General features: G+C 43.8%; 1 protein-coding gene across 1 annotated transcript; it reads left to right on the top strand.

Annotated features, from left to right (window-relative positions):
- Nucleotides 1–27,546: 27,546 nt before the first annotated feature.
- LOC119172102 (uncharacterized) lies at nucleotides 27,547–93,180 on the top strand. The gene is made up of 4 exons (XM_037423094.2): nucleotides 27,547–27,850; nucleotides 85,428–85,633; nucleotides 88,858–88,993; nucleotides 91,548–93,180. Exons 1-4 carry the CDS (start codon nucleotides 27,796–27,798, stop codon nucleotides 91,643–91,645), a joined length of 495 nt encoding a protein of 164 aa, XP_037278991.2. The 5' UTR covers nucleotides 27,547–27,795; the 3' UTR covers nucleotides 91,646–93,180.
- Nucleotides 93,181–144,179: the final 50,999 nt, after the last annotated feature.

Below are 144,179 nucleotides of genomic sequence, written 5' to 3' on the forward strand. Positions count from 1 at the left end.
CATAGCGCAAAGGTTAGGGGATACGGTTACCGAAGGCTGTTTTCATAAGCAGGGCCAATTACCTCTTCTCTTTGCGGAAACACGAACGTGTCGACCCAATTTTGTTTATTGTGCTTACCTCACGAGAAAACAAGACGCGCTGCACGGGCAGTAGCACGTCACTACATGTTCCAGTTATTACAGCAGCGACTATGTTGTAGCATGGGTGCTTCTGTGAAAGCTGCCAGCGGCACGTTTACGTGCAACTATGTTTAGGCATCATTTGATACATCTGAAGGCCAACGTACATAGCGTTTGTGCCCGTGGAGCTTTCGGGGATGCGTGGCTGTGTGTTTTTGTTAATATACCTGCATAAGCATGTCTGCGTCCTTGCGAGCTAGACACAGTGAATTGAGGCTGGCAAAGTGAGTAAGTGAGAGAGAGAGTGAGTGAGTGAGTGAGAGCTCGTGAAGTTGCTACTCAGTAAATGAGATGAATAACTGAGTCGGACGGTGGGTGAAGAAGTAAGATGCAGGGGCGCAGCCAAAATATTTTTGGGGAAGTGTAGGGTAGTTTACGCGTGTTCGTGCATGTGTCGTAAGCGTTCGCACACACATTAAAAATATCGAAGGTGGAGGTTTGACTCCCCTCCAGCCCCTGCTAACACCAATTGTAACATGGACGAATGAGGGAGTCGAGCTAGTTTGAGAGATTATAAATTGAGTCACCAAATGGGCGGGCTATGTGGATGAATGAACAGGTGAGCTAGCAAGCAAGTGAAATAACAAAAATAAACACTCAGCTAAGGAATTGGTAGCAAATAAGATAGATAGATAGATAGATAGATAGATAGATAGATAGATAGATAGATAGATAGATAGATAGATTATTCCGATGCTGAATGTAAACAGAAAAAAAACGACAGAGAATAAAGTGTAAGAGTGAAGGTGGCTTGGGTGCGGCGCAGACGCGGGTAATCTTTATTTAACTACTCGGCTTCGTGATGCGCCTAAAATGAATGCCCGAGGCATCAAGAATGCAGCGGCCCACGCACGCCGAAGAAGCCGCGATGGTAGCAATTATCGATGCGGCGCGAGCGTCGAACAAAGCAGACTCGAAAGACAAGGGAATCATGTAACAATGTAAACGGCAACTGTGGCTCGCCTCGAGAGCGTTACTCGGGCATTCGTTACGACCAAGAGCAACCCTTTCTTGTCACGGCGGGAACCAAAACTCCTCAGGAGAAAGGAAAAAAAAAGAAATAAGAGAAGAGGAAGAGGTGATGGGTGCAGGGGCGGCAGTGTCGACTTTTTTTTTTACAGTTTCTCTCAAGCCAGTTCTTATGCATAATGCAAAGATAATCGAGTGAAGGGATGGGTTTTCTGTTGGAAGTTTTCATTTAATTTGCTTTGAGACACGAACGAGCCGCGCCCTGAACCCGCCAGACTCACAGCAAAAAAGCTTACTCGCTCCTGCTCATCCATAACCAGATATATCTATGTGTAAAAAGGTTGGGAGGAATCTTAAACTATGGTATACCACGAAAGTTCTAAATGTCGCATCTTATTGGGCACGTCCTCTGTATTCGTGATCCAAGCTTTCTTTTATTATTATTTTTGTCCTTGTCGGGTTGGCGTCTTTTTCTCTCGCTATGTCCCAGTTTGGCCTCTTTAGACAACGTATTATTTAGTTTATGATGATAGGGTTACTTGGTGTTCCATTTGATGAGAGTGTCACGTGCTACCCAACTTTTATTTTTTAGGTCTGAAATCAGACATTACACAATACAATATGCACCGTCATGAAATGTGAAGCCAAGAGGCCGCGAAAAGGCAGGGTCTTTGAAATAGGAACCATATATGCTGTCGATATGGTAAGTAACAATTGAAAGCCTCAGTAGTTTACGTGCGAAACGAAAGTTCTCATACAGAAACTACTCCTCATTTATGGTCACTGTTTTCTGGAGTTCCGTTGAGTCCCATCGTGGTGGCCCAGTGGCTATGGTACTCGGCTGCTGAATCGGCGGTCATGGGATCGTATCTAGGCTTCGATAGCTGACTTTCCGATGGAGGCTAAAATAATGTAGGCCCGTGAGCTCAGATTTGGGTGCACGTTAAAGAACCCCAGGTAGTCGAAATTTCCGCAGCCCTCCACTGCAACGTCTTTCATAATATTATGATGGTTTTGGGACGTCAAGTTCCACATATAAATCAGTCAGTTCAGTTGAAGTTATGCATGAACAAAAAAACCTTGTTTTTGTGGTGTGAAAGAACTGACGCTGCGGCAGCAGACGTGGCTTTTTCTCGTTTTCACGTTTACTGGAAACACCCAAGAGGGAAGTCAAGTAGCGATGGCGGAGGCAAGCTAGGCTGTGAATTAAATACGGGTTGTAATAACCGTTGTATGTCCGACTCACGAGACGGGCAATGCGACATGGACTTTGCGAAGAAAGCTGTGGTGAAGGCGTGTTAACAGGTGCAAAGATTTGTCAAACATTATATCAGTTCTTTACATAACTCACTGGGGTGTTCTTCAATTATTAATTAGTGACGGTGGTGGTCTGCTCCCGCTGTGAGAATAAGCTCTTAGTAGTCAGTTAAAATGCTTTAATAGATGTGTTAGTAGCGTGTTACAATAGCAAGGTATCCTTGGTAATGTCCTATGTATACCATAGAAGCAGGATGCGTGCCAACAATATATTATAGGTTGCAGATCGCTCTCGCTTTTTCACTTGTCCAAACGCTATTCATGCGCTTGAAGAATAGAAGGCTCTAAGTATCAAGATACAAAGCCACCAAACTTGCGTACAAAGTGAAAAATGAACCATCAGCAACGAAGTTAACTGAAAGAAACAAGGGTTGGACGACGCAAATCAAGAATTAAACGCGGTCTTAATCGAAAAAACGGGCAGAGCCGGAGGCTCGCGAAAAGCCAGCGGCGCATTAATTCGACATCCCCTCGGTCCAACCTTATCGGAAGGGCCGACCTCGCCCAAACCGTTATCCGGACTTGCCATCCATTAGTAATAACACGGCGCCCTCTCGAGCCGTGGAAGCAGCGGCGTTTTCGCGGAGGAGAGCAGTGAAGGGGCGCACACCATGGGGGTAAGGGCGGGAAGCGCAGCGTTGCCGCGGCGATGGCGACTGCAGCACACAGTATGCAGGGTTTTGCGAGCCTCCCTTTCATTTTCCTACTGAGGGTGCCGCTCCCCTCCCACGCTGCTCCCCGTCTCAGGCCCGATAACGAATTGCGATAGCTGGCGTCGATTCCGTTCCCTTCGCCCACCTTTCCTTCCCTTTTCCCCATCGGCTGTGTCCATTTCGGGAGAGCCCTTCGCGAACGATGCCGCCAGACGAACGAGTGGAGACCGGGAAGATTCACCTTGAAGATGTTGGACGGATAAGACGAGAGAAAGAGAGAATGGAAAGAGGGCCCGCGAAATTCAGGACAGCACGATACGGCGGCTTGCAAGGGCTATAGGAACATTAGCACTATGCTGTAATGAAGAGCAGAACGGAGCGTACACCCGTGGTAACTGTCTGCCATCGTTTGCAGAGGAAAAAGAAAACAAAAAGAAAACGCGGATGTGCTTCTAGGATTGCAGTGATACGATGCTTGTGATAACGGAGCCATTAAGACGAGACACGGTAGTTCCCTATTCGGTTCCCATTGCCTCAGTAAGCTTGTCTCTGTGTGACCGAAATGAGAACCTGGGTTACTATTAAAGGAGCTACTGGTGATAACTAATCGAAATCCAGTTACGGTATGCGCTTTTGTTTTTCATTACCTGGGGTTCTGTCAGAAATATTGTTGCCTAACTACAAAGAACTGTGGTTGGACTATCACATTAGTTTCAAGAGTAAGGGCCTTTTTAATTAACTGCTTGCTTTTTTATGAGACATATCTCTTTTGAACCATCTCAACGTCACCTGATGACTAGTAATTTTTTAATGGAAAGGCAAAATATTAGAAGTACGCTTATACATTAAGATTTAGGTAGGTGTCAAAGAACACCAGGTAATTGAAATTTCTGAATTGCTTAACCACGGTGTGCCTCCTACTCACATCTCTGACTTTCGCACGTAAAACCCAACATAATATTGACGACAATTTAATTCACGAGTTCAATGAAAAGAGACTGGTTTTCATGAGCCATTTTGAATTAACCTGATGCTGTCGACACGTATGTCCAAAATCGGTGAAAACTTGCTTTCCTAATTATTGGTATACTCATCGCACTGCGTGAAAGAAAAAAAAAACACGAGGCCACGAATGTTGCCAGCAAGTGCGGTCGACCGATGTGCATCGAATTAGTAAAGGTTAACCCTAGGTACAAATGTGTTTCTTTCTTAGGCACATAGTTTCTTCCCAAGATATGGAACGAAAAAGAAATAGCTGGAACGACTTCGGTAAACTCAAGCGTGTCGTGGGACCTTGCAGTCACGAACCATCCCAGGAGCGCCATTTGGTTTCACTCTACCCATCATGGTGTCTCCAGCAAAAGTGTGAACCTGAACGTGATGTTGAGGTAACCAAAGGGGCACAGTAAAGGAAAATATATAACCTTCATGAACAACCAGCTCATCCCAAGATTCCTTCCGGTGTAATACTCACCGGTCGACAAGAGCGACAGCGCGAGTGGGCGGCAAAGCAAGTGCTCTCCAATCCCAGTGGACTCATACCAAGATTTTCTCGAGCTCCTATTCCGGGCAATCCAAGGAAGTGCGGGTAGCCTATCTCGTGCGGTAAGAGAAATCTGACAAAAAAAAAAAAAATACGGGGTGAATTAAAGAAAGTAGAGGCCACGTCCAGAAATGACCAAGGAGATTTTCGCTCGCGCGTTCAGGCCAGACAGCTCAGATCTCTCGTGAGGCCTCGAAAAAAAAAAAAAACGAAACTGTCAGTACGGTGTACCAAGTTTCCCAACGGACCAAGGTTGTTGCTTCGCGAGGCTTGCTGTTCATTGAGAGAGTGAGGAATAAGAGGAAGAGATGTGCCCCGCTTTTCGCTACCTTCTCTCCCATACGAAAGAAAAAAAAAGAGAGAGAGTGAAACGGTACATAACTGTTGCAAATAAAGGGCAGCGGGGTGTGGAGTGTGGCGCCCGAAGATTTTATCAGGCAGAACAGAAAACGAGACCTCTCCGCGCGGAGGCGAGAAATACACGCGTCGTGAAATATGGGACTTCCCGGAGAGGCAGCAACGTTATCACTCCGAGGCCGGCGTGGGTCGCCCGCCAGCGCTCGGCGCGTTTCCGCTTCGAGCTGCACGAGGCTATTAATTAACGAGCGTGCAACACCGCGTCTCTCCTTCTGCCCTCGTCATGTCTTCGCGCGAGGAGAGACGCTTCCGCGCGCAGCGAGCCCGTCTGGCGCTGGCATCGTTGTCGTCGTCGGAGAACGGATGCAAAGCCGCTGTGGCACTGCGATCCCACTCCGGAAGGAGACGGCGCGTTGTACGTGTGAACCCTCCCGCCGCAAACCCGGCCCCGGACAAACTGCCTGGCTTGTTGCTTGGCTTAGGCAGAGCGTAGCCGCCGGCGACCAAAACACAATGGTCGCTGGAGGCGTGAACTTTTGTTGCTCCGCGTGTCGGAGGAGGCGCCAAGAGCGTAATTGAATATACACGCTGACGGCGGAAGGAACAGACGCGAGATTGCTTGTACGGAGGACGCCGCGAGGCCATCTCCGGGTGGCCTAAATTTCGAGTGTGCGTGGCGAACGCGTCCTTCGTTATCGCTGCTCCACTTGCCACTCGGTTGAGGAGCGTTGTCAGCTGGAATTGCGTCGGTAACAGAAGATGTAGAAAAAGATGGAAACGTTAGGAAATCGTGACAACACACGCTACAAATGACAATTGTAGACGTCGCATTACCCGCTCTAGGAAATTGCGCGTGTTCCAGGATATTATACGGAACGCCCTTATTAGGCCAGATGCGTAATATATACGTACACCTCAATCCTTCCTTTTCGCAACCACCAGTCATTGTCGTACTTCATTATGCTAGCCTGCCATCTCAACCTCGGCAGTGTATGGCGTGCTGGAGCGATATAGTTCGCATAGACTCCTATGCCTTTTCTGTAAATAATGCCTAACCTGTACCCGACTAGGCATCCCCTTTAATATCCATTGTTTTCTGTTGTTGCGTCATAGCTGTTGTCTCAGCGAGTGTCACGCAATTATGCTCGAGCTCTCTGCAGATGCCTGTCTATAAGGGATTGGAAAAGAAGTATTGTAACATATATGTAGTAAATTCATTAATTCATTGGGCACTTACTAAGCCATGCCGTCGTACGACCCTTATTCGACACGAAGTAAGTGGGTACGAGTCTTTCACTCGTTACATACGGAAAATTATCAGAAAGGTATTTGCCGTTTCTGAAGTTTTATCTCCCTTGCGCAGTTTTATTTAAAAGTTATCATTGAATCTGTTTCCTCCTAAAATGCTGTTGCTTATGCTTTGTTGATATCATTGGTTGCGACTGCTTCTTTCCGTTGTTCCTATATGAGAGAGGGTCTTTAGGGCAATAGTGAGAGCGCAAGTAAAAAAAAGAAAGAGTGCAATGAGCGCGGGCCTGCTTCTCTTAATTTTCCTTCATGGTACTGTGTTCAGATGTCAAATATTCCCTACAGTTCGCTTTGACTTGGTGACTTATTTGCTAGTGGCTCAGATGTAACAGTACTCATGAAAACTTTCATGGCTGCTCAATTCATTCTGATTTTCTAGGTAACATACTGGCTCTTTATTTTTCCACCTCGCCTATAGCATTCTATACTAACGAAATGTGAAACGTAAACACCCCCGTCACAAAGTTTAGCCCTATTTAAGCTTTTCAGGCCTCGTCCTGTCTTCTCTCTCTCTCTAAGTTACCTCCGTTCATTGTCCGTCGTCTATCGAGTGAAGGGAGAACGCTGCAGAGACACAGCATAAAAGAATAGAGCGCAGGGGATGGAAGGAAGGAGTGATGCTCGCCGTGGGTAAACATGGCATTTTTGGAGAACAAAGAGAGCGACCACGGGCTTCTGCGGGCGGCAGCGGTGGCGTGTGCACCCGTAGCCTCCGAGCGGGTCGACGCCGAGGTGCTCAGAGAAGAAGCCGAACTTTCCATGCACGGGGCAGACGCAAGCAAGCAACAAAGAGACATGAAACAACGGCAGCAGCATCAGCCCTGTTCACCAGACAATCAAGCCCCGGCCACTGTTCCACCAATCGCGCACGTGGTCGAGCCCGCAGGCAAGGGCTGCTGCGCCAACAAAACCCGCACCGCTAAGGCTTCTCTACCCGTGGCCTCATCCAGCGCTGCTTCTGCTGCTTGATGCTGACATTCGACGGCGGTGGCTCCCATGGAGAAGGCCGGCCGGACGGCACCTATTGTTCGGGCACGCCGGCCCTTCGTGTCATGTCGATCCGTGCCTGCATGCTTTTCGACCAGAAGTTGGTTACAGTGACATCCGTGCCCGATGAGACTATAGATAAGGACGGCTCACTAGTGGCGTGCTTTCAACATATTGAGATATTCGTCAGATCGCACGTAAAGATGTCTCATGAATGGCAAGTACTCAAGAGCTAATGTCAGATGCCAATAATTTCAGTTTATAGTGCTTGAGTTTGGAAGGCGCATTATATTATGTAGGATTCACAGTTGGGTGAGGTAGGGATTGATAATTATGAAACGGCGCCATTAGGTACGACGATATCACAGAGGAAGAAAGGAAACCTAAGCGCTCATGCATGCCACGCTTCAAAAATGCACCACGCGAAACACGTCGTCGCTTGTGTTTCGCTTGTACCTTTTTAATTTTTTTTCGTACTTCGTGGCATCGTGTCCTAATTATGAAAGCGTATTGCTGAAAAGTTAGGCATGTGTGCAGCTACTCCACATCGCTGACTGTTAGTTACTGCCATGTGTGCAAAAAAATTTAGTGTCTGTGATCCGGAAGCACCCGTTTTTGAACCATTCGTCACCGTCGGAACGCAGCGTAGCGTCAGTAGCAGCAGCGAAAATTACGATATGCTTCTTTCAATACTTTCCATGGCGGATTGAAAATACTTTGGGTGACGTCAGTGTGCGCTGACGTTCCACAATGCAAGGATCGATTCTTCGAAATTCACTGCTTCAACAGTAATGTTCGCGATTGTACTTGCATGTGAGTGACAACAAAACGCGTAAAGATTTATTTTGAGTGGTACTTATAATGGTACAAGAACGCAAACAAACCATCGCCGCGAAACAATTAAGACAAAAAAAAAAAACCCAAGGAAAGGCAAGTAAGCAGCGCCTCGCTAGCTGGCTGGTTTAGTAGGAAGTTTTCGCTAAACGCTGTTGTGTTCGTCAGTGTTGCACCCAACTAACAATACGCCCTACGGCCTGCGGTTTCTAACGAAAGGGCCACGCACTCCTGTATATGTTGTTGCCGACTGGCCCCGTCTTCCTCTGTCGCCTCGTTTTGACTCTTTCGCTTCAACGCTCCGCACACAGCGTGCGTGCGCCGCCACATGAACACACCGTGAATCGCTGGCTGTCGCTGTCGTCGTCGCGGACAAGAGCGAACGCTGGGCGGCCGTACCGCGGCACGCGTCATTGGGCTCCGCCCCGTACAGTTTTGGACCCAGTGGCGTGTCAGTGGATAACAATGGTCTCGTACCGGAGCTGGGAGCTTTTCAATTTGGAAGCCCTTGTCTTCGCTCATTTCAGGCACCGCCCCGTGTACCCCCGAGGGATCGCCGAAAACTTGTTTCTCTTACTTTCTCTCGGGTCCCGGCAACAATCGGCAAATTGGGGGCTGGATAGTGTACCATGGGCCCTAAAACAAACTGTGTGCGCTTCGTGAGTGTTGGAGTATACTTTGAGCTGTTGGCTGTTCCCTCGTCAGGACACAAGTAGGTGCTACACAAACCCTACGGGTAATTGCACATGGCGTGTCGTTTTAGTGCAAGCCCCATAGGTGATATAAATGCCCTTCTATTTTCTTCCGACCGTTAGTGATCTGAAATAATGCGTGGGGGTGAGCCTGGCAACTTACGAATTACAAGTAATAAACATGCATTAAAACGTACGTTTACGAACGAGTATTCGCATGCATATGGACCGGTGTTCGTATAAAGAAGTACACAGGTACGTATACAATACAGACGTATGTATGCATGTTTGTGACTAAGTATTTTAAATGCGAACATTTCTTTGCGTACTGAAAGCACCATGAATATCTATCTATCTATCTATCTATCTATCTATCTATCTATCTATCTATCTATCTATCTATCTATCTATCTATCTATCTATCTATCTATCTATCTATCTATCTATCTATCTATCTATCTATCTATCTATCTATCTATCTATCTATCTATCTATCTATCTATCTATCTATCTATCTATCTATCTAGCCGCTTACGTTTGGGTGCTCTCGTGGTCACCCCCTTAACTAAGGGTAAACCAAAATTAGTATGGGAGCGTAAAATGGTTTGACGAACACGACTCGCTTGTTACGACATGAATAATGTCACAATTGCGTGGCATACGTCGTCGAAAATTTTCCGTCAGACAGTGGCACATACCCGTGAGCCGGTATGTGTCATTGGTATGCGTGTATGGGCCACAGATGATTGACACTTTGTATATACCCAGGAACAGCGACAGTACACATGGGCAATAACTACGCGTGAGCGTTAACGAAAAGCTAACATCGGCAGCATATGCCCGATGAATAGAAAGAATAAATGTCAGGGTCACAGCAAGAATCTAACCCCAGCATTGCGTGGCGCAACCAAGTATTCTATCACAGAGCCATGCCATATCTCGGAACCGCATTTCGAATAGACCCTCATGTTCGTAAAACGTGAACTGTGGTTGCAGTGCTAACTATTCAGTTTGACAAACATTGGAAATGTGTTCCTATGATACAACCGTCACGTTACTTGTAGTTAGGTGCCATCTGCTGAAGTTGCTTTATGTAGCAGTGTTCAGGACTACCATCCTCGCAAGAACTAACGCTTCGTGTCAGCTTACCACTTTTGGTGTTGCTAATATTCATGTTGCAGTTGGGATGGTTGTGCAACTGTAAATAACAGGTTATATAAAACAAAGTGACTGTTTAACGTATGCCTGTGCTTGTGTTTGTACATATCTTTAATGCCACTTCGTACGTTTAGCTCAATAAAAAATTACAACACAGTCACATTCTGTGCGCATGGTTCGCACAACATCGATTGCCAAGGTACCTGGGATCTGTTAAATTTTTGTACGAGTGTGCGTATGAGTGTGTTTTTGCATATGTGGGCTCCGGTGTTCTATTTTTCACGTACTCCTTTTTATTTTTCCTGTAAAATGTGTGTTCAACATTCACTCATAGGCTAAGGAGTAACTGTCGCCTTATTTTTGCGCCAAGATCTCCTTATATATATTATATATAAATAAATATGTCATTATTGATTTGCAATTGTTATCCTCTCATTCCTCGCGTACCAAGCCATTCGATAAAAAAGGTCAAGATTTCCGGGAATTTATTAAAAAGTGTTATCTCTCTTTCGCGAAAAACTCTGCATTTTTGTCACACCTGTATATTTCACAAGTAATGCAAGCCACTCTCTAAACAAGTATAAATGAACAATAGTTGGGTCATGTCTCTTATGATTAGAAGGATATGCAAAAAAGTAAAAAAAAAAGCTTTGTTGACCATTTGCACAAAAGAGTGCATTGTTACGAACAAAAAGTTTGTATTGTTGATAACAACAATATAAACTTTATGTCGTCAAGCAGTTGTGAGAAAGATGAGTTCTGTATCTGTCTTTAGGTAGCTCCCTGAAATATCTCTCTTAAGTTCACTCGTTCTTCTCTATGTTGTATCACATTCTTAACAATTAACATGGGCAAGTGGTGAGCTTTTCGTCGCTTGGTCAATGTAGGGCACCTTTGTGCAGGCAACAAACTCACACTTTCGTTCAAGTTTTCTCCTTTCTTCTACTCGTTTAGTGTCATACTTTCCTAGCTATAGCTCTGAGTTATTCTCTCTCATTGGCTGTAGAAGAAAGCACTATTTTTTTCGCCTAATATTTATATTTTTGACGTTGGGTCTTACCTGGAGCGAGGACACGTGTATTTTTACCGCCCGCATGATACGTCGTTGCCAGCTGCTTCAACGACCCTTTTATAACACAGCCAGGTTGAAAACTGGCTGGAGTATTTTTTTCTCTAAAGACATCCCGCCCCATGCTCGTATCTTATACACTTGCCTTGTCGCTGACCAAGCATGCCTGCCATGCACATTCTAAAGCGATAACTCACGCTGCATCAGATGCCACGTGCCACTGCAGGGGGATAATTTAGGGCGGTTAAGACGTCTCGACCGGTTCATGGTGTTTAGGAGGAGTATACCGGTGGTTGCCGGGGTCCTTGCACGTTTTGTATCATTGGCTGTGCGGAAAAGTTTCTTATAGCGTGCGAACGCGGCTCTCTCCTGTGATGCTCAGGTATTAAAATGGTTCCCACGGGGAGAATCTAACGGCGGTGCGTTTTCACGGAGGCGGTGGTTGCGTTCGCGCCAATGGATTTGGGCACGGGTGGTTGCGCTTGTAATCCGACTAATGGGGCGCAGGCCTGCGACTCCACGAGCAATGATAATCGTTGCACCCGTAACAAACGCACCGGGGGAGGTTGCGGGATACGCACACTCACTGAGGGCTTCTAAGCCTGCTCTAAGAAACGCAGGAGTTGAGACGAACGGTCGGCATTCCCATTTTGCAGCCGCTGCTGCACCGGGGACTTCAGACAGGGCGCCACCGCCTTTTCCGCTCAGCTGCGCCTCAGCCATTAACGCCTACTGTGGCTATGGACCACGAAAAAAGAAGAGCACGCTTGGTATATGGCAACTTTCCCATACAAGTCGCCCAACTTGGTGCTTTTTAGAAGTGTAGCACTTACTTCGCCGAATCGCAGTGAGGGAAAACTTCAGGGTCGTAAATCTTAGGGCAAAGCCATTGTTTGTGACATGCACGGCTGTGGCTTTGGGTGAGCTAAACACGGTGGAAGTAATGGTAGCGACCACAAATCAGATGTGCGTCCAGTGTCTCAGAAAGTGCAATACACACAGCATCGATAGAATAGATAGCAGGAAGCCGTTCGAAAACTATTAAGCATATTGTAGTAACCGAGAAACTTAACAAACAAAATAACAGCACACAGTGCTGACGTACGGCGCGTATAGACTTGGTAAAGAAAGAATCATTGGGGAAAACTTGATCTGGAGCTGACTGAGGTAAAATAATGCACTGCATGTAGCTTCTGAAATCTTTCTGTCCAAGCCAAGCTTGGTTAACCTCCCTGCCTTTCCTCTCTATTTATCTCTCTCTCTCTTTCTGTCCACTTCCCCATCCCCATACAGAGTAGCATGCCAGCGATATATAGACGCAGGCAAAAATCTCTGTCTTTCCTAATAAAGAGCCTCTCTATATCTCTCTGCGGCTACAGGCGACGCATCCATTATGCTCCTTGCGTACAAACACGTGCCTTTGTTCAACCGTACCTAACTGAGCTCACTGTGAATAAAAAGATGACCTTAACCAAATCTCAAATGAATCACCACACGTGATCATTGATAGAATTATAATCACCATATGTATATTGTCCCCTTGTCGTTACCCAATTACTATGCGATCTCCGCAATATGCGACCACGGGCTGATAACGTCATATGTTCAGTAACGTTGGAAGTTGGGTACACATGAACACAACACATAGGAACGTTATATGTGCTGTGGCATCGGTCTGACACTGGTAGGGCCTTGATTCCTGTTTTATATGCATGTATGTGCGCAAAAGTGAGGTTCCTTAAAACATTTTTTCTTGAAGGCAGCACCACTGGCGTTTTGTGATCGCGGCTTTAGCTTTTCAATGCTGATTAAGGTTCCGAGGGCACACACTAAACCCTAAAAAAACTAAGGTATGAAGCCTTTCTTCTACCTTCATTTTTTCAAGTTCTGGAAAATATCAATGAAAGAAAGAACATACACCAATATCACAGTTGATAAAGATGTTTTCAGAGCTTTGTAATCCTCACGCGGCATTCTAACAGGTTGAGAAAATCGCTTAGTGGTCGATAAGAAGGGAGGTCTCAACCTTCTGCCGATTCATTCCCCGCAACGCGCACTCCTTTAGCAAACAACCACGCGTGTTGTGCGCTGGAAATAACGTCGCATACATAGAAACCCAAATTCAATGACACGATATTGGAGAAGGAGCCGGCACAAAAAGACTGGAGGATTTTGAGTCAGAACAGAGGCGGCAGTCTTCTACGCGCGGACAGTTGGTGTTGACAAGAAAGGAATTTGCACCAGACACAACAAAATAAAAGTGCGCTCAGAACTGTGAAGTCTTTGAGGAAAAGAATGAAAATGGTAATATTGACAATACACCCGGAGCCGTATTTGCGCGCTGTCAGCTTGTTTTTGTCACGCATTCAGATGGGAGTCCGTTCGCTCAAACCATTCGGATACACCCTGCACAATGGGTGGCGCAGAACAGTGCAAACGCGAATAGAGTAGAATACTGCTCGGTTCTTTCGCGAAAAACTACGGTGTATTTTATGAAAAGCGTGTACACACGTGTAAGCGCATTATTCAGAGTTTCTTCTGTTCTTGTCATGAAAACGTTACTGAAAAAATTAGTTTGGTTTATAGATAAAGTCAGTACATATATTTAGGACGATAATAATGACGTCACCTGAAGCGTTGAGAATGCTTAACCAAACTGACAATAGGGCGTATTTCCCAGAATACTGTTTGGAGAACGAACATGAATAAACATACGAAGATGTGCTGCTTCTGAAAACCATTTAACACCATGAAACAAGCACTAACATTGCTTATAGACCTATTCCACGTTTGTGAACAGCGGAGTAGCCGTCGACGTACATGCTGAGGCGCTCGCAGTGACGTCATGGCGCGTGGGCTCCGCCCAGCTCAGAGATGACCACCACTCTTTTTAATCACGTGACAACAGGCACAACATCTGCAAAGTTGCTTTCGAGCTCAGCGCATTGGGTAGTTGCTGGTCAAAGCTCCTCACCGTTATATCTACATTCACCAAACCGCAAGGCTTGTGACCATCTACGTCCCCAGACTGCTCTGACATTCTATACAATACTCGTGGTAATCTACCCAAAGAACTTGCGCACGTTACATACAGACCTATTCAACGTTTGTAAACAATGAAGGCACCGTCGACATGCTGAGGCGCTTGTAGCCACGTCATGGCGTGCGGGCTCAACCCAGCTCCAAGCTCGCCACGACCCTCTATGCATAACATTAGGGTCGTAGATGAAGTTCACAACGTTCATACTCACATTTTGTGTAGTGAGCAATAATGCGACGCGCAATATCAGCCATACGTATTCTGTTTACAATACATATGTAAGATGTAGTAAATACGTTGTATTTCTGGGTATATGGAACGATAATTACGTCCAGTGGCAGCAATTTTTTGAAAAGAACAAACAAAAAAGTCCTAATTTATTATGTATTTTGACACAAGAAGCGACTGATCTGTTGCGGTCATGGCTAAATTCTTAATACAGGCATATAATCAGGCTTCTTGCGTTTTTCTCTTTAGTAAGAAGCTTCATTATTCTAAACATGTCGTGAATACTGAGACCCAGCAACGCAAGCCTGCCTCACTCTGCTCCTACTTCGTCGCACGTTCTGTTGGCACGAGATCAATTTTCTTGAATAACTGCGAAACATGGTTTTGTGAAACAGTAACGAGGTTAAAGAAAAAATAGCAGTAGTAGTGTAAATACCCTAAAAAGTATAATTACTGACCATAGTAGTTTAGTCGGCAACCACTACACCATCGGAACCAGCCCCAAAGCAGAAGTCTATGGAAAAGTGCGAATCAAATATGCTCGTGGCCCGCGAATAAAAGCTAGTGCAAATGAAGCTTTGATTTGTTCGCGGGTATCCGAATGCAGCGCTGGTATACAGTAGCCGAGCCACGGTTTCAAAAAACGAATTTATTGATCAACCACTACGTAGTGACTGCCACGCTAATGAAAAATTACAAGGCCAAGTCCCAAAGCAAAAGTACTAATGACAAATATGTAAGTTCTGGGAGCTGAAACCATGAAACTCTTAATTCGTCTCTGTCAGTGCTCGACTTCACTTGCAGCTGCTAGCACTCTGGCGTAGTTTTTGAGTTTGGCGCACAAGCGCTCAGGAAGCGCTGGCGTCGCTTCGTAATGAGCCAAAGTGAGGTCTCAAACCCTGTTAAATAAGGTACAAGACAAAACCTTGCCTGGAGACTCCTGAAGCAACTGCTTCGTAAAAAAAAAAAAAAATGAGAGCTCCGCTTCAGAAGCGCTGTGCTCCTCTCATCATAGGTGTGAGCTGTCTTTAAAATGCTCCTCCCCTCGTATGCCGGTCGACCTGCCTCCCCGCTCTTCTTAACGGTGTAGGCCTAGAAAGCACGTGCGCTTGCAGCCTAAAGCTACATTTTTGTTTCTTTCTCTCGCCGCGCTCAACTATAGAGATCGAGAAACCCTTCGAGCGCACACCGCACAATAGGTGCGCAACAGCTGTTGGAGACATGCGCCTTCATTTCTTCGTACATAGCTGCGCGAATTGCTTTTCACACCAGGCTTCTCAACTTCTGCTTAAGATGTATACCTTAAAAGGAGGCACGGAAACGGCGAGGTAGGAGCGCGTCGAGGACAGAATGTAACCAGTAAGTTCGCCCCGGACACGTGGCGCACCGGAGGTGGAACCGGTGCGCTACACGAATCCGACAAGTCTACAGGAGGATGGCTGCACCGCACTGCTTGACAGTGAGTGAAGGAAACGAGACGTTGCCACGAACGATGTTGTTACTCGCTAATACTTCTTCGTTTCGTCTCTCCTATCAAAACATTTCCAGAAACAAAACGTATACAACCAAGAGATGTGCGTTTCCAATTCTTTGTTCCTTGTTTACTGATAGCTCGTTTTTTTTTTCTCTTAACGTATCTGATTATCTCACCTGTTACAAGTTCTGGGATAAAAATCGATCATAGCCTCATACCCACCACCTCTCTTCTTGAATACACGGCCCTCTCTCTAAAGTTTTGCAGCAGATACTTTTTATCGCTGAGCCTTATCTTTAGAAAAACATCGGGTTATGAGTATCGCCTAAGGTCCCGGTTTTTCTTGTCGGAAACAACCGAACGAAGACAATGGCGAATGGGACTCGGAAGTACACATAAATTTTTGCTCTTTTCAAGTGTAGTGTATTAACTCCGCTATCAACCGGAAGGATTTAAAGTCGTGATGAACAGAAGCCACGTTTAACACCAAATTAAGGCAGTCGAAACTGCGAAGCATTGATTCGCTTTTCTTCTCTTCTGTTTACTTGGTGTGTCTGTGCTGTTTTCTCATACTTCGTTCTTGAGTTAATCTTCTCTTCATTCTTATGCTTTCATGTACCATCCTTGCGATGATCTCATCTATTTTTGCGAATATTTGTTTTTAGGTTCTATGCCCTACTTTTCACTGAAATTGGGCTGTTTTATGCTCCTATAGACGGCTGTGGTCGGACTATCGACGCTGAGATTTCGCTGCCACTTTTCTTGCTCGGACAGACAAAGAAGACCTCCTGTGATGCTGGTGTACACGGTAATGCATACGCTGGCTTTTCAAATGTGTGTCCTGCTCAGCTTTTGCGTATCGAACGCGGGACCAGCGTGGTGCCAACGCTATATACGGGGCGACGACAGGGTGGTGCCCTTAAACTGCTCCGCAGTGAAAACAGAACTTGCCGCCGGTATGAATTTAAGCTACAACCTTGTGATAATGTCTACCAACAGAGCTACTGGGTGGTCATTATGGAATCCTCTCAGTTTGGTGTTTTTCCTGAGAGTGTTACTCAGCGCCCCTTTATGCCATTGTAGCGAGTGCGAAACACGCTTCTTCCCCTATACTCGGCGACAACTTTTCTTGCCATTGAAGGGAAAAGCTACGAGGGAAGCTGCCACACATGTAGCCTTGCGCGAAGTACTCTGATTTGGCGCGCATCTCGTAACACTGTGAAAAGTGATGGGGACGCACCATTAGCTTTTCATGTAGACGCATATGCCGCTAGCGTTTGAGGTACACGTAAAAAGGCGGCACCTTCTCGCGAGTTTGAAAATGCTGTGTATATAAATTAATACAACTGTCTTGCTGGTGTGCGCTACATCCTGCCTCAAATATCTCCACGTAAAAAAATAAAAAGGCAACGTTGAAAATACGGGCGTCATTGTGGAACTACATTTACTGGCAGTAATATGCACGCGATTTGGCTCAGTAGCATTCACTCTTGTGCCAACAAAAGTTGTGTTACTCGCATCTAGAGATGCAAATCACATCGAGGAAAGTCACGTGGTGTGTAAACTATTTAACGATTACGAATCACAACACTTGTGGCATTTCACATTAACTATGTCCACAATTAAGCTCATCAACATGCACCCAAATAGGGGTACCGTACGATCCACTGCTAAAGGGAACACTTGAAAGGGCACCATTCATAATGCTGACTTCCTAACAGCAAGTGTATGCTGAAACATTGTTCAAGCATGGCACTAGTCTGACAGAAGGAGTCAGAGCCATCGACCACCTTACGAAACATCAAGTTGCTGTACGTTTTCTTGGGAGCGAAATCCGGACATGTCCTGTAAACAAGTATTCCTTTCAACAGTCGAGCCGCCTGTTCATAAGTGTACCTTCCTTATTTCGCCGACATCAAAAGATTTCAGCGCTCGTTTGTGCACAGTAGTTCCGTGACCTCGTTCTTTTTGTACTGTTTCTCCCAGCTAACAATGTACCAACTCACCCAAATCAAAGTTCTGTTCGATCAAAACACCACCGCATCAATCAGGAATCGAACCCGCACCTTCGAGCGGCTTTGATTTATGGTCAAGGGGGGGGGGGGGGGGAGGGCTGCTTAGCCACTGGGAACCACGGTGGTTGCTAGTCACTTATTGAATTGTTCATGGAGAAACGGTCTCGCGCCATCCACCGAATAATAGATGTTGCAAAAGTACACCACAGAGACAGCCCCCCGAGGAGCTTTGTAGAGCTTAATATAGATTGAAGCTATTTGGGCAGTGTATCTTGCAGTCGCCTTCGATCACTCCACGTAGCAAATCGAAATGTTAATGTTCCATGGCATATTTAATGTACTAAATATGCATCCGGCAACAAGATTTTTGGAGGCTTGGTCCACAGCAATGCAGCGCGAAAGGCACACTATGACTCAGATATTAGGCGCGATTATTGTTCGTTGGTCCTAATATTGAAATATTCTTATAATAACAGCGTCGTAATGTTCAAACATAGTAGCCGGTCCCAACTCACCAGCACAAGCTCGTTACAATGATTTCATACGATGGTAGCACTCAGTGTTTCGGCGGCCATCAAAACAAAGCAATTAAATTGTATGAAACGAATTTGTCGCTGTATGTGGATTACATGTCAAAAGTTTTGCGTTGATTAGTGTTTACTAGCATCTTAGCAAGCCTTATCATCAAAGAGTTTCTGCCTGATTAAACCATGTCCTAATAATTTGTTTGCACAAACAGTAAATCAGATGATGATGATGATGATGATGATGATGATGATGATATGTGGGGTTTAACGTCCCAAAACCAAAACAGTATATCAGTTCATACGAGGTAGTAAATAATGAGTGCTGGCACAGACTGTCACAAATCATGTGCAATTGCATACAACAATTGTTTATACGATCTAGCGATTGATCTTTAACGGGTTCGAATGCCAATCGTCACGAGAAATCCGATCCTTGACACAATAGAGTGACTGCTTTCGGCATATCTGTTTGAGCCTTTTGCTAACAAAGCGTGTTGGCTACAGGAGTAGCTATACCCGGTTAGGAATAGACGTGAGTATGTCAAAATCAGGAGTACAACCATTGTTTCAAAGTTGATAAAAGGATAATTTTCAATGATTGATTGATTTATTGATTCATTCGTTCATATGCTTTACCAGTAGTACCTCCGCACGGTCATGTTTCTTTGATATTTGAAACATTTATAAAAACTACACAGGAGCATCAATTTACAAAAACGGAAATCTAAATTTCCTTCTCTACAAGAAACATTTAAAATTAGAGTATTCCTGCCACGAATATATCTATGCCGCAAATAATGATTACAGAAATTCAATTAAATTTTCTGCTTTTCAGACTCGTGTTCCTCTTCATGTATCCTTCAACGGTTGTAGTTGTCTCCTTTGAAAGCACCCCTCGTAAGCACCTGTTCCTGCGTTGAGCAGAGTTTCCATCCTTAGCATAACCGATAAATATCAAGAAGTAACGAATGTACAAAAAATCAGAAAAACTACCCAGCATTGAATGAGATTTGAACCCATGCCCTCTGCGTAACATTCGGGAGTGGACTATTTTCTGCGACTCGAAGGCGGCACTGCAGTCTCTACTATCAGCCTTACGTAGTCGACCACACGATCAGCTGGTACTAGAGATAGCAGAAGTTTTACACCACCTGACTGAGAAAGGGCACCAAATTACATTTCAGTGGTTACCCAGTCATGGCGGAATCATCGGCAATGAATGGGCCGATCAAGCTGCCCGCTCATCCCACACAGAAGATCATAAACTACGGCTACCACTTTCTAGGACAGATGCTGCACGAAAGCTCCGCAGGCTTGCTTGCCAGCAAACCACATCACAATGGAATCAGCCACACTTCAAGCATGCCCGACTGTGCTCGCTTGACCCTACGCTAAGTCTTCAAGTCCCGTCGAGGCTTTGCCGAGCAGACCAGACCGTGTTATGTAGGCTGTGGTTGGGCGTTGCGTTTACCAACACCTACGCTTTCCGCATTGGGATGGCCGACACCGCAGCCTGTGGCCACTGTGGCAAAGAAGAAACGATCCAACATATTCTTTGTGACTGCCTAGAGTATAGTAAACAACGACTATGCCTTCGCAAGGAACTCAGCAAATTAGATAATCAACCTCTGTCGGAGCGAGGAATTCTAGAATATCGACAAGATACAACTTCACAGAAGAAGGCCTTGAAAGCGCTACTACACTTTTTGAGATCGACCGGCCTTACTGAACGGTTTTAGCTATAGGACGCCCTTCCTGTGTGTGTTTTCGTTTTCACATGAGTGCGCGTGCGTTTTTTTTTATCTACCCCCTCTTTCTTGCCCCTATTTCCCCGCCACCAGCGCTGGGTAGCAAACCAGATGCCAATATCTGGTTAATCTCCCGGCCTTTTCTTTTTCTCTCTCTCTCGGGAGTTTTACTACATAGCCAGGCTAGTGCTTCAGACAAATTTGCAAAAAATACCCTATACAGGCGTTATGCCGGGCAAAAAATCACGTAAACTTATCTAACATAGAATGACAGAAGAGTAAGATAACAACCAGTCCTCACACTACGCTAATTGTGCAACGTGTTTGTGCTTTAATGCTTCTTTCAGCCACTGCAATGTGTTCAGCCCCAATTCTTCATCGTCACCAGTCACACACAGCATCAACAAAGTGCTCGTGATACCTTACAGACAAGTAGCAGGTACCTCGCTTATCCGCATAAAGACGAATGATGGTATAGAATTGGTGCTGTCGTACTTAAAAAAAAAATGATTTACAGCGTAGCAGATACCTTGCTGAAAGCTAAATCTTCCAACATAGTTAGAATCGCCCCAACACAAACCTGTACTCAAAATTTGCGTTACGTTGTATCGTAATCGAACAGTGAACTATCGCTGAACTATCGCTTTTTCCAGTCAGCTTGTGTCATATTGCCCTTTCAAGTGCCTCTTTCGGACATTGACTTCCAGCTTTAGGAACTTGAAAAAAATAAGACACTTAATCCGTAGTTCGTCATCACCATCGTCTTGACTGTGCCTGCGGCAGAGCGAATAACGTCAATTACCCACCAATCAACCCGGTCCTGTACATGCTGCGGCAACATCATACCCGCAGACGTTTTGATCGGCTCTGCCCACCCATCTTTCTGCGTCTCCCCGGCGCGCTTGCCTTCTCTCAGAATCTAATCTATTGATAATAATGACTGGCGGTTACCTTGCCGACACGCTACGTGCCCTGTTCACGCCTAATTCACCTTACTGATTTCAACTAATATGTCCCTAATCCCTGTTTCTTACACGACCTGCGCTTTCCACCTGCCCCTTAGGGTTACAATCATTCTGTTCCTTTGCATGGCTCACTATATCGACCTCAATTTAGGGTTAACCCACTTCGTAAGCCTCTACAATTCTGCTACGCTGGTAAATACTTGGTAAGATGCAGGTGTTCTATTTTTCCAAAGCTTCTTTTACTGTTTAAAACTCCTAGCTTTAGTACACCTCTCAACATTCTCAACATGCATGACATAACTGACGAACAAATCACTGTTACAAGCACCAGCGTAGAACATCTACAATATTATCCAGAGACGGAGACGGTGACCCGTAACTCTAGGTGCTGTCACAACCGACTTGTCGAGCCAGCCGCTGAAGCTCAATGCTTCGTCTCGCACTGCCGCACGGCGATCTATACCAGAAGCTAAAAATATCGCCACAGCAAACACAAGGGCGCACTTATTAGTCGCCGTCACCGCTTCGAACGCGAACAAAGGACTCGAGTTGGCACAGAGGGCTCGACGCACTCGGTTACAAATCTATCGAAGCGTGTCGACAGGACGCAATACACAACACGGCTGATTTACTCCAATGCTGTGCAGCAAACAGAAATCGAAGGTAAATCTGAGGCGAAAGCACCCAGGCTTGCGCCTAATTGCCGGTAAACTCGACAAAAACGTTGACGAGGCCCTTGTTTGCAGTTGCTTGATAACGAGTACTACATTCGTAGGGAAGTACACGAGTACGGCCAAACAATAGATGCGCTGTGGCGCCCGATAAGTGGCGGTACTTAAGTGGGACCACCCATTTAAGGAGGAACATGGTGCACGGAAAACATGCACATAAACTTTCTTTCAGCTATCTCGATAGCTGCAGGGGAAAAAGTAGGCCGACGGCAACATCAAGGCCACATGTAAGGAGCGTGCAATCACAAACATTGACATTTTTTCTCAAAAGTACGATTGAAAAACACAAACAGGGGAGACAAAAAGGAAATAAAGATGCAAATATTTGACGAAGAATGCCCTGCACTGGAAAAAAATATACAGGGCATAAAGATAGTGGACGATAGATAGATAGAGTGCTGGATACGCACTTTGAGGAATCATATATACAGAAGGAAGCCATCCGAACTATCTCGACTTCAGACAATGAATGGTGTATTTGTAGACTGTGCCTTGATGTTTCGTTAACGAATTTTTTTCGTAGTCTGAATCGGCATAAAGCACCGTGCTGCCTGCCACTACTGCGCCATAAAGCAAACTATGAAACACGTTCTTTGTCACTGTCCTCGCTACAGCGCTGACAGGCTGCCGCAAGCGACCGCGTTAGCATCTAAACAACAGGCTCCTGTCTTGTCACACTGTAAATCTATTAGGGCCCTATTGCAAGTCTTGCGTGGTAGTGGCTTATTGGACAGACTACAGTACTTCCGCTCCTCATCTTTCCTTCGTCTTCTTTATTCTTGCACACCTGCTCTTCTCTCTACCAAGTTTACACCTTTCTTTCTGCTTTTTCTTTCTACAAGTACAAACTATCAAACGGCATGATTAATTTTTGCCCTTTCGCTAATTTTATTTGATTTTCTTTATAATTTTATCTCTTCTGTATTTAGAATGAGTGCTCACAACCGAGCGCGTGTGCGTTAGTGCAAAAGGAGAGAAATGCTCAGTTTGATCAGCTGTAGCCCGTTGGAGACATGTGTGCAGCACCGGGAAGGAAAGCAAGCGTGTGAAACCTCTCCTTCACATAACTGCGATACTTGCCTTTGCGACGCTTGTCAAGATGTGGATGATGATGCCGTTTATTCTTGAAAAAGACAACAACCACCATATCAGCTGTTGGGTTATCTTTATTTGTGGATAGCCTGTAAACATATATGTAACAATGTTTTCGGGCTCCCAGAAAGCCTGGCTCCCGTTTCCACTCAGTGAAAGAGTAAATAGGCTGTACCAAAGTCGTGCGGTAATAATGAAGCAACTATAATTTTGCTTTAAACGGCCTATGCGATACTTTTCTACATTGTTACGTTAAAGCCAGACGAATAAGAAAAACTAGGTATTGTGAATTAACGCTGAATACAGGAAAAGTGCGGTGAATACCCACACGTGTGCGACACTGCAACACCTAATCACTGGTCCTTAAGAACTAAAGAGAAAAATTGGGACTCTCACGTATACGCAGGCAACGTGCTGTGACACGGTACGCGCGCGAAGGATATTGCTAGGGACAACAATTATTCATGAATTACATTTCGGGGTCTTTGCCCTGATGGAAACTGGCTTGTGCCCTTAGGACCTACTCTCTTTATAAATTAAATGATTCCTACGAAACTAGATTGTGCTCCCATGCTCTTTTTTTAAGTATGCGCTGTTGTTGAGAGAATGGGGAGTATACGTTCTGGCTGTGGTCTGTTTTAACAATAATAAAAGGCTGAATTGTTAATGATAGAACTACGGGCCCTTCTGACAGGGTAGTCCAGCTTTATTCTACCACTGGAGGAGTAAATATAATAATAATAATAATAATAATAATAATAATAATAATAATAATAATAATAATAATAATAATAATAATAATAATAATAATAATAATAATAATAATAATAATAATAATAATAATAATAATAATAATAATAATAATAATAATAATTGTTTTCTTACCTCAAACAATATGCGTCAGATGCTTATCAAAAAGGTATGTGTGGAGGCCGCCGCATGTTTCAGAACTTCGGGGATTTCTCATTAAAAAATTCGCCATATCCCACGTACTTGGAATTTGAAGTTTTGCAATGCATGCGTATGCAAGCTGACTGTGCTAATTATTTTTTTCTATTGAGCGAGACGTTACGAAGTAGTGCTAGAGATATGTACAAATGCTACAAATGCACGCCCTGACAAACGTTAAACAGCCGCTAATGTATTATATTACCAGTTGTTTACAATTGCGTAATGATGCCAACACCAACATAAATATTAGAAACAGCAGAAGCGGTAAGATCATATAAAGCGTGGCTGCTCGCCAGGATCGCAGCCCTGGACACCTAATGACAAGAACATAGATAGATGCCCCACCGCGGTGGTCTGTCTAGTGGCTAAGGTAATCGGCTACTGACCCGCAAGTCGCGGGATGGAATCCCGGCTGCGGCTGCTGCATTTCCGATGGAGGCGGAAATGTTCTATGCCCGTGTGCTAAGATTTGGGTGCACGTTAAAGAACCCCAGGTGGTAGAAATTTCCGAAGCCTTCCACTACGGCGTCTCTCATAATCATATGGTGGCTTCGGTACGCTAAACCCCACATATCTATCAATCAATCGGATAGACACGTTCACACTACGTGTGCGTCTGTTTTTTTATACAAAACGTGCAATAAAAAATTCAACAGATTCCACGTACCTGGGATTCGACGTTATGCGGAGGGAAGGTGACTGTGCTGTAATGTTTTTTTATTGAGCGACAAGTCATGAAATGACGCTAAATATATGTACAATGGTTGTACGCACAGAGATACGCTTATAAGTTGTATATGTTTATACAACCAGTTGTTTGCACTTTTGCAACGATGCCAACAGGAACATGCAGATTAGCAACACAAGAAGCTGATATGAACGCTTATTCTTGCAAGAATGCTGGCCCTGGACACTGCTAAATAAATCAACTTCAGCGCATGGCAACTAACCACAATTGACGTTAACCCAACGTGACGGCTGTATCAAAGTAGTACATGTGTAATATTTAAAAAAATGGGAAAGCCAGCACTGCTATCACAACTGGCGTTTCCCGAACATTAGAGTCTATTTGCAAAGTATATATCCGAGGCCTGGCGTGGCTCTGCAGTAGAATACTTAATTGACACGCATAATGCTAGGGTTTTATTGCTGCGGTGACAATGACATTTATTCGTTGCATTCGTCCGAGGGTGAACGCTGCCAATGCCCGCTTTTCCTGAACTACCAAGCGTTAAAATTACTCATGTGTGCTGCCGCCGTTCCTGGGCAGACATAAACTGTCAAACACCTGTGGCACATACCCGCCCCCGGGTATGTGCTACTGTTTTTGGGAAAGTGACAATGACACACCCAACGGGAGTGTAACATGGGTCATGTCATGACCAGCGAGTCGTATTCGTCAAACCATTTTATCCTTTCATACTAATGTTCATTTATCCCAAGTTAAGGGGTGAATATGAGAGCACAGAGACGTAAGTGGCTAACTAGATAGATAGATAGATAGATAGATAGATAGATAGATAGATAGACAGATATATAGATAGATAATCAAAGTGCCTACAGTATAAAGAAATGACTCGAATTTAATGGTACTGTTGTGATGGACGATGGTCGGTCGCTCTAGACCAAGACAGAAATGGTTCAAAAATGGTAATGAACAAGTTCATCAGTAATTGTTTCATTTGTCATAGTTTTTGAAGAACTCTTTCAGTAGCTTTTTTGTGGATGGCCCGTTGATTTTTCCCTCGCAAAAGATTCATGTTTTGTATCCCGACATAAACTACTATGCGGGATACAAAAGGCCAGGTGTTTTGCTGTGTCCTTGCCTGGACATTTTTAACATACGGTTCACATCTTCCACGGGGTTCGGGTAATATGCTGAAATTTTATAGTGACAATCATGCAGCCCAAAACTACATATCAGGAGTATTGACGTCAGCTTCAATAGGATATTGCGTTTCGTTCACCACAGATACCAAGCGTGATAACACTAAAACAAAACAGTTGTTTTCAATAGTATGGACGATTCATTTTTATCTATAGGTTATATAAGTTAGGAAGATCACTGGCTTCATTTTAGATTTCATGCTACCACTAAGAATTGCCAGTAAATATAGCAAATTTGCTCTAAATATCCAGCCTAAGCTTGTGATGTTACACGGTGACCATTGCCAACGAGCACGCCGACACTCCCCGGCAATCTGGCGAAATCTTATGATCTGACAGAACGGGACATTTCCTGGTGCTCTCGATGCCATTATTATGGATGCAACCGAGAGCCGAACACATTTCGAGAGCTTTTTTTGAATAAAAACAGAGTAAGCCAGCTGTGAGATCCGTGAGCAGGCCAGAAACAAGTCTGTAGAAGATAAGCAACGAAGCCTTCTGGGCGCGCCTGTTCTGTTCTGTTTTAACTGTTTTGCTGTGGAGAGGTTGAGGTACCTATTGCCTCGGCTACTCCATATCACAAAGTTCTGCAGCGAAAAATAAAATAATAATACAGAACGGTACCCAAAAATTAACAATACGAAAAAAAAACATAATAGCACACTGAAACCAGTTCAAATATCATGCCAATAGACAGTTTTCTTCGCGCAGTTCACACAGTCATAAACTACTTACACGCACACCTTACTAATCTAATGTCAGTATATACATGACCCCATTTTATATAATACCCATCTCTGGCTGTCTGTCATAGGCACTTCTCCAGTCCGGTCTCCACTAAAAAGTCTCTCAGGAAGATTATTGCCTTTTTCTGGAGATGCATTTCAGGCCATGGTCCAAGTAGTTTCTATATTGTGAAGGACCGTCTGTCCGAACTTGCTAATTTGTTCTTTAATTTTTCTCTTTCATTCGCGTATTTAACACACTCTAAAAGAATATGGCGAACATTTTCTTCTGCATGACCACAGTGGCATTCCGGTGAGTTGGATCGATGTATCTTGTGCAGGCGCGCCCAGCTTCCGGGGCGCGCCTCTTTTATTGTTGCTTCAGTTGGCGCATGCATTGCAATGTCTACGAGAGCGCCTAATACAAAGTTGTCACACCGTACTACATTGGCGTTTCAATCCGGCAATGTCACCTTCAAAGGCTAATGTCGGAGCAAAATGCTTGCTTCCTCTTATTTTATGAGCTCATCGTGTCGAAGTCTAGTACCCTACATCTACCTAAGAAAACAAACGACGCAGAACATGGCGCTGTCTCTCGAATACGATGAGTCATCTAGACTTGGTTGTATTATTATAACATTTCATCGATAAGGCAGTATTAAAACGTAGCATACAGCAGCGACAAGACCACGATATGCAGCGTACGTCAATATGTATTAAAGAAAAGTCGCCAGTCTGTTCTCCGCCCTGTATACAGGCCCCGTCGGTCGTGATGGGGCGCGGGGTCGCGGCGTAAGTCGAGAGTGGCGTGCCCGGCACACAGTGTGAATGTACGCACCGCACGTACAGTTATTCGTGGGGCAACAAAGGAGGGTGAGTAAGAAGGGTCTTCCCTAACGGTGGGTGGAAAACGATAATTAATGGACAAGATAGGGTGCAGGAAAGGGAAAAGGTAAACTGCCTACGAATATCGATTCGTGTTTGCGCGGGAAAAAACTGGGCCTCAGTTCGCGGTTCTCGTAGTCACCGTCTCAGTCTCGGGGCGGCGTTAGTGCAGCGGCGTGCGCGGTGCGCTCGAAAAGCCGGGCGCGGGACGCGCGCACAGCAGATACGCGGCGGAGTCACGCGCCAGCAGTCCGTGCGGCGGCGAGTTGGCGAGTCTGGCGAGAGACTCACCGTGCGCGAGGCGCGCAATTGCGCTCCACGCAGTGCACCACGTTCGTCGCCTCCTTCGTTGTTCGACGAGGAGGCACGGTGGCGCTGCGGGATCGGAGTACACCCCGCGTGCGCTACTCCTGCGGATAATCCCCGCGGTCTCCTACCAGCACGCACCACGTGCGCACACATGTCGGCAGCTACGGGTGCCCTGCACTGCCTCTTGTTGGCTGCGCTCGAGGCCGGTGAGTGGAGACACTTCGCGGGTGTTCTCACCAAACTTTTGTGCCGCGTTCGGACGTGGGGCTTAAGTTCTAAATCATTACTTATGGCGCAAACTAGACCAAGTCACGCTGCTTTCTTTGGGTCGTTCTTCATCAGTGCACATATTTAGGCGTGTTGGTATTTCATCCTTCAGATGTTTCCGACAGATTAAGTTGTAAAAAAAAAAAAACAGACGCAGACAAATACGGAAACTTGCAATGCTTGAGCAGAAAAGGAACCCTTTTTCCTAATTTCCTTTTATTTTCATTGTAAGCAAACGTTCCAGTGTGCAAGTCATCTTGTGGAAAAAAGTTTTGATGGTCTTTAATGAGACAAATAAAAAGATAATCAAGTGTAATCTGAGCTAGCTAAGCATCTCTTGACTGAAGAAGTACTTGAAATACTATTCTAAAGCACAACTAACAAACTGGCGTACAGTATATTGAAACTTCACCGGCTTTTTAGCCACGTGGAGTGTTCAGGCCATGGGCTTAATCAACTCTGGGATATCAGTCGCATGTGCATTGAGGTGAGTGGCGGCAATTAACATAGTCCTCCCTCGAAAAGAAAATTTAAGACAGTAGCAGTAGTGCTCATTGCATGGAGCACCCATGCAGAACGATCTAATGCCGCAAGTCTTCATGCAACTTAATGCGCGTATCAAACCCGAATTCGCTGAAATTTTCAAGCATTGTTTAAGTGCAATGTTTTTCAAGTTTCCTAGCCCACGTGTATGTTCCATGACGCATTTACGGAAGGCTGGAATATTCAGATGTCTTGTTTTTTCTCGCTTTTACCGCTTCGTTCTCTCGTATAGCTTGTACAAAGTGTAAAACCACTATGCTATTCGATATGACATGCCAGCTTGAAAACATCAAGCTAGTGGCATTGACCCCATTTACAACCAATATAAAGGCAGATACGCCTGTTGAAAAATACACATTTACGTTTCAGTCAAAAGCTAACGCAAAATTACTGTCAGCGAAGTGAGAAACATGATCACGTACAACTAATGACGAAGACAGCGACGACTCCCACACCTTTGTGGCGGATCGCAACCTCATCTTTTTTAGCGACGAACCCCTCTTTCAAACTTCGCCATCCGTCTTAATTCCCAACGTGATGTCTTCATTCGTTAAGATGAGAATTACACCGCGCACTGCTCTGAATCGAAGAAGGGCTTAGTGATCGTTCATGCGAAAATGAACAATTGAATCACCTTGCTGAAACCGCTGTCGGTAATCCGTATTTTAGCGCTTGTAATTCTTACGAACAAGTTCATTCTGTTTGCATTTTATGAATGGCTCGGAACAGGCGACCTGATATTTTTATATCAAGGGCATTAGGCAGAATCAAAGAATGTTGGTGATTAGACCACGCTAAAAAATGCCCGACGAGGAAATAGTGAATCTTAATACGATTACGCTGTTTACAAATACTATTACGATTACAGACATTCTGGCATTCTGCGCCTTAGTTTCCAAGTAATGTGCCAAAGCCATTGACGTTTTGAATAGACGCAACAGCCGCACGTTAAAAAAAAGAATTAACAGTTTTCTCGAATCCTCAATCTAAACCATAAGGTTTTTAGTGGTCTTCGATCTCCACTTATCGTATGCGCTTTAGTTTCCAACTAACTGTTTAAACTCTCTTCTAGTCAAGTCACGGACTCCATCGAACTTCCTTAGCCTAAGCAGGAGCTTCGAACAAAAGCGGACGAAAGATTATTGCTCATGTTCTTCGTTTGAAGTGTTAGCGGACTTCCTATATGCGCTTCCGCTCTGATGTTTCTGGATATTTCGAAAAAGCGCTGAGGGCTTAGCGCCTCACTTTGCGCAAGATGGATATTTCTGTCGTTGACTGCTAATATAAGAAATCACTGTGCAAGCTACTTTTATATTTTTAGTGCTTTCACAGAAGCTCGTTAAGGCGAGTGAATAGGTAATGATGAAAACGTAGTTAAGCCAGTTCGAAATAAGGAAACTGAAGGGAGTGGAGTGGTGGGTGGGTCATGGAGAGCGAGAAAGAACTCATCCGATTTTCATTGACGAGTGACGCGAAACAGTATTACCTCTGAAGAGTCTCTAAGCTCCTCTCCGAGATCACGCCACTATAAAGAACATGGGATGTTGATACGAACAAAGAGCGCGGGTGAATAGTGAGACTAAATTCTTTCAAGAACAATGGTGAACGATTGTTAACACTTCTGCCTAAATAAGAGAAGCCCATAACCATATAGCAACAATTTCATGTCGTACTTCCTCGATATCTGTTTGTACATGTGATGATACTGCGCGTTCAATAAATGCTTTACCAGGAGTTTGCTCAACTCTGCCTAACAATTCAACATCAACTTTACCTTGCTGCGCCAGCCACAACTAAGTTGTAAAAGTAGCAACAACTCTTTAACAAGCTTAATACATGAAGCATGTTTCCACGAAAAATTTCATCGCATGAGTAAATCTTTTTGTGAATATAGTGCGGTGCAAAAAAATTCAGGGCGCCTTAAGCTTCGCCTTAAGGCTGTTTCACATGCCGCGATTGCAGCGAAAAAAATTGTTCTGCTCGCTCCAATCGCTCTGTTCGCAACCACCGCTAATGGCGGTTTCGTTTCACATGGACTGCGAACAGTCCGCGATTTTCGCTCTGCGACTGAAGCGGCGAGTTCTTGCCACCACTCTTTGCAACAGACACGAATGCAATGTAATAATATGTGCATTATGATATCATGAAGTTACCGTGAACGGTAACAAAGGGCCCGCTTGTTTCGTCATTTAAAAACACTTTCTAGTCCGAATTCATTTTAAAATGCACAGCATCGGCAATTATCAAAATAAACACGTCTACTCTAATTCGATGGCTGGGCCGGACGAGCCCTATTTCAACGGGTCCCGACCAAAAATCGCTCCCGCCGCTGCGATGAGAGCGCAAATTTCCAACATGAAGCTCGCCGCGGACTGTTGCGGCGGGAGCGAACTGCCCCTTTTTTCGCTGCGAGCGAATTCGCAGCCTGAAAATAGCTACTTTTTTTGTCATGTGAAACGGCCTTTAATGAGTTGAATGCGATAGCGAAAGTCTCATGCACTTCGTGCATGAAATCTTTGTAAACTTGCTCACCTACTACGTGGTGTTAAGGGTGCAGTAACGTGTGTGCATTTTGTAGTGGGTGACTGGGTTTAAGCCATGAAATTATTGTAATCTCATGGTCTGATTCTCGATGGTAATTTACGCTTATACCAAGCATTGTTACGGCAATATTTCTTGTATTGTGCAGCATGTGTACAGGACGCACATGTTTGCGAAGCATGAAAGTTACTTTCACTGCATTTCTAAGCAGAGAAAGGTACTTTCACTGTATTCAGAAGCAGAGGCGTGGCTCTGTGGTAGAACACCCACTTGCCACGCAAATGACCCGTGGTCGATCACCTCTCAGAGCCAGAATTTTAATGAATTATTTCATTTGCATCTCTCTCGTTTTTTCGGTCACGTAAAGATGATGAGTTTTCGCTCACGACCAATGACGCGACAACCACGCCGGAATTTCTGCGAAACGAGCGCTCTGACGCTGGGCCGCATAAAACATGTGAGACACTGACTGTGTTTTACGCGCATTGCGGCAATACTTATGATCACTTCCCCTTATAAAGGGACACTAAAAAGTGAAACGATTTTGCTCCTCTCAGTAAATTGTACTTTAGTAATACAAAACACCACGCTGGGTCCCAGAAGACGGTTCGTAAGCGACAAAATGCGCAAAAAGAGAACGTGGGTGGCCAAGCCACCTCGAAGCTTCCACACCATTCGCCGTGACCTCACATATTTTGACGGTGCCTATAAAGAATCACTTAGTTTATAGTCAGTAAAAAAGAAATGAATTGTCTTCTGAGGTGTCCATAGACTTCGCACAAAGAGTTTGAAGAAACTTGGTTGAGCCATTGGCACCAAATTACGATAAATAAACACATTGAAATTCGTGACGCTAATCGTAGAGATTTCGACGCAGAACGTAAAAGGTAAACTTTTCAGTTGATTATATCCTGTATTGATAAACCTAAGATACTGTAATTTGATGACATTACTAATGACAGTTCTTAAAGTACAATACATCAATCTAAGCCAAGCCGTTGTTTCTTTATTGTGTCACCTTAATCTAACTTCGCTTGAATTAAACCAAGCTAGCCCCGCTTCCACAATACGTCGAGTAGCTTGGTCAAAGGTTTTCCGATCTCGGAAGCAGTTCAAAACAAGGAAAGTGCCGATATCTTACAAGACCTCGATCTCAAAGGCGTGACAAAATCACGTTAGCTGCGGAATGCTATCGGAAAGGGGCGCGTGAGGTTCAGTGCATCTATAGTGCGCCTCGATGCGTGCGCCCACACCAGGAAACCCTAAACGCACCGACTTAGAAGAAAACAAAGAAGACAGCTTTTTCTTTGGAGTGGAATGAGGCTCATGCATAGAGAACCCTGTGAGTTTTTAATGACTCCCTCGAAAAAAAAAAAGTGGCCCACAACCTCGAGCACAGCAACTCTACCTCATCTTCTCTCGAAGGTGTTGAATAAATTATCGAGTTTCTAATTTTCTGGTACCAAATCATACATTAGCATACTCAGCCCAAAACTGATAGTACATTGGCGAAAGATATCGTATGCTGACGGCCACAGCCGAGTACCGACCTTTACACAAATCCTAAAGGCACAGAATTTTTTCGACAGGTTTTATGCTGGATCACATAAATTAAGAAATTTGAAAAAGAAATTGATTACTAAGTGATTAACTCAATAACTACTTCATTAACCCAATGACTAAGTAAATATATTGCGCCGCTTCTCTCGAATGCGGTTGTCGCGGCATCCCTAGTGAAAGCAGTGACGCGGTAATGCAACATTCCGGTCACTGACCGTGGTTATTAATAATGACACTCGAACGAAGGCCCGGCTGTTTCAGCGAGGGGACTCTGACCGCTCCGGCGTGCGAATAATGGCAGCGAATCGTTTGTGCAAATCATAATTGATGAGCCCGTATTCTCTTGGAGAGGGAGGCACGCGAGTTTAGAAAAATAAAAGCTATTCTCACGCAGTCTTCTGAGAACTACTTTCTGTTTGTCTTGTTGAGTCACTGTGCTATCTCTTTCTCACTGCTCCTTAATTACAGTACGCTCCTTCACCTTTCAGAACACTTTCTGATGGCGTCTTCAATCTTCGCTTTGTGACGGTTCAATGATTTAGATTAAGATATAGGACAATGCGTTGAACATAAAAAAAAAATCACCTTTGTCGGAGGTACAGGCTCAGTGGATGGAATGCATACGTATTCCGATTGGTCGCTCTTATTTGTGGCAGAACTTCATCGCGCGAAAAACGTGTAAAGTAGGAGCCATTGCACAGGAAGTTGATCAAGGCGTTACTGAATTGCTTATGGGGGAGTGGCATATTAGAGAAACTATTTTTTGTCACTTCATCTCTTTTCCTCCACAGATTTTTTTCCCCGTATGCATTCGTTTCTCCAAATTCTTTTGAATATTTCTTTCCTCCTTTTTCATCCTAATAAACGGCTGGAGAAAATAAAGTTCACTTTCTGGTTTACTGCCTTGCTATTTCCTCATTATTCTCTCTCTCTCTCTTTATATATATATATATATATATATATATATATATATATATATATATATATATATATAATTTTACTATCTATTTATTTAACAATACTGACAATATCATCAGAGAGTATAGCAGGGAGGGCATGTGAAATTGAGTATTTGTTTACACACAATCAAACGATTTCAGTAATATCAAGATCATAAACTAGGTTATTGTTAAAAATTCCTGCAAAAAGGTATTGCATGTATTTGTAATATGGGGTACGGACAACAAGTAGCCATTTTTGTTGAACAACTTAATCAAAGAATTTTATGAATAATAAACTAATCGAAAAACGTGTCACTTGAAACATAACGATCATAAAAAGAACCTCTGTATTAGTGACATGACACTGACTCATCATTTATTGGGTTTATTGATGATGTGATGTCGTTAGTGCGATTTGCGAGGCAAGCAATTCGCCTTCAATTGCAGCTGTGAACAAACTTATGGGTGATTCAGTGGTTAAGGTGGGTTTCAGTGAGTTCCAATCTTTAATGGTAAGAGGAAAAAATGAGTATTTAAAGCTATCAGTGTTAAAAGAGTATTCTACAAAAGTATGGGAATGATTATGACGGGTGGGTCTGCCGTGAAAAAAAGATACACCTTGAAGTGTCTATTTTTATAATGTTGTGGAGTAGTTGAAACATTAAGTTTAGTCTTGTTAGTTTTGTATGGTTTTGTAGTGTTAGAATGCCAGCGTTATTGAGTAAATGCGTCGGTGAGTCTGTTAGTCTATACTTGCTAAAAAGAAATCTTATTGTTTCTCTTTGAACCGCTTCTATTTTATTAATCTCTTGGTTTGTATACCGGAACCAGACAGGGCTGGCATATTCTAATACAGATATGACGATGTAGTATAAGCTATTAGTTTGGTATGTGTTGGTGCGTGTTTAACACGTTTTTTCAATAAAAATAGTCTTCTTTTGGAAGTGCTAGTAATATTATCAATGTGGGTATCACATCTAAGGTCGTTTGAAATCATTATTCCTAGGTGTTTGTGGCTAAAGACTGTGGCTAAGGGGCAGTTGTCAATAGTGCAAAAAAAGTTGAACCTGTGTATTTGCAAGTTATTCTCATGGAAACACATTTACCAATATTAAAGGACATTTGCCACTTTTTGCACCACGTGTGTTCTCTAGTGCTCGGTTAAGCATTAGGTTACCGTAGTAGTATTGATTTCCTGGTAAAGTACGCAGTCATCTGCAAAGAGCCTTAGTTTTACTTCAGTTGAGAGGGGCAGATCATTAATGAATATTGTGAATAATATTGGCGCTAAGACGCTGCCTTGTGGCACGCCTGACGTGACTGCTGCTATTCTAGAAGTGGTGTTCTAGAACTGTACAAATTGTGAGCGATCGGTTAAGGAATCCTTAATCCAGTGAACAATGGTACTGTCTCCCAAAGTAACTTCTAATTTTTGATTATTTTTGTATGTGAAACACAATCAAATGCGTTTGAAAAGTCTAAAAAGACGAGGTCAATTTGTTTATGGCTATAAATGGACTGGGCTGCATCGTGTATTAATTCTAAAAGTTGAGTAACCGTTGAAAAGCCTTCTCGGAAACCGTGTTGTACAGGAGACAGGATAGGATTTTTTTCTAGGTAAATACTTATGTGTTTCAATATCATATGTTCTAACACTTTACACACAGAACAAGTTAGCGATATTAGCCTGTAATTTGAAACCATGGTTTTGCTGCCTGCTTTGTGTATTGGTATAATTTTTGCGGTTTTCCATACTGCGGGGATAGTGCATGATTGCAGTGATTTATTAAAGATTACACATAAATATTTAGCTACCCATTGTGCACACCTTTTAAGGAAGATGTTTGATATGTTGTCAGGTCCCGGGCCCTTCTTGGTATCAATATTTATTAGTAGATTGAGCACGCCTTGCTCGGTACTTGTCAAGGGTTCTATTGGTGAATGGTGTGAAGATTGTATGAGTGGTATGATTACGTCACCTACGGTAAAAACTGATTGAAAGTAATCATTGAAGGAGTTGGTGAGATCGTTGTTGTCGTCACAGGTACGCATGAGCTCATCATTTTTCTTTGGATTTACATATTTCTAAAATTTATTTGGAGTGCTTATCAAAAATATGAGAAGTATATTTGCAAAGTAATTATTTTTAGTATCTTTTGGTTTACTTCTCATTTCGCTAACAGCTACAGTCAGATAGTGTCTACTAAGAATAGTTGGTGTGGTGTTCAGTTTTTCCTTAGACGTTTTACCTTTCGTTTCGCATGTATCACGTCACTTGTTATCCAGGGGATTAGTCGCCGAGTTTTTTTCTTTTTGATCAGTACGTAGCGTTTTATGCATGACGTCACGATGCCTGTAAATCTACTCCAAAGTGTTTCAATGTAAATAGATAGGTTATCTGGAAACGATACAAATTAATCATATTCGAAAACAAGACAATCGATTATGCTTGTGTCGTCAGCATGGGTAAAATCAGAATAATAAATCGACGCCTGTTGATGAGATTTATAGTCATTCACATCTACAGCGCAATAAATCAAGTTATGATCTGAGATGCTCTTCATTATTTCCATTCTAGAAGCTTCTTGCGGGAAATGATCACTTAAAAAAACTAAATCAAGAATGTTTGACGATGATGCATGTAATGTACTCGCGTGGGTTGGGTAACTATCTGATGTAAATTGAAATTGAGCATGAGATCACATATCAATTGTGAGCTATCAGACTCGAAATACATAGCATATATATATATATATATATATATATATATATATATATATATATATATATATATATATATATATATATATATATATATATATATATATATATATATATATATATATATACGCCTAGAATGGCAATGGCAAAAACTGTGCCCGCAAAGTAAATGTTGGCTGCAGAGATCTAGTAGTACGAGTAACCTATTTTTTTTCCTTGTTTTGCAATAAGGAGGTAGACGCAATTCGACTTCAGTCACTGCGGAAACAGCCGTGTAACCGTAAATAAAGTGACCGGATCTGTGTACAGGTTTGTCTTTTAATACAAAATCAACTGCTGGATCTGAAAGCGATTCTTGAAAGGGGCCCAATAACACTTATTTAGCATTAACAAAAGACGCTGTTGATTGGTGGTCCATGCTCCTGAGAACACGCGAGCATTATCACGCAGCGTGTAGCCTAAAATTTGCGCCTAATTAATTTCTCATAGTCGAAAATGTATCATTCCGTCTTCGTTGTACAAATGATGCCATATATCCAAATGTCCACTTCATTTAACCAAAGTCGATGGCTATTGGCTGACTTGAGCATCGTCGAAATTGCAGGTGCGTTGCCCACACCAGTCACGAGAAGGATTCGTTGAAGCATACAAGCACCATCTTCGTCTCGCTTTCTGACGCACCCTATCGACCATTATATTCAAAAACGCTGTCAGCATCGCGACGAGCTGTTAAACACAGCCCGATAAAATGCAGAAGCATATGTGGGCTTGGGAAACGACAAGAATTATGACGACAGAAATGACCCGAGGAAGTTATACGGATAAATAGATATGTGGGATTTAATGTCCCAAAACCACCATATGATTATGAGAGACGCCGAAGTGGAGGGTTCCGGAAATTTCGACCACCTGGGTTTCTTTAACCTGCAGCCAAATCTGAGCACACGGGCCTACAACATATCCGCCTCCATCGAAAATGCTGCCGCCGCAAGTTATTCGGATTCGGCTATATGATAAAGTAGCATATGAATATGAAGAGCCCGAATTAAAATCGGGAGCTGTTCTTGAAACATTTTCTGAGCACTGCCATCGAAATTTAACGAGGCCGAAATAGGTCGCAGTTGACGCAGCTCTAATGGCCTGTATGGTAAAATATTCAAATGAATATGGAAGGTAAGCGTTTTAGGACATGTTATTAGAGTAACGCCTCCAATGTTCTACTGCTTCCCTAATATCTAAAACGAAAATTAGTTTTAATAACACTTTTGGTTTGGTAAGTACGTTTTTCCTTTCGCACGCACGCACGCACGCAAGCGCGCGCGCGCGCGTGTGTGTGTGTGTACATGCGTGCGTGCGTGCATTATGTTCTGTTAGAATTGGGTGTCTTATCGCCACCTAGAGATGGCGCGACATGTGCAGGCGCTCCCAAAATAATTCGGAATGCCGGACACGCAGCCGTTGGCCGGTGGAGCCCGCCAGTTGTAAAGTATAATAACCAGGGTTAGCGTGTGCGCGATCTCCCTAGCAAGGAAGCATTGCTCTCCAGTACACCTAGATTTGCGTTTCATTGCTACAGACCGGTAACCCTAGGTGCTTCTTGGTGTTTTTGTAAGGGGGTGCAATTATCAACAGCGCCAGCGCATGATATTAAAAAAAAGGGACGAATAATGAACGGCTCAGAAAGTCTCTTCAACTTCAACAGTACCCTTCTGAGCATTGTTGAACTTCGATAATGCCCAAGAAAAGCCTCGAGCATTTTTCAAACTTTTTTTCTGCTCGTATCCGAACCGCCAAAGCCAAGTGGCACCGTAGATCGCGTCCGCATTTCTCGTATTATGTGGTAGACAATATTTTTAATATACTGTACACTATATCGTAGAAAACGTGAATGTAATTAAGACCCGTGCTGCACACTGCTACATTCCTGCTCGAAGCCTCAAATGCCGCTTACGAAACTTCGTAACGAAGTACTGAAGTACGAAAAAATAACAGCTTGAATAATTTTTGTATAGCCTTTTAAATTAACCTTCGTCTTATACACAGAAGCACGTAGAGGGGGCGTGGAACTGTTACCTTTTTTTTCCAGGTCAACGCAACTTTGCATGCAAGCTGTTTCAACATGATTTATTTAGGCTTGGAAGTAAAGCAGTTACTAGAAATGATTAAGCACTCGACTTCGGACACTTGTAATACAATAAAAAAAAACGAGACAGAAAAAATTGTATTAATGATAACAATACCAGAGGTGTCAAGCCACGCTAAAAGTAATGTTAAGCCTCACCGTTTAGCAATGGATCTCTTACCGAAAGTTAGGCTACATCAAGGCAACTGTAAAACAAAGCAGCTCCAAGCCTTTCAATTTTTTGTAGTGCATGGGTGCTCCACTACTTTAATTACAATGTGTAGAAATGTTGCCACCCTATTTTTACCTTTTTTTACGTGGCATGGTAACTTACGCCGGGCGAATAAAAGACAGAAAAACAAACGCTCGGAGGGGAGTGTCGCTTGGGTGGTTCATTATTGAGAAGCTAGAATGAAACCTTAGCACGACCACGAACAAGTTGATTAATGAAAGCTGGGTGCATCAATAACAGCTTTCGAAGTAATGAGCGTCAACTGTATATCGGAGTTCATAAGGCGAAACAAATTCACTTGTTAGGCGCGTGACAAGAGCGCGAAAAATGACCCTCGTTAAGCGAACATGCACGTGCGACGGAGAAAATAGAAAAAAAAAGGGGAATGCTGATTTTCTAGAACCATGAATACTTTAGAAGCAAAGTCAGCAGAAAGAGTAATTTGCATGTATTAGGTACGCACTTATTTTCTTAGGTTTGTTTTTGCATCCAATATGAAGCTGCAAAAATTGTTTTGCTGAAGAATGGTTCCGATAAAGCATTTATATTCAAACAGCGACATTACCGGAACATGCTTGTCCTAGCTCTGTAGGAGGGGGAAGGGGGGTGGTGGTATATGGTTATGCTGGCGTAATCACAAAGATAGTGAATTATTCACTCGAAACACAAAAATAAGCAATTCGCTTACAACTCGGAGCATCAAGTGAAAGCCGGCGTACATGATATCTACCATAATATCGTCTAGTACCGGTGCACAGTTTCTAAACAACACCCATAACAACGATATACTTTGGGAAAGGCGGCATAAAGTAGCTGATTTCGGTCAGCGTTTCCAAGCGACTACTACCACGCTTCGTGCCTGAAAATCAGTGCGTATCAATCATTATTCGCCCGTATTTGATTAATTGTTTGAAGATAACATGCTGCTTTCCCTTTCCTCTTTCCTGATAATCAAAGAAACACTGAGCAGTGATTTCCAGGTCGATCGTAGTATGATCTATACGGTATAACGACTGCAGCTTGCACACAGTGATGCCACACACAAGAGCATTGATCGCGAGGAATGTCTATATAAGCCATAATGCACCCACAATGTACTACGCAAACAGCGCTACTTGGTTCCTTGGCGTGCCTGTGGTTTCAGGGAGGCCCTCACAAAAAGCGCGGTCATTGTGAACATCCAAAAAAAAAGTAAGATAGAAAGTGGAGTATGGGGGAGCGAAGCGAAGAAAAGAGCACATGGGCGAGGCTTGCGGTGCACGCCCCCGCTCTGAACTCGTCGCTCGAAACCGCGGTCGCCGCCCCGAGCAGCAAAGTGTTCGATGTGCCGCGCTCCTCCCGCCACACGCGATTCACATCCATCGATCATGGCCGAAATGACTTAAAAGACGTGTAGCTTTCGCGCCGTGTTTCCAGCGGCTGTCCGTCATGGACGTCGAAGGTTAAGACGGGTTCCTTTCGGTCCCCGAGGCACACCGGTCGGGGCTATCACTTGGGGGGGCGAAACGACGCTTCCCGTGAAGGATTATGATGTCTCACCAAAACTGCGGCCTCACCAACGCTCGTTGCCCTCTCTTTTACATTCTTATGTAGTTTTTTCGGTCCTTATCGAAGTGTGAAACTTGAACATAGTACGCCCTGACACGTATTCTACGCCTTGTTGCGCTTCGCTTCGCTCGGCCGACGCAGAAATCATCTGACGTGGCTTACAAGACGTAAACATTAAAAAAAAAAACGCTTGGGGTTCGTTTTTTCTCGTGAAAAAAAATATACAGAAATAACATACGTGGAAATGGTTAAGAGCAGTTACTGTACGCTAAATAACACACGACGCATGGACAAGGTTCGACACCTCATACTGTATTACTTTGTGACATACTGCTCGCACAAATTTTTAACTCTTTTTAAAAATGTTGCATCATTCTATGGTGCCTGTTCACACCGCCAATGCTTAACTTGAGCATAAGTACATAATATGAGACTAAAATGAATCTACAATGAAGAGTTATGCAGTGACTATTCTCGTAGAGAGATGATCGTTCTAAAAAGGTGATAGCACAAAGTAAAGGCACCGCCTACTTCTTTATTTCTACGTACAAAATAGTAATAGTGCAGAATGAACAAATTATTCAAAAGTATCAAAGCTATCCTGAATTTCTTCTAGTAGTTTACGTGTATCAACCGAAGCTATGAGTACAACATCAGGATTTTCGAGTCGGAACATACAACAAACTGACAGTCAATTAAAAATACACAAGTTATGAGGAAAATCGGAAACAACTAATGGCTATGAATAAATACAAAATGACTGTAGGTGAATTTGTTTTAAGCATCTGATTTCTTGTTCCCTCGATATTAGAATACTGCGTAGTTCTTCACAGAGAGACTATTATGTCGGGCCAACCACTTGCATTGCTATCAGTTCGGCTCTGAACTAAACCAGGCTAAATTTGCTGGAGTGCTTTCCGAAATCCTCGTAAGCGCAGCCAGTAAACTTTTGCTGCTGGCGTGGCTCGGCGTTCGCACCCAGGGGAGCCTACCCCTAATCTACAGGAATTTGTCTTAATTTGCTGCCGCGCCGCATCACTCACTTGTATTTTCACTTTTCGCATTTTCCAAAACGTCATGCAGTCGACCACACAGTTTTGTGATTCACCTTGCTGTGTCTGCTTTTTAACTATTTCCTTCATTTTCATGAGTCGTGACTTACCAATGGAAGATGAGAGCATTTTTAGCAATTAACTAACGTTGGTCTGGTGCTGCATGAACCTCCTCCTGCATAATACAAAAGTACGCTGTTTTGCGACATTGTGTTTATTGTGATTAACGATGCTTTCAGTAAACTATAGTGCACTGAGTGAACTCAGCTTTATGCTAGCTAGAGGTCAGATTCCGGAACAATTTTTTCAAACGCGAAAGCTCTTTATTCTGTAGAACACTGTAAGGACACGTTGTTTCTGCCACGGAATCGAAGTCACTAAAAAGGTGCCTAGGTAGATGTAAAAAATTACAAAAACGGTATCCATTTTTTTTTCTGAGAATCTATGATCATTTTTTATCAGTAGATTTCGCTTTAAGTCGTACGTTCTATCATCTGCTAATTGTGTATATTATTAATTTTTTTGACATTATAAATTTTGTTTTTGTTAATTTTTTTACAGGTAAAGCTTGTCCTGTAAATGAGTGAAGTAAAAAAAAAAATGGAAAGGAAATTATTTCTGTCCCTTAATTATTAGAAGAAGACGATGAGATTGTGTTTAAGAAAGGTTGACAAGCACTATAGTGACGAGCGCATTGGGCAACAGATTTGTAAGCCCATTGTGAATGCGTCTCAACAACACTAAAAACAAGCGATCATATTTTCATTCATGCCTTCACTATTATTTTGATTGACGCGATGTCTTTATCGAAAAAGTCGTCCACCACTGGTCTCTGGTGTTTGCGATTACTTTTTGCAATAATGACAATCTCTCACAATTATACCGCCCATAAAGCACATACTTTCAACGTGGAGAAAGCAGCTTACCATCGCATAATGATATTGTCACGACGTCAAAACAGAAGTCTTGCCGCAGAGATGAGACACCAAAAGAAGGTCAGTCTCTTTAAAAGAACGCGCAAGCGAGTTCTTCTTTTTTGTCCATTTAATAGTCCTTCATGGCACATGCACAACTGCCATCGTCTCTATAGTACTAAGACTGTAAACTTCACGGAATGAAATACTTTAACCTTCGTTAGCAATTAAATCGGTTTGTCCACTTGTGCCACAGACGAAGCAAAAGGCTGAAGCGGCATTTTACACTGCAAGGCTGAAAGTGACTGAAAAATGGCAAAAAGAGCTTATGTTAGAGTACGCAATTACGAATAGAACACACAGATACTTTTTAACGAGCACGAAAATCCTTCAAGGGAAATGTGTTACCATTAGCTTAATATTTTTCTAGGTGGCAGGTGTACGTGGTTTCATGTTACTTGCTCATGTGGATCGCGCTTGTACAGCTAATAGTTATGCGAAGCAGAATTCAATGGAAGAAATCAAAGAGATCATTTTATTGCTATAGCAACTATATTGACAGTCTCGGCTGTTTTTTTTTTCGCCATCGCCACCGCTGTTACTCGCCGTATATGTATGCATGTTTATATAAATGAAAACTCAAGAAAGAAAAAGAAATGAAAAACTTGCTACCGTATCTGCATGTTAATCTGCAAATGTCGCCGAAAGACTATTGTATTGCGTGTGGAAAGAGTAAACAAAAGATTTATTTGATGTTCTGTGCAAGAAAAACAGTGAATGGTATTCTTGAGGCGCTGCATTATTGTGCCTCGAGCGTGCAGAGGAGGCGAACAAGCGCATTAACTGACGTCACACGTGAGACATGAGCGTCATCCGCCATTTTTCTTGCAAACCGAAGCACGTGGCTCTGAGACGGGTGTGCGCGCCTGTCTCAGAGGTGATAAGGTGTAGAACGCAAGGGGACGTGTAGGTGCCACCACCGTCTCGTCTTATCAAAGCGTTGCAAACACTCGCCTTTTCGTGCAAGTGTTGCATAGTCAGCGCAGCGTGATAAGCGCTACGATCCTCAAGATTAGTTATGTATGCATTTTCTAGTAAAAGACGCACATGAAGATTATATACGTGTTGTTATGGTGCCCCAGACATGCGCAATAATTGCTTTTTAATTGACGATCGCACAAGTATGAACGCTAAATCTTGAGCAACATTGGTGGGTGCTGCGCATTGGGTCAGCCGTTTCAAGTACCCGGTGCTGTTAAGAGTGGACAAACAGCTAATGTACAGACAGACATACAGACATACAGACAGACAGACAAACAGACAGACAGACAGCCCAAACTTTTTGCGTCGAAGGTCCCCAAGAAAGACTATCGTCTCTAATGGCCGCATACGTTCAGCGCCCAGCTCGTCTGATGCGCCAACGGGCTTTTTTCGCACGCGTACTTTGCCTAGCGGAAAGCAGAGAGGGGGGGGGGGGGGGTGCACGCACACGCGTGTGCAGGCTTATGTTGTGGTGGAAAAAATTGTACGTCTTGGGCTTTCACCGGAACGATTGCGTTAGTTGCCGGGTCTACAAAGGTCACTTCGCTCGCTGCACTGGCCCCTTTTGCTAAAAGAGCGCACTTTTCATTCACAGCGAAGTATAACAACTTGGATATTTGTTGAATTGCACTCATCACTACTTGTGATTACATTTAGTGCGACGTTTCTGTTCTCAAAATTGTTGTCAAAATTTTTTTTAACACCGTGGGTGGTTCAACACGACACACCCTGATGCTATGTATGAACAGGTGTGGGCTTAGGAAACAACAAGAAAAAATCCAGCAACGACGCCCGATGAAGTTACAAGTTTTTAGATAAACAATAAAATAGCGTGTCAAATGAAAGCGTGCTTCTCAGCTCATTTAAACGTGGAAGTCGGTTTTGAAACGTCTTGTCTGAGCTTTGCAATCAGAGCTGAATGTCAAAATGGGTTTAAATGAAGGCATCTCTCATATATGTGGTGCGATTGAATATATCAGTTGCCTATAGAGTTAAGCGCTTCGAAGGTAGCAGGTTATTAGAATCGGGGTTTTACGTCCAAAAACCACGATATGTTATTGAGAGATGCCAAAGTGTAAGGCTTCGGAAATTTACACCATCTGGTTGTCTGTAACTGTCCCTGAATCTAAGGTATTTGCCATGTAGCATTTCACCTCAACAGAGGAGTGGCTTCTGAGGCCGGGATTCGATCTCGAAGCGTTCCGGTCAGCAGTCAAACACCGCAGTTAGACTATCACGGCGGACATTATTGCCATCAGCAAACATAAGTAACTCATCAATGTATATATGCGGCCGTCTAGCTGAAACACGAAACGCATTTTGATTGTATGCGAGGAAGTAGTGAGTACAGGACGGTGAATAGTTGTAAGTGAGCCTTAAACCAAAGAGTTTACGATGACCACCTAATGGAAACGTGGAAGGCCAAGCTCATCCTCGAGGACAAAGAAGACCAGCGTCAACTCGTCGCCAGGACCAAGAGGGCAGTCGAAGTCAAAGGGTTCCTGAACTAGAAAACCCTTACACCTTAGGGTGACACCGGGACTCGCTTGGAAGACTGTTTCTAAATAAACGTTTATTTCTCTCTCTCTTGCGTGTTTCGAGAGCTAAGAACTCCACTGCACGTTCTGAGTTCCGCATTTTCTGTATGCATGGTATACGTCTCTTCCGACACAAAACGCCCGTCTCTCAGCGAATATTCAAGCTATAAATAACAAAGTGACGCTGCGAGCCCAAACAATAGAACGCCTGGGAAACGCGCGGGGTGGAGCGAAGAGGCATTAAGAGTGTATGAGCACTCGATGCACAATTCATCAACGAACCCGCAATTTTTTCAGAACCGCAGCAATATATATACACACACATATATATGTACGCGTTAGGGCGCGCAATCCCGTTCTCCGGCAGAAGGCTCAATTTCCTGATCTCCCCCTTTTTTTTTCTGTCTCTCCTTTTCTACAAAACAGTCACCTTTTTGCAACTTCAAAAAGACAACGTTTGTGGCAGGAATTTGAGCGGTGAACTGGAATCGTATGGCCGGTACCACAGCAAAGGGTTTGGCGTTACAGAAACGTCCACGAACAGCAACGGCGCTCTTGAAAAATTCCTGTCTGGAGGAATGCATCTTTTTCGTCTCCGTGGATACAGTCGTTCCTGCATTTTCTGCTGTGTGTGTTCCCGTGGCATGTTCCAGTAACAACTGTGGCACGTTTGACGCTACGCTCGAACCGATTGCCTTGGCATGCCTGAAAAAGAACATTCTGATTCCCCATTGTATAGTGTCAGTCGTTGATGGACGGGCAGGTGTTTGGACAATGAACAGTTTCATGGAGCCTGTAATTCTGCCAGGCGGCATGAAACTTGCAGTATTTAGACGCGAATCATGTACGACGCTGGTTGCGCTTGTTGATGCTACAAACCAAAATGAACATCGACGCTTAGAAAGTTCAGAAGATGCCCAATGGCTACAAATGATCAGCAAGTCACTTGACCAAAGCGAATGTCATACACTGCTCGACGTTCTATATAAGCACTCGAAAGTGTTCGATTTTTCTGAATACAGCCAAAGGCCCTTAATTTCAGCGTCCCGGATACGTCATCAGATCTACACCGAGTCGGCGCATTCCATTAGGCAGAAACCTTACCGAGTGGCACCATCGGAGCGCAAGATTATTGATGAGCAAGTCCAAGAAATGCTGGAAAAGGAAATAATACAGGAATCGGCAAGTCCGTGGGCTGCTCCCGTCATTCTAGTGAAGAAGAAGGACGGTGCGTGGAGATTTTGCGTTGACTACCGCCGACTGAAATCTGTTACCAAGAAAGACGTCTATCCACTGCCGCGCATCGATGACGCTCTAGACTGCCTGCATTCCGCGTCCTACTTTTCATCTGTCGACCTGAGATCAGGTTACTGGCTAATTCCGATGCACGCAGCTGACAAAAAAAAAAAGACGGCATTTGTTACGACCGACGGACTTTACGAGTTCAACGTTATGCCATTCGGATTATGTAATGCTCCTCCGACATTCGAAAGATTTATGGACTCTATATTGCGTGGTTTAAAATGACATATATGCATGTGTTACCTTGATGATGTCGTAATTTTTGGACGTACGTTTGAGGAGCACAACACTCGCCTAGACATCGTGCTCAGCTGCATTGAAAAAGCTGGCCTTGTATTGAATTCAAAAAAGTGGCACTTTGGCGAGCGACAGACATTGGTGTTAGGACATCTCGTTGACAAAGATGGCATTAGACCTGACCCACAAAAGACAGCGGCCGTTGAATCGTTCGAGCATCCTAAATCTGTGAAACAACTGCGTAGCTTCATCGGGCTCTGCTCGTATTTCCGCCGGCTCGTACCCAAGTTTGCGGATATCGTTCACCCCCTGACGAGCCTTCTACGCAAGAACAGCCCGTTTCAGTGGACCTCCGAGTGTGATGCCGCTTTTCACAAGCTGAAGTGTTTGTTAACTTCGCAGCCAATACTTCGGCACTTCAATCCTTTGTCGCCCACGGAAATTCACACAGACGCAAGTGACATCGGTATCGGTGCCGTTCTCGTTCAGCGTTCTGGCAAGAAGGAACACGTTGTGGCGTACGCAAGTCGTTCTTTAAGCAAGCCTGAACGCAACTACACAGTGACCGAACAGGAATGCCTAGCGGTAGTCTTTGCCGTGCAACGGTTTCGCTCATACATCTATGGTCGCCCGTTCACTATCGTCACAGATCACCATTCCCTGTGTTGGCTGGTCAACCTTCGTGACCCATCCGGCCGCCTCGCACGATGGGCCATTCGTTGGCAAGAACATGTCCTCACCATTTCACACAAGACTGGCCGTCTACACGCTGATGCGGATTGCCTCTCCAGAATGCCGCTACCATCGACAGATTGTGAAGGCGATAACTTTGACCACTTTATCGCTTCTCTGTCGTATGGCTTTCCTGATGCCGTGACTTTTGCCGCTGAGCAGCCGAATGACCCAAGGTTGAAAGCTCTCTTCCCTGGAGCGAGAAATTCATTAAGCAAAGGCCGATTCTGCCTCAGAAATGGTCTTCTTTACCAGAGAAACTTGTCCACGACGGGCGCCCGCTTTCTGCTAGTTGTTCCTGCGTCCCTCCAAACGTCTGTTCTGCGTCTCACGCATGATGACCCCACCTCTGGCCATCTAGGCATCGCTTGAGCACTTAGTCGCACGAAAGAGCGGTTCTATTGGCCGAAAATGAGCAAGACAATTCAGAACTACGTGGCCAGCTGTACGCAGTGCCAGAGCCACAAGCGGTCCTCCTCGAGCCCAGTTGGTCACCTGCAACCTGTAAAGCCTCCCGGTTCCCCTTTTGAAAAGGTCAGCATTGATCTGATGGGACCATTTCCACGCTCCTCAAAACGTAACCGGTGGATAATTGTATGCGCCGACTACCTGACGCGGTACTGCGAGACGGCTGCCTCCGCCACGGCAGTCTAGGTTTCGGAGTTCCTGTTGCATTCAGTCATCCTCCGACACGGACCTCCTCGCGTGATAATAAGCGACCGTGGACGACAATTTATCGCTGATGTTGTCGAATCATTACTTCGTTTGTGTGCCTCCAAGTTCCGACACTCAACTGCGTATCATCCACAAACTAACGGCCTCACCGAGCGCACAAACCGAACGTTGATCAACATGTTGGCAATGTACGTCGCCTGCGACCACAAAAACTGGGATGAAGTATTACCATTCGTCACGTACGCCTTCAACACGTCGAAACACGAAACGACAGGCTACAGCCCTTTCTATCTGCTCTACGCTCGCTCACCTCGACATACGCTGGACACTATCTTTCCTTTTGTCGTCCATGACGATTTAACAATTGCGGAAACTTTCTGTCGTGCGGAACAGACACGTCGATTTGCCTGCTTACGTACACTGGCAGCGCAAGAGTCCTCCAAAACTCGCTACGACAGTCAACACAGGCATGTAACCTATGCCCCCGGTGATCTAGTGTGGGTGTGGACCCCAATACGCAGACGTGGCTTGAGCCAAAAGCTACTGGCACACTACGCCGGTGCTTTCGTGATACTCCATCATCTCAGCGAGGTGAACTATGAAATTGCACGTGTCACCACTAGTGGCCGACGTTCATGCAAGACAGAGGTGACGCATGTTGCCCGCCTGAAGCCGTTTACACGAAGGATGCAAGAATGACTCACCCAGAGAGCTTCGTCTGAGACCGGAGGAATGATAAGAAGTATCACTACCAGGAAAAACAAGGGAAGCGTGGGTAGAGAATGAAGACGACGTTGCCTTTACTGCGATCCCTCTGAGTGGGTACGAGCCATGGCGGTGGAGATCATCATCATTATACTGTGATCGCGGACTCAGGGCCCATAAAAACCCCCATTAAGTTACCTTGCCTTGTGTAACAATATTATAAATAAGCGATCCCTTTTCGCCGAGAAGGCTAAATTTTATTCGCTTCCTCAAGCACACATTGCGTTGGAGAGTCTCGAAGCATCCAAACACTGTCCATATCGGTGAATTTGCCTAAACTGCGTTCGTACTAAACAATTCAGAGTGAGAGTAGGAATACGCTCTCGGGTGAGGAATATACAGCGAACCCGTGCGTGTGCTTTAGTTACGGTCCTGTTGACCGGCACACAATGCAGTATGGGTTAGTTTAACATACCTGGCAATCTTAACTTGTCCGTAGTCGACATTGAGATCCAAGCTAATCTATTGCTGCCATTCACTAAGAAAGAAAGCGTAGCAAGAAAGACGAGACTTGAGAGCCAAAGCAAAAAAAAAATTGAGAAAAAGAAGAAAATAATAAATACATAAACAAATAAATGACTAGATAAATAAATAAGAAACTATCTAGATAGATAGGCAAGCAATAGTAATAGAACTCCAATACAGTATAACATGCCCAGGAACCGATAAAATCTGGAAATCAGGACACCCGGCGCAGACAATACGCGTGCCTCTGTAATACAATCGATGCCAGTGGGATGGCGCCACTGTCTTGGACGTTTAGAGGAGCGACAACAAATGCTGTGTGTGCTATAAGTTCATCATAGTATAGCTGCTTTTGGCTTGTAGGTATTTAGATTGCATAAAGTTTACACAAAGTGTACATGAAGATCCAGTAACTTTTCTTTTACTTCGCATCAAAAGGAAACTTGAACACAAACGCTATGTGTTTAAACACTTCTTAGCAGACACTAAAGAGAGCAAAAGTATCTCGTCGGGACATTATTTTACGTGCGATTCACCTTCACTTCACCTTTACGTTTAATCAGCAATTAAAGTAGTATGCTTGCTTGCACTGGTTTGTGCTGCATGGTAGACGAAGGCTAAAACAGTGCGAAGGACGGTACAATTGAGAAGGGAACACAAACACGGGGAACACAACATGTTTCTATATATTGCACTTGTTTTGCATTGAAAATTCGTTGCTAGTCCAATGCCGTGTTTGTGTTTCCTTCTCGATTGTCCCGCTCTTCGCGCTCTTTTAGCCTTCGTCTAATTAGCTTGAGTTATCTAGCATTTCATTAAAACTTATTAGCTTTGACATTTGATTCAATCTTAATTCGAATTTAATTCCCTTGCGTATGCCTAGTTCTGAAGCTTATTCCCATTCGCATTTCAATTACCTTTATCAGCTATACTTTATAGGGAAGTAGCTTGTAATTTACTCTTACTTTTTATTTGGTTTCCTTTAATTCACCGTAAATTACATTTGCTTCACGTAAATAAACAATTCTATCGGGCCTGTTGGCACAGCAGCACTAACCTGATGTTTCACAACCTCGAGGATCGACCTACCGATGCTGAACACTGGTACTGTTCAGGTCAAGACACGGACCAAAAATCGTTTCGGGGAGGTGGTGGGGAAAAACTACCCTTTAAGTAAGTTTGTGTGTTTATATGTGCGCGTGTATATATACACAACAAATGAATGAAAAAACTTTATCCGTGCTATGGCAGTGGCCCACGTTCACGTCACCAGACGCCGGATTGCCCCGCCACGGTGATCTAGTGGCTAAGGTACTTGGCTGCTGATCCGCAGGTCGCGGGATCGAATCCCGGCTGTGGCGGCTGCATTTCCGATGGAGGCGGATATTTTGCATGTCCGTGTACTCAGATTTGGGTGCACGTTAAAGAACGACATGTGGTCGAAATTTCCGCAGCCCTCCACTACGGCGTCTCTCATAAACATACGGTTGTTTTGGGACGTTAAACCCCACAGATCCATCAATCAATCAGACGCCGAATTTGTTCCTAATGACCATCTAAGGCTTTCGTCTTAACAAAATACAAAGGCGTACGCTGTACCGCATAACATCGGGGGGCCTAACTCACCGGACAAAGACATTATCAGGTAATTCGTGAATGACAGAAGAAATGAAGGCGTAGATAAGCGATATGTGTCAAAAGTTTGTTTCACGCTTTAGTCATTAGAATTTCGTACGCAATATCAGTACCTATTTGGATCTGCTAAATATGATTGACACGAAATGAACAAGTGATTTTTTTTTACAGTACCGCTGTACAACGTGCGTAAAAGCACGTTTTTGATTCGTCGAGCAAGGTCGCATAATGAATGCCATTAAGCATTTCTCATGTTTTTGCAGTGCTTTCGTTAACAAAAATAAACAACTTTCTTTAATAATCAATCCTATTCGCCGAAGTTATGAAAGAACGTAGCACACTCTTCGATTTCATGGTCCACCGCTTTTGTTGGGGACCGCAAAGCAGCTTTTAAGCAGCATCCAGTGTAGGGTAGCGCTCAATATGACTTGAAACGTGGGAGCGCGTGGCCTAACGTGTTCAAGATTGCGCATGGCTTCAAGTAGCCCTTATTTCCATTAATAAACTTGTTTCTCCCACTTAGGTATGATTCTAAAATCAGAAAATAGTGTTTAGTTCTTGAAATAAAAACAAGTTGAGGCCATGCGCAGCCTTCGAACACGTGAGGCCATGCGCTCCCATGTTTGCAAGTATGATGAGCGCGCCTGCACGCTTTTTTGAGTTACATTCATTGATGTTAGAGCATGACGGCATTGATGGAGCTGCCGGTGCACGTTTTAGCAGAAAGTTGGATCAGATTGCTGTGAAAATAGCTTACTTTTCTTTATATCTCTCTGAAGTAATCTCACATTAACAAACTAACGAAACTGAGTTGCCTCAAGTGCTCGCCATAGTCTATAGCATCTGCTTCGTCCACACGGAAGCGTATAAAAAATCTTCCCTGGAAGAACTTGTGTAGGTATCTTTCCGGTCTCTCATAGCTGTACGTAGCGACACGGTTTTCGCATTGCGCGCTTTTTCCTGACTTCTGCCGCTGCTTCCCACGCACTGCTAACTCGCTAAAGAATGCTGCGCACCAGCTGTGCTTCCACGACTGCTCGCACAAGTTCTCCGCTACAGAATGGCCAATTGCGTCTCAGCAACCGTTTCCTATGCACGTCTAGCTGAACATACAGGAGAAACAGACAGCTTCGTTGAACACGGCGAGAGCGAATAAGTCGCTTGTGCGGCCATGCATTCAGACAGAGATCATGATGATGCGTAGTTCGGACTACAGTATAGTAGAGTCTTTTTGTTCGAAAGTGTTTTCTTCGTTGAGAGTGCTCCGTGTGATGTGTATTGAGGTCGCTACGGAGCCCTTTGGCAACCGCAGAGCACGTGTCGCTCCTGCGTGACGGGATGCCTACGCATGCCCCACGAGCGCAGCCAGCTATGCCATTGGCCTATATCACCCGTCAGCCGGAAATTGAATCGGCCTCGTTCGATGCCTGACGCTTCCTCCGCTCGAGTTGATGCCCTTATAACTGCATGCCCCTTTTTGCCTTGTAGTCAACCGTTGTCCCGTCTTGCGGATCTTCTCGATCAGTTGCAACTTCTCGGTTGCCTATTCCGTTCTTTATGACTTGTGCCTGCCTTCTTTTTTGATTCAATGGGCTCAACCTTGAGAATGCAGACAACTTGAAACGAATGACAGTCACTGAAAGCGTGCCACTTTGTATATATCTTTCAGGGGCTACTTAGTTAGAACATACAGTAAAATAGATCAGAACCTCATTAGAATGGCTTGCCGGCTATATTTAACTTTCCCCTTTTTCATTATTTTTTTAACCGCGTCAGTTGACTTGTCTCTTCTTCATCACTAGACGTTCTACCAACATCTTCTAACAAACTTTAAAGAATTCTTACTATTCTCTTACAATGTATTTCATCACATTATGCCTTGCGAATGGGGGTAGGCCTCGGGGCATAATGCAATCACGCCCATGCCATTTGCAAGAATATCAGGGCATGCAGCCTCCAACGCCCGTGCCTAGAAGAGGCACAATAAAAGGGTCTGCGAAATGAAAAGAAACAGTTCTCATTCATCTGAAACGGGCCGTAGGGTACAAATAGTTCATTATTGTCCAGAAAGAAGGCTTCATAGTCAACGGAATGTTCATTCTGGTCTCAAGAACGCAGCCAAGCTGCACATTTGTTCACACTGTTGGTCGGCCATTTGAATAAGCCAGGACGTTGCCATGCTTACGGTACAGATTCCAGTGATTCCGAGACATGCCATCTTCACACAAGTATATTTTATTACTGTAATTGCGTGTAATATGATTCGCTTATTCGAAGACAGAAGCAGGAGTGCAGAGAAACGACGTCTCGGTCAAAGTGCACATTACCCTGTGTCTCGCAATTAAAAGACACTTTTCGCATCGTATGAGACGTGAACGCGTTCGATTTGAATCCTGAAAAATGGATCGTGTCGTTAGCTGCTTTAAATTTAAAAAGTTTACTGAGGATTATGCACAGAAAGTAACTTTATGACCATTCCTTTGTTTTCCTTCTTTCACACGATGTCGTTTCAACCAAAGGAATTCCATTTCTTGCCCTTAGACGACCCTGAGTTGCAACTCCAGTTTATATTCTTCATCTTCCGACGTAGCATAGTTGACATTGGGATTTATTTCGCGAACGCATTCTGACCTGCCTATACGTTTTCTTCCATTCTTTATTTGCCCAGTTAGTTCCGGGCCATGACGATTGCGATAGCATTGGCAAGAGTGCTCGGCGAGCAAGCACAAATCGTTCTTGTAACAGGCTTCAGAAAACGTCTCTTTGCCTAAAGCGTCGCGCTCTGTATCCTGCACCCGCGCCCTTCGGTTCTTACCGACGCATGCACGCCACTTCTTTACAAGAAAGAAATTGTTGTAGAGACCATGCGCTCTTCTTGTACCAGCGCCTCTCTTGCAGTGACATTTTCTTTCTTTTTAGTTAACCCAGTCGGTCGCCTAAGCTAAGGGTGATCCCGCAAGAGGCGACCCGTTATGGCGCCATGCTACGGCACTGGTATAAGGGAAGCAGAGGTGCGCGCTTCAATAGCCTTGCTCCCTTTGAAGGCTTGCACGACTTCTCTCTTGCTGACCCCGTGCACCGTCGAGCGGAAAGTGATGAGGGAAAAGGTCGCCCCAGCTGCTGCATTTTAAGAGAAGTGCGCCGATTGTGCAGACCTGCTCGGAGAAAGGGCCTCCCGCTCCTTTCGCTGCAGGCAGCTCAAGTTTGTTGGGTCGAAGCCTCGCAGAAGACGAAGGCCTCCAGAGAAAGCGATCAGGTTTCGCACTGGTGCCGTATAAAGTGTCTTATGTTTTCATAATTTTTTTTTCTCACGGCCACTATTCCTACTTCGAGCGCCGGGCTTTTTCCGACTTTGAGTTGCGCTCACCGCTACCTCGCGCTCTCCAAGTCAGCTTTCTCGTTCTGGCACAAAAGGGGGAGAGGGACACCGATTTCCGAAGTGCGGAAGCTGCAATCGATAATCGATTATACCGGAGCTCGCATTAATTGGTCGATGAAAGCGTTTCTCGTGCTTCGGCATGTACGAGAATACTAAAAAAAAAGGGGGAGATGGCACCGAGAAGGCGGCCCGCTCTAAACAAAAGAAGCCGTGCCGGCGAGTCCTTGCTGCCTCCTGACAACTTAGCGTGGCAGGACGCCTAGTCCAAAATGCATCAGTCAAAACATGTCACAATCTGGAATATTCTTTTACTTTCCCCTAATGACAGGCCTGGTGCATCAGCGTCGGCCGAAAGGCGACAGCACGGTGCTTCTATCGTCGGCGTGAGCTCTTCTGAATGGCTAAACGCTGTACGGTGAATTTCCCATTATGTCTAGCGTTTTTTAGCTGGGCACCAAAATGATTCTATCGCATGCAGCTTTGGAAATGAAGCAGGCATAAAAGAAGCAAGGAGGTAATAATCGAATACCGTCACAGAATGTCGATGCTGGGCTTTGAAGAGAGGTCGTGCACGCACGTGGAACGGTTTAGATTTCATATAATAATAATAATAATAATAATAATAATAATAATAATAATAATAATAATAATAATAATAATAATAATAATAATAATAATAATAATAATAATAATAATAATAATAATAATAATAATAATAATAATAATAATAATAATAATAATAATAATAATAATAATAATAATAATAATAATAATAATAATAATATTTACTATTGGCATTATTATTATTATTATTATTATTATTATTATTATTATTATTATATTTACTGCTCCAGTGGTCGAATAAAGCTAGAGTACCCTGCCAGAAGGGCCCATAGTTCTATTATTAACAATTCGGCCTTTTTTTGGTTAAAACAGACCACAGCCAGTGCGTCTACTCCTCATTCTCTTAACAACAGTGCATACTTAAAAAAGCATGGGAGCACAATCTAGCTAGGTAGAAACCATTTAATTTATAAAGAATGTAGGTCTTATGGGCGCAAGCCAGTTTTCATCAGGGCAAAGACCCCGAAATGGAACTCATGAACAATTATTGTCCCTAACATTGTCCTTCGCGTGCATACCTTGTCACAGCACGTTGCCTGCGTATGTTCGAGAGTCCCAATTTTTCTCTTTTTTCGTTCTAAAGGACCAGTGATTAGGTGGTGCAGTGCTGCACACGCGTGGGTATTCACCACACTTTTCCTGTATGAAGCGTTATTTCACAATACCTAGTTTTTATTAGTCGTCTGGCTTTAACGTAACAATGTAGAAAAGTATCCCACAGGCCATTTAAAGCAAAATTATAGTTGCTTCGTTATTACCGCATGGCTTTGATACAGCTCATTTACTCTTTCATTGAGTGGAAAGGGGAGTCAGGCTTTCTGGGAGCCCAAAAATATTGTTACAATTATGTTTACAGGCTATCCACAAATAGAAATAACCCAACGGCTCATACGGTGGTTGTTGTCTTTTCAAAAATAAATGGCATCATCATCCATTTCTTGACAAGCGTCGCAAATGCAAGTATCGCAGTTATAAAAAGGAGAGGTTTCACACGCTTGATTTCCTTCCCGGTGCTGCACCCATGTCTGCACCCGGCTGCAACTGATCAAACTGAGCATTTCTCCTTTTGCACTAACGCACACACGCTCGGAGGTTAGTACTCAATCTAAATACAGAACAGATAAAATTATACAGAAAGAAATATAAAAATTAGCGAAAGGACAAAAAAGAATCATGCCGTTTGATACCTTGTACTTGTAGAAAGAAAAATGAGAAAGAAAGATGGAAAATTTGCAGAGAGAAGAGCAGGCGTGCCGGAACAAAGAAGAGAAAGGGAAGATGAGGAGCGGGAGTACCGTAGTCTGTCCAATAAGCCACTGTCACGCGACACTTGCGATAGGGCCCTCATCAATTCTCAGTGTGACAAGACAGGAGCCTGTTGTTTAGATGCTAACGCGGTCACTAGCGGCAGCCTGTCACCGCCGTAGCGACTACAACGACAAAGAACGTAATTCATAGTTTTCTTAATAGCACAATGGTTACAAGTAGCACTGTGCTTCGTGCCGATGGAGACTACGAAAAAATTGGTTAATGAAACATCAAGGCATAGTCCAGAAAAACACCGCTGTATGAAGTCCATATAGTTCGGATGGCCCTATTCTGTATATAAAATTCCTCCAAGTGCATATGCACCCCCCCCCCTCTCTCTCTACCGTCCACTATCTTTATGCCATCTATATTTTCTTCCAGTGCAGGGCATTCTTCGTCATATACTTGCATCTTAATTTTGCTTTTCTGTCTCCCCTGTTTGTGTTTTTCAATGGTACTTTGAGAGAAAATGTCGAAGTTTGTAAGTGCACGCACCTTACACATACATGGCCGTGATGTTGCCGTCGGTCTACTTTTTTACCTGCAGCTATCCAGAGAGCTGAAAGAAAGTAAATGTGCATGTTTTCCGCGCACCATGTTCTTCATGAAATGGGTGGTCCCGCTTGAGAACCGTCACATATCTGGCGCCACAGCGTATCTATCGCTTGGCCGTACTCGTGTACTTCCCTACGAATGTGGCACTCGTTATCAAGAACTGCAAACAAGGGCCTCGTCGGCTCTGTTGGCAAGGTTAACGGCAATTAGGCACAAGCCTGAAAGCTTTCTGGGCACGTTCTATGCTATCGTGGCTTGGCTGACAGAAGAGAACTGGGAGTGGGACTCCTTATCCACAAAAACGTAGCTGGCCACATAGAGGAATACTATAGCATTAATAAAAAGATGGTAGGTATCGTAATTAAACTCAATAAGAGATGCAAGATGAAGGTGATACAGGCTTACGTGCCTACATCCAGCCATGAAGACACATCAGTTGAAAGCTTCTATGAAGACGTGGAATTGGCAATGAGTAAGGTAAAAACACAGTATACTATACTGACGGGAGACTTCAATGCCAAGGTGGGGAAGAAGCAGACTGGAGACCAGGCTGTAGGAGATTACGGCATCGGTACTAGAAGTGCCAGAGGGGAGCTGTTGGTTAAATTCGCAGAACGCAATAATTTACGGATATTGAATACCTTCTACCGAAAACGGGGGAACTGTAAGTGGACACAGAGGAGCCGTTATGGCGAAAGTAAGAACGAAATAGACTTTATATTGAGTGCACACCCAGGCATCGTGCAGGATGTGGAAGTGGCTAGCAAGGTAGGATGCAGTGACCATAGAATGGTACGGTCTCGAATTCGTGTAAACTGGAAGAAGGAACGACAGAAACTGATACGCAAGAAGCCAAACAATGAGCTAGCACTGAGAGGGAAAACAAAGGGAGTTCAGAATTTTGCTTCAGAACAGGTACTCGGCTCTTATCGAGGAAACTAGTCTTAGCGTTGACACAATAAATGGAAATCTGACCAGTATCATTACGAAGTGTGCAGTGGAAGTTGGAGGTATGGTAGTTAGACAAGACACTTGCAAGCTGTCTCAGGAAACGGACAACCTCACTAAAAAGCGTCAATGCATGAAAGCCTCAAATACAACAGACAAAATAGAGTTGGCAGAGTTTTCGAAATTGAATAATAAGCGCAAGGTATCCGATGCAAGAAGGTATATAACGGAGATAATTGAACACGATCTGAAGAACAGAGGAAGCGTCAAAGCAGTGAAGAGGAAACTTTGGATAAACAAAAGTCAGATGTACGCGGTAAGGGACAAAGAAGGCAAAAAAACTAGTTAAAAGATAGGATAGTTAAAATAGCGGAGGAGTTTTACAGAGATATGTATAGTAGTCGGCACAACCACGACTTTACTATAAGAACTAGCAGTAACCCAGATGGCACCCCACCAATATTGATAGAAGTCAGAAAAGCCTTGGAGAGCATGGAAAGAGGGAAAGCTGCTGGTGAGGATGAGGTAACATCAGATCTGTTTAAAGATGGAAGACAAATTGTGTTGGAAAAACTAGCTACCCTTGTTGCTAGCTGTATCCTGACGGGAAGAGTACCAGAATCTTGGAAGAATGCTAACATCATGTTAATACATAAGAAAGGAGATGACAAGGACGAGAAGAATTACATGCCGTTCAGCTTGCTCTCCGTCGTATGCAAGCTATTTACGAAGGTACTTGCTAAGAGAATCAAGGCAACATAAGAATTCAATCAACCAAAGGAACAAGCAGAATTTCGAACAGGCTACTTAACAATCGACTACATTCATACTATCAATCAGGTAGTAGAGAATACTTAGAATACAGCCAACAACTATACATCACCTTCATAGATCACGAGAAGGCGTTCGATTCAGTAGAAATATCAGCAGTCATGCATACATTGTGAAATCAGTGCGTCGACGAAGCATATATAAACGTCCTGGAATAAATCTACCGGGGATCAACTGCTACCATAGATCTTCATAAACAAAGCAACAGAATACCATTCAGGAAGGGTGTAAGGCAGAGGGATACAATTTTATCAATGCTATTTACCGCGTGCTTACAGGAGGTGTTCAAAAACCTACAATGGGACAAGTTAGGAATAAGAGTTAATGTATAGTACCTTAGTAACCTGCGTTTCTCCGATGACATTGCATTGTTGAGTAACTAAGGGGACAAATTGCAACTCATGATTACGGAGTTAGACAAGGAGAGCTGGAAGGTAAATCTTAAATATAATCTGCAGAAAACGAAAGTAATTTACAACAACCTCAGAAGAGAACAGCGCCTCGAGCTAGGTAATACTGCACTTAGAGTTGTAAAAGACTATGTGTATTAAGGGCAGGTAATAACCACGGAGCCTAACCACAAGATTAAAGCAACTGGAAGAATAAGAACGGGGTGGAGCACATTTGGCAAGCACTCTTAAATCATGACAGTTAGATTGCCACTACCCTCCAAGAGGAAGGTATATAACAGCTGCATCTTGCTGGTACTCAGCTACGGAGAAGAGACTAGGAGACTTACAAAGAGGGTTCAGTTTAAATTGAAGACGACGCAGCGAGGACTGGAAAGGGAAATGGTAGGTGTAACCTTAAGAGACAAGAAGAGAGCAGAGTGGATCAGGGAACAAACTGTGGTTAAGGATATCAAAGTTGAAATCAAGATGAGGAAATGTACATGCGCCGGACATGTAGCGCGTTGACAGGATGACCGCTGGTCACTAAAGGTAACTGGATTCCCAGCAAAGGCAACAGGATTAGGGGGAGACGGAAAGTTAGGAGGGCAGATGAGATTAAGAAGTTTGCGGGTATAAAATGGCAGCAGCAAGCACAGGACCGAGTTGACTGGCGGAACATGGGAAAAGTCTTTATCCTGCAGTGGACGTAGACAGGCTGCTGCTGCTGCTGATGATGATGATGATGATGTGATCAACGCTCACACGACATTGTTAAAAATTGGGAAGGGCATACGTGCACCAACAGTTTCCGTGGCAAGAGACGTCCCCAGAGCGCTAGACTGCTGTACAGTGGGTTTCGTAAAGAAAACTCAGCAGGCACACACTGTCTCAAGATGGCACGTGTAGAGTCACACGCAATGTCAACGCAAAACTACAGAAAACAAAAAATGCTCCTTGTTATCAAATCACAATTTCCCATGGAAACCTGCGTCTCTCCCCTCCCCCTTTTTTTTCTCTAACACTGCAAAGCTTGCGCTGGCACCAGCTGGCTGTGAGGTGAATGAAGCTCTGGACAATGAATGAAGCTCTAGCAGGAAGGGTAGACTAAAGAACGGCAAGCTCGAGAATAATGTTTCGGAAGAAACAAGCCCTTGGAAGGAAATCGGGGCACGCGGCATTCTTTCTGGCTCAATCATTCGTTCGCGTTGCAGCTCTGCGGCTGGCAGCTGGCTGGGGTTCAGGTACTGAAGGATGACGAATCGAATAGCACTAGGAGTCCACTGAGCTTCTCGTGGGGGTGCATTCTACATGAAATATGTTGCTTCCTACTCTCCTAGCAGCAGCTATGTCATATCCTTTCAGACTGCACTCCACCGTGTGTGCAGGCGTCGTTAAACTTTTAAAAAACAGTAGGTCTAAAAAATCACAGCATATACAAGGTGTGCATGTCGATGAGTGGGGGGAAGCATCCGTCCATTCGTTCGTCTTTTCTTGCTTTCGTCCGTCCATGCATCCGTCTGTGCGACCGTCCGTGCGTCCTTCAATCCACCCGTCCATGCGTCCGTTCGTGCCTTCGTCCGTCTGTGCATCCGTCCGGCCGTGCGTCTATCCATCCATGTGTCCATCAATCCATCCGTGCGTCCGTCCGTGCACCTGTCTGTCTGTCTGTCTGTCTGTCAGTCTGTCTGTCTGTCTGTCTCTCTGTCTGTCTGTCTGTCTGTCAGTCTGTCTGTCTATCTGTCTGTCTGTTTGTCTGTCTCTCTGTCTGTCTGTCTGTCTGTCTGTCTGTCTGTCCGTACATCCGTCCGTCCAGCCATCTAGTGAACACCCCAAGTACTGCCATCTCGCATCTTTCATCAGATATTCAGCATATAGAAGTAACACCATCCAGCGGACATTCCAAGGACTAAACGAGAGGTGGCACTCGTGCACTTTCTTACGGCCTGCGCTTCGTGTCTACTTCCCACCTTTCACCGCTTCTAGTTCATGGCTATATACTAGTTCACTATATTCATGGCACTGTGGCTCAAACCTCGCCAAACCTTGCTAAAACCAAGGGGGTTACGCCCAGCGAGTTCGTGGCAACCCTTTGAGGTCAGATAGTGCTCAAAGTGCGTCCTTCTGATTGCAGTTATTAAATGCGAAACATCTCTCAACCATCTTCGGCGAGTTTGAGTATATCTATCTATCTATCTATCTATCTATCTATCTATCTATCTATCTATCTATCTATCTATCTATCTATCTATCTATCTATCTATCTATCTATCTATCTATCTATCTATCTATCTATCTATCTATCTATCTATCTATCTATCTATCTATCTATCTATCTATCTATCTATCTATCTATCTATCTATCTATCTATCTATCTATCTATTTTCTTACATATAGATGCTCTCGTTATTGCTTCTTTTAAATCAAAATTAGTAAACAAAAAGATAAGAGGGTTAGACCAATATGTCCGACTGTTTGTAACATGAATAACGTGAAAATCCCGTGGCGTGTGTTGTCCATCTCTTCTTTTCTGACACGCGTGACACATACCCGTATGAAAGGGTGCGCGGCATGCGCCACAGGTGTTAAACAGTTTATATCTACCGAAGAACGGTGGCATCGGCCATTGGTAAGTTAAATGCGATAGCGTTAAAAAAAGAAAACAATGTTTCCGTGTCGGCCCGACGCATGCAAAAAATAAACATCATGGTCACAGAGGAACTCTGCGTGCCAATCAAGCAATCTACCATGGAGCCACGCCAGGTCTCGAAATTGCTTTGGAAGAAGCCCCCTTGCAAACGTAATTTTGGTGAAACGTCAATTGTGGCAGCAGCCAGGCTATATAATATATAAATATTACATATGTACTCATGTGATACAGGCGTCACGTTGATTTAGCGCCAGTTGTACACTTGAAGGCCATCCGCTGAAGCTGGTCTACGTAGCGCTAGCCAGGACCACCATCCTCGCAAGCACAAACGCTACATATGCGCTTACTGTATCTGGTGTAGGTAAAACTCATGTTGCTCTTGGCTTAGTTACACAATTGCAAACTGGCCATATAAAACTCATGTGACTATTCGGCATAAGGGTGTGCGTAAAACATTGGTGCATGTATGTAACATCATTTCGTAAAATTTTGCCCAATAAAAAAACGACATCAAGTCACTTTGCCTCCGCATGCTTTGCATAACACCGATTGTCATGGGGCGTGGGACGTGCCGAGTTTTGTACGTCTCCATGGTAACGTGCCGCACAATAGATGATGGATGAGAAATTTTATCGAGGTCCTGAAAAATTCCACCCCCGTTTCAATGGTGGAGAATCGCGGCCGCTCCCACGTAGGGACGGTGGGGCCTAGCCTTACCGCCACTTCGTTGGCCTTTTGCTCAGATTTGAGTTTGCGCTTTTTGCGATAGACTGGCATTTCTGAACTGTTGTAGCCAGAACGCCTTTTCTGTGTGCGTTTTTGTTTCTCCTGAGTGCACGTGCGTTTTTTTGCTCTCTCTCCGCACCCTGTTTCTTGCCTCTATTTCCCCACCCCCAGTGCTCGGTAGCAAACCGGATGCCAATATTTCGTTAATCGGCTGGCCTTCCTTTCTCTCTCTATCTCTGAGTTGCAGGAGAACCAGGCTCTTGATTTTGAAATGAAAGTCATTATTCAGAAAATTCTCGATGTTTTCATTATAAAGAGGGGTACCTCCATAGCATGTGGCTAAAATCACTGCAATCGTAACAGTCCGAACAAAGTACTGAAATGTCGCAGTAATGACTAAGTGAAGAGACTGGGGTCGGTTCTCGTCTAAAGCATGTGATTGGAGATTGGCTGCGGCCTAAAGAACTTTTCGTTTAGCAGTGAAAATCACCTACGTCCCATCTGGTAGTGTTTTGAGACCCCACTCATGACTGTATTAAATGTTTCTAATATGGGGCTCGAGGCTGATTCTTCTGTCTGAGCCGCACAAGTCCCATTGGGGTAGGTGAAACCTCACGTCTTGAAGTGAGCGAGCTCGTTGACACTGGGAAGTCCCCTACCTTCGAACCAAGGTGAGCAGGGAACCAAGTGATAGTTCCAGAAGAATAGAAACTCACTACAGCAAAGAGGATGCGGAAAGAAAATGCTGACTTACCTTGTTGAGAAACATTGAAATAAAATGTTTTTTACTCTGTGTTTTTTGTTTTTTTTAATTGTTCAATGAAATATACCTGATACCCACAACAAAACTAATATATGGGCCTTTATGTATCAAATTCACACTGTACTTATGAGAGACGCAGTACTGGAGGGTTCCGAAAATTCTGACCGTTTGTTGTTCTTTAACGTGCACTGGCATGGCACAGTACATGGGCTGTACCATGTCGCCTTCATTGAAATGCGACCACCGCAGTGGGGATCGAGCCCGTGACCTTCGGGTCAGCAGCCGAGCACCTTAGCCACTGACAGGCCGATGCATACTGCTGACATCTAGGTCGCGGCTTCGATCCCGGTGGCGGCGGTCACATTTCGATGGAGGCGAAATGCTGTGTGCTGTGTGATGTCACTGCACGGTAGAAATTGTATGCTTCCACTTTACTAACGGACACGCACAAGGACACCATAGAGAGAGAAAGACAGGACAACCGCTGGACTTTTATTAGTTTTTAATGAAAGAATGTATAGCACTCGCCTGCGCAGACGGAGGTGCCACGTCACATAAAAAACTTTCTCACAAAGAACTTCCCCGCTGCCTATCTCTGCCGACTGCTCGGACGTGGATTTCGCTTGCACATATAGTCAAATTCTTTTTTTTTCGACAATGCGATGGATGAAGTGCTGACACACGCGTCACCCGCCGTGCAAACTGCCAGAGCCTCTTCCATTTCCTTTTGATTTTGTTCCCCTCCAAAGTCTATCACAAAAGTTGAGCCCCAGGCAAAGATACAACCTTTGCATTTTTGCCAATGCATCGCCAATAAAGCTGTCTTTCTTCTAAAGTGATCGAACAGCCGTGAACAGTCGTACAACTATATAGTTCATACAACAGTACGAACATTCATACCAGCAGCCATACGTTCAAAGATGGTGGTGATTTCCGGAGCCCTCTACTACGTCGTCTGTCATATTCATGTCGTGATTTGGGAACTTTGAACCCCAAATATAATTATTTTTTATTTGTAGGCAGAGCAGGCGGGGCTGAATGATCGGATGTTCTCCCGAACAATGGCAATGGTAGTTGATGTTTTATCCTCATTGTATATGGCGCAAAGTGATGGCTCACTTCCCATTTATTTGTTGATGCCAGCGCAGTGGGTGAATAAGCGCAGGTTCGAATAGAAGCAGGTGGTCGCGTCTGCATATCGCTGCCATGTGCTTTTGTAATCACTGTTACCGGCGGTTACTGACACAGCACTTACAGGCACATGACACTAATTATAGCAATAATAAATATTCCATGCATTCATGTGACGTAACACGTATCAAGCAAGCATAAATGTCTCAACCACGCTAATAGTGAGGTAAATATATTTGGAGCTCTATTTTGCTGCGCAACCATGTGGCTAGCTCACACCTTGTAGCTTTTGTAGAGCTGAACGGCAACGATGCGATACACCATTGTACAACTCGGTATATGCAGCACATTTTGGCATTCTTTAAATATTTTGGCATGTTTACTTCGTAAGTGAAATTGTTACTGCAGAGCGAAGGCCTACCAGAGAGAAAGAAGGGGAGTGAGGTTGTTGTAAAGAAAGAGCGAACCATAATCAAAATTTTTCTTTAAGAACGGCGTTGACATGCAGTGCGCTTGAAGTTGTCTAAAAAATACTCAAAGAAAAGAGCTAACGCTGTACAAGGCTAATCTTTGTACAGCGTCACCCTTTTCATTCTCCCCGCCCCAGGCGCGCTGTAAGCCTGCTCTGTTCATTCAGAACTGGGAGAACCTGATACACGCGAGAGCTTCTAGCCATAAAACATCCAACACAGAAACGGCACAATCTGGAAGTAAAACTGAACCAAAAGCCGACACGATGGCTAGACAGGAGAAGAAGGAAGCGATAGACAAGGCACGCACAGAACGAGCAAGGTAACAGCGGAGTCCTAACGGCCCGGAGTCATCGGACGAAAGGTCCAGGCCACGGAGCTGATTTCCTGGGTAAGAGCACTACCTTGTCCTAATCTGGAGCCAGCGAGCGGCGACATTAACCTTAGGGGCAACCGTAGCTCTACTTTGATTTCTCGTGGGAGGAGGTCCTGTCGGAGAGGGCGCTGCTTTTTATGACTGAAAGTACGCCCCGAAACCGGGCAGGCTGTTTCAGCGAACTTTCCGACTCACCCGCTGTATACGACCTCACGACCGTATTAAATTTGCACGGCACTACCACGTGGTGCTTTAATCGACGCCGTCGCGCACATTTCTCGCTTCAGGTGGCGAAAGAGACGACGAGGGGGTGGGACCGTATAAAACCTCCCTTCCCGACCTCACCACATCTAATTCGCGGCAGTGACTTATCAGCAATGATGAAAGGAGTCGGACGAGCGGGGTTTACTCGTTAAGTACGAATGGTCGTCGTATAAGAGACTTAGCTTTATTATCTCTGAGAAAAAAAATCAATTCGACAGTATATTTAGGCACCAGTAAAGTTTTTTTTTCCTTCTAGTTGAGGCTGACAGAAACTGTTGGTATGCTTGCTGGAGTGCGGCGAGCGCTATCGCCGAACACTTTTTTTTGGGGGGGGGGGGAACAGCGAGTGAACTGACCTTAGTGAAAGAAGTACGTGTGGTGCGGTGGAACGCAAGTAAAAGCTGAATGCTATTCTAAACGGATGAACTGTGGAATTGAAGTGTAGCTTGATCGTTACAGTTGACGTTGGATGGCATTACCGCAGTGACTCGATGTGTTGCTCATTCATGGTTAATGTATCGCTAATTGTGAACTGCGCAAATCAAGGCACATGTGACAAACCGTGAGTTCAAAACGTACTGCTTTCTGTTTCTTGGACTGTGCAGTGTATACTTAGCGCCGCATTATTGTTGCGGACATACAGTCATGAACGAAATGACAAAGAACGTTGGTTAGCGACAAGCGACGCTGAAAACACTGAAGGCGACCATTAGCGAGGCTCGTAAGTGGAGATTTGAAACCTTAAACGTTAAATGCTGAACGCGTCCTTCTTTCCAAACATTTTCAGCAATCGCACATTTGTATGAAGAACTGAAGTGCTTCCCAACTCTAGTTTCTCAAAATCAATATTTGCACTAACAAAACAAAACAAATAACACAATGCAATAACAAAATAAATAAAATTTGCAATTGATGAAAATTTTCCGCTCCACGTCTTTTCGAAAATGCAAGCGTTATCAGAAAAAAAAATAAGGGTAGATATGAAATGCGACGCACAAGATGGAGCCGCCCGGATGGGGATGCATAAAAAAATCTGATCCACCGGGCTCGGCGTTATTATTTGTGCCCTGACAAAACCAATTCATGCATTAAGTGCTTGATTTTCTTGGCGGCATCGGAGATCTTAGCTTGTAAACACGCGAAGCTTCCTCTGGGATAGTCGTATACACCGCAGCAGAAACGAGCATCACCGTACAACACTGATGTCGACACTGTAAATGCTACCAATCTACACATTGTGCGCCCATTCCCCCTGCCTCTTTATCAGCACGTTTTTTTATTCCCACCAAGCAAGAAAATCCTCCCACACAGCGGAGCTGTCAGTGTCCATTGATCAGTGTCTTGACGCAGTGTGATTCCTCTTCTGGTTGACCGCTAATGTCTTTGCAGAGCATCCATTACTCGCAGCAGCCGAGACTAATGCGTGTGTTGCGCGTCTCGTCTTAAAGGAGTTTGAGGAGGAGGAGGATGCAGACGGAATCCCGCAAGATGACGTAGTTTTGTTTGCTCGGTCACTCGTTGCATTTTGTGACGCTGAATCCACGCCGAGGGGGACAACCCCTTTCCCGCTCCTCAAGGCCGCAGCAATAGTGTCTTATTTCAAGAATGTCTGAATGAGAAGAAGGGTCCGAAGGTACAGCGCCATCATGAAAGCGAAAAGTGCATGAGCTCGGGAACAAGATGTCACGTGGAGCTCTCTGCGTCGTCTTCTTGTTTCCGCCTTCGTGCTGTTGCTGCTTTCATAATATCAAATATTTCATTTTGCTGATGACGAATAAGAGTTTGGTCGCTGTGCTTTGGCTTACTGATGTTGCTTCCGCGGTGACACTGGAAGGAACGGCGAATGACTCTGCTTTTGGGGCGCTTAGTACTAGCTTTACATGTTATATTGGTTTGTTGTTTCGTTGAAGGAGATGAAAATAGGCGTTCAATATTTGTCTCTTAAGCCCCGATGTCTGCTGCGTGTTGTGAAGCTGAAAACGATTTGTAGGACGAGCTCAGAATAAGTTTGAAAATTACTCCACCGCAACACGCTCGATACCAATCCGTCGCCTATGCATCACCGAAGCACTGCACGTGACTTGAATGTGATTTGAGTGTAAATATTAGTGCGATTACATTGTCTGCTAGTCTTCAGAAAAGCGTTATGAAGTTTCTGCCACAGGAAAACACTGTGGCCTTAATAAGGGTCACATGCTAACACAGCTAACTCAACAATCTCTTAGATCACAAGGTTGACTCAAAATGATTGATTGATGAGAAAATGTACGAAATCTGTGCACACGTAGCACAACTAACGTGATTATATTTCTTTATGTGGTATGGAGAATTAGTGCAATTGACGGCATAAGGGATCGAGAGTGAAGACCAAGTCTATCTAGCTTTTCGTGTGTTTGTTTTTCGCTGCTCCTGATTCTTCGCATCAGGTGTTACAGCCAGCGACTTGACCGGTGTGTATTCAAGCATGCTCCTTTCACTTCAGATCATGCTTACGAAATTGATATTTTATTGAGTCCAACATGGGCGCGTATAGCAGTAGGCCCTCGACGTAGGCTTACGTCTACTATCTGGACTTTCAAGGTGCAGTTCGCTATTGAGGGTGCAGCTGTTACTTTAATATATAAACATAAAGGCGGATCTTTTAAGAGACCAGGATTTTAGTGGTTTCAGACGCCCTGTATTGAAAGTGACAAGTCTTTTGATGAGTACGTATCAGTAGTATAGCGTGAAAAGGCTGTTTTGCGTCCAGATATATTAGAAAAAGAGACCTGTTCGTGTTTGTTTTCGAAGGTGAGGCTTGGAAACAAAAAAATAAAGCCTAAAGAGCTCCTTCACAACCTTCACAATTACAACGAATCACCGCATTTTTTTTCCTCCCAGCATGCTTGTTTGTTTTTTGCCGTTTTTTGTGACGTCACCAGGGCACTTCACTTGACGTATTGATGTAAAGTGCTTTGACTGGTCTATGTACGAGGTAACAGTTGTAATTTGTGTGCTTCCACGCTTTTGCATGCGGTAGCACGGGCGTTATTTTCTGCCATCTTGCTCGACAGTCATGCTAACCTTCAGGACTAAATCCTTGTCGTCCAGTACGCCCACGACAGGGCCGTAGGATAGGCCTGCCGTTCTCCACGTGGGAGTAACTGTGGCAGTAGGCGCTGAGGGCAACCTCAGGGCCTGCACTGAACTCTAAATAAATTGCACTCACTCACTCACTCACTCACTCACTCTCTCACTCACTCACTCACTCACTTATGCGGAATGAACTGATTTTGCTCTGAGCTGTGATACCATATTCGCACAAGGTTAAATAACAAGCAGAAGATTTCGTAGTCGTGGTAGCAGCAATAATCAATAATCAGTGCTTCATTCTGCATGTGCTTTCTAATGAAATAAGCAGTCAACTCATGAGATAGTAGCGTTTGTAGAGGGGGACGTAGGAGGAAGAAAAAAGCAGCTCTTATCATTTGGACTCGGTATAACTGTCAGTTCAAGCACACGAATGACAGTGCGCTTGAACTGACAGTTATACCTTGCATATCCAACTAGCCCAACTTTCGATGCTATTGCAATTAATTTGAACTCGTAGACCTCTAGGAGCGTTGAAGGTTATGGACACTTCAGAAATAATATCTTCTTAAAATCTTGAGAAATATAAGAGATAATTTTACACACAGATAATGTACTCTTTAAGTAATGCAATCCACAAAAGTCACTGTGTATAAACAGAGCACCTTTTTAACGATGTAGGTCTATTCCCTTGCCTCCCCTGACTAATACAAGCTACAAATGGGTATCAGGTTTGAAACATTTTGGTGCATTTACGAGTTTCGTTTGAATTATACAGTGAATAAACTTCCTCTGTGGCTCACCATGAACACAAAACAAACGTGAATACGACGACGCCGTCTGAGGTGTTGTATGTTGAGGCTGAACGTAATTTCAGGAAGGCATGCATCTACGTGACATCCTTGGGGAATCTCGCACCGAGGCAGCTTGCCGCCATGAGCTATAAAAACGGTGCTATGGCGTGAACACACGGGCGGGAAAAAAAGGAAAGAGCAGAAACTTTAATACCTCGCGAAAAACCTTACACACTCACAGTGAACCGCAATATGGATAGAAAAACAGCCGTCAAGGAAGCTTCACAACTTAGGGCGGAAGCATCACTCTACAAACACGAGTTTCGGGCTTTGAAATAAATAGAATAAGTAGATAAAAAAGCAAGAAAGAACCTTCAGATTTTCACTACACTCAGCGCCTCAAAAGCGTTTTTGAGAAGAAAGAATGAGAAATCCTAAAAAAACACAATGTCGTATTCTTGAAGCAATATTATATAGAGGATAAAAGCCAGAGAGTGGGGTGTATTGAGGAAGTCTTTGTGGCTAGAAAAAAATGCACTGCTGTCATCTTGACGAGCGGGCGGTGTTTTGTCGTCGTCCGCCGTCTTCCATTGCGCTGCGCGGTTCTCTCTTGGCTTGATTACGCAAGCAGCGGGACTGCCACCTGCACGCCGCGTCACGTGCAATGCTCGAATATTGATGAGGCCTTCCAAGTCTCGTACGCTGGAAAACTGGAACTTCCACTACGCGGCGCTTGCTTCCCGAACCGTGCCTCGAGGGCTTCGATGGTCGAATGAAACATTTATGCTGCGCAAGAACAATTCCTCGGAAAGGCACTGCCACTCGCTTCTATCGTGGTTTTCTTATATTTTCCTCGCTCGTAATACTAAACAACTTACGCTTCCTATCTTAGGTCTCGCTTTTGTGTTTTACGCCATTTTTGTTTGCCTTCCTAAAACTGCTTCCCGCAGTGAAATTACGCTTGACAGCAAAGGTACATCCTCAGTTTATTTCGCGAATGCGATGCGAAGTTACGTTCTAGAAAAAAGATTAGTGTTAAACGACTTTTCAGTGAACTGTCTGTCGCGTCTTTCTTGCAACTCGAAGAGTGATGTAACATAAATTTTCAATTAGCGACACTTTTGCTTACATTCGCACGCCTCTAGTCACGGTAACTTTATTTCTGCGCTGAACTTTAATACCTAGTTTGTAGGTGACTCTACGTGGCGATCGTGTTGCGATTTCGTGTCATACGAGAACCCTCGGTTCAAGGTTGGTAGCATGGCTGTAATATACGCCTATATTAACCAACACTCATAGATTATCATTTTCAATGACTGTAGTTTTACGAAGCTCTGTGCCAATATCCATATACACTGGCAGATGATTGAACAACCATACCTTCAGCTACGCCGTATAGCAGCCGGACGTATAAAAGGCGAAAGTAGGGACATATTTCTTATCATGTTTCTTGATAATTGCTTGAAAGCTTTAAACTCGATTGCTATAGGAATCTGCATACCCTTCTGCAAACTGTAATGCAGATCTTGGTAGATGTGGATGTAAGCCGAACTCCCCCAGATTCGCCTGTGAATGTTGGGCTTAGTATCAGCGCACAAACCATTCGACTAGGCATTCACGGTAGACATACAGCGGCGGCCATGTAATTTGTCATTGACATGCATAGCGTCGTAATAATATCAATCACCTGGTGCTCTGAGCCGGAAATCCACTGCCAGCCGAAACAGGCGAAGAATAAAAAACACGAGGAGTGTTAGCCAATCAATCCTACCGCTCTCAAGTGGGTTCGAAATTTTGTGCTCACACTCAAATTATGAATGTTTTAATGGGCCTTAAAGGTGCAAGCTCCTTTCCCAAGTGGCATCATCCCTGAATAGAAAGCCAAAGTGCCAGGCTAGGCCCATCACGGAAACCGGTGGGTCACCGGTGACCGCGGGATTTGAACCCGCGACCTCCCGTAGCCGAAGCGGGCACTTTACCGCGAGGCCATGGTTGCAACTTCAGGAGTTCAGTTTCGGCATTGTGAACAATAAGTGTAGAGAGCATGAAAACACCGACATGTTATCACGAGCACCTCTCGAATCTGTGAAGCTGCCGAAGACGACTGTGCTTTCCCGAGGACTCTCAGTGGGGTGCATCTCATCCATAAACAATAAATTAGTCCAGACTTAAAGCCTGTCATTGATCAAATAAAAAGTGACACCGCGTCAATTCCTCATCCACTATCGTGTACGTTGCCGTCATTTTGCTTACGAGAAGGCATATTATACATGATAAACACCGGTGTGGCGGCGGGTCTCATCTTCCAGTCTTCCCTCAAAGCCTTCGCGATTATATTTGATTAGCGGGCTACAATGACCCGACGTGTGGCCATCTGGGCTACTCACGGATGCTCGACCGGATGAGCCGCGTGCACACAAGAATGCTGCATTGTGCAGATGTACGAAGGTACAATGTGCATCATTGACAAGTTACCTGTAAACCTTGCGACCACCTTTGTGTTTGGATTCCTATTAGAAGGCGACGTCTCAGTGCGAAACTACTAAACAAGAACTTCGGAGCCTTCAAAATATTACAGCGGGTGAACACGGGTAACAATGCAGATGTTCTAGACAAAGGCTCGGCAAAGATCTAGCGCCTCTCACCGCGCACAGAGATTGTGGATTTAGTACGCCTAAAACCATATTTTACGCTGTGATACTCGCCTTATTGAGCCCGTCCAACACTCTTTTTGTTTTCGTCGATGTCGGTTAGTTCTCCTAAAATTGTGAACTGTGTTAATTTTCTTTCTTATTACCAACCACAAACCACATTTTCTTTCATGTGCATACTCACTATGGGCTATAAGTCTCGCTTATTTTTTTTCTATCGATTTTTGCTTTTATAGATTCCTTCAGTGTACCCTTGTGTGTGAGCATCGAGACGATGCTCCATCGGAAGGGGGAATAATTCTCCCCACTGTTCTGAGCCGGCAAGCCTGGCTAGCCGAAAAGGGCGAAAACGAGGAGTGTTAGCAATTCGATCACGATATACATTCCTGCCTACCTGTCTCGCTGTTCTTGCCTTCTTGTCTTTACAGCCCCTAGTGCGTGACAATATCATTTCAACGTGTCTACGTAGGTCACGACGTGCGCAGATATTTGCTAATGTCTATGCCATCGTGAAGCCACGTTCGTTTTGAAAATAGCTAAAAACGATTCAATACCTCCAAAAGACTTCGAATCGCTGTCAACCTCAGAATGAATGTGCATCGTAACGCAGAATAAATCTAAAGCAGCAGTTTCCATGAGCAACGAGAGTTGTCAAAAACGTGTTTAGTAGAAGCCCCAGTTGACTCGTAGTGTGCAGCCAGCCTTCTAGAGTTAGAGTGTAACGTGCTGTCATTTTAGTTTTGCTGTTGCATTGGCTGCACGATGCTACTTGAAGGCGGCTGTGACTACAGCAGGCCGAGACTGAAGAGGGTGCAATACTTGAATTAAGCTTCAATTGTGAGACAAACAAAGAAAGAGCCCTAAACTAGAAGTGCTGTTGAAATAGAATGTATATATCTTTTATTATTACCAAAACTGTGTGTTTTATAAAACATTGTTAGCATGGTGGATATTTTGGCACCGTTTCGTTGTTTTACTCTGTACTTGTGAAGGAGGAAGGGTCGACTAGCAGTGCATCTGCAGACGTAATAGGCAGTATAGCTTCCATAAAAATACATCCAATACGTATACGCAACTCTTCTTGCCGCATGACCCTCCAAAGAGTTTGTGGCTCTTCAAAGAAAAACATCTCGTTGGAAGACGCCACATCTCGGCAGGACACATTTAAGACGATAGCACTTTTAATATTCCACCCATAGGCCCTGCATGTACTTTGATACAGCGAGAGCGCACGACAACAGCGACTGAGTAAAAGCACACCGAGGGTATTTACAACTAATATCGAAAAACAAGTAAAAAACAGAAAGAAAGCAAACCGGGAGAACGCAATTACCCGAGGTTTGTAATTACTACAGCTGTCGACTGATCTGTAGAAAAAAAAAACAGGTTCAAAGAGGCTTACGCTAAGCCGCGCAGTGCTCTGTGGACAGGGCAGCTGATTGCTCAAATGCTTATTTATTGCTGCATCTAAGCAGAACTTTGGCATGAACTTTTGCTTTAACCTGGCTTGAACTTTGCTGTAGTGTTGTTAAAACAGAAAAATAAAAAAAAAACAAGAGGAAAGGCAGGGAGGTTAACAAAGGTTAACCAAGCTTTGGCTTGGTTAGCTACCCTACTTCACTTTGCTTGAACTTTGCCTAAACTTGGCTTGATTTTCACAATACACTTGTTGAACTTCAGCTTGAACTTGGCCTCACAGATACCGATCTCATCAAGACATATACCCTTTGATATCGACGATAGTCTTCTGATTGGCCACACAACTAGTTTGTTGGCCAGTCACCTTGTTTATTTTTTAGTTTGATCAGTGGTGACTATCGTGACTTAAGCAATTTCTCTGGCGCATTTCTATTTAAGATGGTGGTAGGCTTTTCATAAGGGGTGAACATAGACTGGTTCGTTAGGTACCTTTGCTGTTAAAAGCCATCACAAAACAAAGCTTCTGTCATTTCCGTCAGCTGAAGTTTGTTTGAGGGCTTGCGTCACTGTCTGATGTGTGCGCTGAAAGACCAGAGACTGGCGTTTAGACAGGAATGATAAAGTTCCCCGTACTGACCCTTACTCTCATAAAACAGTGTTGTGATATGTTTATGAATGACCAAATTTGTTCTTGCTGTTATTAACCCAACGTTACTCGAAAGCGGCCGCACTTCACGAGTGTTTGAGAACTACCAGCTCCAGTTTGTGTTGTGTTGCTGCGAACCGACACAACACAAACTAGAGCTGGTAGTTCGCACTAACGGTTCACTTCTCATTTTACTCACTCTTGTTCATCTTTCTCGCGTTTTCCCCTGTTATTTTCCATTCTCTGCCCCTCTCCCCACCCCTGGTTTTGGCCAGCAAAACGACAAAGAACTTGGTCATCCTTCCTGCCATTCCCTTTTGTTTTTTTTCTTTTCTTTCACCCTCTCACTCACTCTCTGGACTGTGCAGTCGATTTTATAAATGGCAAGTATGACAGATAACGTATTTGGGCGCAAAGGTTTGTTTTGCCAGGGAACCCATAAATCTCGAAGGTTTAGTGCAGAGTTAATTTCACCCAATTGCTTCACTTCATTTCGCAATTCAGTGATGCATTGTTTTGCGGTTATTTGACCACCAAAAATGCGCGCTCTCTTTATGTTGCGGTGTCGCTGTGGTGGTGTCGCTTTTGTTCCCTAGAAGTGCGTTCCTTTTATCCTTACTTGGTGCTTGTTTTACCGCGAGCAATCCTTGCATGTGATCGGAAACTGGTTGTTAATGTCATATAAGTAAAGAGCTTGATATTTCTAAAGATATCAGGCCTTACTAATTGGGAGATAGAGTAGTGACATAGTGGTTGGGGTGTGGTTCGTTCGCCTAGCCACGGCTTGTCTAGCCTTTTTCGATGACGAGAATTCACGGGCCGTGAGAGCCCTCGCGCGATGTTTTGTAAATAAAGTGTTTGAGCAGTGTGTGGCGAGCACTCGTGTCGAGCGGTTCTTGTTCTTCGGTGCTCCGTCCCATCGCGTCTTTGCCATGGATAGCTGGCGTCCCCGCTGGCAGCGCCGATCGTCGCGCAGCTTTTATTCTGCTTCGCTGGAGCCGCTTAGCCATGACCCGGCAATAACTTTCGCCGTTTGCCTTACAAAGGAAGAAAGCAATTGTGTCGTTTAAAGGCCTGCGCACGCGCCCTAGCAAAAACCGCCAAAACGCAAACAAGCCTTGCGCATTCATGAACCAGGAAAGAGGGTAGATTTCACTAAAAGTTCGCTTAAGCATTTCACAATCGTCGCGCGCGTGAGAACCACTGACACGGCAGTCATCTCATAAACTCAGCGTAGGGTAGCAAACCGGGCATGTGCCTGGTTAACCTTCCTGCCTTCTCTCTTGTTGTTCTTGTCCTCCCCCCCTCCTGTCGCACTTACTATAGATCAAGTCTCTCTAATAGGCGGCCTGCACGTGGCTGTCCTTGTCCCATATTCTTCTTGACATGTTCATAAGCTTTCAACCTGCACTGAGAAACTGTACGCACCAGAAAGGAGCTTGCTGGCAAGCCTAACGAATGGGTTTGTCATTGAAAAGTTTGGACTCAAGAGGTTATTTCTTAGTGGTCCACGGATGGCTAAGACATGTTTCTCACCGTGAGAAGTAACCCGACCTGGTGACTGCGGTTGAATTTCAGATAGGCATCAAAATTTTGCTTATTTTTCAAATCGGTATTGATTATAAGTCTCTCGAATCTTGACTCTGAATTCCCCTTAAGAAATTGCTCATATGTGAGGTATGCGAAAGACCTTACGATTGGCAACGTTCGCTGATATTTTGTGATTTTTTAGCGAATGCTAGCACAGGTGACTTCGAAACGCCTACTATAGATCGAATGTCACTTTTAGAAATCTCGTAAACCTAAAAAAAAGTTTGAAAACGAATCTACATATTGTGAGCACTATTCATAATCTTCATGTTCTGACCTGCACATTCTCATCACTACCGCTTAAGTTTGAGCAGAGGAGCTCTGGCTCAAGTGTTCATGAAAAACAGGGTTGAGGCTTGAAAGCTGTCTAAATATATAAACAAGATTCGCAACTCCAATAGATAAAAAAGCAGTAACTTATTGCGACAAAACACTCATCTGCCATCAGGCATCGTTAGCACCAGCTAGCGACAAGAGCAGTTTGCCTACAATTACTTTTTCGCTCCAACGCCCTTTTCTTTCCCGGGTAGCGGTCACGCAGCTAACTGATTGAGTTACGTGTAACGCAGTTTCTTTCACGTTCTTCTCACTTTGAGCTGCGTGCTCTGGTTTACAACAGACGGTTCAACATGGCTGCCGAGAAAAAAAGATGTTTGCTGCCTTGACGTTTTACTGCTTGTTATGAACGTTGGCGTGACCCCTTGCAATCTTCGCTTCAATGTCAGCCGGCTTCTCCGCCTTGTTATCCCCCTCTTCGAGGCTTTAGCCAATGGCGATAGGTGCTTCGCTTGAGCCGCGCTCTTCGATCCCGCCGCCACGGCGCCTCGCTTCTAGGTGCACCAATTTCACTAAAATGCTTCTTTGTCTCTCCGGCCGCGTAGGCGAAATGCACCGACGCCACCGTGTTATACTCTCCTCTGCATTACACGGTCACCGAGCGCCCGGGGCCGTAAGCTGAGTGTGAGACGCGGCCAGAAAGCGAGAATACGGAAGAGAAGGAGCGAGGGAGTATGGAAGAGGGCAAGGCGGGGTTTGTATTAATAATTCCGCGGACATAGCGGCCTCCCCTAATTACTCAGCGCAACGTGATGCGAATAAACGCGCATCCGCGCGCGGCGTCTGCACCCGAGCCTGAACAAAAAGGAAAAAAAAAATAGAAAAAAAAGAACGGTTTCATTCCTGTTTGCCCTCTGCCTCTCGCACTCTCTTCGTTCTTTCACGCAGTCTCAATCCCTTTTGCTCCGTGCAAAACCTCACTCTCTGCACTCTCCTGCATCCTCCTTCCCGCAATGCTTCTCTCGCAGCATCTCTTCATTCTTGTTGTTATCGGGGGCCCGTGGCAAAACAGCCGATTTGTGGCTTTTTGTACGACCTCCGGCGCACTCGTCTGGCGTGAGCGGAAAACATTGTGTCCCGTTTAGAGTGGCACTAGCTGCCAGTGGTGGGATAGACTTCGCCGGCGTCACCCGCTTTGTACGCAAGAACAGTTGGCTGCGCCCGCCGCATCGTGAGTTGCTTCGCTTAGGTGCCTTCTCCCCTTCCTCTTCCCTCTCGCCTCCCTCCGAACCTCCAGCACAACCGTCCTACCTTCCACCTCGTTGTGTTTTCTTCATGTCGCTTTTATGCTACACGCATGGCTCATTGCTGCCTCGAGAGTTAGTATCGCAGATTCTCTCTTGTTTTTTTACCAGTTTTTTCCCCCTCTCGATGTCGCATGTTGTTTTGCTGCTCCGAAGTGTAAGCAGCACCCCTCGAAAAACAGGCGTCGAGTAGGCGTGCGCCCCGCTATCGCGGTCCTCCCGGTAGGGCCATTCTCACGGGATGTTCGCCGTGTGCGGCATTGGGCGGGTGATGCACTGTTACGTAAGCGTGGTCAGGTGATTGTGCATGGGAGGCATGGAGATATTGAGCCTAGGAGAGGCGACTTGGAAGCGAAGTTTGCGCTGAAGAAATGAGATTGGTCTTCGGCACTGGGTTAACTTTACGTTTGCGCTATCAGCGTGGAAAGCTCACAGAGGAGAATCATTTTAATGCGTGCGCGAAAGCTACACGATGCTCATTTTCCAAGCATCTTGAGGGAGTGGATGACGGTCCCTCATAAAGTGTAATAAGAATGAAAACTATGTAACGGGTATTCCTTATTCCGCGATAAAAGAATAGCAATTATTTTTGCCATCGCAAAAAGTGATCAGCAAACGGCACGACATATATATATATATATATATATATATATATATATATATATATATATATATATATATATATATATATATATATATATATAAATATATATAATAAAATAGAGGTGTTGTACGTCGAGAAAGGTTCAGACGCAGCTTGGCAAAATGTGCTTTATCAGGCAGGTCTGGCTAATGGCGAGCAGCGTGCGCGAGGTACTACTACAGCCACCGATCATCATCGTCTTCTTCATTACCAGCAGAGCGTCCGTTATTCAGATTCATTACAATTACTCCCCGCGAAATAAGGAGCCATCCTGGCGACCTATGGACAAGTAAACACGGGAGGATCGTAGCAGGGCTTAAGTCTCGAGACGTGGGCAATTTCCTGGCCACGACGACGTTGGTCAGAAGATGGTTCCAGTGGCTCGATGAGGTAATTCACCGGTGACGTTTTTTGTAGCACACGATATGTATTCATGCGCTACACGCGTCCGATATGTAGCAAACGCGTCCGTTAATCAGATTCATTACAACATATATGTGCGTGAATTTCGGCAGCGTTGTCGGTGACTGCGTATCGATCTGTAGTAAGGGAGACGTGGTGCTTATCTATTGCACTCATTCAAACCCCGCCCCATTCGAAACTGGATGTCGGATTGAAGCTTGTCGCTTCTGTTTCTCTCTACCTTATTCATTACTCTTCTTTCACTTCTTTTTTTTACCCGGCATCCCTGCATCCCACGAGTGTCGTTTAGGCACCTGGCCCATAAACATGTGTTAAACCTACCGAAAACACTCCCCTCTTTTCATATGGCAGCAAGCCAAGTCTCTTGAGGATAAACCGGTGGGGTGTTAGGGTAGAGGAAATCTTACGGAGAGAAGCAGCAAATGCACTTGAAGAGACGCTGGAAATAAATGGTCTTCCAACTGCAGGTTTGACTTTGCTTCAGAAGCTTTCGTTATAATTTTTCTTCTCTCTTATCATAGCGTTCCTTTCCTTGCTCGGAGGTGCCAATCGTGGAAGGTCGGTGGACTTTAGCCTCGAAGTTTCAATATCACCTACGCGTGCTTACATACATGACACGTCGACAACATTCTCAACTTAGATGGCTGCCTGCTTCTTGAAATCTTGCTGACCATTATCTTTTTGCTTCGAGAAGTTGTCATCTCACGGGTGCCGTGCGTCTTTCTCTTAAAAAAAAATGTTTCGCAATCTGTTAATGTCCAACGCATACTCCATTCGTCTGTGATCTCTACGACCCGGATTCCTCTCGACAGTATTTCGTGTCTGGGTGAGAAAGAAAAAAAAAGGATATAGAGAGAGGCGCAAACCTTTGTTCCGGTCGACACCACAGGGATTCGCCAGAATAGAGTTCAGGCTTTGGTCACGGATCCGCGAAGTGCGTATTTTTTTGTGTGTGCAGTTTCATGCTTTTTTGCTGTGTATCTGACGTATTTTGTAGTTGGCCCGGTTAGGTAGTTTATTCTTGTTTTTTGAAAGCCTCCGAAACGTTTTCTTCCGCACAGCTGCCACCAAACGCCGCGTGGGGCGTCACGTCTCGTGTAGCCCGCCTTGTTAGCTTCTACCTCCGCGAGCGAAAGATAAGAGAAAACAAAAAAGAAAAGAAAACAGAACTAAGGATCAGTTTGTCAGGGTCGCGTAGCTGCTTCTTCTGCAGCATCTCTACTTTGCGGTCACAGTGAAAAAATGACGAATTGATTTGAATGACACTTCATACTATACGGAGAGAAGCGTAGAAGTGGTGGTTGTTGAGAATTTCTGCGAACTATTGGTTTGTGTTTGCCTAAAGCATAAATGCCTGCAGGAAGAATGAAGAAATTGGGCTTGTGCTATATCTCTTCAATTACTTCTTATCACGCCTATATGTATAATTAACAAGAGCAGTTATTCTTTGAAGTTATTTTAATGAACATCTTTCGCGCAACAATATAGAACAAACATTTAAAACTATTTACATTGCTCTTGTAATAATTTGTCTCACAGATACGCATGCTTTACAAGCTGACGTGGGGAAAGGTCGGGCTACATGGCTAATGGTGTTCCTAATGCTGCTAATGCAAACTGACGATTCTTCACTATCGCACTATCATATGTCTCGCGTGGCTAGTGGTAATGCAAGATTACTACGAGTAAAAAAGAATTTTTTTTCAATGGCAAGGCAATTTATAAAAGGAAAAATAGTCATAAACTCATTTGTAGCACAATGCTGCAATAAAAATAATTTAATAGGACAGTAATAAGAAAGTGTACATCCCGTAAGATGTGTGATTCTTAGAGAATTCTACCACCGTTAACTTCGTCATCGTCGGTTTGTCCGTCAAGAAGAAGAAAAAAAAGTACTAGCACCTGTTCATGAACTTACCCGCCACGTTGTTCTAGTTGCTGAGGCACTCGGCTGCTGACGCGCAAGTCGCGGGATTGAATCCCTTCCGTGGCGGCCGGATTTTTTCTGGTGGCGAAAATGCTTGAGGTTAGTGTGCCTAGATTTAGGTGCACGTTACAACCCGAGGTAGTTGAAACTATCAGAGCCTTCCACTACGACGTCTCTCATAATCATATGATGGTTATAAGATGGTGAATCCTCCCCCCACCCACCAATCCCAGTTACTATTATTGTTGTTCTTGAATTACAAGCTGAAATTTCGGTACCTAAATACCACTTATACATTAGTAAGACAATTGAGACCGAGGATCTCTTCAAACCAAATTGGTTAACTTGAAGTAAAGTAAACTTTGATCTCTTTAGGGAGCAGTTTTCTTTTTACTTCTGGTGCTTGATGATGGTATTTTATACACATCAGGGGTGTCTATGCATTCTGGTGGATTTATTGGGAGGTTTAATAGAATGTCACCAGACTTCTAATAATATTTTGCGGCTCTCATAGCATATAATGTCGTATACCTTTAGCAATAAACAATTCTGTGAGTTTCAGCAAACTTCATCAAAATCTATGACGACATGGAGAGCTTTTGCGGTAACCTCGAGCTGAAGTAGACAGCTGTATGTTCATTTTGACAAATTTTTATCACTAACCGTGTTATCGCGATTTGAGTAGTGGTGACGTCATTGCCGAAGGGTAATTTCTTTATACAAAAAAACAGCTTTTTTATCATCACCGTTTCTTTATACCTCCTACTTTAAATTATTTAAAATCAAATTGATTTAAATGCAACACAAAAGTTAATTGAATAAAACCTCATTTTTTATTTTATTTCAAAGAAATTACAGGACTACGAGCTTCAGGTTCATGTGTAGAACGCGACAGCACAATCGGGCCCCGTGCTCTTAGCCTTCTCAATTGTAGCCTCGCGTCGGTTCTCGGTGGAAGCCTCAAGCGTGGCATCAGTAAACGAACGACTGTACGATGACACTGGATATTTTTAAGCTCTCCTAGATTGCCTACTGCAGGTACAATTGTTAGGTGCTAACTATGCCACAGTTCCCTCTTTTGTGAAACAGCGAAGGACCTTGTGCGATTCCGTAAGGCAGCGTGCTTACCTACGCAGCTGCTCACTTTGTTGATGATTTTGATGCTGATGATGATTATGTCTGAGCGCTTTGTAATGGGTGGGCCTTTAAAACACCCACTCGTTGCGCAATTAACGTGTTTTGACGCCTGACTTGACTCTACGTTAATACCACGCAATATTACGTGCGTATTATTCCACTGGATGGCATTCATATTTTTTTCTGAAGCAGTTCTAAGCAACAGCGTGGATACTTTTTAGAACACCTATTTGCCACGCAGGCAGCCTTGGTTTGATTCTCACCCGAACTGAACGAGTTTATTAAACATTTCATTTGTTTTTTCTCGATGATTTGGTCATGGATAATATTACAATTTTTCGCTCACAGCTTACGGGTCGACGCGAACGCCAACGCTGACGCTGAGCCACCACCAGAATTTCTGCGAAACGAGCTCTTCAATGCTACCACACTAATATATTTGCGCTATGAAATACCAACTAACTTAAACCTACGCCTAGCCCTAATTTAGTTGGCTTTGCCTGTCTACTTTACTGTCTACCAGAAATGCACGCTTTAAAGGCAAATATTACAGTCTTGTCAGTCAAGTGACTCTGGCAAACTATTATAATGGTGCTGCATCTGCTAAAGCTGGGTGCATTTATTGTTGGCGTAGAACAACGTTTCGAGTGTGCAGTGTTAATGCAGATATGTGATAGAAAAGAAAGAAAAAAAAGTGGAAAAGAAAGGAAAAGAAAATGAAAACATAACACCAAGCTGAGTCTTCGAAATGGCTTTGCCTTTCTACTGTACTGTCTTACAGAAAAACACTCTTTACAAGCAATTACGCAATTGGTGGCGAATTTTGTAATGGTTGGCTAATGTAACATGTCAGTGGGACATGACGAATCCTCCATGACAGAAAATAACGTGCCACGCTTGTATTATTGATCTGGCATAAATCAGCTAGGCAAAATAATGATCTAGGATACACGACACTTTTTTTTTCACAAAAATGACATACTGCGTATGTCATTTTTTGTGTCAAGCCACGAACATGTATACAGAGGACATTCAAACATGTGCTCAATTCGTCAACTCGATGACTTGAGCCATTCGGAAATATCGTCGCGCAAATTTATTTTCTCGGCAAATATGCTTATGCCAGCTGTAGGGCTCATGCATCTGGAACGGACTGTCCTGGCAGGGATCAGGCCAATTCGGAAGTAAGAAAAGTGGAGAAACTGGACAGTAAAATACGATAAACTATGCTGCGCGCATGCGTCAGTTTAGTTGCCCGTTTGTTGAAAATAAACATGCTTGGTCCCTAAGTCAGAGGTATCAGTATAAAGATAACATAAAACTAAAAAGAATAGGCCGCGTATCTGCACGTTCCACTCCAAATGTAGTCGAAAGATGATAGTCTTGCGTCAGGAGAAAATGAACAAAAACGTTTATTCAATGTTATGCGCGAGAAAGTTGGTGAATTGTATTCTAGAAGCGCTGCGTTAGAGAGTCTCGATCCGTGCAGCGAAGGCCCTCTGAAGCGCCCTCTGGAAGTTATCTTTGAAAACGAAGGAAGGCGAGCGCGGCCGTCTTGGAGGCGATAAGGAGTAGAACGCAAAACGACGGGCAAGTGCCACCACCACCGTCGTCTTAGAATAGCGTTGGAAACACTTGCCTTTTCGTGGAAGTGTTGCATCGTCAGCGCAGCGTCATAAGCGCTACGGTCCTTAGAATTACCTATGTATGCCTTTTCTAGTAAAAAGACACACATACAGAATATTGACGTTTTGTTATGGTGCCTCAGATATGCGCAATAATTCCTTTTTAATTGACAATCGCACAAGTATGAACGCTAAAGCTTGAGCAATACTGGTGGGCGCTGCGAATGGGGTTGGCCGTTCGGAGTATCGTTTGGTGCCGTTTAGGGTATTGTGAAGGGTGGACAAACAGTCGAATGTACAGACACACACAGACAGACAGACCAAAATTTTTGCGTCGAAGGTTCTCAAGAAAGACTGTCGTCATTATAAGGGTTCTTCCAGAAGTAGTTCAATGATATACATTAAATAGAGCTTGCACAATGTTAGTTATACCATGGCAGCTATACCACCGTTCAGCGTTCATGCACCCGAGTTGATGCTTGGCGATACATCACCACCTCGGTGACTCGCGTCCATGAAAATGATTAAACAAACCCTTGCGGTAGCTGTGATAGTTAAAGGTGAGGGAGTAATCAGACAATGTGGTGCCGCAGCGACAACAGCTTCACGGATTTGACGCATAACTTGAGCTAATGTCGCCTAGCCGCTACATAATAAAGAGTTATTGAACGCCACAACTGGGTCAGAGAGAAACGCAACGCTGTCCCCTCCAACTAGGTCGCAATTCTTCTCGGTTTGGGGAACGCTGTTATACCCAGGCGAATCCGGCGAGCGTCGCAGAGCTATTTGAAGGTAGATGAATGCCATGAGTGAAGCCGAAGCTTGAGTTAAGGTCGCCACCAAGTGGTGTGTGAAAGCGTCACCAACGTTTCACTTCACTTTTTGGAAGCGCGCCGAAAAGGTCATGATGAATACCTTGACGCTCATCGTGCATTACTTCACTTTAGCGCTCCCAGATGACGAGATCACCCCACCAAACAAGAATGCTGTGAGAGGGAATTAGTAGATATAAAATAATAGTTGGCAAATGACACAAACCTCGTAAGTGTGTGACGTGGCGCAATTCATTAAAAAAAGTGACTGAGGTGGAATTTATAGTGTCTCCAGCCTCTGTTCCGGTAGACCGAGAAGTCATGAGTTCGACTGCCGTTGACTGAACTTTTTTTCCCTGATCGTGTCCATTCTTTCAGTGTCATTTTAGTGACGGAAACAGTTCACTGTAGTCTTGGTCGACCCAGGCATATAACATTGTTGTGTCAAAAATTATACGTCTTCGGCTGTACAATTGAAAACATCGTTTAACACCAATATATTTTATTTTGTGCCAATACTACTGGCTTTCAGTGTGCAAATTACCGCATCGCTCAAGTGAGTTCTAGAGAAACATTCGTTCGTCAACAAGCTGAGCTTGTAGCCTTGACACCAGATGCTGATAGCACTGCAGAGGAAGGTTTGTTCAGTTCCTTAAAAGTACCATAGGAGAGTGCTAGGTGGTACTTTGATTCGATAGAATGAAGGACACTGTGTGCAAAGGCTCGCTAAAATCTATACAAAAGAAGCCTTAAACTTTGTTTCAGAAGAAAGTTATCATTGAGATTTACAGAGCTGTAGAAAAAACAACGCACAGAAAAAAAAGACAATGAATGCTGACGAAAGTATTTGATGGTCTTCCTCACCATTGTTGATTGCCATCATCATGGTATGCATCATACTAGTGAATCTCATGAGCACCATGTACGAAATGTCCTAAGGTATTCTCATACGCCGATATCTCCCTACCGCAAAAAATATGTATCAGATATAATTCTGTTGTTAGGTTGCAGCGTTTGTTTAAAAAGGTATACACCACTAAAAAAAATGCAATTGTAATGATAAGTGACGTTGACGTGCTATTTTATCGCAGTCGCTAATGGCCTCTCTATGCGGTAGCTGCTGACAGAGTTTTTTTACGTGATCGATAAACGACGCTATATTTTGCGCCCCAGGCGGTTACAACAGCAAGAAAGCAGATAATGTCATCCGTTTTACGGGTATCAGTCAGACCACAGAAAGGCTGGAACGGTTTTGTAGATGTAAGTGAACGATGGCTCAATAGTAACATTAAATATAGCCGGGACCACGTAAAACATAAAGAGAAAGTTGGACAATACACCGCCTGCTATGCTAATAAGGAAAGTAAAGTTTTTCTGGCTGATATAGACTTACAATCGTCCAGCGAACTATACACCTCCATATGAGATGTTAATGAATAAAAAATGGTCTATATACAAACATGCTTATCCGTGGATCAACATTACAGGTGGTCCTTCAGCTAACTCAGGCCAAGCTTTAAACCATGAACGAGTGCGTTACAAAAGTGGCATGAACTTTTCACTTGTCATTGTCCTCTTGGCCAAATAGAATTTCGTTCGAGCTATCCTAATTATCTGAAATCAATGCAAATAAATAGATGATAACCTGTAAAGCATTGCATCAAACGAAAGTAATATACTAATGAGAGAAATAATAGAACTTATCAAGATAATTTCTTCCGAAGCAATAGCACCAATACTATATATCAAACGTGCAGCAGGGGGGGGGGAAAGAAAGTTGCTAGAGGCCTAGCTTCCCTCCTCCCCAAAAATCAGATGAAAGGGAGTGTTTCACCTAGAACAAACAATAAACATAGATGAAAAAACTACCCACGAGTGTCCCCAGCACCCCAAGAAGGATGCCGGGATAAGAGCCCGCTTTATCTCTCTCTCTCTCTCTCTCTCTCTCTCTCTCTCTCTCTCTCTCTCTCTCTCTCTCTCTCTCTCTCTCTCTCTCTCTCTCTCTCTCTCTCTCTCTCTCTCCTCTCTCTCTCTCTCTCTCTCTCTCTCTCTCTCTCTCTATATATATATATATATATATATATATATATATATATATATATATATATATATATATATATATATATATATATATATTTATGCTTACTTCTATATTTAACCGCAAAAGTAATGTATGCGCTTATTTAATTTATTTAACGAAAAGGCGGTTCTCACATTGCAGGAATCCTTGGCTTGCGCATCGTGTCACTGGACGTACCTCAACGTGTGAGCGTGGGCCGGGAAGCGCTGCTGAAGTGCGCCTACGACCTCGAGGGAGACCTTCTGTACTCTGTGAAGTGGTACAAAGACGACATCGAGTTCTTCAGATACGTCCCTTCTGACAGGCCACCCGGCCAGTATTTTGAAGTGAACGGCATAAGGGTAGACGTAAGGAACATTTCAACTTTAATACATGGACAAGTATATATGTCTACGCAAACATGGAAACACACTCATGAATATACATAACGGTGGTAAAAACCCCCACGAGAAAAAAATTAGGTGAACCTCTGATAGTAATGGATTCCCCATAACACTACTTCATTTTATTCGCAACATTGGTCTTACACTACACAACTTATGCGCAGATACGCACAAAACATTGCGCCTTAACCTTTGTTCACTATTTTCTAGACCCTTAGTTTATTAAATGGGTACGTTGACTACATTATATAGGTTTGTGTAATAATGTGTTCTTGTAAATAATATAAATACAGCGTAACATGACCTCTCAGTATAGAGCTAAGGGATTGTACTTTTATATAGTATAACTTCAGAAAAACTATGTTAGATTATCATATGCTGGGGCAAATAGGAAAATATTTTTTTTGACCCTGGTATATTGTTATTTCAATGCCATGTAGCAATCGTGAAAACAAGAAAGAAAATAATTAAAAGCATCCAAAACCTTTACTCACTAATTATATATACGAGAAAAAACGTTGAATTATCTAGCTCAAAAAGCTTATGCGCTAACAATTGCATTATTCATAAGGCTACATAGTCACACTTTACCCTGCAGTTTTTAGACATAATAATGCAATAAATATAATTTAAAAGGGCGATAAATTTTATGTTCATCCTTTGGCAATTAGGAAAATTAGCTCAATAGCAGCAGAAAAAAAACGTTTAGACAATATAGTATCACTGAACAGGGCACAAGAACATTTCAATATGCTACTTCACCGCATACACTAAAATACTATAGACCTAAGTCACAAGAGAGCTTTCACATTTCAATTTCTGACTCTATCGAAATAAGTTGAATAATGTCTTACAATGTGAAGATGTAAAAAAAAAAATTTGTCTAAGGCCCTTTTGCCACTGAGCAAAAGCGACCTTACAAGGGGTACATGTCTAGCAGTCAAACTTTTTGTCCTCATAACGCTATTCCTGTCTTCTATTTGTCAATCAGTAGGACTTATCGCCAATATACTTGTTCTCGGAAAGTGTAGTCGTGGAAGTTCGCTGATGCCCAAATAGATCAGCATGCACATAAAATTGACTATTTGTGCAGCCATGGCAATTTCCCCAAAACCATAACTCTCAGTACCTGACTGCTTCTGCAATATCTTGAATTGGACAACCAATTTTGTGAACCCGAATCTTCTTCATTACTCTCTGAATCTAAAAAAAAGTACCCAAAAGCTCAATACTCCTTGCAGCACATATCGTATCTCTAAGCAACCCTACTCTGAGGTCTCGGCCGGGCACCCTTTTCGGGCTGAACATTACTCAATGTTTGTTGAAAGGGATATTTTGAAATCTTCACCATGTATTGCTGAGACAATACAAATCAAATCTATAGTGAGCACAATACAAAGGTGCCATCATCTTTACTGCAGTTTTTTAGGCATGAAAAATTGATGCGTGAGAGAGCGAGACGCACTGATGAACATCTGACCACCACTTGGGCTCGTTGTATGGTTTATCACCCGAAATACGTTTCAATATTTTGGCGTCATTCTCCGAGTCTTTTCTGCCGTAAAGAACAGAAAACTTGGTTGAGAACTGAACTGAACTGTACAAAGAACAACCTTTCCGAGAGGGTTTCGCTACCCGAGCTATCTGCCATCTTCATGGAGAAAGCAATCTTTGAGACACTGTAATTAATCAGTTACAAAGAAAAAAAACTAAATACGCAGAAAAGAAGCATTAGTGCTTACAAAGTGTGGTACATGCCGCTCGATACTAGTGTCTTTTGTTTTTTTTTTAAATTGTCGCTGGTTCCTTTCTGGTCATCGTTAACCAACGTCCTATAGACGCGATAACGAGGTAGTTAAATGCAGGTCTGTATCGCAACAAAAAAAATAAAAATAATGGTTGGCATAATTATTAACGCTAGCATTTCTTCCTAAGTCGCCTAAGACGCACTGTAGCCGCATGGGAACACTGTTTTAGTTTTGCGCCCTAGTCTGATAAAAAGATTGCTTCTTTGACGTACACCCCTGTTTTGAACTACGATCGATGAATGCATTACTCCGATTCTGAAGAGAAGATGCTAAGGCGTTTTCATAAGAAACAGCTTCATCAGTAGTGAAACCTTCTTTATGTCATTCCAAATGTTCCATACATTGCCGTGAAATGTTTACAAAAACATGAAAAATATATAAAAATTATGGGGACTTCATATGGATTCCATAAAGAAATATGAATCATTGGACTGACATAGGAAAAGCCTCAATAAGTTGGCTCAAATCTATTTTACTGCGGCTCTATGTGGTTTGCTTGGAAAGCAAAGTTCAAACAATTTCATTTCTTGCATTGCAAATATACATTCGAAAGAGGACGAGATTTCAAGCCATACGAATAAGAAAGTTATCCAGCCACGTTTAGTCCAAAGTTTTCTAATCTTTGTCCAGGCAGACAGATATCTGTCGAACATGTTTACCTTTACATATTTAATGTACACAAAAAGAGGCATATTAGCGAGCAAGTGTGGTATTCATATGATATGAAAGATTTAACAGTTTTGTTTTGCATTGATCTTTGTGTTCTAAGAATAAATTATCCTGAGATGTTTATTCGACAAACATGACGCAGATTTTGAAATTGATGTGAGCGTATTTTAACTTACAAATTGGAGTGGAGACGTCAGTTCTGGTCCTCCAATAGAATTTGCTGTAATACTTTGTAATAAATGTGAGCTCTGACGACGTATTTGCGCTTTTACTTCTTTTGGTTTCAATACAATAAGGTGATCTGGCGTTTCATGGTCAACAGAAGGAAAAACTGAGATGCAAGCTGGCCTAATTGAGTTGCTACGAATAGTCGACGCTTTTTAGGGCTTTCTTACTAGCTTCAGATAAATGATTTTTTGACGCAGTCGTTGGTATCTATTTCAACCAAACTTTTGTGCTGCAATAATTTGAACGGAAGAAAGCTTACATTTTATACCAGCTTAACGGCTGCCTAAAATAAACTGCTATGCCTATACACAAGATGATCACACATTGTACGTGAGTGGCAAATCAACGAAGTGAGTGTTGTCCACCTATATTACCATCTCAGTGATTGGTTGAAGCAATTTGGTCGGGCAAATCATGTTGTTCTAAATTACCTCAGTTAACGCGTTTTTCTTCCTTTCTTATTTTGTTCTTTCTTTTTCGCAGATGCTACGCTCAGTAAATGGCAGTGTGTTTATCCGTGGCATGGATGCTGCTTCGGAGGGCACGTACAAATGCGAAGTCTCCGCTGATGCGCCCTCATTCCAGACAATCTTCGCCGAGAAGATGATCAGGGTCGACTGTGAGTGTTTGCAATCAACTGAAGCAGTGTGTTTCACTGGAATGATTGGTGTATATATAAAGAGAACAAAACAGCGCTTTGGACACGACGATGCCAAGAGTACAGACAGGGTGCTAACAATTAAATTTAATGGGAAAACTATTGCAATATAAAGCCAGCAGGCATCTGGCCGTACAGATTCAATATCCCCTCATTGTTGGGAAATGAGACACCTATAAAAAAAGTGCGACAGATTCCCAATGCTCTTGATCAATATGATGTCATAACTGTAGAGTCTCTTTTATAAATGTTCATATTTTGCTTCTTGCTTTTGTGTCTGCAGAAACCAGTTTTAAATGCGAGGCGTTTCTTTGCGTACTGCAAGACCTTTTGGCGACTATCTGCGTATCTGTCTATTTATTTATCTACCTATCTTGCCGTTTGGGTCCTGGTGCTCTTGTGATCAGCCCCTTAACTTGGTGTGAACCAAAGTTAGTATGGGAAGGTAAGGTATTTTGACGCATATGACCCACTGGTCAAGACATTTACAATGCCACAATACTGTCGCGTACGTTGTGAAATACTTCCCGCGTACAGCGGCACATACCCGTTGGAAGTTATGCGCCACTGGAATGGAGGTATGTGCCAGAAGTGTTTGACACAGTATTTATCCAGGAATGGTGAGAACACACACGGGTAATTTTAATGCGTGAGCGTGAAGAAATAATACGTAATTGATCCCTCTGTAGAGGATCTGGCATAACAAGAAAGCGAAACTTGTCTTTACAATGGTAGTTGAGCGTTTATTGTGCATTGTTTCAGCAACAGCAATTTAATCCGATGGACTGGACCATAGAAGGAATATCGACACCGTTACTAAACGATGGCTTAAGATACCAAGAGTATATATAGCGAATGGCAGGTGTAGGTATAGAACAAAGCGCTTCGTCAGAGTATTTTACAACGTCATATGTTGTGTGTATGGTTGGGCGCGTACGTGCACATTCGATGGGGATGTTAAGTACAATTGCATGCTTCCTTACTTCAGGACATTAGTTTAAATGAGTTTCAGCTATAAGGGAGGGCGTTGGAGCTACCGGCAACACTCCACGACAAAAGCATTTAGGTCATTGGTAACTTAATAAAACAGCCAGTTGGTTGCGCTCGTTTGAGATAAAAAGTGCAAAAAGATATGGCCGTGATATGGGACACATAGGACGAGCGCTGGTCATTAACAGAAATTTTATTGACATAAAAAACCCTATAGGCAAATGAACGAGCAATGAAGGAAAAAGAAGAGCAGAAAACAATACGAACAAAACAACACGCAGTGACAGGACGCCCCCCCCCCCCTTCACACACAAACATTAACAATCGCAATGTCCTGCTGTTCTTTTATTGAAATAGAAAATAAACGAAGGATTTTTTTGTCACCGTTACTTGGCGACGGCTAGCCATTTCTACTTGATTGCTACAAATAAAGAAAAAGAAAAAAATAGCATATATACATATTGTGGGCATTTAGTATACGCATCCTCTTCCCCTGTACATTATCATCATTATCATGTGTGGCCCATGCATCCTCATCGTTGTCGCGTTGCATCATCATCTTGATTCATTCATTGTAGCTGTCAGCTGCCGGTTCCTCGGGCCTAATAAAGGTCATCCAAACCAAGACTTCACAATATATACAGTCCTACATGGGTGAGAGCGAAAGTTCTCCTATGCTCTGTGGATGTCCTGTGTGTCTCTTTCCGTGGCCGTAATGGAATAATCAGGGTGAACAGTGGAATCGCCTCAGACAGGCTGACCGACGTTTCGATAGGTTGCCATAACAAAACGTCGGCCAGCCTCTCTGAGGCACGTCTACTGTTCATCCTGATTATTCCCCTACGTGTTTCCATATCTCGGCTCCCATCTTGATTTTGGATTGCTGTGGCCGTGTATGGTTGTTTTGATCTGTGAGCACCATGGTATGATTGTTTTGATATCTGAAAACAACTTTTTCGTAGGGTGTAAGGTTAGGTATAGATACGGCAAGAACCTCTTGAGGGTATCAGCTGGCTTTCGATGTGGAACGAAGCGCGTCTTTGGCAGTCACTCTATGATACCCGTGACGCACAGGTGTCCTAAATGCCTTAAAACAAGGGGACATATTCCAGAAAGGTGTTCGTGCGCAGTGACCCACTACGAGGAAGTAACTCCTTTCCGGTAAAAATCCTTTTCGGTAAAGAAGATCCGGCATCTATTTTTTTGGTCCAGAAAGGCGTACCCTGACACTCGCGCTTCACCTCGCTAGCCTAGCACTGGCAGCTGCAGGTGCTGTGTCTGCTGCCGTGTGTCATCGGCGCAACTCTTTTCAATAAATGGCCCCTTTCGGCGACAAGATAGTTTTACTTTGAAGTGCTTTACTTTTTTCTGGGTGTCACAGCTATGATACAGCCGCCTTGACTCCCGGCTTTAATTATTTGTGTGTGAAGTAGCAAGTTTTAACAACTACCCTTAATTTCGTCAATTTGAACTATTTCTTTAGTAGCAACTCTCGCTGTCTCCCAACGTGATTTTCTTCTTGCAGCTGGCTCCTCTAGTCAGCTGAGGACGTCTGGCGTCGCCTGGGCACTCGTCGCCACCATCGGATGCTTGACGTCGTTGCTTCGGTGGCACGCCACGTGAAGTGATGCCCCCTCTCATACTATGGTTTCAGGCGCCTCCGCGGGCCGTAGGCAGCAAGCCAGCCGACGAAACAGCCAGCCAGCCGTCGCCTTGTGTATAATAGCGAGAAGAGTTGCACAGAACGCTTTTTAAACAACGTGTTGTGTTCGTGCGGCGCTGTCTGGTTCAGCAGCTGTGAGGTGCCAGTGCGAGCGGGTGCCTAGGCACTCCGTTAAGCATCTACTGTGCCCACTGACAACATCACTGTTTTGCTGCAAGTATAAACGATGTGAGACCTATGAATGTAAAGACCGCACTGACTTCAGTTGCAAGGAAAGTCGGAACAGTGAAAGAAGACGCTAAACTGCGGGTACGAAAGGCTGAACGATGCAAGAAAAACGCTGTGCCGCTCTTATTCTATTGACACTACCAGCTCGCTGGAAGTTGCGCGTGTCAAAAACTCTTTTGTTGCTTTTCCTCGCCCATGCTTCTTTGTATTTTTTGCTGTATTTCCCCAATGTCTCCAAGCTCTCCCGTGATGGCGATCTCAAAGGATGCCATCTTACTTCACGTCGTTCTTCCTCAAATTCCTTGACGTGAATAGAAAAAAAAATATATATCTGCTCTTTTTTTCTCTCTTTTGTATCTGTGATGACAAGAATGTTCTAGTCACTACATCAAAAGTGTTTTATTTACTTTTTTGCGTGTGATCAGTAGGTCATAAAAGGCGTGAAAGGATTGAATTACTGATGCAGACAGGATTTCTTCAGCACCGGATAATGAAATCTCGACTGTCAGTAGAAATAGATTGTCGACGTCGAAAAAACATTTCTTTGGCTGTAAAGCTCATTCTATTATTCTTATGGACTCAATTTCACTCGTTCGCAAAGCGGAGATACTCAATGACTCGTGACTGAAAACTTACATTAAATGATTATAATGGCTGGAACAATAAATTTGAAACCATTAGGTACACGTTTCGAAAAAAAAAAGAATAATCGCCACTTGCAAGTTTAACAAGACATGCTAAACGACCATAATCACAGTTCTTTACGAAAGCGAACACTCTCGTGAGACTTGAACTATACGGAACAGAATATTAGCGCTATGTCCTTGTCGGAAATGGTTTTCATCTTCTGGGTATGTCAACCGAAAAAAAAAATGAAGTGAATTTCAAGCCACCTGGGCATAGTCACTCTAGCTGATTGTACAGTTTACAAGTGGTACAATGTTTGTTGTTGGTTTGCCGCTTGTTCGAGCTTAGCTCCACCCACACTTACATCTATGAAACAGTGCATAAAAAGACAAAGAAAGGTTTTAATGCGTAGAAACCAAGAAGCAGCTTAGCGTAAGCGGTCATGGTGTGGCTGTTCAGAAAATGTACTGGGCTGTTCATGGGACGTTATTTTTTGTAAATAGCGCTATGGGCCGATACTAAAATTCTGCTGCTTTCTAAACTAAGTGCTTGATTCGAGCAATGTTTAAACCATAAATTTTAATGAAACCTTCACTCATTCATTCCTTCGCACTTCCAATAAAACTCTATTGAAATTTGACTATGTGTCGTTCTGTGCTCACTCGACATTTTTTATGAGTGTGAACTTCAGCCAGACAATTAAATCCGCTCCTTGAAGGATTTGGATGTGTTTAGTGGTACAGAGTTAACAAAGTAGTGTTATGATAAATTTACGTCGTAATAAATGCATGAATTATTGAATGTAAATTTTAACGTACCAGAAACATTGAGGAGGTATAAGAAACCATAGTTGATGTTGTGTATTGCGCTTAATTCAACCCCAGGCTTTCGAGATGCATGCAAAATACGGTGCAAAAGTTTTCTTTTTGTTCTTTTTGCATTGAACAGCAGCTATATTAGCCGGAAAGAAAAAAAGCCCCAGTTCCTATGTTCAGCAGCACAGCGAAACAGGTACTGAACCACAGCAGTCAACAAACCGTGGTGTGAAACAGAACACTTATTTAACCAGTGCTCGAAGAAATTTTACTGACATAAGTGCTCTAGACGTTCAAGAATGCGTTTCAACCGAATAAAAGAAATGAAGTTCCTGAATATTACATACTTCTGAAATATGCCGCCACGTAGTGTGAGCTTCCACTGTATGCGCAGTGAAATGAAAGAATGCAATCGAAAGAAAAAATTCGAACCAAGACTTAGGTACGTAACAAAACTAATCTATACAGAGGAAAATAAAGGAGCGAAATAACTTGTTCCTGGACGATATGGTGGATACTTGATGGATGAATGGCACGAGATGAAAAACTATAGAGCAAAAGAGGTATCACGTGACTTGCGAAGGCTACTCGCAGGAAGCGAGTTGAGAAAAAGGGAGTATCACAAATAGCCTGCGGCCACACCGCAGCTCGATAGTTTTGTTTACGAGGTCTTGGCGATTTTGGCAAATTCTCGCATGTATTTGCAAAGGGTGCACCTAAACGAAGCAGTCGTCTTGAGACATGTATTTGATGTTTTAACAGCGAGCCTGCTTTAACGCAGTTCGGAGTTAGGATAGTCGTGTTATGACAAAGGTTGCGTCGTATTAAATGCGTGAATAACTGAAGGTTTATTTTAACGTGCCAGAAAGGAAGAAATTGTATATACGCCCAAAAGGTAAACTTAAGCGCTAAAATGACCACCTATGGGCGACTTTTGGTTTTACTCGTTAGAATATATATTATTCCGAAAGCAGAGTTCCAGTTGCTTGGTCGAGTTCCCCAACGGTATACAGGTAAGCTGTGCAGTCTAGTTTGATGTACGATTGATGGCGGTGCGCTGTTCATGAAGGCCTTGTTTCCAGTCTTTTACGGTGCTGCTTATATCTTTATACGCAGTGACGGGATGCCGCTGAGAAGTTGATAAGACCGCTTCTGGCGCAAAGCAATCGCATGAAGATCTTTCATGGCAGTCAGCGATCGCTAGTGGTACCACACTTCCTGCTACTCTTCCTCCTCTTGCTCCACATGTTGAAAAAAGTTTCTCAGACAGCGCTTCTTCTGAAAACGATTACTTTAAAGAATGAAAGCACTTACATAATTGCCAATTGACCCCATCCTAATGAAAAAAAATGAAGGATTTATTTGCAAATAATGGAGCCGAATATCAGCATGACTCGTCAACCTGTTGACGAGAGGTTGTAGGTTGAGTAATCTTAGACAAAAACCAGCATCATGCCTAATAAAAGTTGCGGTCAAGGGTGTTAAGCAAAACTGCTTCAGCTTTACACTAACGTGAAATCTGGGGAATGGCGAAGCATGTGGTGTGCGCCTGTGTTTCCCAGAGCAAAATTGTTACTCTCAGCTGTTTTACTCGCCACCGCTATACTAACATGTCAATATTTTGCGGATATGTTTCAAGAATTGGTGTTTCAAAGAGATAACTTTAATGTAGAGATACACTTTCATGTTTCAGAGACTAGGAGCCTTGGCAGATTTCGTCGGGGATTCTGACACGATTGTTAAGGCAAACAATATGTTTTAAGCTGTATGGACAAACCTTTAACTGATAATATTCCCCAATATAGTGGTGGTGAATAAAGCGATTTACCCAATTTTCGTAGCGAACAGCTGTTTTCGATAGAATGCATTCGATCACAACACAAGCACCTTAGCCATTCGGACATCCACACACGATATCAGAGCATAGTAAGTGTAGCAAGGGGTGGGAAAGAGTTTGCGAGCATGAGGAGGAGAGGTAGGAGAAAAAAAAATAGGGTAAAACATAACATAAAAAGGACGGAGATAAATAAATATTAGAGAAAAGATGGAGATATAATCAAGGAAAGAAAACGAAGTAAACGCATGAAAAGATAGAAGTCAGGAGGAAGGAAACAAGAAAAACAAATAGAAGAAAAAGAATGTGATATAGAAAAATCGAAATTGCGAAAAAGAGAATGAATCTGAGAGTGACAAACATGAAGGGTACAACATTGATGCTACCTAGGGTGAAGAGAAGGAAGAAGATAGAGAAAAAGCAAAGCATATTACAGTCAGAATAAGCAAGGTGAAAATAGGCAGAAAGAAAAGTAAAAAATCGCGCAGTGAAACAGAGTGCATTAAAGAGTGAGTACACGACAAAAAGAAAAAGAGATAGTATAAGTGAGAAATAGAGGCATAGAGTGATAAACAAAGTGATGAAATAGGAACAAACAACAAAAATAAAAGAAATTGAGAAGAAATAAATTCAAAATAATAATAAAAAAAGACAAAAGAACAAAAAGAGAGAAGGGCAAGAAAGAAACAGAAAGAAAAAGAGAAAGTAAGAAGGCCACCCAGCCATACAGCCTCGTCTGTGGAAGTAATCAAGAGAGTTGTTAAAGCTATATTGATTACTGCTTCTTCATCCCGAACGCCCCTTTTGTGTGGGCACGATTCCTACGGGAATACATGTGTCATCTTTACAGCCAATAGTTTTTACCCTCTATTTTCTTCATGACTATATGTAGGCCGCTTGAACACAAGCCTTTCGTCGTCGTCTCTCCTTTCTTCTCCCGCTTCCTGAGTTTGTTTTCGCTGACGCAATATAATATAGAGCCCAGCTCGGCAACACCAAATTTTAGCTGAGGCCTGACGATTCCCTGAAAGCAACTTCATTTACTTCCTCGTGCACATGACCGCAGGCGACGCCAAATATTCTTTAAAAAGCCCGCTGGCGTGTTCATCGAGGTGTATGCGTAGAACAAGTGCAGCAAAATTTTTCGGGAACACAGAGAAATAAAAGACACCTTAAAGTGTCTCCTGTTTCCGTTGTCGTTAGGACAAAACACTTAGGAATTTGAGATTACCTTGTTTCTTCCTCTTCAACATAATCAACAGGCATTCGCAGCTTCAAACGATTGTGTGATAACTGAACTTTATCAAAAGTGTAGCAAGGTCCTAAGGCTTTCTTCAAAGGACCACCACCGAAACAAAATGTTTTCTTCCTAATGGTGGTTTCCACACTTCGTCAGTCTGTACCACCCATATCTGGACGGCAAATCGGTAATGCGAAGTAAATATAGAATGAGAGCGTAAGTTAAACAGAGAGAGAGAGAGAGAGAGAGTTGGTGGTAGAGATAAAAAAAGAGAGTAAGAGAGAGACATTCACATTACTTTTTGTCGGCTCTCGGCAATACTGCAACTTCACTTTCCCTTTCCCTATTGCGCATGTCAGCCGCTAAACATTGTCTCCGCCCGACGAACGCTTCGCTGAGAAGCAAGGCTGTCTTGAAGACCACGATAATGAAGGAAATTGGGCAGAACGTTAGTTTCTCGTGGCAGCAGCCTGTCTACTCTGCTTGCAATAGCTGGATTCTTGGTGCCTCGGCTGAGTGCAATAGTTGTTCTTGCACTGTGCACGTACGCGAACGGAGCATTCACAAAACGTGCTCCATTATTTGGTGATTACTTCCACCACCAACCCTGCCTGCCTCTCTCACCCTTCCTCCTTACGTACAACTCCTCTCGCATTCTCCACTGAAGACGGCCCCAGTTATTTTGTTCCAGCTGACTCTCGTTGTAATTTACTCCTTTCTCTAAAGAAGAGAGAACCGGGAAGGGCCTTATTAAAATTTCCCCCATCGCAAACTGCTTTGAGCAATCTCTTGGAATAAGATGCAGCCTTACATGCACCATTACGCCATTTATTGTGTGGAGTCTTGTAGCTCGCTCGGCCCGAGGGTAGCGTCATTATGAACTTGAAGATGAAGTGGATACGATAGTCCTCACACGCATCTAGACATTTTCTGTTCGTTTTTCCTGAGTGGCTAGCGAAAAAAAAAAGTTGACTTCCATTCGTGGTTTATATATTATCAGGCATCTACGAAAGCAACACGTTTAGTTGTCATCACAATGGATACTAGAGTAGAGAGGCTTGTTCCTCGACCACATTCGAAAAAAGTGCACTTACTTGAGCTTCACGGGACACAATGACTATAGATGCTAATATTCATACCAAAAAAATACAATAACTTTTAGGACATTCGTTTGACACAAAATATTGAATAATAATGAGAAAAGACATTAAGAAAGGATTGAAAATAAAATTATTAGTGGCACGCCGTCCCAATCTAAGGACGCAACAACGGGCAGTTCAACGGGCCCACGAGGTGAGGGAGAGGCTAGGCCTATCTGTTCCGACGTGAGAGTGGCCCGCTACGTACTAGTTCACGCCCGGACGGACCCCCCAAATGAAGCTTTTCTAGAACATACCATACCATAACACACAAAGTAGGTTATGGCATTCTGATACGTGAAATGAACCAGTCTACATAGCAATGAGGAAAATAAACGGTTATGATAGTTCCCACCTTTTTTTCTTGCATGCACAACCCTTACGTAACCCAGAATAAAACATGCTTTACTATAAAGAGTTTATTTGCCACATCTTTTGGTTTATCACCTACAAATTCGGTAGGAAAAGATGAAAGTTAGAAACTGCATGGATGCCATCTTTTTTGTTGTCGGTGATGTCGTCTTTTTTCTGTCACTGAAGTTGCAATCTGGGGCTGTCATTCAGCGTTGTGAGAACAAGATTAAAAACGCAGCCCAGCATATCCTATATACTCGTAGTTATGATGGCTACTTTTTTTGTTGTTGTTGTGAAGCGCATCATCGTGCTTGTACAGACTAAGATACACAGAGCCAAGAAATGTTTGGCATTAAACGAGAGATAGAGGTAACATCTCTCACGAAAGAAGGTGTAGATAACACAAGTATTGACAACCATAAAAGTGGGAAAATGAATACAGCTGTGTCTTTCATACCAATGCCAACGTTTATTCTCCGAACAGAATGTCTCGTTCAGAAACGCTAAAGAAAATAATGTGGCAGTCTCTTAAGTCAACAAATCTACCGCTGAGATGAGGTACGGTGCTTACAACGTGCACCGTGATTTGCGGATTCGGGTATACGCCCTGTAAAAGCATCCTGAATTTTTTAAACAAGCTAGCCAGGCAGCCAGCAACGTGTGAGTGACAAGCTGTGTGGTGGGGCTTCACTGCACAGCCTCGCCCATTTCAAAAACAGGTAGGAAGGCTATTCTATACAACAGCAGCCACCCAATCTCATGACAGCATCTAGTTTTTTCTATTCATTTTTGTGTGTGCCCACCAGCAACGCTCTGATTAGACCTTGTCACCAGGAACGCAACGCGTACGCAGCGAATCACCCGTTAATGAGATAACTAATGAAGTGAGCGTCACGGCATACGCCTTCCTATAGTTCTGTCGACACTAGGTTAGATGGTGCAGCACGACGCGGACTGCGTTACCGGTCACCGCGGACAGTGGCTTGAAACTTTCATTGTGCGCAGGGATTTTCTGAGGTCCCGAGGCTACTTTGTTCCGTCGCTTCATTGTGGTCAAGCTGTCGCACAAGAGAACGACGGGCGTAGACACAACGCGTGATGTTCATCAGAGTAATGAAAATAGGCCGGAGAGCACGCACCCGTTTTTTTTTGCTCCATTATCTATATTGTTTGTTTGTTAGAATGTTGTTTATCTCGTGGTAGTAGGTGGACAGCTGCTTCTCTAGGTTAGGTCTCTGTCCCTGGGTCACATGCATTTTGTGCCACTTTTTATACGGCTCAACATGTCTGGCTTTTGGGAGAAAGAAATAAGGAAAGTAAGTGAATGCTCATTGTCAAAATTTGGATCACAATTGAAGTAAACTACGTGCAAAATTAACGAAAAAATTTCAGTGACTGTCTTTTCATCTATAATTTCAACAATTTTTAGCCGACATGAAAGAGAGAGACGCTGAATTCTCGCTACCTAAGGGCATTTCAAGTGAGAAACTTGTGTAACATTTTGTCTGCAGTAAAGTACACACGTGAATAGTCTACACTACGAAAATAAGACATACTTACTTAGAGCGTAGTTTGCAACTCGCTCACATGTTTGGTATAATCAACGTACCGGCATTTCATTTATATCATGACATTTGTGCTTTCTCAAAAAAGGGAAAAATTTTTCAACCTCTTTGTAGGACGAAGATTGCGGTTTCGAAATTAAGCCCAATTTTCTAGTTCTGGTGCCCTGTAGAGACGTAAGTTCTACAAGCAACGCCTAACAAAGCCATAGTAAAAAACCATGTACTCTAAATCGTTACCCACTTTTTCTAAACACACACAGTTCTTACTAATAATTTTATTGTGAATGAAGTCTCTTAAGAGAACAAAACCAAATAAATAAAGCCAATGAAGGAGGACGCAGTCAGAAAGAGAGAGAAAGAGAAGTAATGCGAATGAGTTCTGCGGGAACCCGCAGGGTGGCGAAAGAGTTAAGAAAGGGAAAGAAGACAGCCACCTGATTGTAGCACGAAGACACAAAGAAATTCATACTGATTTCCCAGAAAGAAAAACCTCTTATTCGTCCTGATCTCGGGTTTAAACCCTGGACCAACAAATATCGAGGATGGTCGCTCTATCAATTGAGCTAACCGGGAAACTAGCAACTGACAGCGCGAGGGCGAATCCATCGACAACTCGAAACACGTGAACACAAGTAATGCGAAAGAGTTCTGTGAAAACCCGCAAGATGGCGGAAGGAATAAGAAAGAGAAAAAGAAAAGGGAAAGACTATTAAAATGCTCATTTCCTAGTTAGCTCAACTGGCAGCGCGACCGCGCCTGATAGGTGTTGGTCACATGTTCGAATCCTGGACCAGGACGAATGTTTTGGCGACTAAGAGGCTTTTCTGTCTGAGAAATTTGTACAGATTTTCCTGTGGCTTCAAGCTACAATCAGGTGGTTGTCTTCCTTCTCTTTCTTAGGGAAAGACAAGGTAATCATCTTTACAACTCGTACCGGCATCTACACGTCTGCCTATCCGCGTCGATAAACTAATAGAAATACGCATACAGCGTCTGTACGATTCAATCTGTATGAGTTCTGTGAGCTGCTTCAGAGTAAATGAGGAGAGGCGCTGGGTTACTGTAAATCCTTAAACATCCCGCTACATTTAAGGATGCACGAGCGTGAAACGACAAGTGAATGTAATAGTAATTGGGGGGGGGGGGTTACGTCCCTAAACATTGAGACGATTAGAAGGGACGCCATTGTGGAGGATTCTCCAAATTTCGACCATGTTCTTTAACGTGTACCGGCTTAGCACAGTAAAGTGGCGTCTAGCATTTCTCCTCCACCAAAATGCGTCCGTCGCCGCCGGAATCGAACCCATGACCTTTGGGTTAGCAGCCGAGCACTGTAACTACTGATTAATTGTTGCGAACGACGAATTAAAGTTTTGTCGGGTATATGTAAGCTGGCGAAGAATCCTCGTGCTGAGCACTGAACTGACCAGAAAACGTAGCTCGAAGTCCCTGCACAACCAAGAAAAGTTAGGAATGTTGCGAATCTTGCAAGGATGGCGAATACCTACTTTCACTGACTTGACTGCTTTGCGAGTTAGAAGTATGTGGTCTTTTTTAGTGGCGATGCCTGCTGAGGCTGAGGTGCTTTCAGGTTAATACAAACTCATGTGGAGGGCTTGGCCTGGCATGCTGTCGAAAGCACGTACCGTGCTCATCCATGCATTTCATACGACTTGCAGATTTTAGCTCAGGTGAACCAAGTAAAAGGGTTTGTACACCTGTAAAGTGCCTTATACAGCTGCAGCCTAACTGCTTCCAAGAGGAACATATTTCAATGGGGACTCGCTAGGTGGTGGCTGAAAGACGTACTTGATTTTCAGCTCTACACTTCAGGAAAAGAAAGAGGAAAAAAAAGTGTGAAAAAAGGAGGAAATGAAAGCAGACAGCCACTTCAAATGCACTGAAAGATAAATTTTCACTAACATTAACAATCGTCTTTAAAATGCGGTCAGCTTCCAGCAAACTCGATTAAAAGTTTTACGACTTTGACCTCGCAAGAATACCCAAGTGCTTAACAATCGCCTTCACAGCGACAAAGCTCTATTATAACGAAAGCGAAAGCGATTTGCGGTGTATGATAAAACAACATACTCGCAAGTCATGCAACATCCACTTTTGCTTTGCATGCTACCACTGCTTCCCAAAGAGCGTCTGAGAAGCGCCCAGACAACCATCTTGAATACGTCCGCATGAGAGGCCTGGGCTGGGAAATTTATGAGGCTTCGTTGTGGGGCTTTCCCTCATGCTTCATTTTGTAAAACTCCTCTCGGTCATTTGCTCGATGCGAGCAGAGGCTTAACGCCCCAATTGGTAAAATTAAAGCCCCATTAAGCTTTGTTAAAGGCTGTCGCGAAGTCGCCTGCTTCACGGATGATGTACTGTGTGCTTATTTCCTTCTGATTGCTTTTGGCGTCTTTAAGTACGTAAAGGACGATATAGCAGGCAACTTACTTTGAGACCACTTTCTGAACTTCTCATAATGCTGGAGTTAAAGCACGCGCGTTGAATGTTATTATCAATTAACATAGCTTAGAATCACGTTGTATTGATCCAACTGAGTTCAGTATACTTTCTACGCGTGAACAATACACATGGGCTGTTTATGTGAACGGCTGCTTCAAATGTGATAGCGTACTTCTGGTTTAGTCTATTATACAAACCCATAGGCGTTATTATTAGAACTGGAGCTTTAGGTTTTAATCCTGCGCCTACTGAAGCTATAACATCAGCTTAAATTAAAACATCGGAATATAGAAAACAGAAGAAACACGAGTATACAGTAGTTTATGTGTTATCTCTTGAGGCATTGATGTTGTGGCGCGGAGTGTTTATCTAACATTTGACATGTTTTGTACTCCAAGTATTATTCACATGTTGTTTGCAATAAACATCCTCCACATCAATCATATACAACTTGAGGGAGACACAAAAACAGACTGCATGCATAAAAATTCCAATTTACGTTTACCGATATGTCAAAGCTACAGCTTGAAAGGCCATAGCTTCTATTATATTTTGTGGTTGTTTACCTGTAATCGACTGCAGTCTGAACTCGTTACTTCGTAAACTACTGTTTCGTCATCACAACATAGAGCATAAAAAACTGGCTTCGTTTTCAACGATACCTCCGGACATCGTCAATAAAGTTGTAACTCACTCACTCATTTTTAAACAAGCTAAGCATTGGCTCACACACGCACGAGCAAGATAAGAAAGTGCCATGCAGACTCAGTAACACTTCAAAACACGCGTCCTCCATTTACCAAGTCGCGGGTTTTACTGAGCTAAGTTCGTGCTCGGCGCTCGAGAACCAAGCAGCGCCCTACAACTCTACCAGCAGCGCGGCTCTTCTCCAGCTCACCACGGGATATGTCCTCGTTGAAGGCCTTGAGGAGGTTGAATAATAAATGTTATAATTTACAATCCCTCGCTCCTCTCCTAGTCTGCACACCGGGTAGCCTACTTTGCGCCTCCTGTCCTCCCGTTTAAATATTCACGTCTCCAGGTAGCGTGCAGATGGCAGTGAACCGCAGGGGTGCTCTGTTGTTGTTATCACACGTGAGAAGTGATCCTTATGGCGAAGGTTCTTACGCGGTGCTAGAGAAGCACGCAATCTTAGAGAGCTTATAGGATACGGCTCTTTAGAGACGTACATAGCTGAGCATTCTTTCGGGTGCTTGGTACGGCTTACGTCTCGTAGGATATCCTATTACCGAGCCCCGCACAAAGTATGCGCTGGAAACCTACCCGCAGGGCACATTTATTATCGTATAATTTTCTATTTATAACGCAAGCGAGTCATTTACAACTAAGGCGAATAAAGTAGACGACTTAGTAGAACAATATAGTGCAACGTTATCAGCAAGGAAGTAAACGCCAGCCTTTTTTGCGTAAGCGATTCATTGGTTGCACTCGGGTCAGTTTAACCAGAGGTCGATGTTCGTTTCCTACGGCGGTGCTCTTCCCTCCTTTTAGGTATTTTAACAGCCGTTCATGTATTGATTTGACAGATTTATTTTTCATCGTCTCCAAAAAAAAAGACCAGCAGTCAAAGACAGAGGGAGAGAGAATTTGAGAATGATGTGCCGCAACGAAACTGATACGTGGGAACTGGCTTGCTGTATAGCTAAGAGAATGAAGAGGACAGAATATGGAGTAACAAACAAGCTGAAACGTTAACTCGCAACGACAAATTTTTATATACTGGATCGGCCTAATAAAAATGACGCCGATCCTGATCCTTCACCATGGTAGAAATAAGTTCTGGATGAATAAAGAAGTCCAACTTTTTTGCGGTATTGAATGGAGCCGGAGGAGCATCACAATTTTCTTTCTTTATGTATAAATCACTCGCACAAAAGAGTGCTACATCATAAATATTTCTCCGCAAGCAAAAAAAGAATCAGAACTCACAGGCTTATGCGTATGCCTTATATGACAACAAGGCAATGGTCATCATTATCTTCTTAAATTAGTCGTTGATGTGGTCCCCCTCGCCTCGAAGTCTCTCTGCCCATGACGTGGTTTAGCATAGTCCCTGTGATCAGTCCAGCGACCACGAAGACAGTGCAAAAAGACGATGTTGTGATATGACGGCATCATGTCTCGTAGGGCCTAATAAGCATTCCAATTGTGTTCCAGTTGATTCCGCAAGCTATGTTGAAGCGTCGCCTGACCCGGAGGAATAATATAACAAAACTTATGTATGGCGTTCAGATAATCGCATCGTAAAGTGCACTTCATTTATATAATACCATAATACTGACGTCTGTGGTTAAGTATGAGTGCTGACATTACGTAAGATGACAAATTACTCCTTAAACACCAGAGTGGTTGATATTGCTGGTAATCTGTTGATGTACAAACAAGTAGTACACTTAAAAAAACACATCGATCCACCTTGCAACGCATGGCTCAAGGCAAAAAAAAAGCAGAATAGCCAATTACTAGTGAATTCGCGTTAGGTATGAAATCTGCCAAAATTCTCATGTCATGACAAGACAATCATATTCATCAAACTATCTAACCTTCCAATTCAATTTTTTGCCTTAACAGAGTTTAGTAGGTGATCACGAGAGTGCACAAACGTAAGTTGCTTGATAGATAGACGTGTAGATAGAAACACTCGAAGTACCTTTGGTTTAGTGAGAAGTTGTGCGCATCTAAGAAATGTTAGGCGTGGGATAATCCGCTACGACACTAAGCTGCCCTTGACCTCCTTGCACACCTTCTTCGCCTAGGCATCTGGCAAGGTGGAAGTTGTTTGAGTTGAGCCCGCCTAGGGTGTGGTCGGTAATAGTGCTTCGGTTTTTCTTTCTCTTCCCCTTAGCGGGCCTGAGCAGGATGAAGGACGTTTATCAGCGCTAGTCATTTGGCTCTTTGGCTTTTTTTTAATGAGTCTGTCGGAAGTTGGTATAGCTGTGTTTCCGGCAGTTGCAGGTTTTACTCTATGTATCGAAATATAGCACTTCCATACATAATTCTCTTCCGACTAAGAGGCCTTTTTTTACTGTACGTATACAGGAAGTTCTCACGAAGTCTGTAAGTAAGTTCTAGTAAAATGGAACTGTGGATGTGCCATTCAATGAAGTAGCTTACTTACTGTGAAGTGCACCCATGCAACTTTTCGGTAATCTATCATTCAGAAATCTTAAGAACCTAATCATTTTCAAACGAGAAATCTAATACGCGACATTTATAGGCCTGGCTGTTCTAGCTAAAAGTTTCATTTTTTTATTCACAAATCACAAAACCATTTCATGTTTGGATTTTGCTGCTAATATACCTGCTCGTTGTTTTAAGCCAGCTATTGATACTGGCACACGCTATCTTATCTTGAAAGCACCAGATCTAAACTAGGGTGAGCGCAATATCTCCTTATTAAATACAAGAAGGTTGGTCATATCTACTCATTCTTCTTGCTAATATCACATACTGAGACATTCATCAACTTGGGCAAAGCTGCTGAAAAGAGATGTCTTACATTACATACGCTCGGCTGATTGTTTGCCTTGATTGACACTTGGTTATTGGGTTGTGCCAATTTTATTAGGAATTGTTTGTATGCTGAAAATAAAATAAATAAAAAGTAGCTTTCTTTATTTAGACTATCATGGTTTTGAAATTTAATAAGTGATACGGTGATATGCGCATACAAAATTTACGAGAAAAGCTACAGGATGTCAAATCGACTTTTCTTGCAACTATGTAAATTATACAAAAGCCTCCTTTGCATCCGTTTATTAAAGACTTTATCCATTGAGTGGCCCTGCAACCGGATCACTGCCGAGGTGGGCAACATATTCTAGTAGGCGCAAGCTCCAGTTCTTCTGTAGAGCAACCTTTGGCAAGGGGCCGCAGCAGTCAAAGGCTGTCAGACTAGATTGAACAATAATATGTGCGGTAAAGAACCGCAAGGGGCGCATTTGGAACTGGGGTACCTGCACTCACGTCACCACTGCACAATGCGATGACGCAAGCCAGTTTCTGTGTTAATGTGGGGGGCCCCACATTTATCCACATTTTTTTCATGCCCAAGAGTTCCTAAAATATGCAGTAGACAGCGAGCGCAGTATTTCACGAGAGAGAGGCACAAGTTTTTAAAGAAAGAGGTGTCATAGATGGGCGAGTGACGAGGATCGTCACTGCGAGAACTCTGCCACAACAACTACAACCAAACAGAGGAATACTTATCCCGCACCAATTCAGCGGGGTACAAAAAAAAACTGCAGAAAGGAAAGCGTGGCCCCTGTGTATCGACAAGCCTGTTTATATAAGGGCACGGTCGCTATATGAAAGTGCTCGGTGAGTCGCAGCACAGGAGACTAAGATAGCGAGGCATGCGGGCTCGTAGATTGGGAAAACGAAAAAAAGCGTGTCAGCATGCCCACATAGTCGGGCACATATATTTCGGTGATATTAGTTTTTTTCAATTTACCTCAAAAACTTTGTTTCACAAGGATATAACATTCGGTCGACGTTTTCTCCCATCGGAGAGATGAAAAACATGAAGTGCCGGGAGCATCACCGTCGCTTTCAGGACAACCCTGCTGTTTTTGTGAAGGTTCCTCCTCCTTCGATGGCTGAGCGCACCTGAACGGGCTCTAAAGAGACCGTAAAATAAGGCCCCTTCGTGGTGGGATAGGCGACCCTCAACAACACAGTGCCGCTGCCCATTTGTTCTTTCTCTCTCTCCTCTTAGACCTCTTCGTATACGATGCCAAAACAGCCATGACATAGGAGCAACTTGTGTCACAAAAACAAAAAAAAACCGGGACGTATATTTGGTATCCCACTGTGCTTACACAGCAGCTCTTCAGTCCTAATTACCAACCGTCGCATTACATACCTTCCCCTCCTGAAAGCAGTGGTTGCTGTCGTAAGGTACACCAGCCTGTTTCGCCCTCTATGGGCTTTCATACTTGTACAAGGCTGGATGAGGGCGGGTATTGCTTTTGCGAAAACAGACTGTCACCGCGCCTCAAAATAGAGTCCTTTACTGGTTGAGTACACGTATCACTCTCTTCTTGTTTGTCAAGGGCGACGCCTTTAGTATCTTTAACCTTTTTCTGTTTAAATCACTGCGCTGGCGTCTGTTTCTGCTCCTGTGTTTATTTCTATCTTAATATCAGCTGTATTACTTTACTTTTAACACTTCTTAGAGGCGAAGCTCCTTACCGCCGTCGGTCTGACGCTCCTCCGTATGTATGTATGTATGTATGTATGTATGTATGTATGTATGTATGTATGTATGTATGTATGTATGTATGTATGTATGTATGTATGTATGTATGTATGTACGTATGTACGTATGTACGTATGTACGTATGGACGTATGTATGTATGTATGTACGTATGTACGTATGTATGTATGTATGTATGTATGTATGTATGTATGTATGTATGTATGTATGTATGTATGTATGTATGTATGTATGTATGTATGTATGTATGTATGTATGTATGTATGTATGTACGTATGTACGTACGTATGTATGTATGTATCTATGTACGTATGTATGTATGTATGTATCTATGTACGTATGTATGTACGTATGTATGTATGTATCTATGTACGTATGTATGTATGTATGTATGTATGTATGTATGTATGTATGTATGTATGTATGTATGTATGTATGTATGTATGTATGTATGTGTGTGTGTGTGTGTATGTATGTATGCATGTATATACACACGTAAATAGGCATCGGTGGCTCAGGGGTTGTGAGATGGGAGGTGGTGGTACTTAGAGTGTTCACTAGCTGGACGCATGGACGGGCGGACAGACAGACTAGCACACGGACGCTTGGATGGATGGAAGCGCGGACGTACGGACGTATAGACGCCCGAACGAACGGACAGACGGATGGACGGACTCACGCACGGACGGATGGACACATGAATCGACGCATGGATGGTCGCGTGAATGGACGGAAGCATGAACGAACGAACGGAAGGAAGAATGGACGGTATGATGGACGCTTCGCCCCACTCATCATCATTCACTCCGTGGCTATGCTGTGATTTTTTTATACTTTTTTCCCTTTCCTTACTTTCTCTCGCTGTTTAGTTCTCGCTGCCTCTTTCTGTATATCTCCCTTTTTGTCTATATCATCATCATCATCATCATCATCATCATCATCAGCCTGACTACGTCCACTGCAGGACAAAGGCCTCTCCCATGTTCCGCCAGTTAACCCGGTCCTGTGCTTGCTGCTGCCAATTTATACCCGCAAACTTCTTAATCTCATCTGCCCACCTAACCTTCTGTCTCCCCCTAACCCGTTTCCCTTCTCTGGGAATCCAGTCAGTTACCCTTAATGACTGTGATGTGTGGTGCGCGTTCAAAGTGCGCGCCTTCGAAAAGTGCGCGTCACGGAAAAAAAAAAAACAAAAGGAGAAATACCAGAGTGCACGTGCGGTGCTGCTTAAACAAGAATGACGACGTTAAAGAGCGTCAAGCACGAGGATGCGTGGCAGGACGTGAAGTAAACAAAAGGTAAAACATCCAATGGGCAGCGAACACGGAGATTTCAAGGCCCAATGGCTTGACACCACGAAACAGTAGTATCTCCAATGAGAACGAGACAAGTGGGCCAGAGCTGAAGCAGGAGCCTGGGGAGACCAGAGCAAGGGGAATTCGAGGCAGGCAGTGCAAGCGGAAGGTCGTCACCGGACCGGGCGCTGAAGATGGGCCGTTGGGTTCCGGACCCGAGCCTACAGGACTTCCACCGGCCGGGGCCTCCTGCTGTCGGGTTCCCGCTCCAAAGGACCGTGGCCATCCGGTCCTGAACTCCTTTCCAGGGCCTGCGGACTTTGGTTCCGGCAGGCGAGCTACAGCCGTCGGGCTCCGGGCCCGAGCTGTGCGCCCAGCTGCTTGACTAGGTCGACCCTAGTTCCCGGACGCGTCGCCACCAGCCTGCGTTCTCCCGTCTCCGACGTGTCCACGCTCCTCAAGCCGAAACCATCACGATTTGGTAGGGCTTTTCGACGTGTCGCCAGCAGCCAGCGTTCCCTCGTCCTCGTCCAGCCCACGCACTGACGCAGGAGTCACGGCGTTCCGGTTTCTCATCACCGCCGAAAACCAACTTGTGGGTGAGACTGCACCGATACTCTTGCGCTACTCCCATCACTCAGCCCCTTTCGAACGTTAGGTTTAGTTACTGACTTTGAACGTTCTTGTTGGGTGTTTACAGATGTGTTTCGTCATGTCCAGTCAACTGTTTATTAAGTGTTTTGTTTTGTGAGGAATCTTTGCCTTTTTACTTTTCAATTAAACTTTTTGTGTGTTTCTTGGAAACCGAACGGCTTTGTCCTTATTAACAAAACTCTCTGAGGCTCAGCCCGGGAGAAAAACAAATCAGCAACAAGAACCCGCATCACAAATTGGCGTCAGCGACAGGACAAAGTCGTTTGTTTTTCCAGTAGATTTTTTGACGCGGTTAACACGATGACGAACACGTGGGAGTTAATTGAGTTGGCGGATAAAATGGGACTGACGGGAGCGGAGTTTAGAGTATGGTACGAGGAGCGGATGGAGAGGGAGCGTGAGCAACGGGCTGCAGAACGAAAGGCGGCGAAGGAAAAGCTTGAATTGGTGCTTAGAGCTAAGAAGGAGGAGCTAGAGCGCGTAACGCGTGAAAATAAAGTGTTGCTAGAGCGTCAGACACGCATACTGAAGCAGCAGCTCCAATTAGAGAGGGTGGACTTCGAGCGGCGACTCGAGCTTGCGATGGCGAAAAGGGGGCAGCTGGCGATGCAGAAGGTCGAGCAAGCGGTGAATGTTTGCTCCGATAGCAGCGTTTGCTGGAGGGAAGTCGATTCCTGCAAGGTTGGCCTCGAGCCTCGCGACAGCCTTACTTCGGAGCGAGAAGCTCAGATAGAGGAAGGCAGAGAGGTGGACAGCCAAGAAGGCAGGAGTCATGAGGAGTTTGTTGAAGCGACGGAAAGCTTCTCTGGCTGGGAACATATTACTCCCGTTAGCTGCTTGGGGACCTCTGAGAGGCCAAGCACCTATGAAGAAGAGCGCCTGGATATGGGCGACCTAGAAGCTGTGGAAAATGTTGTGGAGCAAAGCTTCGATAGCAGGGAACGAAGAAGCTCCATTCAGAATGAGGTGTGTATCAGAACGTCTCAGAGGCCGAGCACATTTCGGGAAGGGGTAGGGCTACCTCTCAATAGCTCCATGGAAGGAGCGCTAGAACGTCATTGGGAAGATGGCAGCGAATGCCATGAAGGCTCTGATATAGTGGCCACTGATTGTTTTGTACCGACAGAGGTAGCAGCAGGCACCACGTCAATGGTCCTAGACCATACGTATATCTCACTCAGAGAGAGAGGGGATTCTAGTTCACAGGATAGCGTAACTGCTATTTGTCCGAGAAAACACGATGGGAGTGCTGAAGCACTCTTCAAAATAAACAGTATCGAATCGGAGGTGGGCTCGATAGTAGGTATGGAGAATGCCAGACAGGGTCTTGAACCTGAGAACGTGATTGGTTTTGAACCTATAATTAAGTCCACTCAAGATGAGCTGTATAATGACCGAGCACAACGGCATCCCTTCTCAAGAATCCAGGAACCTCACACGCTTGTCGGAGCGTTTGGGCTTGCTGAGGGCACCCCGAGTTTGTGTTCATTAGATGGTGAACTAAAAGAAAGCATTTGTGTGAGAGATTGTGGCATTTGGACATTCGTGTCTCAGTGCGTTTCGTGTCGACGCCGACGGCTCGAGACCGCGCCCTGTTCCTCTGTGACCGGTAAGCGTTCATGTGGCCGGCGGGGGCGCAGACACGCGTTTCAGCGAAAGTGCATAAAAGCATGTTTGCCACAGTTACTTTCGAAACGTGCGAGAAGGGCAGTGCGTCTGGTTTGGGACGCGATAACCTGAGTGTAGGGTTAGAAAACCGGTAGCTCTTTCTGGACTTCGACTTTTAGATGCGGACACAAGTAGCTTTGTCCATAGTCGATTTTGTAGTAAAAAGGTTTATTCCGGGTTTCAGAACTTTTAAATGCAATTGGGTGAATCTAAAGTTTAAGTGTGGACATTTGGACGATGTAGCGAACTGTAGCCCGGTGATGTGTTGAACTGCGTGGTGCAAATATGTGGTTTAATTGTGACGTAGTGCAGAACGCGCACTCATCGGCAGTTTTTTTTTTCTAAAAAAAAAAAAAACTTGAATAAAAGGGGGGCGTATGTGATGTGTGGTGCGCGTTCAAAGTGCGCGCCTTCGAAAAGTGCGCGTCACGGAAAAAAAAAAACAAAAGGAGAAATACCAGAGTGCACGTGCGGTGCTGCTTAAACAAGAATGACGACGTTAAAGAGCGTCAAGCACGAGGATGCGTGGCAGGACGTGAAGTAAACAAAAGGTAAAACATCCAATGGGCAGCGAACACGGAGATTTCAAGGCCCAATGGCTTGACACCACGAAACAGTAGTATCTCCAATGAGAACGAGACAAGTGGGCCAGAGCTGAAGCAGGAGCCTGGGGAGACCAGAGCAAGGGGAATTCGAGGCAGGCAGTGCAAGCGGAAGGTCGTCACCGGACCGGGCGCTGAAGATGGGCCGTTGGGTTCCGGACCCGAGCCTACAGGACTTCCACCGGCCGGGGCCTCCTGCTGTCGGGTTCCCGCTCCAAAGGACCGTGGCCATCCGGTCCTGAACTCCTTTCCAGGGCCTGCGGACTTTGGTTCCGGCAGGCGAGCTACAGCCGTCGGGCTCCGGGCCCGAGCTGTGCGCCCAGCTGCTTGACTAGGTCGACCCTAGTTCCCGGACGCGTCGCCACCAGCCTGCGTTCTCCCGTCTCCGACGTGTCCACGCTCCTCAAGCCGAAACCATCACGATTTGGTAGGGCTTTTCGACGTGTCGCCAGCAGCCAGCGTTCCCTCGTCCTCGTCCATCCCACGCACTGACGCAGGAGTCACGGCGTTCCGGTTTCTCATCACCGCCGAAAACCAACTTGTGGGTGAGACTGCACCGATACTCTTGCGCTACTCCCATCACTCAGCCCCTTTCGAACGTTAGGTTTAGTTACTGACTTTGAACGTTCTTGTTGGGTGTTTACAGATGTGTTTCGTCATGTCCAGTCAACTGTTTATTAAGTGTTTTGTTTTGTGAGGAATCTTTGCCTTTTTACTTTTCAATTAAACTTTTTGTGTGTTTCTTGGAAACCGAACGGCTTTGTCCTTATTAACAAAACTCTCTGAGGCTCAGCCCGGGAGAAAAACAAATCAGCAACAAGAACCCGCTTCACAATGACCAGCGGTTATCCTGTCTACGCGCTACATGCCCTACCCATGTCCATTTCTTCTTCTTGATTTCAGCTATGATATCCTTAACCCCCGTTTGTTCCCTAATCCACTCTGCTCTCTTCTTGTCTCTTAAGGTTACACCTACCATTTTTCTTTCCATTGCTCGCTGCGTCGTCCTCAATTTAAGCTGTACCCTCTTTGTAAGTCTCCAGGTTTCTGCTCCGTAGCTAAGTACCGGCAAGATACAGCTGTTATATACCTTCCTCTTGAGGGATAGTGGCAATCTACCTGTCATAATTTGAGAGTGCTTGCCGAATGTGCTCCACCCCATTCTTATTCTTCTAGTTACTTCAATCTCGTGGTTCGGCTCTGCGGTTATTACCTGCCCTAAGTAGACATAGTCTTTTACAACTTCAAGTGCCCTATTACCTATCTCGAAGTGCTGCTCTTTTCCGGGGTTGTTGTACATTACTTTCGTTTTCTGCAGATTCATTTTAAGACCTACCTTTCTGCTCTCCTTGTCTAACTCCGTGATCATGAGTTGCAATTCGTCCCCCGAGTTACTCAGCAATGCAATGTCATCGGCGAAGCGCAGGTTACTAAGGTATTCTCCATTGACTCTTATCCCTAACTGTTCCCATTCTAGGCTTCTGAAAACCTCCTGTAAGCACGCGGTAAATAGCATTGGGGAAATTATGTCCCCCTGCCTTACACCCTTCTTGATTGGTATTCTGTTGCTTTCTTTATGAAGCACTATGGTAGCAGTTGATCCCCTGTAGATTTCTTCCAGAATGTTTATATATACTTCATCTACGCCTTGATTCCGCAGTGTTTGCATGACGGCTGATATTTCTACTGAATCAAACGCCTTCTCATAATCTATGAAGGCTATGTATAGGGGTTGGTTATACTCTGAGCATTTCTCTATTACCTGATTGATAGTATGAATGTGGTCAATTGTTGAGTAGCCTGTTCGAAATCCTGCTTGTTCCTTTGGTTGATTGAATTCCAATGTTTTCTTTACTCTGTTAGCAATTACCTTTGTAAATAGCTTGTATACTACAGAGAGCAAGCTGATCGGCCTGTAATTCTTCAAGTCCTTGTCATCTCCTTTCTTATGTATTAAGATAATGTTAGCGTTCTTCCAAGACTCTGGTACTCTTCTTGTCCGGAGACACCTCGTAAACAGGGTGGCTAGTTTTTCTAACACAATCTGTCCTCCATCTTTCAGCAGATCTGGTGTTACCTGATCCTCACCAGCAGCTTTGCCCCTTTGCATGCTCTCCAAAGCTTTTCTGACTTCTTCTATCATTACTGGTGGGGTGTAATCTGGGTTACTGCTAGTTCTTATAGTATTAAGGTCGTGGTTGTCTCGGCTACTGTACAGATCTCTGTAAAACTCCTCCGCTATTTTAACTATCCTATCCATATTGGTAGTTATTTTGCCTTCTTTGTCCCTTAGTGCATACATCCGACTTTTGCCTATCCCAAGTTTCCTCTTCAATGCTTTGACACTTCCTCCGTTTTTCAGAGCGTGTTCAATTCTCTCCATGTTATACCTTCTTACATCGCATACCTTACGTCTATTAATCAACTTCGAAAGCTCTGCTAGTTCTATTTGTTCTGTTGTACTTGACACTTTCATGATTTGACGCTTCTTAATTAGGTTCTTCTTTTCCTGGGAAAGCTTGCCAGTGTCCTGTCTAACTACCCTGCCTCCAACTTCCACTGCATACTCCGTAATGATACTCGTCAGATTATTATTCATTGTATCTACGCTAAGGTTGGTTTCCTCACTAAGAGCCGAGTACCTGTTCTGCAGCGACACTCTGAATTCCTGTACTTTCCCTCTCAGTGCTAGCTGATTGATTGGCTTCTTGCGTATGAGTTTCTGTCGTTCCTTCTTCAAGTCTAGGCGCATTCGAGACCGTACCATTCTATGGTCACTGCATCGTACTTTGCCAATCACTTCCACATCCTGCACGATTCCAGGGTGTGCACTCATTATAAAGTCTATTTCGTTCTTATTTTCGCCATTAGGGCTCCTCCATGTCCACTTGCGGTTTTCTCGTTTTCAGTAGAAGGTATTCAAAATCCGTAAATTATTGCGTTCTGCGAATTCTACTAGTAGCTCTCCTCTGGCGTTTCTGGTACCGATGCCATAATCTCCTACTGCCTGGTCTCCAGCCTGCTTCTTCCCTACCTTTGCAATAAAGTCGCCCATCACTATAGTATACTGTGTTTTTACCTTACTCATTGCCGATTCCACGTCTTCATAGAAGCTTTCAACTGAAGCGTCATCATGGCTGGATGTAGGCGCGTAAGCCTGTACTACCTTCATCTTGTATCTTTCATTCAGTTTAATTACGATACCTACCACCCTTTCATTAATGCTATAGTATTCCTCTATGTTGCCAGCTATGTTTCTGTGAATTAGGAACCCCACTCCCAGTTCTCTTCTGTCTGCCAAGCCCCTGTAGCAAAGGACGTGCCCATTCTGTAGCACCGTATAGGCCTCATCTGTCCTCCTAACCTCACTGAGCCCTATTATATCCCATTTAACACCCTCTAGCTCCTCAAATAGTACAGCTAGACTTCCCTCACTAGATAAGGTTCTAGCATTAAACGTTGCCAAGTTCAGGTTCCATTGTCTATATATTCCTCTCTTTTTGTTTGACTTTCCCTCTATTTCTGCATTTCTTTCTTCTTGCAATACGAGTGCTAATCAAAATAAAAGGCTAGTCGACACATCCTTGAGTCACAGGGCATCAGATATCACACTCAGCAAGGATAAAATGTGGAGGTTTCTGCCTCGGTACGCGACCGCTTGATCATTGCACCGCTTCCTAAGAATATGCACCTGACGCACCACGTCGGACGACGCAACAAGAAGACAGCTTCAAAAGAAGTTTGGTAACGGTACAAACTTGGTATACGTAGTTGCTGAGAGGTATGCAGAAGGAATAAGAGCACACGTGACTGTGGTCGTTGACACCCAGGGCAAATGCTTCGCACGCACCATGTATGTATGTAAACATACATACATACATACATACATACATACATACATACATACATACATACATACATACATACATACATACATACATACATACATACATACATACATACATACATACATACATACATACATACATACATACATACATACATACAGCGACGACGGGAGCCACGGAGGCGGCCGAAAATCCGCGATAGCTTTAGCACTTACTGCAGTGCCGTATGCAGAGATTGTGATAAGTGACTCGCAGGCGGCAGTCCGCAGCTTCGCGCGTGGCCATGTCTCGCGGGAAGAGGCGTGCATCCTTCAAATCTGCCGAGATGGTGACTCGGCGTCGGGCTCAACACCCCGAATTCCGACGGTTTTCCTCCCATGGACTGCGGCACACGCCGACGTTTCACTCGCGAGGAACGAGGCAGCCCACGCCGTGGCTCGAAGTCTTACTCGCCGTGCCGCGGCCCACTACGTGACCGTCGCCTCCGACTCCGAGAACGGGGCATTGCGTCTGCTGGATCAAGACATTTCGATAGGCACGCAGCAACAAGAATCAGAATGGTCATGGGGCGATCGTCTGACAATGTTCCGAGACATCACTCAGCACTATAGGCTTGAAAGGCCTCGGTTTCCGACACCACACGAAAAAGTAAACAGCCGTGATGCCCGTAAGCATTCGCTTACTTCAGACCCATTCGTATCTACACCCGGCCATCTTACGCCACTGCTACCCAAACGTATACCCCACCGATACGTGTAAAGCATGTCGGCACAGAGCAACGCTGAGCCACATGTTCTGGGAATGTGCTGGAGACAACTGTCGAGAAAACGCTGCCCGCTGTAAATTTGAGACCACAGGCAGCCTCGATCTCGCTCGTTCTCGCCGTCGCGCCTGCTGCAGGAGCCGCAGGGGACTTTCTTTGTCGGCTCCGCCACCGCCGGTTAACGGCTCCTCAAAGCTCTGAGCTCACCGCCCAGCTCTGGGCCGTCTGGCAGGCCGAGGATGCCGCCCGAGTCCAGGGACTCGGTGGCGCCACCTGAAGCCACCAAGACCACTCCTCCGGCCCACTGTGTGAAATAAAGTTTTCTCTCTCTCTCTCTTCTTGCGTTTTTGTTCCCGTTTTTAGTATTTATCGCATTCTCCCTCTATTTACGATACGCTTTACTCTCTCCTCCTCATTACCCTCGTATCTTCTGGGTTCACCCCCCCTCCGTCCCGGTCCAACCATTTGGCATACAGTACTACACAAGGCTACGTTATGCGCCGTTAGTGTGTCTGGATAGCAGTGTGGACGCTATACTCACCTTAGGATCGTGGGCACGTGGATTATAATGCCACCTCGTCAAAAATAGATGTTCGCCAAGAATTGCTTTCTTGCTCCTTCTTTTTCCCTGTTGCTGCCTCCTGTCAATAGAAGAGAAACAAAAAATCTTTATTGTGGCCAATAGTAAACTAGTCAGCCGTCATCGCATGTAATCCGATTCAACCTGTTCACTTCCTCGTTTCCTCTCGTGAGCCGCATCACTGCGAACCGGAAACAATGCACAAGCATACCTAAACAAAATAACATCGCAAATATGGCAGCGAATAACCAACGACGTTCGCGACTACTGCAAGGCGATCATTCGCAACGTGGGCAAATTATGGAATTCGATGACGTTGCCCCGTGCGTGGACGTGTTTGCGACCGGCAAGCTAGTCCTCGGTTTCGAGGGTGGCACTGGCACACCTCGTCGGCATGCTGGAACAGGTCGCGAAACAAGGGAAAAGGCTGAACGCCATTAGATACTTGAGAAAGCCGTATCCACTTTGATGCGAAGCGGGGTGCTTCGTCTGAGGCTGGCTTCCCGTTTAGTTCTACGCTCTCCGTGTTCCCTGCCGGCCACGCCTCCTCGGTGTCGCAGAATGTGTTAGGAGAAAAAAAAAACGATCTGCTCACTTATTTTACTTTGCGTTGCTTAATTCTGCTTGGTCGTGTCTTTCTGGCCTCGGCGAGACTGTGTCCTAGATTCGTAGCTCCTGCGCAAACAAGCTCTGTTTGTTTACAGGCTGGGAAGCCGGCAAACTGTCACACATAGCGTATGTTATTTTTCGCTTGTCGTGTGAAACTTTCTGCACTTTCTAGACTATGTAGCTGGTAAACTCCTGGTGTGTTTTTGCAAGGGAATTCAGTTTCTTTTTACCAGGATCACATGAGCGTGTAATACTGTGCGACATGTTGCTACCTGCTATTTTCTTTTTGTATATGTAAAACAGCGTTAGTTACGGGCTTGTGTGTTGTTGTTGTTGTTGTTGTTCTTGTTGTTGTTGCTCTAGTTGTTGTTGTTGTTGTTGTTTATCACTTGACTTGTATTGCTCTGCATTGCTCAATTGGTGAGCTCGAGTTGCGCACTTACAACTTTCGTGCGATGACTTGTGGACCACGTGCGTGAACTTTTCTTTCAATGTTTCTGTATCGCTACAATTTTGACCATTAGAGACAGCGGGTTTTATTTTTGTGTAGAGAAGCAGAGCAGAAGCTGGAGCATCTACAAAGCCAGCGCATCTATTCACATAGAACTGGTGAGAAAACTACTCCACTTGGCGTTAACTCTGAACAAGCATGTTGCAGGCATAAAAGAGTGAAAAACATAGAGATTTATCATCGAGAACGTAGAAAACATATTGAAAGGCACAATTGAAGTACAGTCTGCTTAAGCTATGCTTTTATTGTGGTACTAAACAACTGCTGTCGGAAACCTAATAATATAACTGCCAAAAGATTACTTGCGAAATTTACCTGTTTAGTTGTAAAATATAACTAAAAGAGAAACATTCGCATGATTACAGAATAAGTAAAGGTAGTGTTGACCAAGAAATGTCCAAATACTGATTACATTGAAGCTTTACGTGTCTCACGGAGTGTTCTCTGAACTACCACAAGCCTCACGGCAAATACAAAAAGCCTTTTATGACAAGTTTTTAAATGTTTCGTTACTTATGGTGTGAAAGCATGCTGAAAATGTAGTTTTTGGTGCTGTTTTATCTGAATAAGCGTTAACAGCAGTATTCTATGAACAAGTATTCTTAAAACTGTTTAGGAGAAGTTATTGTTCTTAATAGAATGTGTGCAAAGTATTGGCTATCGTGATTACAATGTGTCCGTCATGGTCGACTAATTGCTATGAGGTTTTGCTGCTGACCCACTCGATTCCGTTGGCGGTGGCGGTCGCATTTTGCCGGAGGCGAAATAAGTAAGGCCTATGAGCTGTGCGGTGTTAGTGTGCGTTAACAAGCACAAGATGGTCCAAATTTCCAAAGCCCTTCACTGTGGCGTCTCTAATAAATATATAACAGATTTGATACGTAGAACTCCTGATAATATTAAAATCCCGATCAAATTTCCGTCCATGTCATCTGTTCAGGTGCCTAAATTTTGATCAGATATCTGTACAAGTACATCGCAAGTGTGACAGCTCTTGCTTTTTCAAGACCAAATAAGATCTACTTAGGACTTCGATAATGATATTCAATCTAACTAGAACAATTTTTCTGCAACTTACCGTCACTCGACATGAAAAAGCAAAAGCCTATGGAAAACTCAATGTGACGGCACCCGTTGAAGAATATTCTCAATTTCCGAAGCCCTATACTAGGGTGTACCAGATAATTCTGAAATGTGAAATCCCACAAATGATTATGCTAGCAATGCAAAAGATTTTTCTTGGAATACAGTCGGTTATGCTTATTGACAAGCGGTTATTCTGGCAACGCAGCTGAGTATCTTATGCACTAGACCACAGCAGTGGGAGTCCCGCAAAGGGTGTAGTCAGGATTATGATGATGATGATGATGCTGATGAAAGACTGGCTGGCGATGATGGTGAGGAGGTCCGTATATGTTCTGAAGGAGCGTCTTGACAAGAAGGCATGCCTTGCGTAGCCAGACATTATTACTGGTTCCACGGTTCCTTTTTTGATTGTCAGACAACGCGAAAATGCTTCCTTCTACAAGACTGCATGTCGAGTTGTCATTGACGAGACGAGACAAGCGACGTGAAAGGCCAAGAATGGTGGCGAAAACAACGATTTACGTTACTCTGAGGGAAACATCACGGCATGAAACATTAGCTTCACTCTCACGTATTAGAGCTGCCTTTACGCTGCGACACTACCATGGGTACACACGAAAGAAAAAAAGTAACAGTGGCAGTTTCCTTCATGCTTTCTTGCAGCCATTCATCTTTTCGTTCAGCGAGCCTCGAAGCGTATGGAAGTTAGATGGCAGGAAAACAGAAAACATAAAGTAATCAAAACTTCTGTGGTCGAAGAGATGTATATAGGAATATATAAAAGGGAAGTCTGTTACGGAAGCGTGAGTGCCGCATGCTTGGTCCTCGGTAGGGTTGGCTGTCACGTTTGTGTTGCACCATGGCCGCTCAATGTCGATGTCTTTTTATTATTGTACCTTCGACCCGTTGGTCACGGCAGTTGGGCGTTTCCGGCTTGAAAAGCTCTTGCCGAGGTCAGGCAAATAACCGATTTCTACGTTGGTGCCCGTATTTCTGCTGCTCTTTGTTTCTTTGCGCTGCTATATGGACGTCATCTTGTTTCTATGTCATAGTTAAGATACTGACTTGACATACAACCCACATCTGCATCGCTGATTTGCGGTGGGAAGACATTGTAAGAGTTGGCAAAAAAGGCTGTCCAAAAGAGACATCACCAATGCCAGTCCAAAGTTTGTTATAGCGAACAAAAGCATTCACGTTACTGCTAATTATAGCTGCTATTTCGCCAAATATCCTTGTGAAATGTCTCTGACTGATACTTATTTACATTAAAAACTTTAGGTGAGCATAATGTTTCACTCAAGTGTCTTTATTGGCGCAAGTGCCTATCGCTTGCAGAACATTTCTTTTACTTAGCGAACTTTAGAGTAAAAAAACTATTACGTATAGAACGTATGGTCCACCATCAAGAAGCCACAATCCAGTAGAAAATATTGTTAGTTCAAATTCATTCAACTTCAGCGGACTCGTCAAGTTGAGCTACGCTGAACTCTCGCTGCATGGCCTCGGCAGAAAAATTGTGGTAGGGTGTGATAAACTTTATTCTGGCCCTAAGGATCAGTACAAGAGAGATGCTGCCTGCTCCCACATTGGAACGGAGAAGCCCAGTCTCATGAGCCCTCTGGACAGCCCTGGGTTGGTTCACCAGCAAGTCGCTGTGCAGGATCCGCTGCCACCTTTGTTCAGGGCGAGAAGCATGCTACCGTATCGTCATGGTTCCGAAGCAGGCTGTAGAGGTCCGCAGAAAGAAGCACATCTTTGACGTCTGTTACGCCAGGTGCGGGAACGACAATCCAAGCTGCTTACGGAAAAGCCGCCCTCTCAAGAAGTCTCAATTAATATAAACTACTGGGCCGGTGCCAGGAAACAGCCTCCTGCGAGGGCTCGAATAGTTAAGAAGATTTAAGTGACGGCGTAACGATGGCGTGACGAGCGGGTTGAACTGAGTGTCGGCTAACGTTGTCAAATTGTTACGGAAAAGAAGAGACGCTGTATTCACGAGGCTGTGGATGAGATGTATTTCAAACCAGAAGTAATGGGATGTAGCAATTAAAAGAAAAACAAAGGCACTTTTATTACAAGGCAATACTAAAGGGGATTAAACTTCAGGATTTGAGTAAAATGCACATACTGATCATAAATGTGGCCTAAATCTGAACGTCAGCTTTAAAATACGGGGTTTAGCTTTTACTGTCATATATCGACACAGGGCGTCTGCAAGACACCGTCACAACAACATCAACAAAACGATTTATATCATTCACGTTCACTTAGCTCCGCAACATATTTTGAGAAATATGTAAAAATGAACAAAGACAGTGATGTGTGAGCCGTGCCGCTAGTGAAAGTTACGCCGACAACGTACAACCCACGCGTTTAAAGGAGCAGTGACATCAACTTTACCTATGTCGTCTATCCTGCGTCAACATGTAGTTATCGACCCCGTAGTAACGATTCTTTACTAGCTAGAAATATATATAATAACCAGCATTGAGTATGATTTAAAACATAAATTCTAAACTCAACGCTGGTCCGAGAAACGACGACAAGACACCTTGAGATGCACGCGTATGCCGTGCTGACGGGCAAGAACATCGAATGGGAAGAACCGTCGTGGACAGTACAGACATTTTTTTATCCTCTCCACAAAAGAAGCAGGTCAGTGGAAAACAGTAGCAAACAATTTGTTCTACGCAAATACTTCATCGTGATGAAGGTTACAGACGTCTGCATTGCTTAGCATTTTATTTGCGTCTGCCTATTCTTCCATTTAATCAACCCCACCTTCTTTTAATCCCCGCCCCACTCTGTGCACCAGCACAGACAATTCAGCTGGAGCTCCTGCCAGGCATCACCACCAGTCGGCCTCACGATAAAAACTCTGAGATTTTCGACGTTATAGTTACTAGCGCATGGTCACTCAGTGCCTGAGGTGGGGCCTGGGAAACCTCCGAGTGCGTCATAGTACCGTCGATGTCACATAATGTTGTACGTCACGTCGAGCCTTTGTACGTTATTTATTCTAGAAATAAGAAAAGCTCTGCGTAAAGTATGCTCAAAAAAATTACGAACGTTAAGCAATCGAGTGAAAGCCACATCTCAAGCTTGAAACTTTATCTCGCTGCTTCTTGAAGACCCGTGACCTACTCAGTGCGCGAAGTTGACGCATGACACGCTGCTATCACACTCTTGTGTATGTTTGTTTTCAGTTCTCCTGCTTCTAGGACCCTTCTGGACTCAATCCCTTTTCCCTATACGTGTGTCTGTGCATATGCATTTTATTCTGTAGTCAACTTTATATGCCCCGGCAAAATTCCGCGTTCAACAATAAGAAGATTTCTGTCTGTTTCAAAGGAGAGACACTGCAAAAAAAGTCATGGTCAGCACGCGATAATGTTTGTCTTGAGAGAACACCGATTTACACCGAACACCGTTTTAATTATACGCAAGACGATAAAGTTGACGTCGGTAGAGTCATGTACATCTACTCCTTTCTTATTTGTATCGATTTTTTTCCAAAGATTGGAAAATCGATGAGAAATGATGATGGTGATATTACTAGTGGCTGCATCGACCCCAATAAATATAAGCAAAGCGTGGAACGCGTGCGCATGACTCCAACCTGTGCCAGATGTCCTTCAATGAACTCGTACCGTGGACAATGCTGCCTGTTCTCGCCAGCGTTGTGTTGACGATAGCGGGATTTGCTAGGGTGTCCATTCCCTTGCTAACTCGTGGGACTGGGTCGAAGGACAGACAGTCTCTGCGTATAGCGTCGCACAATTATACTGCAGTTGAACCAGAAAGCTCTGCGACAGTCCTGTAATTAATGCTGTGAGTGGTCACCCGAGACAGAACCAGTTAAAGTTTGAGCAGCCAATTGGCTTTACAAGGGCAAAACCTTCCTCTTGTTTTTCTTGGTGCACGTTTGTTTTCACTAACGCAGTTAAGCTCACACAATGGTGCTTGGTACAAGAGTGCTGCTTACGAAGGAGTTGCGCGGTAGAAGCACTGCCTACGGGCTATCTCCTTGTGCTGAGTTTGCGACCACAAATTAGGCTCAATAATTAAGCAGAGTCAATGTGGCCCTGTGCGATGACGCTTGTACGATCAATTATTTTGTATAAGTCTTCTGCAAGTGGTTCTGCCAAGCATCCACCAGCTGCATCTCCTCAGCAATATAAAGGTCGCGAAGGTTAGAGCAGGCACGCATTCGCAGTGGCCTTGACGTTGCAGGAGGCCTCGCACAACTCGAAAATACGCAACTCTTTAGTTTGCTGAACTTGTCGGGAAACAAAGGTAAACTGCAAGCGAGGAATGCGCGCATTACACGCGCACACTGATAGCGGTGAACAGAGCGTCAGCAGCCGATAACCTGACAAGCGACGAAGATCGTAAGCCTTTTTAAATGTGTTGTTACGTAATCCGGTGTCATCGCTAGTAGCCACGCGAGTTTTAGAACAAACTAATCTACAAGTTGTAGGCGTAATCTCATCGGAACGTTCTAAGAATATCTAGATGGTTCCCAGTAATAAGGCGTGGATTGCGCAAGGCAGCAGTTACATCTGTAATGAGGCCATAACATAAAAATAAAAAAAAAGTCGGCGCGTGGCAATATCTTCATTCATGTTCGATGTGGGAGGGCTGAAATTCTAGTGTCCCTCAACTTGAAATTCTATAACATTATAAAAACCTGATAATAAATTGTATTAGACAAGGGCACGCTGGTGACGCAGGACATAAAAAGTAGTAGCGTCTTTTTAAAGGCGGAGCTTTCAAGATATGGAAATGCAGCTAGGGAGAATTAATCTGAAGTAAGACTACGCAAAGGTTTCAGATATGAAATGCAGCTGAGGTCGCAAGGGTGATACTGAGGGCGAAAATACACACATTTTTTGTCACTTTAAATGCATTATACGATGCTATCTAGAATATCCGTGCTACATTCTGGTGGTGGTGCTTTTGCTGGTTAATCATTTGTACGGAGTGCTAGGGCGGTGACTTTTAATAACCCGTAAGTTATAGCGTAATTCACAGTTTCTGCGCCTGAAAACTTGCTAGCTTGATTAGTCAGTTTGTTCACCGGCGTCATTAACGAGTTCCTGCCGTGCGGTTATTGCGGAAACAGGTGTGATAATATAGGCCCTATCGCTGTTTGCAAACACAGGTGCTGTATGGTTCCCGGTTCTGTGTGCCGGCGTAGCCTAGCAGTATTGGTGAGGAACAGAAGCCTCAACGAGTAGCCAGATCATTTTCTAGAGTTTTCTCCTTGTGTCAGGAGAAATGTTCAAATACACTTTCTTTTAACCTACGCACAACATTATAAGAAATAGTCCTTAACTTCGAGTGCCTCCCTTTTACCTGAAAGCGGAAAAAGAGTGTTTCCACAGCACAGCCCGAAACACAAGATTTCTATTCCGGTGTAAGAAAATAGTGAATGAAGTGACCGGAAGTTTTTTGGGTAGCAACACGTGCTGCTGCGATTACTATGTTGAAACAGACCGAAAAGGTGAATACTGGAGAAAGTTTGGCCACAAAAGCTCGGAATGACGCCACGATTCACGAATAAAGAAGACAGACAGAATTGTTTAAGCTAGCGCTTAGAGCCACACTCTGCGCATGCGTGATGTTGTTGAACTCAAAAGTTAGTCTTATAAATGACATGAGATGCAGATAGGGGGGAGAAGAGCGTGCAGAACACCGTATGCCGTGTAGCTCATGGGCCAATAATATGTGTATTGTTGTGTCGCGTAGTGCGTGGAATTTTTGTAGGCTGCTCCCGCTTCAAAAAAGACATTTTTAACGACCTTAAAAGAAAAATCAGGGAAATTAGTTATCTGCAAATTTTGCAAGGCTAAATCCGCCAGCAACCAACAACATCCTGCTCCTTTTTCGGCTATAATTCACTTGTTATTGTGTGACCGAGTGCATGAAAAAAATTGACATGGTAACTTTGTGCTGTAGATAACACTCACGTGTCGCAAAAGATGACCATGCTTGTCATATTTCTACTTAGCACATATATAATAATATTTAAAATCTAATGTTAGACCCCACGATATGAATATGACATGTGTCGCAAAGGATGACACCGGAAACTTCAAACACCTTCGGGTTCTTCATCATGTACCTCAATTGACGGGTCCTGAGCATATTTGGGTATTTCGAAAATGTGGCAGCCACGGCCGGGAATGAAGCCCACGACCTGCGCATCAGCACTCGAGCCCTCAGATCACTTAAACCGCCGCAGTGGTTGGCTACCTAGAATAGTTTGTCTTGACATGAGTGTTAGGGCGTATACAGATGCAGACAGCGTGGAACGTTATAGTACATGTCATTTTCGCGTAATGTAGCTTGCAATGACAAAAATGCGTTAACATTATTACCTCCAACTTTTACCTCGAACAAAACAAAATAGGTTTAAAAAACTCGATAAAGGGGTGGACATTACCAAACACAAAATGCTATCATGATTAGCTAGATTGACAGTGATACCGTTGAACAGTGAGGCTATTAAAAAACTAACAATCATTTTTTTTGTGACTTACACATGCCGACAGGATGCATTATCTTCGTGTGCAATGTTCGTGAAGAAACGGTCGCTCTAAATGTTTTTGCCTTGACAAAAGAACAAAATTGATTGTCCTTGTGTTATTAACGTTAAAATTTGCAGATTTTTTATGAACCCGAAAATTGTTTCACTCTCGTCAATGAATCTCTGAAATAAATGCCATGGCTGCGGCATTTTACGTCTTCGAAAAAAAATAAAAACACTAAGCATGCTTGTAATTTGAATCGCAGACACGAAACTTCGGCAACTCGGATGAAGGCTCATACTACGGCGTAATTCACATATATGTGTCCAGAACATTGCGCACCATAGCAGGTCACGACTAGTTATCGCCGCCACCACAAAACTTTGTGTAGCTCCTTCGCTGCATGACATCGTATTGTTGCGATTGTAATCCCGCTTGGTAAATGAATCAGTGGCGTAAGGATATTGAAAAAAGCCATCGATTGCTCAAGTGACTAATTTAGGTCGCCATAGAGGCACTAGAACGAAAGCACTCTCGAGACATTATGGTGCCGCCACTGACATCTAGCAGCCTGGCAGTGCAAGCGTGTGTCACCAAGCGCAGCAGTGGGTCGAATGAGCTTGCCAATCATCGCCACATGCTCTTCTCATAGAATGACTTTGGGTACGCGCCGAAGACAAACAGCTTAGTACTTGCCAATTTTCTCACCTTTCCTTTACACGTCACCCATCCGTGACGGCAGCAGTGACAGGAGACGTGCACTGCCCTTCCAAAAACTGCACTGCACAGCATTAAGCGTTAATGTTCGTAGACTTTAGGCCCTTAGACCACAAGTTTATTTTGCTTGACGGCCTCAGCATCTCACGTTCACGGGTACACTGAAAGAAAACAAATGACAGATAGGCATCGCTAAGCGATTGAAGCGCCGTGGTCTTCATCGTGCCTGTTGATCCGAACGGTCGCTCGCTCCTTCTTTGTTGAATAGCTCATAGCGCCGCTTGAGCGCTTGCGTGGCGTTTTACTTTTGGGCGCTCCAAAGGAGGCCGCCATCAGTTATACGCCTATAGGGAGACATGAGAGATAATGTGCGCGGAGCGTCGTAAATTCAACCGCCCGTCTACGCACGCTCGCTGGGAAAGAGACTTCAGTTTGGCATTCCTGTTTTCTCTCGCATTTCTTTTTCCGAGTCGAGCGTGTAGCCCTCCGTTAAATGACAGCCGTTCTCGGCAACCCAACTGCGAAGTCTCGGCGTGCGTGAGGAATGGAAAGGCGCGCCGGCGATGGCTGGCAGTGACAGGCAAGCTCTCTTGCTCGGCGCCCGCTATGGTTCTAGCGCCAACGCCGTGCGGATTCGTGTGCGCAGCGCGTTTCTGTTAGTGTTCGCGTTCTTCGGTGTATACGCTGCTAAAGAGGTAGAGGAGAGAGAACTGGGGGAGGAGAACGGAGACATGTGCGCAATTTGCGAAGGTATGCATCATTGCTAAATTGGGCTTTCACCCATCGACTGGGTGTTCGCGCTGCCAGCCAAGCTGCCGCCATAGCACGACTTTTCCAGTTTCCATGAAGTGCGCCGAGCGGCTGCAAAGCGGGCACGGAACATTTTCCGCGCCTCGACTTCCATTTCAGGGCTACGAGTGAGATATTTCTGTTTTGGCTGTGAGTGCATCAGCGCACCGTCGTGAAAGCCAAACTTTCATACATCCATTTTGCACGTGCGTTAATAAGAGTGACGTCGGGTTGGTGCGTTCAGTTAACTACGCCCCAAGGCGTGTGCCTTTGACGTGAATCGAAGAAGCAAAAATCTACTGACACAGCTTAAACACACGTGATGCTTGGCAGGAGAATAAAAAAAAAGTACTTTTGCCATCAGTTTATTTTAACTTAGTTCATAATATAGCTTAACTAGGATTACCTATTTTTTATGCGATAGCGATCACCACGTGCTCCTGGGGTCATTGCTCTTCGACTGTAGAGCTGCTATGTAGCAGCTCTACAGTTGAAGTGCTTTTCGATATCACAAAGCAAGGAATGCATTTTAGGTATATTATGATGTTGGCTGCTTAACAATAATTCTAACAAGTGTTGGCACATTCACTAAGCTCCGGCATTTGCCGTTACCCAATAGACAATTAGTGAATAATATTTCAAATATTGTATACGTACAATTAAACATAAAAAAATGCTAGAATTGAGTTTTTTCGTCGAAATAGGACGAAACTGTGCACCTACAATACAAGCGATAAAGGAGCCTCCGAATATCGAATAGAAACTGTCAGTGAGTTCTGAAAGATGCAGGATCGCTTGTAGAATGTACTGTGTTGTAATTTTGGGGGATGAACTTAGACATAGGTAACCAAATAGATGCCATTTTCATTGATTTCTGTAAAGCTTTTGATTCCGTCATTCATTCTAAGCTATTGTTAAAACTAAACCTCATTCTCGATAACCCTCGCATTGTTTCTTGGATAGCTAGTTTTCTTCATTCGCGCTCACAATTCGGTTCTTTCAGCTCAACAGATTCATCTCCCATTGACGTCACATCCGGTGTTCCTCAGGGATCCGCTCTAGCCCCTTTATTATTTTTACTTTTCATTAATGATTTACCTCATAGCATCTCATCTAAAATAGGACTCTACGCAGATGATTGCGTCCTCTATGAAACTATCTACTCCATTGACGACCATTATCATCTCGCGCAATCACTCACGTCTTTTAGCCACTGGTGTGACACTTGGCAAATGAACGTTAACTGCACTAAAACAGTCGCAATGTCTTTTACCAATAGGCGCAACCCCTTCTCTTTTGACTATATTCTAGGTGGCGCCCAGCTCAATAGAGTTTCACAGTACAAATATTTAGGAGTAATTCTAACCGAACACCTTTCATGGACTAGCCACATTGATCATGTATGTCGTAAAGCGCTAAAAAATTAGGTTATTTGCGCCGCACTTTACCTAACGCCCCTCGTGATACTAAACTGCTTTTATATAAATCACTCATTCGCCCTGTTCTCGAATATGCATCCGTAGTTTGGTTCCCTTACAAACACTGTGAAATAAGCTTGCTAGATAACATTCAGCGAAAATCTATCCGTTTCATTTTTCATAATTATAGCCGCAACTTCTCGCCGACCACAGCCCTTCAATCATTAAACATTTCATCACAACTCTCGCGATACGAAAACAAAGCTTTGAAATTTTTATACGGAATTAATAACTTCTCCTCCGCCCTTGGTCATGGTAACATCATCACATTTACTGATGATAGTTGTACCCGCAGTTCCCACGCTTTGAATGTAACACCTTTCTTTGCTCGTACTAATACCTTTAAATACAGTTTTTTTTCCGCGTGCAATACAACTGTGGAATTTCCTGCCTGGTAGCATTCGCTACTTACCACTAACCGACTTCATAGTTGCTGTCGATGAACATCTTACTGACGCGTAATCAACTTCATTTTTACTTTTGCTTTGTTACTAGTGTACGTACTTCACAATTTGCATTATTTGTTTGTATTTTTTCTCTGTTGCCTAGTATCATATAACGTCCCATTCCTGCGATAGCCCTGAATAGGACTGTAGTATGTATGAATAAATAAATAAATAAATAAATAAATAAATAAATAAATATGCCAGAGAGACTATTTAAGGTGTATTTTTGCTTCAAAATTTTGACATCGGGCACTGTTGAACGTTGCTAACTTCGAATCACATTTTCTTATTCGGACCGTTGTTGCTGCAGTTGTCACGAAATGCCACTTTTTCGACCCATTATCATGCCGATTAACGCCTCCTGCTGCATCCCCACTCCCTCTCAATCGGTAATAAAAACACTTGTTTATAGAGGCGCTAAGAGCAGCGGAAGGGCGTGTGATTCTTTGAGTGTTGCTGCTGAGGTGGGTTTGTTATTCTGTACAGCGGCGACGACAGCTTTTCCACTAAGGTCGTGGTGGAAATTCTGATTGCAAAACACTCGGCTGAGAACCGAGGCAAGGTACTGTTTCCGTGGAAAGAGCTACACGCGTATAGTCACCATAATCTGGTTGTTTTTCTTGATTATAGTGGCACCCTCCCCTAAATTAAAAAGGGGGTCTCAAACATGTCTTTAGGGCGGAGATTTTTTAACAGTGACATGCGGATAATTGAACCTATGTCAGTGGTCCCTTTTTCCCCTTGAAAAGAATAGAGTAAAACGAAGGGGTATTTAAGTGCAGGATATTGCTATGCTAATCAATCTTGTTGCTTGTACAACATGACATAGAAGTAGGTCAAAGGGTATCCCTCCTAACTTTTTTTTGTGTGTGAGCTTTGTATCGGCCGGCCACCTAAACTTAGTCGTACATTTGGTTGAGACACATCTGCAACCTAGGCGTCGGGACTTCAATCTCGCTTTAACTCAACCTGCCTAAGGCCACCTTCAAGGAATAGCTCCCAGAATCATCGGCGTTGAAACTCGAATGCACAACATCGCAGTCATGTCACAAGTCTTCGGTACTGCTCGCATCCGATAATCGAGGACGCAACGCTGCAGGTCATCCAAAGTATGCCTTCACCTGTTCATATCATCGCACACCAATCTCTGTAGCTACTGTTTAACGGATTTCACTGTTTGTTCAGAGTTTGTTAACTTTATGTACATTTTGTGCTTTACACTTGTAGGGTCATTTATTGATTTTATATATTTGTTTAGTAGTGCGCTCTTAGTGTTTATTTAGAGTGCTTGTGCCGTAATTCATCGATTAACCCTGTCGTTTCATCGTCCGAACCCGTCTCTCATCTTTTCACTGCGTCTACTTGCATACAGAGCTCACCAACTGGCTGTCATTCTCGTGGGCACCTTCTTGCGATGCTCGAGTGGCAGCTTGTAAAAGCAGTACTTGTTCTGCTACTGCGTTTAGTATTTCTCCCATTTTAAATGAACTGTGGTTTGTGCTGTAAAAATAAAGAATATGAAGAATACCCAGCTGCACAATACACCATCCAGGTAAAATAGGTTATGGCTATCTCAAAATGAAAGTAGGCCTTATTCTAAGATTTTGTGTTTTTTTTCTTTCTTTTCTACCTAGTATCCTTTTTTAGAAACCTTTTAAAGTTGGGTGCGGTAGGAGGGCTTTTAGTGCTTGCATTTTTTTTACCACCACTAAAAGCATTTTTATCTCTGCATTTGTTTCTTCCACCACAACGGTCTCGGGAATATGAAGATCGATTGCTGAACCGAAGGTCGCGGGTTGAGATCCCGGCCGTGGTGGCCGCATTTATATGAAGGCAAACTAATGCCAATGTACGCATATTTACGGGCACGCTAAAAAAACCATGTTGATTGAAATATCCAAAGTGCTGCACTCCGGTGCCACTCTTAGTCAAAACCCGAGCAAATATGATTTATTCTCGCCTTTTTGTTATTGTCTTACTAGAATTGTACAGCGTTCCCACTCGAGCTACAGCCGCATATCGTATCGCTACAGTATACACAAACAATTGAAATGAACTTATTACTATGAGCTGGCGAGACCAGACTGAAAAAAATCTGGCACTAACAATAACCTATTGAAATAATGCCATATCTTGACAACACACTGATCACTAAAGTGCTTATAATTTTTTGACGTAAATGAGAGCGTCATAGCCGGTGCATCGAGCGGCGTTGCGTGCTTCCCGAAAAACGCGGAGTGGGATCTGGGTAGTAGCGGGGGTGGCAAAGAAGACTCCGAGAGCACGCACAACTCACTGTGGATTCGTTGGCGTAAGTGAGTCAGCACCCCTCGAGTTCGTGATTACCAAGCACAGGTCAAGTGTCGACAAGCGTAAGCATCCTCTTCATCTAAAGGACTCCGCTCGCTTGCCCAGGCCGGAAGATTACCGACCGCCTTGGAGGCCGAGGGTAGTTGAGTGGTTCGCCTTAATTCGCTTCCCTCCTCGAGTCCGACCGTTCTCTCCGTCCCAATAGTTCAGTGCAGCATTTTGCGTATGATGGGAGGATACATTGCTCAGATTACATCGAAAACTTCAAAGCAAGAGGAACACAATTAGGTCTAGCATTTTGTTGTTTTCTACTTCTTTAGCGCGACGCTTGTGAGCAATTAAACTTAAAACAAGTGAGCCCGAAGGACGTTTCTGCCACCCACAAGACTAGGCATACTGAAACACGGGAAGCATTCTGAACTAAGCTTGCCGAGTGTTTATGCATGGTTTCAGCGATAAGACGTAAGCGGTGCTTCAGAGGTTGTAGAATGACGTCTTAAGCAAGGGTACACTAATTACAATAGACAGAAACGTGACGTTGCAACGCGCTGCGTAGGCACAACGTCAAGTAAGAATGTGCGAGCTGATTGAGGATTGGAATTGCAAAGAGAGGGACAAGCGTGCAGTGCTTCTGAAATAATGTCTCTACATACCGTATGAATTACTTCATAGAGACAGACTGCGTTAATACAGGTCTTATCAAAGTGACACAAATGACCGAAAAATTGTCCGCGGTATTATTGAAGAGGTCTACATTGCCAGAACATTTTCGTCAACTCTGTCGAGTTGAACACAACATCACCATTCAGGCCCTTACAATACCTATCGCGACAACTTCGATGTACTATTTTTGGCGCGCGGTTTCTATCAATGCTCTTTACAGGTTTTTCGAGCAAAGTAAGATTGCTTAGTGAAAGAGCATTATATAATCAGGCCGTATATATTTCCGAGCGAGTTAGGGGATGTAAGAAAGGAAGGAAGAAATACTAAACAAAGAAGGCAGGGAGGTAAACCAGACAGCTGTCCAGTTGGTGCGGTTGTGTGTCATTGTGTATAAACCGGTAAACTAATTCTGGGACCACCATCGTTTGAAATAAAAGTGCACTCGTCTTCAATTATAGCCTTTCGAGGACAGCGTCCCCGATCACAGAATAATGCGAGAACATTTTCCTTGCCTGCATCATTAAAACCACCTCACCTATTGTACCGGGAACTGTACCACTGGCACCTTCTGTATGAACTATTCCACTTGTACCACACGTACCATACGATTGAAATGGCGTCGAGCACTGATAGTGTCAAAGGTATTGATAGCGTGGTTGCCCCCGGAAGAAAAAAACTAAAGAAAGGCGATGATAGAAACTGTAAAGGTGTCACCGCTATACGACATCTCTTGTTGAGAGATGTGTTAATTTATGATTACATATCATAGGCCTTCGAAAGACGCTAGAAACATACTCAGTACTCAAAATTGGGAGTAACGTGGCGAGAAAGATGTCGCAAGAAAAAAACAACATCAGTGTCACACAGCACATTGCTAATCGTAAGTAATCTCGATAAGAAGCCAATCTTTTAGCAGTAATTGACTCGCTTCTGCAGCTTGTATAGATAAGCCAACAGTCATGAAGCAATTTCATCTGGTTGAATTTTGATCGTAATCGTAAGTGGCTTTGAGACACCAGTATAAAATGAGTACTTCAGTACATCCTCTTACACTGAGAAACATGAAAGTTTAATGAATAGAATCTGGAGGAAAGAATACTCAGCACGTTCCACTGGTACACTTAAGCTCATATATTGATGTCACGGCACTTTTAAAGTGAGTAATTTAGCCAGTATCAAAATATGCTGACAGAATCTGGTTTTACAGCTGTGATGAAGAACGGTGGCAGTGCTGAAGTTTCACCTTTCATGTAAGGGAGTCCACCCGTAAGTAACATTTTTTGTCAGACTGAACGGAACTGCTAGAATATGTCGAAGGGCGCGCAGAGGATATTTCACTCGGAGTGAGCAAGTCCAGCGATGCCCTATCATGCGGGCTGGTGCGAGAGTGGTGGCCGCCGTGGCACGCACTTGATTGATGTTCCACTAATGTTCCCTGTGACTTGGGCCTGACTCCATTCGCTGCCGACCCTTCGCTATGCTCTAGGTTTTGACCATGCAGTCCATTAGTATTATACAATTTCATTTTTTGGCTCATCGATAGGTGAACGCATTGTTCGTGCAGGCGGTTCCCTGTTAAACAAGCATTGCGGTTGCCCAGAGGGGCGCGCGCAGCAAACGTCTATATGCTTAACCTTCCAATGGCAAATGAAGACGCCACTGGACTGAGTAAAAAAAAAACAGTGGACAGGTGATAAATTGAATTCTAAGTTTTTTAGTGTCGTGAATATGCCAAATACGGCATTGAAAATAGAATATGGAAGTTGTGCACAATCATTTTCATTACAAAACGAGCACGATTTTATCGTTCAAATACAGTTGCACTTGCTTACAGATTGAACCCTATTTGAAAATACTCATGATTGTGCACGTGATGCCAGTGGCTGCAAGGCCTTACAATTGTCGAACTAACACATTCAAATTTAGTTTTTTTCCTTTCACTGCCGAAATGTGGAATCAACTGTCCGGTGATATTCGCTCCCTTCCGCTGGAAAATTTTTTACTTGCCCTTGCTGATTTGCGTTAAGTGCCCTTTTCTTTTATTGCTCTGTTGATCTGTTTGTTTGTTATTGTAAATGCTCACTCCTGCCATAGCCCCAATTCGGGGGCTGCAGTATGTATAAATAAATAAATAAAGACATACTGTATTAGACTTCCTTCTATCCCGCAGAGACAAAAGACAACAGTGCTTGTACGCGTTGAGACGGCCGGGCAACTACGCGAGATACTCGTCAAAGGCACACCTTGATCGTATTGTGCTTCTTGATAACCACTCTGGCACATTAGGCGATGCTTCAATGAGATGATATCATCATCGCAAGATGGACACCTGGTTAATAAACAGCATGAACCTGCCCAGTAGGTGTATGTATGTCATGCTCTCTCGTATAGTAACAAATGCTTATCAGTGAACGAAGTGGCTTATCACACTGCAAGCTGTCTTCTGGTTCTGCAGAATATTCTCCTGCAGGTATTCTTAAGAAGGCAAAAAAACAAGAGTAAAAGAAAAGGCAGGAATGTTAACCGGTTATGATCACCTGTGTGCTAGCCGACATTAAAGAAAAAGATAGGAACCTTGAAAATTCGAAGGAAACTAATGGGAAAATAGAGGAGCAAGGTGCATGCATGCTCGCATGAATCCTACCCCCCCCCACCCCACACACACACACAAACAGTGTCTAGTCCATTTGACTTTCTGAACACACACGGCATTAAATGCAGAAGCCATGGACCTCTTTATTTGTCATAAACATAAGAAAATCATTCTATATCTACGATGTTCTACTCCAGGTCACACTATGTAGCATACAATATCTGGGGTTTTACGTGCCAAAACGACTATATGATTGTTAGCTACGTCGTAGCTGAGGACTCTGAAAATCTTTGCCATCTGTTCTTGAACGTCAACTGACATTGCACAGTACACAGGCCTCTACCATTCCGCCTTCATAGGAATGTGACGGCCATGGTCGGGGTCCAACCCACGACATTCTAGACTAGGTGACACCAGGCAAGGCGCTTGTGTCTGAGGTGCATTAGGACTCTGCGAATGTGGGGACTGTTCCCACGAACACACTGTTTGCTCGTTGACGATTTGATGTTCACTTATTGTTTTATTTTTAATTTTCTACTTTTTTTCTTTTCATAACCGTTTAATCATTCACGGTATTTCCAGATAACCGGCTATAACTTAACTTCACACATGAATGAAAACAAAATGCGGTTTCACAACTATTACGTTCGCTGAAGTAGCGTTTCCCCAAAACCACTCATATTTCACATGAAAAGACAGGAATGTAAGCAAGCCGACGCATAAAAAACACAAAAACAAGACAGAACACGAATATAAGCCAGCATCTTGTCTTGAAGAAGTTAGATGTCCTGTTTCATCGGGAGCTATAGAAAATTTCTACCAATTTTGATTTTAATCTTACAAGGTAGCCTGCATACCTCTATGATCTTTAAAACCCTGTCTCGCTCTTTGAAAAATTAATGTTCTCTCCACTTCAAATTTACTATTAAACTTGTGTTTAGGGACCACCGCACTGCGGAAGTTCAGATATCTTGAGTGATGAATAAAACTATACGTGTGTCAGTATCCGTAGCCTTTGTGAAAAATTTAAAGGCGCTTCGGGAAAATAAAGGTCAAGCAGTGGTGGTTACTCAAACATCGCATTCTTTCCACCATGAGGTGATCAGTATAGCAAGTGTACAGTGAGGTTCTCTCTGTTGTTTAGTTCAAGTTTGCTCACGTCATCCACAAGCACGGTAACCAGAGACGTTGTTATACAACGTTTGATTTCCCTGCCCTAAGAGCTCTTTCTCAACTGTTGACTTAAGGACGTAGCTTGTGCATTAGAAAAATTACTGAAATATGCAGACAGGAGATTGTTTGGGCTAGTAAATTGTCCCTTTATAACAAATTTGAAGGAATGAAACATTTGTGAAGCCAGTGTGTGCACGCGAAAGCCAAAAAAACAAACAAACGAACAAAAAAGCAGTGGGACTTACTCCGCAGAAATTCGTGACAGTCTTATTGCAATCACGACCAACTGTCTATTTAGACAGGACACTTTTCTTTATAGACTCATGCAGAATGCTTCATCATTGCTTTTATCTTTAGAGCGAGGCTTTTCTGAAAGTCTTTTAGATGTGTTGGCGTATTCTAAGGTATGTCGCTAGCTTTACAACCCGAAGAGGAATAAAATGCACCTTGAAACATTTGCAACTTGTCGGCTTAAGATTTTAGCTTGGCTGTTGTAAGATTACGTCTGCACCGTCTTATGTTTCAGCTTCAATGTTCCAGCCAATGTGCAAAAGAATGCTGGTGATATAATTTCATTTAGGCTTGTTTGCCAATTTTCTAAAGTGCGGTGGGGCCATCTTTAGGAGGCATGCGCTTGCGATAAGCTAATAGATTTTTTTCCTTTTGTTTTTGTGCACACATTGCTGCGTGGGACGTTTTCACCGGAATTCGAAAGAAGTATTTTCTATTAAAAGTTGCTGTGACTTGGAACCCTGATGACTACGCCGGTATTAATTTTTAACTATACGCCCCTACAGAAAGATAGTTTCTTAATTAATTACTTAAGTGCCTGTGTTCAGAAGCTTTCTGTTCTAGAAAATTGAAGATTGTGTTAGAAAAAATGCCTCCTTTGTGTGGCAAAATAGAGCTTTCTGAAACTGAGTATTATGCATGATGCGCTTCTTTGGAAAGAGGTTCTCGCTACATAATCACATGTTTTAATTGCGAAATAGCACATCCTCTAAGCAAAACACACACACTCACGCGCACACGAACGCACGCACACACAACGACTGGACGTCCTCAGCTTTGTGTAGCGAGAATTTTTCTAAGTGGTGAAAACCTTTTGGCAAGGCTTTTGTTGGGGTGTTCTGTGTTTTCTTTTTGTCTGTTTATGTGTTATTTCAGGACTAGAACTTGTATTTAAGCAAGTACCAACCAGGCCAGGAAACTGTTTTGTTAAAATGTTCTCAATATATACAGAAATTTTCACTACTCAAAGCTGACTTCACTACTAAGTCATCTTTAAAATAACCACATCATATCGCCGTGAATAGAGGTCTCCAAAGATAATGCTGGCGCTGATCGGCGTGCTCGATTTGAAATTATTTTTATATGATACCTACTGAAGGTGTGCGTTACTCAGACCTCAATTGTCCTCTTTGAATCCTTGAATACTGTACTCCCATGATACAGGCGCTTTGTCGTGTTGAAGTCAATTCTTGTTCTAATGCTGGGTCTGCTTTTATAGCCGACTAATAAGCGTTCATTTATACTTTTGTTTTTTAGTAAGCTATATTCAAGCGTTGCTGAACACCGAAAAAATATGCCAACAAGAGTTGCGTTTAATATCAGCATAATCATATATTGTGTTCTGAATTGATAATACTTACGTTTGTACCATAACAAGGCTGCTGATGTAACGTCAGATCATAGGTTTTCTTTAAACGTAAATGTAGCCGATGACCTGGTATGTCCACGTTGTGCTCACTATTGCTGCAGTTTTCAGGCCACTGCTACACTTATAAAAGCACGTTAGTCTACCCCAAAGCGCTTGGCTCAAAAACAAAAAAATACTGCATAAATAGTTAGTCACCAATTCCTTCGCATGACCCCGATGCCTACACTGCATGAAATTGGTCGAATTTTCGTTTCCATTCAAGAAGTGAGCACGTATTGAAGAAAACAATTTATATATTCACCCTCGTTCACTTTTGCGTATACTAGGAAAAGATGGAGGTATGTTTCCGTATTCACGGAATTACAAAATATTAAAATATGACAGAGAATACGCAAAATATTGAAGAACTTCATTGCTATACTGAAAGGCTCAAGTGAGAACTTTGTCTCCTTAGCATAACACACAACCATGCGTTCTCATTTCGCAGTGGATAAGTATCCAACATCTAACGAAAAAAAAACACTGTATCTTGAGCTACTGGCACCATTATTGTGATAATGGGAAAAAAAAGGCAGCATTTCTACGGGGTGATTGATGGAAAGTGAGACGAAGCATCCGTCCGGCCACTCGTTCTTGCTTCCGTCCGTCCATGCGTCCGTCTGTGTGACCGTCCGTGCGTCCATCCGCCAGTCCATGCGTGCGTCTGTTCGTGCATCCGCACGTTCATCCGTGCGTACATCCCTGCGTTCGTCCATGCGTCTACCCCTGCGTCCGTCCATGCGTCCATCCGTCGGTGCAGCCATCCGTGCGTCCGTCCATGCATCTGTCTGTGTGTTCATTCGTCCATTTAGTCAATGCTCCAAGTACCACTATCTCGCACCTTTTCATCATATATTCCGCATATAGAGGAACCACCATCCAGCGGACACTCCAAGGAATAAACGAAAGGTGGCACACGCACACTTTCTTACGGCTTGCGCTTCGTGTCCACTTCCCACCTTTAACCACCTCGAGTTCATGGTATATACTAGTTCACTGTATTCATGGCACTGCGGCTCAACGCTCGCTAAACCTTTCTAAAACCAAGGAGGTTACGCCCAGCGAGTATAATCTCGCAACCCTTTCTTGTCTGATAGTGCTCAATGTACATGCTAATGGCTGCTATAGGGAATGAAAGACAGGAGAATTCGGCTTTTAGTTAACGCACATGCTGTGTTCTTTTATTGTTCAACAACACATAGGAAAAATCTCCCAACACCTTGTAGGTCAAAGCGTAAGACATGTTTCGCACTACTGCGAGGGACGAACGGGTGCCGCTTTAAAAAGATCCGCCCTCTAAAAGAACACACACAACTTACCAGGCGTCTGAACCAATTAAAATACAACCAACAGTTCACGATTCCAAATTTGAAATTGGCATTTCTCGTTTAGTTCTGTTCATAATTTATTCTGGCTCTTTAGATATTGTGCAGGTGTTAGTGCTTTCGGATGATATTTGTCATCTTTTACAACATTGCATTAGAAATTTTTGTTGTATAGCTTGTTTTTTACAGTGGCGGGGTACCGATTCCGGCGTATTATCGATGTTACGCTGACGTCGCATCTAAACTTAACAGTAATCAATGAACAAGGACATAGTTTCAACATGTGAGAACAAGGTGAAAGGTGAAATATGGAAAAGTAAATGAAGGAAACGCCAGAAAGCTCCTCACTCGCCTCCAGCTTGTCGTTCGTTTCTTGTGTATGAAAAATGGCAGATTACTTTGTTGGTCATTTTATGCGCTAGATCTGTAACACATTCTGAAGGGGCAAAGATGTTTACACATCTTTTTTGGAAGAAAGGGGAGGGCTTTTGACTTTGAAGTGGAGATCTAACAAGCAAATTCTCACTTTGTTCAGTGTTTGCCATCGCAAAAAGAGAAAAAAAAAAGAAGAAGAGGTGGTGGACGCAGGCCCGGTGTGCCACACGCTGACTGCGGCACTGTTTGTAGGGCTTGGTATGCGGGGTTACCAGTGCGGCGCGTCACGGCAATCTTAAAACTGACGTTTGACTATAACGATGATGCAGGTAATGATTACCTGGGTAGCAACAAGGATCAGTACTTTGTTGCGGTGCTTTTAAATGCGTTAGCAATAGAGAGATCGTTCGACAGAAATTCAGGTGTTGGTGGCGTTGTCTTGTGTGGATAAGAGCACAAAATCAGCCTTGTCAGTGAGTGAATATTTCAGGTGCATGCAAACAAAGAATTGAAGAAGACGCTCGGTTCAAATGTGACTTGAGATTCGAACCTGCGACTCCTTGCTTCGCGGCGCCATGCAATTAGTCCGTCGGTCTCAAGACTGTATGAATTTCATAGCGTACTAATTACGAGCTATATAGACACAATTTAGCATTAGTCTTGTATTTCTAACATGGGCAGTGCTTTAAACAAGAACGCAAAGAGGGGTTTAATATGCGACATTGTTTTCTAATACAAAGATTGCTATAATCAATTTATCGTGATGACCATGTCTGGCCATTGTACATATAAGTGCGAAAGATGATTTAGGCTCTGATGTAAGTACTTAAGTTGAAATTACGACAATATGAGATTAACTGTAGACCCTTTATACACAAGTACATTCATAATTTAGCCCTCAATTGCGCACATAGATCTGTGAGTACTGCAACGTAGAAGTTCGGTGATCTTGACGTGAATATTTCTACAGTCGATGGTTGGATTAACCTTCCCCTCGCACACAGCTCGCTAGCAATGATGTGAAAATTGCAACGTACAAAGTAATCCAGAAAGGCATTTAGGATGATAAAACATGAACATCGCTCCAAGACGTGTCGCGTTTCTTTACCTTAAAATAAAATTTGTAGAGGGAATTGCAGGCCCTGATCCGAGAAACGAAGGCACTAAAGGAATAATTAAATGGCCGTAGATGCTCTAAGGGCTAATTATTCAGCAACGACAAGCTGAGTAGGCGCGTGCGACATCTATGTGCATACATTTAAACTGCTTGCTTTTGTAGCAGCTGTTTCTAAATATGCCACGATCTACTCACGCATGCAAATGAAGTCACTAGCTCAGAATTAATGAGAGAGCGGATTTTCAATGAAGGAGTAGGAGTGAGAGACACCGTCGGAGGTTGCGCCGATATCAGTCACGTGGCACAACGTAAATTTTGTTCTGATATGTACAAAGTACTTTAGGAGCTAAGCCTTTGGGCGTCTGCTGTCGTCACACGTCATCAACTTGTAGCGATCCATTATAAGAACTGGTGTGCGCTACAACGAGCAATTCATACTACTCGCCACTGAAATAAAAAATAAAGACAACAATCAGACCGACAAATATCCGACGACGTTACAATGATAGAACAAGAACCGCCTTGCCCACATGTCATAGAGAGCTGAACCCAGACATCTATAAAAGAAGACGAAGAAACACTTTAGCGGAAGCTGCATTCCTACAAAGTATTCCGATGACGTTAGTCAAGCGGGAATATTCTTTATTAGATGCCCATTTTTAAGCTCGGCACTATCAGTGGCTCATCAAATAAATTTCTCAAAGTACTGCATGCTTCAGCCCTCTCCAGTTTTCACGTTAGTAGAGCTGGATCACCCTGCCCTACGTACCGGCCATTCCCAGTTTACGACATCATTCCTGCTCTGCATTGACTGTCGGCATTCCACATTGTCATCGAGTGCGGACTACCGAGTCAAATAAACGCCTTTACAAGCTGTTGCAAAGTACTGTGCCCTCACAACTATTGCGGCCCAAATTCAATGCTCTTAGAACTTTGATACCGGAAAAGACCATCTACCATGCATCAATACGCCGTCCAGCAAACGCCACTTCCTGCAGCAGCCACGTGTCGCGGCGTACCTTAATTGTATCCGCGATTATCCTACCTTCAATGGTGGGGATGGCAACTTGGGGGCTGGCTCACAACCTGCGATTGCTTGACGTCCCTGATAAATAAGACGAGGCCGAAAAACTGAGTAGTCTGTATTGCTGAGAAAGAGATGCTGTGTATGTGGTAATAAATAAAAATATCACGATATATTCTGCGTTGTAAATGCAGATGAACAGTGAAGTTGTTTCAGCGCAAAACTCAGCGGTTACGCAATATTTTGAGAAACCTATGAACGCATTTGCTATTTTGATTGGTGGTCATCCTGACCAAAGCTACGCATACATGCCTAGCGTTTTATTTGTGGTAATAATTAATTTAATAAATATTTATCATACTTATGACATTTGAACCAACCTGTGGAGCAGACGTTCACAGATCGGCGACCTTGATCGAGCAAGTAACAAGGACGTGAGACAGCAGAATATAGGTAGTTATGAAAGCTAATTTCAGTTTCTGTTTTACATTTAGAGGCGTATTAAATTTTTCCATTGACCACTTGTGCCACTCCTGCATGTGATCACTGCCGACTGGATTGACTGCTTAGAGGGTGCTCAGGCACAATACTTCATGATCGAGGAAAGAGGAAAAATTATCCTCAGCCGCCATCGGTTAATTAACCCCCCTCTCAAGTGCAACTTTATAGGGTGAAAAACCATCGCCATCTCTGATAGCGGGAGGAAACTGGCCATTTTTGTTGACGCTCAGGAAAATGCGCAATACTCTAGCCGCGGCAACCTAGCTGCATAAGTGTTACAAGGACAGGTTTGTTATAGAGTATGGTAGTCACAGGAGAAAATTGTGACTAATTATCAATGGCATGGAGTGATATTGTGTACGTAGGCTTACTCGTGGGTCCACACACTGTCTAAATGTCATTCATAATGGTTTTACTTTCGCACTTATAGTATATTTTGGTGTTAAATAAACTCATAAGTATGTCATGAACTCCACGCACACAGGCTAAGATACCCGCAATCAATACGTTCTGAAACCACCAACACCGATGGACCACAGCTTTGGACTGCAAAAACCTTATCGTTGAATTGGATGCTTGAGTGGTTTGTTGAAACCGCTTTGACTTTGTACATTTAATCACTGTTGCCATTGAAAAACCTTGTTATGCATTGAAAATGTGGTTGATCCTTCCGTGATATAAAAATTAGTATAAAACGAAAATAAAACATCTCCATAAAGGCGTATTTGAATGTTTACAGCACATTGATTGATTTGTGGGGTATAACGTCCCAAAACCACCATATGATTATGAGAGACGCCGTAATGGAGGGCTCCGGAAATTTCGACCACCTGGAGTTCTTTAACGTGCACCTAAATCTGAGTACACGGGCCTACAACAATTCCGCCTTCATCGGAAATGCAGCCGCCACAGCCGAGATTTGATCCCGCGACCTGCGGATGTTTACTGCACATTGATATGAAATCATTTGCACATTGTTTATTAGTGTTTGGCACCTATAGCACAATTTAACGCATTGCACCAGCGTTGAAGCTTTGTGCCACATCCCTATCCCGACGACTAACGTTCATGCTTTAGTAGTTAAGGGTGCGACGGTAATTAGAGAAACTGGTGGAACAGCCAGAAGAACGTCGTTGACTGAACACTGAACTTGGGCGAAAACCGCCATTCAGCACCATGGCTGCACTAGAAGGAAACGCAACTCACTCCGTTTGTCCCCTGTAGCCCGGTCGCAATTTTCCTCGGGGCGAGCGTAAGCAGGCGACGCGGCGTTCAAGCCAGGCGAAGGAGGTGCGAGTTGCAGAGCTATTTTATAGACGATAGTCTTTCTTGGGAACCTTGGAGGCCAAAATTTTTATCTGCCTGTACATTTGTCTGTCTGTTTGCCCACGGTAACGATCTTCCTTATGGAACCAAAGTGACCAAATGATACCTAAAACGTCTATCCCCATCCTCAAAGCCCACCAATATTGCTCAAGCTTCATCGTTCATGCTTGTGTGACTGTCAATTAAAAAGCAATTATTGCGCATATCAGAGACACCATAACAACATGTCGATGTCTTGTAAGTGTCTTTAACTAGAGAAGGCACACACAAGTAATTCCAAGGACCATAGCGTTTATCACGCTGCGCTGACAGTGCAACGCGATGCTCAAAAAGGCAATTGTTTCCAACGCTTTGCTAAGACGACACGGTGGTGGCACCTGCCCTTTGTTTTGCGTTCTACTCCTTATCGCCTCCAAGACAGGCAAACATCTTTCTGCGAGGGTGCGCACGCCTTCCTTCGTTTTCGAAGATAACTGCCAGCTGGCGCTCGTGTCTAACGTGCCTCGATGCGCTCACTAGCCTTCGCTGCACGGAACGAGACTCTCTAATGCAGCACTTCCAGAATATAATTCACCGACTTTCTCGCGCAGAACATCAAGTTAACGTTTTGTTCACTTTCTATACACGCCATACTATCGTCTTTTGACGACATTTGCAGTGAAACATGCTGACGCAGGGCCATTTTTTAGGATGAGTTAATGATACGAACAAGGTGGAAGCTTGGGCTGAGGTTGGCATATCACGGTGTGGTAATGTGATGACAAAATTGAACGTCCCCAACATGAAAAGCAGTGAATAGAATGGACGTGAAGGCCGGTGGGAAGGTGCATTACTTCACTTTACCGCTTCCGTTCGCCAAAACCCAGCCTTACGAGACCAATGCGAGAGAAAACTGGTAGATGTGAAATGCTCGTCCGACTCTCGTTGACGCACCATTTTTCTCGGCCGTGTGGTCATGTGAATTTCTGGCGTCGATTCCGTGAAAGAAGTAAGTCACTAAAGTTTCTGTAGACCACGGCATAAAACACTTTCATGTTAAACGGCTGTAAATTGTACTTGCGCTCTATAGCTTTGAGTTATTCACACCGCCAATGCACGCAGTATTGACTATTCTATATGGGAAGCATCTGAGTCGAGGAATTAGCATTCAACATCTCATCTGCACAGTCCATAATGACAAACCTGTGCTAGTGCAGATTTCATTCCTAATAAGCCGGAGAGCTCCCTGAGCTTTCTGAATCGGTATTCTGATGCTTCTAGGCAACAAAGACTATAGCGGGCTGTGTACTTCGAATAAACAA

The sequence above is a fragment of the Rhipicephalus microplus genome, chromosome 4 (assembly GCF_043290135.1).
Source record: "Rhipicephalus microplus isolate Deutch F79 chromosome 4, USDA_Rmic, whole genome shotgun sequence".
NCBI lineage: Eukaryota > Metazoa > Arthropoda > Arachnida > Ixodida > Ixodidae > Rhipicephalus > Rhipicephalus microplus.

Coding starts and splice junctions, on each gene's coding strand:
- LOC119172102 (XM_037423094.2), top strand. CDS start 27,796: ATGTCGGCAGCTACGGGTGCCCTGCACTGCCTCTTGTTGGCTGCGCTC. Junction 27,851..85,427: donor GTTGGCTGCGCTCGAGGCCG/GTGAGTGGAGAC, acceptor CTCACATTGCAG/GAATCCTTGGCTTGCGCATC. Junction 88,994..91,547: donor GAAGATGATCAGGGTCGACT/GTGAGTGTTTGC, acceptor TTCTTCTTGCAG/CTGGCTCCTCTAGTCAGCTG.